This window comes from Dreissena polymorpha, chromosome 9, assembly GCF_020536995.1.
Source record: "Dreissena polymorpha isolate Duluth1 chromosome 9, UMN_Dpol_1.0, whole genome shotgun sequence".
In the NCBI taxonomy this organism is placed as follows: domain Eukaryota; kingdom Metazoa; phylum Mollusca; class Bivalvia; order Myida; family Dreissenidae; genus Dreissena; species Dreissena polymorpha.
The window spans coordinates 49,371,763-49,482,315 of NC_068363.1; the positions used below are offsets into that span (position 1 = coordinate 49,371,763).

General features: G+C 35.0%; 4 protein-coding genes and 1 pseudogene across 9 annotated transcripts; 2 read left to right on the forward strand and 3 right to left on the reverse strand.

The window, feature by feature from the left end:
* Positions 1–2,267: 2,267 nt before the first annotated feature.
* Positions 2,268–9,958, reverse strand: LOC127846489 (phosphoenolpyruvate carboxykinase, cytosolic [GTP]-like). 2 transcript variants are annotated; one of them, XM_052377768.1, is made up of 7 exons: positions 9,791–9,958; positions 6,993–7,244; positions 6,363–6,757; positions 5,374–5,564; positions 4,667–5,085; positions 4,148–4,347; positions 2,268–3,996 (listed from the first exon to the last, which is right to left on the reverse strand). In XM_052377768.1, the coding sequence occupies exons 1-7, from the start codon at positions 9,838–9,840 to the stop codon at positions 3,539–3,541; spliced, it is 1,965 nt and encodes a 654-aa protein (XP_052233728.1). In that variant the 5' UTR covers positions 9,841–9,958; the 3' UTR covers positions 2,268–3,538. The 2 variants fall into 2 exon arrangements, with proteins under 2 accessions (XP_052233728.1, XP_052233729.1); XM_052377769.1 differs by lacking the exon at positions 9,791–9,958 and adding an exon at positions 8,832–9,026.
* A 28,386-nt stretch (positions 9,959–38,344) lies between these two features.
* On the forward strand, positions 38,345–46,521 carry LOC127846025 (tektin-1-like; annotated as a pseudogene).
* A 2,208-nt stretch (positions 46,522–48,729) lies between these two features.
* On the forward strand, positions 48,730–53,125 carry LOC127846027 (uncharacterized). Its single transcript, XM_052377205.1, has 3 exons — positions 48,730–48,739; positions 48,935–49,991; positions 52,981–53,125. The coding sequence occupies exons 1-2, from the start codon at positions 48,730–48,732 to the stop codon at positions 49,867–49,869; spliced, it is 945 nt and encodes a 314-aa protein (XP_052233165.1). The 3' UTR covers positions 49,870–49,991; positions 52,981–53,125.
* LOC127846491 (F-box only protein 21-like) lies at positions 52,834–86,092 on the reverse strand. Of its 5 annotated transcripts, none has more exons than XM_052377775.1 (12): positions 85,894–86,092; positions 80,863–81,108; positions 79,422–79,549; positions 77,641–77,796; positions 74,692–74,828; positions 72,998–73,131; positions 72,169–72,310; positions 59,035–59,211; positions 57,785–57,916; positions 57,560–57,630; positions 54,513–54,658; positions 52,834–53,161 (listed from the first exon to the last, which is right to left on the reverse strand). In XM_052377775.1, exons 1-12 carry the CDS (start codon positions 86,067–86,069, stop codon positions 52,938–52,940), a joined length of 1,869 nt encoding a protein of 622 aa, XP_052233735.1. In that variant the 5' UTR covers positions 86,070–86,092; the 3' UTR covers positions 52,834–52,937. The 5 variants fall into 5 exon arrangements, with proteins under 5 accessions (XP_052233735.1, XP_052233737.1, XP_052233733.1 ...); XM_052377777.1 differs by lacking the exons at positions 54,513–54,658; positions 57,560–57,630; positions 57,785–57,916; positions 59,035–59,211 and adding exons at positions 63,470–63,615; positions 66,516–66,586; positions 66,741–66,872; positions 67,991–68,167; XM_052377773.1 differs by lacking the exon at positions 59,035–59,211 and adding an exon at positions 67,991–68,167 and having other exon boundaries at positions 85,894–86,091.
* A 12,852-nt stretch (positions 86,093–98,944) lies between these two features.
* Positions 98,945–101,395, reverse strand: LOC127846493 (uncharacterized). Its single transcript, XM_052377779.1, has 2 exons — positions 101,237–101,395; positions 98,945–100,934 (listed from the first exon to the last, which is right to left on the reverse strand). The coding sequence occupies exons 1-2, from the start codon at positions 101,249–101,251 to the stop codon at positions 99,369–99,371; spliced, it is 1,581 nt and encodes a 526-aa protein (XP_052233739.1). The 5' UTR covers positions 101,252–101,395; the 3' UTR covers positions 98,945–99,368.
* Positions 101,396–110,553: the final 9,158 nt, after the last annotated feature.

Genomic DNA, 110,553 nt, shown 5'->3' on the forward strand with positions numbered 1-110,553 from the left:
GGGTTAATTTCTCGTCAATTCCTTGACAATGTTTGATTGTCTTGTGCGCGATATTAATTTCTCGTCAACTCCGTGAATATGTGTGGCCAATAATATTTAAAGTGTCAAATAAAAGATAATTGTTAAGTCCTACAACATCTATACATAGAATTTAATTGACTTTTGACATCTGAGCCTAACAATGACGTTTAAGCTAAGGACACAAGTGTGCGCCCGACACGACGTCTTCATGTGGTGCTCCTAAGTGTAAAGGGCTCCGTTGTATTCAAGAATTCTACAAATTCAACTCGAGCCAGATCATGACGGTGTTATCCAAATACATAAATAATCATGCTGTCACATAAAAGAAGACAATACACAACAAACGAAGACGCTGAACTTCGTCTCAAATCCAGTGAATTCTAACATCAGACCGATACTCTTGACGTCTTGTATATGAAAAATATTTCATACGGGTTGAAGTTTACAAATTATGATCTTTCTCACATAAGACGATATGAAAGTATGTCATAATCGATCTTGTCCATGCATTCAATCGGTGGTCATTTAAGAGACCTCATCGATCCGCAAAGTGAGCCATACTAGATCGAGTCCGACTATCTGCGCCTAGATATAGGACACTGTATCGACGTCTCCGTTGTTCATACGAACAAATAGACATTTATATAAAAAAAAACAAATACCTATTGGGCGCACAATAATGTGTTTAGTGTATTTTACATGATATGTTTGCCTTAACAAACAGAAAATCGGGTCGTGGTTCCTACGCATGTAATGAAGTAGTCTAGTTCATGTACTAGTAGATTTATGTGTTTATAAAACTGAACAAAGAGTTGTGCAATCGATAAAGGGAACCGGTTAAAAATAAAAACTAATATTAATTCACTGTTAAACCCTTTACCACTTAGATGCGTATGTTGACGTGTTTGAAGTCCCCTTAGAAAGTTAAAATTACTAGTAATGTTAGGCCTTTCTGACTAGACCCAGGGTATAAAGGCTTCCAGTTCCAACCCTTTGATACTGATGAGCAGCAAACAGCATAAACCCTGAACATACTGCGAGTTACTCGCAGGCTGTTCTGGTTTTATGTTGTTTGGACATTTTCACGTAGCTTCTAAGTGGGAAAGGGTTTACAACACATGTATTTATACAAACTACAACTTGTGCCCTGCAACGGAAGTCTTGATCCACGAATCAATTGGTTATTGACCTTTGTATAAGCAATAGTGAGCAACTGGTTTATACCGGTTAAAATCAGTAGATCTATAACATTCGGCTTTTTGTGTTGAACAACCCCTTATCAATAAAAATGTGTTGATTTTTTGCCGTATCTATTGTTTAAACTTATAATCGCAGATGTTTAATGCCATTAACCCTGTGTGTTATATTAATCAAGATCTGCGTGATAGCTTGTGTACCAACTGTATGAAACGGTATGGAGTACATGATACCAGGTCGTTCGATATCAACAGGAACGGAATATATACATGTTACAATATTTCATCACTCAACGTGTTTCAAAGCATGATGATGAATCATGAATGAATCAATATTATCTTGTCTCTCAGCTGACTGAGTTTGATAAACGCTCATATACACTATGACAGCAATGTATGATAAATTAAGAGTACATCTACATTAACTGAGGCATGTATACGTAGATATATACATCTTTAGACTTAAGTCTGAAGTCATTTGATTCCCGCATTTAGTTGTATGTTTTGTATCATAGTATGGGACATTATTCAAAAGGCACGCTATCGCCCGCAAAATAAGCTTTGTAAAGCCGACTCGAGCTCCAGTTGTAGTGACAATTAAAGACGTTATTCAGCATGATGCACGAGTTTGCATTGTGGAAAAGGTAGCTCCGAGTAATAAACTATAAATAGATCTACTTGTTTACATGGGTAAGTGTGAAGCGCACGTAATCACCAAGTACAATTCGCGCATTTGTTTGGCATCCATGAAATAAATCGATACACGTTATTACGTAAACAGAGCCAGCAATTGTTTTAATTACACGTACTTATATCTGTCTTCCATTGTGGTAACACATGGTGTGATGCCAACCGCACGTTATTGTGATTTTCCATTCAGTGTACAGTTTTACTGAATGACAGTTATAACATACGATCTATACGCGCTTATATAGATGCAAACGACTTGTGCATGCTCAGTTTGTTTCAATATAATTTACCAAATTCAAAATCATGATGGGAATATCCAAATTAACACAAGGACATCAAAATAACCACCAAAAGATCATGTTGTGTTTTTCAAATATTATTGACCAGACATATTTTTAAACAACAATATTGAGATAAATACAAAAATATATTACATATAAATGAATGTCACATGTAAAATCTATAAGGAATTGATAATGTCAATACACTTATCAGCTTCAAACATTTACATTATATAGAATTAAAACCCTAACACACTTAACATCCAGTCAGTATTATAACTAACACAACATCATTTAAATGTTTAGAGCCAGCGTATTGCTGATTCATACATGAAACATTGAGATTATGTATAGTGATACTAACATATAATATATAAACGTCTATATTTCATTACAGTGCACATTATTTACATATTTAACAACTAATACATCCATATAAAAAAATATGAGATCATCAAAATCGAACAATTAAATTTATACAAAAAATTATATATTTTTACCATTGTAAAAACAAAGTATTCTTAAACCATTATGCAAATAATGTCAAATTTCAAAAAATCAAATAGATCAAAACTGATTTTAATTATGATAACATTTTGAATGAATTCTTGCAGGCAAAAGGCTTGCTTTAAGTCCGCTTCACAAATGGTAAAATCCATCACAGGTGTGCTTAAACAAATTCACTCATCACGGCGTATAATAGACAACAGACACACAAGAAAAAAATAACTCTTAAATGCAGAGAGAGGACAGCAAGAGATTTTCAAAAATGGTTTCATAGTTATCACAAAACATAATATTATGAACTATGAAGACAAGTGCATAAGTACACAAGTCTTTTTGAGATTCTATTGATCGACGTACAATATCTTAGACACACATGCCATTTAAAGCCATTATGGCTACATCCTCTCATTGTTCATGAAAATGTCCAGATAAAACTCAACCATACATGATATATCACCAAAATAAATATGGTCTGAAATTTTAGACAAAGAACAATGTTGAGCAATGTGATATGTTGGTCACATATAATTGATACTCCGTCTTATCCCATCATTCATATAACAAATCTATGAAAATCAATCTGGTGAATGTGGGTCAATCAACAAAATTATATCAGCACCTGTAAGTTCACTTTGAACATCCCACCTTTCAAGTGCCAAACATAGGCTGAATATGAATATAAAAGCTCTAGAAAAAGCATATTGCAACATATGTATATTAATGTGAATCCCATGTCAGAGTGAGAAAAAACCCTCGGAAAAAAGTCACCTACCCTTAGTACCCCCAATTATTTCACTTGACTATGCCAATTAAGACCAGATAGTACTACTGTTCTAGAAGAAGTTACAACTCAGACTGCACTCTCTGTTCCAACTTTTGAAGCTCCCGCTGGATATTGACAGGCAGGTCTTCACCGACCTGTTCCTCAAAGTAGTTTTTCAGTTCTCTGACTTCTGACTGCCAGAAATCCTTCGGCAGTCGAAACAACTCGTCCATATCCACCTCTTCCTTAAGGCCGGACAGATCTATGGACCCTGGCACGGGGATGAGTCCAACTGCAGACTTGATGGCACAGTCTTCGCCATTCACACGACGGAACATCCAGTCCAAGACACGGGAGTTCTCGCCAAAGCCGGGCCACAGGAACCCTTTGGGACCCTTGCGGAACCAGTTGACGTGGAACACCTTTGGCAGCTTTAGCTTATTGTTGTCCTGGAAGCTAAGCCAGTGGTCCAAGTAGTGGCCAAAGTTGTAGCCAAAGAAAGGCCGCATTGCGAATGGATCATGCATGACAACCTTGGCTGAAATTAAGATATAAACGCCTTAATAATACAGTAACTAAACTAATATTCTACAGCCTTGTCATAAAAACTGTACAATTTCAGCCTAAAAGAGACAATAGCATTAAAAACAACAACTTCAGTTTCTTCTTACTAAACACATTCTATTTACCTTTGTGTTCTGCAGCAGCAGTGGCTTCAGATTTCAGAGCAGCACCAACAAATACACCATGGTTCCAGTCAAAGGCCTCATACACAAGGGGCACGCCTTCTGGGCGACGCCCACCAAATATAATGCCCTCTATTGGGACTCCCTCAGGACTCTCCCACTGCTCATCAATGATGGGACACTGACCTGCTGGGGTGCAGAATCTGTCAAAAAGTAAATAGACACCTTGAAATTCATGTTGTTGATTTTAAAGACAAACACATTATAATGAGTCTTTAAATTATAAAATTAATAGCTACAAGCAAAGTTTGCACAGTAGTAACACAAAAGTCAAGCTTTATTCAATACATTTCTAGCCACTTCTCTCTGCAATCAAGACAAAAAAATCAAATAGGAGTCTCTCCCAAAGGAAGAATAGGGGTTTCGAACCATTTTAAATCAAGTCTGTTGTATGGACCATACAATTCATGACTGTGAAATTGAAATAAAGAAGTCTCATTAAACATTTTGCTTATGATATACCTAGAGTTCGGATGAGCAGCTGGTTTCTCTGTGGACTTGCTCCATTCTTCCTCTCCAAGCCATGATGTGATCGTTGCGTTGTCCGGAAGTTCATCCTCCATCCCCTCCCAGTACACCCCTCCATCGCTTGTCTCAGCAACATTTGTAAAGATCGTGTTTTTCATTACTGTCCTCATGGCATTAGGATTGGTCTTCATGGAAGTTCCAGGGGCCACCCCAAAGAATCCCGCCTCCGGGTTGATTGCTCGCAGTTGTCCATTCTTGTCAAACCTCATCCAGGCAATGTCGTCCCCCACACAAGTGACTTTGTATCCAGGCAATGTTGGTTCCATCATGGCCAGGTTAGTCTTGCCACAAGCACTCGGGAAAGCAGCTGCAAAGTATTTCTTCTCACCCTTGGGGTTTTCAACTCCCATAATCTGGAAAACAGAAATATGATTGAGATCACTGATTAAGTTCTCAAAAAATCATGAATGAATGGAACAACCAAGATTGACCTATTTTACTCAACAAATATAAATCAAAACATTGAATTATATAAATAATTACATAATTTAATAAAAATCATTATTCATCCCTTTCGAACCAAAGGTCACAACTCTATTACCAGCATTCTCGTAAGTATACTGGAAGGCCATGAAGCATTTCAACCGCTAGACATGTTAAAATCATGCAACAAATCCCCAATGTACGCTACTGTTACTCACCAGCATGTGTTCTGCTAACCAGCCTTCTCTCCGGGCAAGGATGGAACCGAGTCTGAGAGCAAAGCATTTCTTTCCTAGCAACGAGTTTCCACCATAGCCACTGCCGAAAGAGCAAATCTCGTTTCTCTCAGGTAAGTGTGCAATCATTACATCCTTGGGATTGCACGGCCAGGACTCTTTGATACCATCAGCTGCAAGGAAACAAAATGAATTTAATTAATTAAGTTATTTTAATGTCAAACATAATGATTCAACAAAAAAATAAATTTATAGTATTACTTCTATCATAATTGTATTGCGTTATTTACTTTAAGTTTGTTCTTGAACAAAGCAAATTGTTAAGTCTGTATTGTACATACATCACAATTTACTTCTTTCAAGATGTTACCACTACAGCCCAGTGTTTAAAGTTCAACATATGTTAAATCTGATGATTTAAAGGCCTATTTCCATAACTCAGCATCTAAGAGCAACTAATGATGCAATATAGAGCCTGGGGATAAATATAACCAAACGATAACACAATAGCAGACCAAGCACTGATCAATCTTTGACAAATGTACATCAAACCACAAGCAAACTACAACCACTATAATTACATTTCATACAAATGAAAGACATGAAAAAGTTTCATGAATGTATATTATTGCATGCCTGCACACAGATAATTGCAAAGGTATGCATAAGAAACTTAAATATATATTGGGTTGAGCTCAGTGAAAAGGGGGTTTAATGCATGTGCGTAAAGCGTTGTCCCAGATCAGCCAGTGCAGTATGCACAGGCTAATCAGGGAAGACACTTTCCGACTAAACTAACTGGATTTTTTTAAGAAGAGACTTATTATAAACCAGTAAATGCATTTTGTACAACCTTATACCCAATATTATGCATCTGGAAGTAACTACCCTATATTCCAGAATTTCATATAACTCTACAGTATTACCCTGATTATTATCTTCAGCTAAAACACATAAGAAGAGAAACCTACCAACACCTGTACTTGTCACTGGCTTGCCAACAGAGTGCAGGCACTTCACAAACTCGCCTTCCTTTAGGGTGTCCAGCACTTTCTGTCCGATGCGCGTCATAATGCCCATGCTGGCAACCACGTATGCGGAGTCTGTAAGCTCAATACCGATCTTGGACAGGGGGGATCCCACTGGCCCCATGCTGAAAGGGATGACATACATCGTGCGGCCCATCATGCAGCCAGGAAACCTAGCGTGCAAAGCCTCCTCCGTGTCTTGTGGGGACATCCAGTTGGCAAGCATGCTCTTCACACCTCCTTTTGTCCGTGTGATTGTGTCGTGTCTCTCCTCTGTAGAAATGAAGGTCCTACTCTCCACTCTAGCAACATCCGCTGGGTCTGTGTTTGCCAACCAGCTGTGAAACAAAAGTCCTTTTCTGGATTTACCGTCTTTTGGCACAAATATAACAGCTCAAAGATTATACTTTAAATAAACGATGTTAAATGTTTTAGCACATCATCATAATGTTTAATAACAATAAGCACAAAAACGTCATGAACTTTAGACAAATCAAAGCAATTTATTATTAACTAATGAGAATTAATTAATGTGTGAAGAAACATAAAAAATCATTTAACATGTTAACCTACCAGTTCTCATATTTAGCTAAAGGTTTGATAGTTCCTTCCTTCTGCAAAATGTAAAGCAAGAGATCTTTCTCCTTTTCTGACCCATCGCAGATGTGGATTGCCTCCGGTTGACACACTTTGGCATTTTCCTCAACGTAGAATCGAACCTGCTTTGGCAGTCTGTTTAAGTTGCCATAGATGATTCTGTAGTTGGACTTGGGCTGAAGTTTGCTTGAGGAGCATGCTACCTCTTTAAGGTAATGGGTGGCAAACCTAAAAACATACCATGCTTTTATATCATTCTTAGTATATATAAACAGGTAAATGTTTAAAATTGTTTACATAAACGCAATTCTACTTCATTACACGGAGTTAAAATAGGTACAAGTCTCTTAAACCAATGCATACCATGTGTCAGAGAATGAGCTTTGTCACATTGAGAGTAGGACAGGTTGGCTCAGTTGAGAGACCAATCTCCCCTAAAGCAAGGTATGCCAGGTTCTAAGACCGGTCTGGTTTCACATTTTCATGCATTTTGACATTGGACACCCAGTGTGGGATCTTGACATTACCTGGTTATACTCTAAGAGGCCCATGGATAATTATATAACACTGGAATCCATTTATTCGAGGACAAAAACATATCCAACTGAGGGACAGGAGGGGGTAAGTGTCACGGTATGAACTTTGTAATGTTAGGGGAGAGAATATGTGGCAGCCCAATCAATTGGAAGCACTTCTCTTGATAGCAAGAGTATGGATTTGTCTCCCTAACTAGTCACACAATTTTTTGCTCTGTTATAATGCTATATAATCTAAAATCACATTGTGGTGGTAATTATTTTAATCTAATTTCAATTAACCACTTAGTGCAAATAAACTATAATCCATATTTAAAGGGATCTTTTCACGCTTTGGTAAATTGACAAAATTGAAAAAAATTGTTTCAGATTCGTAAGTTTTCGTTTCAGTTATGATATTTGTGAGGAAACAGTAATACTGAACATTAACCATGCTCTAATATAGCCATTATATGCATCTTTTGACGATTTTAAAACCTAAAAATTATAAAGCGTTGCAACGCGAAACGATTGAATAATTTGGAGAGTTCTGTTTTTGTCGTTAAATTTTGTGAAACTACGAAGATTGCTTATATAAGGTATAAAATACGTCATCAATGTGTACTCGGCGGAATAGCTCAGTAGGCTAAAGCGTTTTTACTTCAGGACTCTGGCAGGACTCCAGGGGTCACTGGTTCGAAACCTGCTCCGGGCAATGTTCTTTTCCTTTTTTTATTTTTATTCTTGATTTTTTACTGGAGCTTTTACGATCCAATGTTTACATTTATTAATATAAAGCATTTAATGAATAAGTTAAAAAAATGCCAAAATCTGTGAAAAGGCCCCTTTAAAGCGTAAATCATGTTCAGTTAAAATAGTTTTTTTCCAAATACAATTTATTTATGTGATAAATGAAATCATGCGATCAACGGTTCCCACGCATGAGTTCAACGAGAGCATTGTCAAAGCAAAACGAAGTTACGATTGAACACATAGCTCTGTTTACCGCCACATTAAAATCATTTATGCCGAATCCAACACACGCAAGAAATTCGTAAAATACCAATCGACGAAAAATCATAAATTAACATGACATTACAGAAAAAAAATGTTTCTGAACGTACTCTATCCTTACCAGCCTTACAATTAAAAAAATGCCGGAACTGGATGAAAGACGGAACATAATGACTGACTGGTGATCGCCACCATTCGTGCAAGTAAAATACTAATCTAATTATGATATTGTTTTTTTAAACACTAAATTGTGACGATTTAAAATACTTAAGCCACTTTAAGCTACCTTAATATCCGAGACACGCCAACCATGTTTACAGTTTCCCCGGTATGATCCGATTGTCAGACGAACTCTTTTTTTTATCGAGTATCGATAAGTTCACAAATTAGATTGCCCTCAAATATTTTGGATAATAATAATAACTTTTTTGTATACTTATAAAATTACTTTTGTTGTCTTTTAAATTGTTTACATGGTTGCATTCTGGTCAGCAATTCGTATAATAACTGGTGGTTTATATACTAAAACTTATACTAAACTAGCAAACAAGTCCATTAACGTGCTTCGGTCGCGCTCTTTTTCATTGGTCGGTAGTATTTAATGTCAAGGTCGGAACGCGAGGGTGTGACACACAACGATATTTCATTGGTTGAAAGAATGACACACCTCTTAAAAACAGCTGATTGAGTCGCGCAGTACGGTAATGATGCAATTTTGCGACTCGACTGTCTTTCTTTTTACCCTTCTTTTGACGATACTTTATAAAAGACTTCAAAGTATGTTACTGTATAAACACAGGTAAGGAGTATTTTAAGATCTTAATCTAAATTAATACACCGAAAAACATGTCACCACTTAATAATTATTCATATTACATATTCACAAGGTGTGCTATTTTGCAAAAGATCTTGAATAAGATACTCTCTCGGACACATAAATACTATTTAAACCACATATACTAGTTTAACTAAACAGTAAATAAATGTACATTGAGTAACAATAGAGTCGCAAAGTACGTCGGAGTACGGAACACACAATTTTTACTATGCGATTTTTTAATATTCCATGTTACAAACGTATTTATGAATTCCCTAAGATTATAAAGAATACTCGTGTAATATATTTATATTTATGCATAACAGAAAGTTTAGTAAAAGAATACAATTACGCTTACAATTCACAGTAAACTAATAAATAAATCAATACAGAATTTAGTAAAATATATTATATTAACTTCTACTTACATATCGATGCTGCTAGACGCTGCCTGTGTATTCACCTTATCAACTCCCATATTTAAAGATATTGTATACCTTAAGTATGTAGTTCAATAATCATTAACGTGAAGCTTTAAGATAAAAATTACCAATGATTCCTCAATTGACTTAGGCCTGATATATACTCGTGACAAGAGCAACGTCACAACTGTTGCACCAGAAAACGACCGGCTAACCGGATTCAGCCAGCGATAAACAAGCGACTGTTTTCTGTTCTAAAAATAGTCGAGGACGCGTTAAGGAAAATAGTTCGTAAAATATGCTTTACAAACAACGAGTGTGCAGAAAAGAACTTGTAGAGCAAAAACGTGGGAATCATTCTTATAAAAAAATATTATTGTACAAAGTCGGTTAATCGAATGCATTTCGTACCGTAGAGATATTATGTTTGTGGTTCATGAAGATGGTTAAAACAGCAGATTTTTCTTTATTGGCTACTGTAATATTGTTTCTGCATTTTTTGCAGATTGGTTATCGACAAGATAAATTGTTTTCTTGAATCTCTATACCGGTAAGCATGCATGATTTCACATAATATATTGATAAAACACATTGCATAATTACAGATAGACTTTAAATAAGGTCACATCGGCATGATACAGTTTCTTTATGAAGCTATATAAGGAAAGTGTTTTTTACATAGCCTAATATATTTAAAGAATGACCAATCGTTTTGGTAAATATAAGGTAAAGCTAAGAATAAAATTACGACGTGTTGTTCGTACCTAGCCTTGATAAATAATAAATCGATAGGGCTGTAACCTGTTTTAATTTTCTGTTTAGCAAAACTCCGTGTCCCTGCTAGTAAAGAAGTAAAGACTGTGTATTGCAAGCAGGAATAAATACGTTGTATGGCGTTCGACGTGCTAAACATGACGTCACAGGCACCATCGCTTCATATTTGTAAAATGCGTTGTTTCTCTGTTTTGGTCCATTTTGTGTCTAAAATAGAATACAATTTGGTATAATCTCTATTATATTGATTCTGATTTCTTTTTACCGAAAACGGTGTCTTCACATTTGAGAAACGTGGGGTACCTCCGAAAATTGACTCATATACTCACCTAAATAATAACATGGCTCGTATGCCCATTTGAATCAGTTTTATATCAGCTTAGAGGTGGGATAAAATATATGAGACAGTTTTTGTATCAAGCCGATATCAGCGTAAATACATGCAAATTTGATATGCTTATCGTATACTGATAGTTTGACTTATTATATAGACAAATATATCGCTATTAGCACACAGTGCTCAGTGTTCTTTTTTTTACGAATGAGACAATCAAAGCTGCCTTTAGTATGCACATTATGAAAATGAGGCGTTGTCGATGAATTGATTTTTATATTTATATCCGCACGTGCTACCGTGAATTAATACACTTTTAAACAATCTGCAACAAAAAATGATATTATTTGTTGGTCATTTGCCCCAATCGATCTCTGTATACTTTGGTTCGTGAATAATTAATAAATACGTATGCAAAGGGAAGCCAACCTATATATCAACAATCACATGGTGTCTGTCCCTTTGTTGTTATTATCGAGTTTACCTGCACAGTAATTGTTTCATCATCACTGAAATCAGTCGATAGAAACCCCATACAAAATAGAGATTGCAATTTGCAAACTAAGTACATGAGATTACCTATTATAAGCGGGTTAAGATAGGTACAGAGTGATGAAATATCTCGATCCTTTCAAAAAGCGAAACCATACTGAAAACATTGCATCATCCTCTGAAATATTGCGAACAAAATCGTCGCCTGTGTGTCATTCTTTTTATTGTAAAATCAATGAAGCAGTCATATAATCATTTGCTTATAATTGCGCTATTTCAAAGCGTCTGACTGCACTCTGCACAATCTTGATTATTAATGTATTCTAATTAATGCAGTTCTGCAACATTACTGGGTTTTTACATAATAACTTAAAGATGAAACTCATGTCCCGAATGTAACCCGGCAGGTGTTTTCATAAAAATACGGTTGTCCGTTATTTAGTACAAATAACTGCGGATGGCCTTCAAATATTTTATGGTTATTTCTTGCAAGAAAATAAAAGTTCAAGGCTTATTCGGATAGGATAGTTTGCTTTTTCCATGTAGATATTATTTTAAGTACTTTCTAGAAAATAATAAATTTATAAGGACTAATTACTGCAAACACAGAAAACAAACAATTTAGTTTTGGGCATAGTCGAATAGCAAAAGCATTAGTACAAAAAATCTTTTTTACAGGCAATTGCACCACCGGTTAATTTAAACAGTTTATAGTCGATCTAGTCGTGAAGTAAAAACAAAGTAAGGTATTATTCGGTTTAACCGATTTAGTCTTTTATAAATAGACACTGGTGAATAAAACAGCAGTCATCTTCACGCTTGACAGCAAACAGCTGATTTCCACAACGATCAGCTGATCGTTGTTCATGAATTGCGGGCGGTAAACTGTACGTGAGCGGTAAACATGTTTGTTTATACTTGTGTCGGATTTAAACTTAATACCAATAACCGTTCTGAAATGTATAAAATTCGGTTACAAACTAACCGATTTTGAGCGAAGCAGGCACTTAACCTCTATAAGTCTCATTATGAGTTTTATCACCCTGTTTATCTTTTGCACGTTCAAATGTAATATGTAAACATGTTGTGTACTACCAAAGCTCGCAGTTTCCTTCATTGCTTACCCGCCTGTTTCTTCACCAGTAATTGGTAATATACACAGTTAATCGATGCTGGAAGCAACATTCAGTTGCTGTTCATCTTCTCATTATTTATCAGTGTTCATGACGCGATAGTACGATGGCGACAATGCGATAGTACGATGGCGATAATGCGATAGTACGATGGCGACAATGCGATAGTACGATGGCGACAATGACCGTGTACCAATTAGAAAACGAAAATATAATATAAAAAATATATATTGCTAGATAGATTAGATTGTAACTGTACACGTGTTGGATTAATACTGAATAAAGTGCTTAAATACTTACATTTCACATAAATAAGAGCAATTAAAACGTTTTAAAATCTCCGACCGTAGCCATGTGTATAAAGTATTTAGCAAATCCAAAAGATAACCTAAGGTTATTATTTTTTTCTGATAAAGGTAACCGAAGTCAAATACCTTGGCTTAATCTTATTTTATACTTAACGTTCGCCTGTTCAGATATCTTTTTTACGGAATACCGTTAGGCCATCGTGGTAACACATTAAAATCCAGAGGGCGACAATGCGATGGTGCGATAGTACGATGGTGACAATGTGGTAGTACGATGACGACAATGCGATAGTACGATGGCGACACTGCGATAGTTAGATGGCGACAATGCGATAGTTAGATGGCGACAATGCGATAACACGATGATTACAGTGCGACAATACGATGGCGACAGTGCGATAGTACGATGGCGGCAGTGCGATAAAACTATGAGGACAGTGCAACAATACGATGGCGACAGTGTGAAAGTACGATGGCGACAATGCGATAGTACGATAGAACGATGGCGACAATGCGATAATACGATGACGACAGTGCGATAATACGATAGCGACAGTGCGATAGTACGATGGCGACAATGCGATAATACGATGACGACAGTACGATACGGCGATAGTACGATGGTGACAATGTGATGATTATACGATGGCGACAGTACGATATGACTATCACATTGTCGCCATCGTACTATCGCATTGTCGCCATCGTACCATCGCGTTGTCGTATTGTCGCCATCGTTATATCGCATTGTCGCCATCGTACTATCGCACTATCACATTGTCGCCCTCTGGATGTTTATGTGTAAACACGATGGCCTTAACGGTATTCTGTACTTTTTTATGCAATCGCTAAAAATATCCTAAAATTGAAAATAATCAAAAGTAAACCTCTGGATTAGAGTTATCCAGATTTCTATAATTGGCTACCTTCACATACATTCGTATTGCAGCTTCGATGATTGTGCACCACTGTACAATAACGTTCATATTAGACCAAGCGTAAATTATTTTAATTGACGAAATAATGCTCTTTCCAACGCCATTCCTCCCCATCTCCTTGGTTTTTACGAAGCAAGTTGATCCTGACATTTTCATACTCAGCACTATATAGGCGCGAACAATAAGGATCCGGCGATGTTGGCATTTAAAACCTCCTGCTACATTTTGTACCTAATATCAGCATCGATTTACGATCGGAAAGGAATATTTTTTTACATAACGAATTGTTATTTTATTTATAATAGAAGGTATTCCTAAATGTGAATATTTTTAGATTCCGCTCTTTTGAGCTTTCAAAGATCCGGATGGACTTATATTGATTTTGAGCCTGACACTTTTTTGCGTAATTTTCAATAATTACGTTTTTCACTTTATTTAATTTTGTAAAATTTCCCCAAAAGTAGACCAAATTTAATCAAAAATTATATTTCATAAGCTTATTTGAGAGAAATACACCAAACCATTTGCTGTATCACTCCTTTCTTGTGGTACACTGACCCCTCCCCCCCCTCCCCCATCTTGTCCACATGTTCATTCGACACACTTTGATCTAGCGACAAAGACGAGCAAACGTGCCCCATATTTGAACAGAATCATACGGCAGGAAAAGCTTCAGTTTCGAGGCCGCCCAGGTTTGGAACAGCCTCCCAAACACTTTCCGCTGCGCGGAAAACTACAAAGAGTTTGTGAGACTTGGTGTGGTACCAGTTGTAAATGCTCCCTCTGTTCTTAATGCTTTGTGAATGCTAACTTTGCTTCTTTATGTTTCAGCCCATGCATGCTATTATCATATGCTTTGATTTCATTTTCCATTGTAAACATTGCTTGTCCGCATGAATGCATTGTCAGTCAGTTACCACAGACCTGGTATAAAGTGATAGGTGTTTGTTTGTGTTTTTTTGTGCTTTTTTAATAAATAGTTTAACCGTAGGTTGTTTCGCCTTTTTTTCCGGTTTCCGTTTCTTAAAATAGTTTCTCTCTAGTTGACGTTTTTAACAGATCAACTCTGGTGTATATCACTATACATCCAGTATTGCCCTGCAAAACTGACAGTGAATTTTTTATTCTGCATGTCTGTGTAAATATATTAGTATGCTTAAGTATATATTTTAAAAGTCTTATGTATCTATTTAAATACTCTGTTCAATTACTTTTAATAAGGATTTTGTTTTTTAGCAATCATTCTTATATGTCTTTAAATTATATGTGATAATCTGCATTTCTTTTTATCTAGGTGTTTGTTTTATCTTGTTAAGACTTTGTTTTTGTCGGTAAATAGCTTTGATATCTAATGTTAACTGTTAATAAAAACCGACTTTAAATAAAGTTTCTTGTATCTTGTATCAAAATTAATAAGAATTAACGTACCGATATTATTTGCACTGAACTAAAGTGATATGTGTGCAGTTTCCTTCAAAGCAACTAATTTCATCTCGCGACATGTCAAGGTCCGTGTTCGTTAATACTGTCTTTGTATATAATGGTCGCTACGAAGCCAGAATGGGTATAGCTACACATGTGTCTGTCGATAACAGTCTTGCTTTTATTATATGAGCCGCGCTCTGTGAAAAGGGGGTTTAATGCATCTGCGTAAAGTGTTGTCCCAGATTATCCGGCGCAGCCCGCACAGGCTAATCAGGGACGACATTTTCTCGCTTTTATGATATTTTTCGTTTAAAGGAAGTATCTTCTTATCACAAATCCAGTTTAGGCGTCCCAGGGACGACATTTTACGAACATGCATTAAACCCCCTTTTCACAGAGCACGGTCCGATAATAATAATTACTCGACAAAAGTACAACTGTTAAAATAATGTTGATAATGCATTGAAAGTATGTGAATTCTTTAAAGGGATCTTTTCACGCTTTGGTAAATTGACAAAATTGAAAAAAGTTGTTTCAGATTCGCAAATTTTCGTTTTAGTTATGATATTTGTGAGGAAACAGTAATACTGAACATTTACCATGGTCTAATATAGCCATTATATGCATCTTTTGACGATTTTAAAACCTAAAAATTATAAAGCGTTGCAACGCGAAACGATTGAATAATTTGGAGAGTTCTGTTTTTGTTGTTAAATTTTGTGAAACTACGAAGATTGCTTATATAACGTATAAAATACTTGAAATGTATGTACTCGGCGGAATATCTCAGTAGGCTAAAGCGTTTTTACTTCAGGACTCTGGCAGGACTCCAGCGGTCACTGGTTCGAAACCTGGTCCGGGCAATGTTCTTTTCCTTTTTTTAATTTTATTCTTGATTTTTTACTGGAGCTTTTACGATCCAATGTTTACATTTATCGATATAAAGCATTTAATGAATAAGTTAAAAAATGCCAAAATCTGTGAAAAGGCCCCTTTAAAAGAAATCAGATATATCCTATTGGTGAATGTAATTGGTTTGTACCGTGCATAAAAACTAACTTCTCGAACAGTAAAGTACACGGATGTCATGTTATATATTTATAATCGAAAAACAAATGTATGTTGTTCATATCCACGTGAAACTGAACATTTTCTCTTATACTGTTATTTTTAGACGCACAGGGTTGGTAAAAAGCATCAGCAATTTAATCGACATCAGGTGAAGTACAATAATTCACCGTATTTAAAGGGATCTTTTCACGCTTTGGTAAATTGACAAAATTGAAAAAAGTTGTTTCAGATTCGCAAATTTTCGTTTTAGTTATGATATTTGTGAGGAAACAGTAATACTGAAAATTTACCATGGTCTAATATAGCCATTATATGCATCTTTTGACGATTTTAAAACCTAAAAATTATAAAGCGTTGCAACGCGAAACGATTGAATAATTTGGAGAGTTCTGTTTTTGTTGTTAAATTTTGTGAAACTACGAAGATTGCTTATATATCGTATAAAATACTTGCATCGTGTGTACTCGGCGGAATAGCTCAGTAGGCTAAAGCGTTTTTACTTCAGGACTCTGGCAGGACTCCAGCGGTCACTGGTTCGAAACCTGGTCCGGGCAATGTTCTTTTCCTTTTTTTAATTTTATTCTTGATTTTTTACTGGAGCTTTTACGATCCAATGTTTACATTTATCGATATAAAGCATTTAATGAATAAGTTAAAAAATGCCAAAATCTGTGAAAAGGCCCCTTTAAAAGAAATCAGATATATCCTATTGGTGAATGTAATTGGTTTGTACCGTGCATAAAAACTAACTTCTCGAACAGTAAAGTACACGGATGTCATGTTATATATTTATAATCGAAAAACAAATGTATGTTGTTCATATCCACGTGAAACTGAACATTTTTCGGCGTAAGCTGTATTACGCCAGCTTTTCACCCTGACTTGACCTTTGTAAGTATCCAATAATATTCAGATAAAATTTCCCGCGGCTAGGTACGAATGAATACACTTCATTTATTCCATTGGCTGATTTGAGTATAACACCAGAACATTGGAAACATATCCGCGTCTTTGTAACACTGTTTTACTGCATGAAACAATTTTATCTCTAATGAAAAGGCTCAATAGATAGAACAGTTTTACAATCAATTTTCGACATAAAAACAGTTTGTGCGTTCACCTTTTATTTTCAGAGAATTACCAGCGCAAAAGCGTTTATACTAAAGGCTATATTCTCATATTTAGTACTTACTTGCATTGCATTTCAACCCGCGAAAGTCAGAGTTTATATACAGTTCATCACCGGAGTTCGCAGAAGGGGTTGCGACCTTTTCATTGAAGGACAAAATTGGAATCTATGCTATTTTTGTCTGATGGAGTAAATAGTTCGTTTAGTCGCTTTATCAATATTTTAGGCACAGCTGTTGCCTTGGTCGAGTACAGTTGGCGTAAACAAGCCGTCGTTTCAGCAGCAGAATTGTTACCTAACTTTAATGCATTGCATTCCAATCCGCAAGGTATCAAGGTCAGTTTGCGGTCAGTTGCAGAAATCTTTATATAAACGCCGTCTCGTAAACTTTGTGCACTTGAAGTCTGCTTTGATCAGAAAGATACTAAATAAAGATATTCGGCAATATTATTGTGGTATGCCAATCATCGATTTTTAATATGTTTTCAACATTTGCATGATAAGGACCAATTTTTATAAAATTAATTAGAAATATTTATCCATTTTGACCAGTTTATTAAGCATGAGCACAAGTATTCACTATACTATAATTATGCAATTAAATAAGATTCGAGTATTGCCGGCTGACCTATATGCACTCGTTTATTTTCATGTTTCTTGTGTTTTTCTATTCTGTAAATATAGACATCTGAGTAAAAATATCACATAAAGCAAAATAAGCCACGAAATCTGGCGCAACACCCCGTAATTGATTTGCTTGTGATGTAGCTAAGAACTGCGCAGAAAAAAGGCATCCGCTACTTTTTATCTCATAGAGATAACTTTTGATCGTTCATAAACATCGACCACAATCAACGCCGTATATCTTTTTGAAAGATATTTCTTGTCTCTTATACTGTTATTTTTAGACGCACAGGGTTGGTAAAAAGCATCAGCAATTTAATCGACATCAGGTGAAGTACAATAATTCACCGTATTTAAAGGGATCTTTTCACGCTTTGGTAAATTGACAAAATTGAAAAAAGTTGTTTCAGATTCGCAAATTTTCGTTTTAGTTATGATATTTGTGAGGAAACAGTAATACTGAAAATTTACCATGGTCTAATATAGCCATTATATGCATCTTTTGACGATTTTAAAACCTAAAAATTATAAAGCGTTGCAACGCGAAACGATTGAATAATTTGGAGAGTTCTGTTTTTGTCGTTAAATTTTGTGAAACTACGAAGATTGCTTATATAAGGTAAAAAATACGTCAAGTATGTGTACTTGGCGGAATAGCTCAGTAGGCTAAAGCGTTTTTACTTCAGGACTCTGGCAGGACTCCAGGGGTCACTGGTTCGAAACCTGATCCGGACAATGTTCTTTTCCTTTTTTTAATTTTATTCTTGATTTTTTACTGGAGCTTTTACTATCCAATGTTTACATTTATCGATATAAAGCATTTAATGAATAAGTTAAAAAATGCCAAAATCTGTGAAAAGGCCCCTTTAATGTACAGCCATTGCGTCTATGTCTAATAATAAATTTTATAATTGCTACACGGAAGATAAAGAATGAACAAGTAACACAAGTTAAAGCATATTATAGTTTGTATTTTTAGTATTGATATATAGATCTGATGGTCCATTTTGAAATCACAATTAACGTTGAACATCTGTTTGCAGATATTTCTTGTTTCTTGTTCGTGACCGAGCTTTGCACCTTTAATCCGCTTGCAAATGCACTGTAAACGGTCATAATTAATAAATTGTAATCCGTTTTCTTTCCAAGATGTCGTAAACCCGTGCAAAAAATGGAAAACATGACTCATTTTAAAATGAATCAACTAAAAGTGTAGTTATGAGCTAAGTCTGCGGGGGGAAAATATTTGACAATAAGATATTTCCTCTAGTAATCCTGTAAGTGACAGTGCATGACTCGTGTCCGAAAAATACGGTCAAGTTTTTTCATAGGATATCTTTTTTATGAAAAAAAGGATCTTCATTTGTGGCTTTGTAAATAAATGATGCGGCGTCTCATCAGGGTCTACGCTGTTTGCCAAAGCCTTTTTTTCTAGACGCTAGGCCTAAATGGGTTAAATGGAAAACAATAAAAATGGACTCATCATTTTTTCTATCAAACTCTCCGCAACCTTTCAGATTTTGTACAAATTAAGAATATGTATGCCTCGAAAAAGTACGCTGTTCGTCTAATTAACCCATTTATGCCTAGTGGACTCTCCTATTCTTCTAAATGGATCAATTTATTTCCAAAATTAGGGATGTCTGGTATATTTATTTCTATTTTTAGAATATTTCTTATAAAAATTCTTTTATGCAAACAGCGCAAACCCAGATGAGACGCCGCATCATGCGGCGTCTCATCTGGGTCTACGCTGTTTGCCAAGGCATTTTTTCTAGACGCTAGGCCTAAATGGGTTAATTCAGTCAGCTGCCAGTCATGCTAGTATCGGTCGTCTATCCAGGCTTCAGTAGTATACATGTATTTGCTTACCTACGTGACAAACTCAGCTTATTGTATAACGGGTCCGTAAAAAATAAGCATCAGCTGTTTACTTGCCCGGCTATTTGAAGTTCACCCAATTCAGTTACATCTGTCCGAAATTTAGTTCAACGTGACCTTCGTTTTACATAATAGAAATTGGCAAAGCTTGGTATACATGTTATTTATTAAATGATAGTATTGAGTATCCTAACAAAAAAAATTGGTGCACGTTATTAAGGGATCTACTAAGTAATTTGGGATTTTATGATGCTTTGCTTTTTCAAGATGTTGGAAATGAAACTATGTTTGTATCAGTCGTAACACAAAGATTGAGCGACACGTTTGTGCAGAATTGGAATGAGCGACTTCATACTTCTACAAGGGCAAATTTTTATAAACATATCGCCGTTTTTCAATTTCAACCGTACCTGAATATATGTAATGTCAACAAGTTTCGAGTAAATTTATCAAAATTACGTATGTCATCACATAGATTAAATATTGAGACAGGCAGATGGGCTAGACCTACACCAATTCCATTAGATCAAAGAAAGTGTACTGTTTGTAATAAACTCGAAGATGAGTTTCATTTTATTCTTGAATGTACAATATATACTGAACTGAGATCAAAATATATTCCATTGTATTACAGACAACGACCAAACATGCACAAATTTATCGAGCTAATAACATCAAATAATGAACTATTAATAAAAAATTAAGCTGTTATATTTATCACTCTTTTAAGGTTCGAACGCATAATACATATGTGTCATCAATTTGTTGTATTCTGAAATGTTTTGCGCGGTATATATCTTGTTGTAACTTTAATTGCATTTATTATGTACTGCATATTAATTGTTGGGATAGCACCGCATATGTACCGTGTTTTTTCTGTCTTTGTGTTTAAACGGTCGCCTTTAATGGACTGTCAAAACTGTATTTTAATGTATTTAATCAATTGCCATTATTATCTTTTTAATGAAGGTTATATTATAGTACCGTGTCTGTTCCTAGATGTATTCTACGACAATATGGCTGCAGTTTTAGAACTGTTATGCACTGATTATGTCACATTAAATACTGTACTTGTAACATCTATATTTTCATAGAGCATATTACAGGACCTTTTGACCATCTACATTTTTGATTGCGTAGGTGGTCTGTTTAAGGTTGATGAAATGCTTGTTTTTAATATCAAACGCAACCAGTTAAAACATTTTGTTTCTCGTGTTTGTTACACTACAGACACCTTGTCATAATATCATAATATCAGTCTAATTAAATACTATGTTGTACTATGTGCAGAGCCTTTGAGCTGCCTATATTTTCGTTTCGCAAAGGTAGCAAGCAAGGGCTAATTCTTATGAACTTGATACAAGCATGAAAAAAAACATAATTGATATTTAGTTAAATACTGTGTGCTATCACGTGAAACGAAATTTGTTACGCCGGGTTAGTAAAACGTGTTATTATTATGACAATTGTCATGTGAAGACCCAATATATGTACAATAAGCTTATTTGATATTTTGTTGTCATAATTAAGCTCCATTACAAATGATATAATACGACCTATTCAATTACATATATACAGTACTATCAATAGTTATTAATATAATAATACCTATATTTAATTATACATGTATGAATTGTTGCAATGAAACGTATTTTTTTTTTTTTTTTTTTTGTAAATTCATGAATTATTTATGTTGTAAACACTGTATGCTTACCTTGTCCACTTGGGCTTTTGGCCTTCTGGATGTGTTGTTTAATAAACATGTTAATGCGTTGCGATTGCTGTTAGGTTTAACTACATTCTATAAATGTGCAAACAAATGTGCACTTTGTAGACGAAAAAAAGCAATACATTATTAATATATTTTAATACTGTAAATATTTACAATTATTTCAACTGATTATAATATAGTGTGAACTTAGATCTAAAGGCATTGAATACATTACAGGTACTTGAATTATTTTGGTCCTTAAATGTATTATAATTTTTATTATTATATATATGAGGACCAAACCATTTTTTTCAAGTACCTGTGGAATAAACAAATGTTATTTTGTTTGTAATTTGAGATTTCTAGTTGTATTTTTTTTTTCGGTCGTTTATGTATCTTTCTTTTTCTTATCAGAGATCTTACATCATGTTATGTTACGAATGAATTAAGAATTTTAATTTAAGATGTACATAGTAACGTATGTTTTTTGTTTCACAAACACATCGCTTGTTTTGGACTTGCTATTTAACCTGTTTGTTACTCAACTGACTGACTTACAAAGAGTCGAACCGATTCAGGAAGATTAAATGACGCTAGATTTTTACATCTGTGCACGCATGGAGACTTAATAACAAGCAGATATTAATAGCTTAAATTGAAATCGATCGCGGATAGTAACTCTGGGGTTTTAACTTTCGTTATTAAATATATTAATTATTTGATGTAAGAAAATTACATGTGAACCGAATAATTAAGCATATATAATTAGATGCTGTCATGGCAAATAAATGTATGTGGTAAGCAAAATGTACACTTAAGTTATAATCAACGACACATGTAAAAACATCTTGTATTTTTATGTCCCCAAGTACTTTATATAAGTAAAAAATAAATAATTGATTTCGACTAACTTTTTTGCCATGTTACTTTGTATAACTAATGGACAATTTTGAGAGTTTTAGAGGGGGGAGCAGCTGGGGGAGGGGGGTACTAACTAATTCCGAGTGCCTGTGTTTCACACTGTATGCAAACGACTGGGTGAGGTAACGACGTAACAATACTACCAACTGACCAACCATCTAAAATTGTGATCCGAAAACAACGGTCACCTGTGGACAACGGCCACTTTTGACATTTCCCTCGATTGACCGCTGTTCTCAGGTTTGACTGTATATATAACCGTTTAACTTAACTACTTATTTATATTGACTGTCATTTGTACTTGTGATATGTTTGTATCGTTTGTTTGTATCATGTTCATCTCCAGAAAATGGAACCAATAATATATATATATATATATATATATATATATATATATATATATATATATATATATATATATATATATATATATATATATATATATATATATGTATATATATATATTCAACTCAAACTCACCCGAAAACCGGGTGCATCGCTTTGAACAGCAATAAATTCATCAATTGTGCAGCGATTTGCATGAACATGAAACATTTGGCTTCCGTTTATCTATTTTAAGTGTATATCTCGTGTATCAAATTTCAGTTGAAACACACATTATTCTGTCAGAGTGGTCGAAAAGTAGTTTTGACAAATGTATTTTATGGAAATTAATTTCATACTTGCTCAGTAATGCGCTTGCGAAATCAATCATGATTTTACGGATGACCTGAATGTGCATTCAACGCCCAGTCGTTTTTGGAACTCACGCGCCGCAACCGCATTTGACCGGTTACATTTATGTAATATGTTTTGTCAAATTTAACAGTATACTGTATATCTCTACAGTGTCTTTGAACTGGAGCAATACATGCTTGATCATTCCACTATACAGAAAATAATATGCTTGTTGAACGAATCACCAAGCCACAGTAAGGCAACAGTAATTCGTTTCTATGTTAAACGTAATCGCCCTTGTCGATTTTCGAACGTATGAAATAAAAACAAACGCACCATTAGTTGGAACCACAGGTCAGCGTATGGCTATGATCATAATTAGTAAAAACATCATTTTGAATGAAAAACAATCAAACTATAACGAAAAATCAACTTCTCTGATTTTTTAAATTTCACTATATATATATATATATATATATATATATATATATATATATATATATATATATATATATATATATATATATATATATATATAACCGGTTGGAACATATTAATGAAAAATATATGAATGAAAAATATATGGACGCATTTAAGGTATTCATTTATATATTGAAAACATATTGCTAAATCTATTCACACAGAAGCAAGACTGTGTTAGCTTTCGAACATTAGGACGAAGCATGCCAATTTAGCGAATAATTCTATGCATTAAATAATTAAACACGAATAATTTTGTTTACATCAACACGTTTGCGTTTTCAATTACTAGTATCATTCCCGGTTTCTAAAAATCACTTAGACGGTTAAACTTTAAATCAGATATGCTTGTCCTCGTGATAGTTAAACTGATGAGTTGCCAAGTTCTCAAGGTTCGTAAGGTTCGTTGATATGTGTCATGAAATAAGTGTTCCCATCTCAGAAGCACAGAGCGCAATAGCTGATCTCATTTGAAGTTTGTACCTTAAAGGGACTGTCCAACAGATTAAAGCGTCGCTCGACGCGAATCGATATTTTGGGAAACTACGAGGATTGCTTATAAAACTAAAATATACCTTCGCATTAGACGTGAGCGTGGAAGGTCGAGTGGTAAAGTCGGGAGACATTTTACTCCAAGCTTCCATGACTCTAGGGGTCAGTGGTTCGAGCCCTGTGGAGGTTAAGGTTTTTCTTCTTTGTTAAAATTGTATTCTTATTTTTTTTACTGGAGATTTTTAGTTCAAATGTTTAAATTTATCAGTATAAAGCATTTTAAGCAGTTAATGACAAGCTTTAATACATGCCAACATCTGTTGGACGGCCCCTATAAACGTGGGTTTAAATATTAAATAAGGACTTATTAGTGCCCGATGGAATCTTAACACTGGTTCACGAACAATAACGTATTAATAAAGTGAAAAATTCACCTGGGTCAATACCAAATCACTCTAATCAATTAATCATAGTACTGTTTTAAACACTTGGTTACCAATAACATTGTTATATACAGTAGACTCTACCAATACCGAACTCTCCGAATACCGGAAATCTCCCGATTCCAAACGGTCGGACAGTCCCGTATTTTCCCCTTCTATTTCTTTCACTCTGGATCCAACCGGCTTTTTATTGCATAAAGGAGCCTCTGGTATAACGTGGGCGCCATTTTGTTTACGGACTACTTTTGCAATTCAAAATGAAAATGGCCGATAAAATGTCAGCACCCATGTATGAGTGCGATCTGTGTTTTAAACCGGATAGGGACATGTTTTCTTTCACATTTAGCAAGCATGTAGATTGCGACATTGTAAGGAATGTAGTGAGCATAAACTTTCCTGCGGGAAATTCTATCAAACGCTGTTGTAGATGTTGTTGGCGAAAGTTACATCAATTCGCTTCATTCAGGAGGTATGTTTACGTAACTATAAAGTTATGATATTATTATAACTGTTAGTTCTGATCAATCTCAAGACTCGTGTAATGAATTATGCTCGTTTTACTACAGTATTAACGTATGATTATGAACTTTCATAATTTGTCAGTCCAAACAAATTTATGTCAGTGTGTACACGTAAAAACAAACAAATTCCATATACTACAATAATAAACTGTCTTTAATTATTTAACCCATTTATGCCTAGCATCTTGAAAAAAGGCCTTGGCAAACAGTGTAGACCCTGATGAGACGCCCCATGATGCGGCGTCTTATCAGGGTCTGCGCTGTTTGCTTAATGGAATTTCTGTAAGAAATATTCTAAATATAGAAATTAATATACTAGTCATCCCTACTTTTGGAAATACATTGATCCAATTTAGAAGGATGGGAGAGTCAACTGGGCATAAATGGGTTAAGTATAATGTATTATGTTCTTTAATCTTGCTGATGTATCTGTACATGACTTATAAAGAAATATTTTGAACAACATATAAATTTGCATAGATTTTCTTGTTTTTAAGTCAGACTGACAGTTTTACATCTTTTGTCAGTCCTTCAAAAATAAATGTCAGTCAGAAATGAAGGACTAACAGTTTTCGCAAACTGCACAGCACATGTCAAGTTTTTCCATACCTTTCACTTCAATTAGACTTAAAGTAATATCACCGAGTTACTGAACTATACATGATTCATGATATTGTTTTTGGAAATATGTTCAAGTATAAAAATTGTAACATATTGAACAGTTTTTTTGTTCGCATAAAAATAGAAAGAAAAATCACATGTAAAATATTAGCAATGTACTTATTTAAAGCGGGTATATACGATTTAGTCAAATATTTATGAATTTATATAAACTGTGTAAAAAACTTATTATATATATATTTCAATATAAATTAAAATAAAAGTTAAGAAGAACATGTGTCGAAAAATGCGAAATAAGCCAGATATTTAATTCTGAAATTGAAAACGTCTGTACAGCCGAATTCGCCAGCATGTATACCATACATGTACGATGTGCATCTAAACTTAGTTAAACGGTTTATTTGAATTCCTGCAACGATATCTATTCATACGACACATGAACACTATCTCTGATCCTAATACAAAGACGAATGCTTCGGTTATTGTAGGAAAATATGTACGTCATTATCGGTTCGGGGCGCTAATTTGTCTTTGCTGCATTTAATGAAATTCAGCTTTAATGTATAATTTTTCTTGCCTATTTTGTGTTATTGTAACATATTTTATCAATATATTACAATTAAACACATATAAAAAATCGTATATACCCGCTTTAAACTTTATGTAAATTTCAAATTGTAGGAACAAGTTCATGCTGTATAGTTTATAATGTATATTACTAGTCTATGTATACAAAAAATAATATGGCTGTTAAACACAAGGACCCAGGGCTTTTTTTCCTTCTTTGCGAGTGGCCCTGGAAGGACATTTCACAATTTTGATAGGGACAATTCACAAACCTAACAGGGCCGTGAAGTTTTACAACATTGGCCGTTTTTCACAATTTTAACAATTTCACGGCTCGGGTTTTCACAATTTTATGAAGTTCGCGACTCAATTTTTTACAATTTCGAAAAGTTCACAAATCTTTTTTTCACAATTTTGGAAAGTTCACGACTCATTATTTCACAAAGTGAGGGTGCCAGAGCCGCTTCACAAAGTCAGGGAAAAAAGCCCTGGGACCCATATGCAAGCTTTAATAAAATTAAGTAGAATACCTTCAGAAATTATTCCGGGGTCAGTGGTCAGTGGTTCGAGCCGGCTGCTGAGGGTAACAATGGTTACCTGTTTTTCTTTTTTTAATTTTATTCTTGATTTTTTACTGGAAAATTTTATATCCAATTTTAACATTTATCAATATAAATCATTTATAATAGTGACAAACTTTAAAACAAGCGAAAATCTGTGAAAAGGCCCGTTTAAATACATTTAAATGATTAAATCAAATAAAATGGAAAAGTAAGAAATATCATGAAACATTGACATTACACCACCTGCTTTACCAAACTATAATATACCAGGTATATGCCTTCCACCATATGGTATAAAATATAAACAACATAAATTTAACGACAATTTCACATTACTTCATTTTTAGAACAGTCACAAGGAGACATGAAGTGACTGTGACTGGAAATCAAAAGCGAATTAAAACCCCAGACAAAAGTAGCACAGTAACACCAAAGTCTAAAAGGATGAAGTCATTATCTGCTATGAGATTGAGTGCATTACCACACGATCAAAAACAAATTGGAAAGACACCACAAAAAAGACCTACTGTGGTAGAGGGACTTATGAATAGCCTTGAAAAAATGAAGCCTTCTCCACAACGAAGAACAGCAGTCATTGAGAGGCTGATGAGTAGTATTGAAAAATTAAAATTAGGTAGGTAAGGTGTGTTTCCCCTATAACTCTAAATATGTTCTTCATCGTCATAAGCCGTGAGCATAGATTTTTGGTATGAAACATCTTCTGATTGACTTCTATTAATGTTTTACAAATAATGCACCTGGAGTCAAAATTGGCACCACCCTTAGGGCAAATATGTGTTCCTTATATGTACATGTATATAATGAAAACCTTAACATCTACTCTTAAACCACAAGACTCAGAGCATAGAGCATGATACATCATCTAGTACATATCTACCAAGATTGCTTCAATTATATCCCTGATGTTTGAATTAAAATTTCCCACACCCACATCCCAGGTGCAAATGTGTCCTAATACATGTATGTTGTCAGTGAAAAAATCTATGAAATGGCAAGGAATAGAGTTCCAGTCTGTAGAAAGAAATATATGTCAGGTGAGTGATAAAGGGCCATCATGGCACTCTTGGTTTAAGTAAATGTATTTGTTTATTTTTATATTTACAAGACATTTTTGGGACATTTAAAATTTGAGAAAACTTTCCTTTTTTTAAAAGACACATGAACCATATGGAATATCCTACACCCATTGTCTAGGGAATGAGAATATGACCTGGCATGAAGTTTAATTTTGTCTAAAAATGTAATATACTGTTTTAATAGATCTCATACAAAAATTTCTGTTTTTTGAACAAACCCTTTTCATATAGATTCATTGTTGCAAAAAATTCCTGGTTCCAAACCAGAGGAAGAAGGGAGACCTAAGGAAAGTTATGTTATAATACATTTATTTAACATATACAGTTATAAGTAACTTCTCTGTTAGGTTTGTGAATAATTTTATTTGGATATAATGGCTTTTTATTTCATTCACAAGTAAAACTTTAATTATTATTATTATACCAATTTTATTTTATAGTCCCTAACAAATCTGAAAGTGAAATTGAGGTTGGAAAAAAACACGGTCCAAAAAAACAATTACTTTTTGGACTTGCTGATCATAGTTACTCAGGTATACAATTGTTGCAAATTGTTTCCCACTTGCAAAATTGTTTCCCATTTGCATGGTCCTTGTTCATAATCCTTTATTGAAATATGTATAATTATGTTCATTGTTTTTTTTATTGTTTGATGTTTAATCCCTGTTATCTGATACTGATGCCAGAAAAATTATCAGTAAAGGTTCCCTCTATATCATTATTTGTGTAAATTATAAAGTTAGCGCCAAACATGTACATTGATTTAATACAATTTTGATAAATATGCAAGGGCTTGGTATTTTTTTGGTCAATTTTAGGGGACAAAGAATTCACATCAACATCAGGCAATATCATTTTTTCTTTTAACGAATTTTATTGTACACAAGTTCAATGTTAAAGTGGATATTTTTGTTGATTGAAGATACACAATTTCTTTCAATCAATAATATTATGGGCAGAAAATGATTTGAATATTGTGTACTGATTTTCTGGAATCAGGCATCACTGCTTCAGTAGTATAGAAATGATAAAGTTCTTGAAGATATACACACCCAGTGTGGTACATGTACAGCAAGTATGTAAAATGTTCATTTTATTAGAATTTTCTAATGAGTTTCAAATACTATTTATTTCCAGAACTTTGCAACTGGAAACCAAAGAAATGTCTTGCATTGGAATTCATAGGATACTTTATTGATGAACAGAGGTTAGAATTGTTGATTTCTTTTGAGTGTCATTTTTGTGAAACATAGTGATTGCAACTTAAGTTTCATAAACATGATACTTTTGAGATTCTTCACTCAACACGTTCCTTTGAAGTTCTTAAGAGGTAAGTGCATGCTTGTTAATTTTCAACAGAATTGCTATTATTCATTTTATGTATGTAATTAAAAGTTCCAACTGTTTCTAGTGTTGATTAGTAATTAGTAATTGTTACATGTATCAGCACCTTTTACTGTTAAAGTTTACATCATTTCCCAAATCAACAACTTGTGCAGTTCCAGGGTTTTAACACCTTTTTGAGAAATATGACCCATTCTCATGTACTTGGAAAATTCCTATCCATACATTTGTTGGCCCACCCCCTCCCCCACCAAGGTCCATACTTGTATCTCTAGCTTCTTTTTTATGCCCTCGTTAGAGTTGCATAAAGCAGCTGAACTGTCCGTCAGTCTGTGCTTCTATATGAAAACTTTAACATTGCCCATAACTTTTGCAATATTGATGATAGCAAGTTGATATTTGTCATGCATGTGTATCTCATGGAGATACACATTTTGAGTGATGAAAGGTCAAGGTCATTCTTCAAGGTCGAAGGTCAAATATATGGCTTCAAAGCAGCACAGTTGGGGACATTGTGTTCCTGACAAACACATTTCTTTTTTTTCTTTGTGTTTTTTTAGCTCATTTATTTTTTGAAAAAAAAGAGCTTTGTCATCATCTGAGCGTTGGCGTTTGAGTCTGGTTATGTTTTGTGTTTAGGTCCTGTTTTCTCATAAAGTATCAAAGCTATTGCATTCAAACATGGCGCACTTGCTTACTATCACTTTACTTCTAAAGTATCAAGGCTATTGCTTTCAAACTTGAAATACTTTCTTATTATCATGAGGGTACTGTACATGGCAAGTTGAATTTGACATTGACCATTGAATGAAATTGACTCTCAAGATCAAATAATTAAATTGTGCTAAAATTGCAAGTATACTTCTTTATTTATGATCAGATTTGATTCATACTTTAACAAAACAACACTTACCTGACATACCACAATGGACTCCACCCAAACAATCCCCCAAGCTCCACCTCAGAATCCCCGCTCTCCCCCCCCTCCCCCCCCAATTTTTTTTATATTTATTTTCCATTTATTTCTTATTTTTTAAAGATCATCTAATAAATGACCACACCCCACACTAAGCCCCCCTCTCAATCATTCCCTCCAACCCCCCTCCAAAAAATAAAAAATAAACATTTTTATTTTGAAATTATGTTAAACAAGAAAAATCTTTAAAAAAGATATACGGCGTTGATTGTGGTTGGAGTTTATGGAAGGTAAAGATTTAAATGAATGAGATTAAGGATAGCTAATATCTTTTTCTATGCAGTTTTTAGCTGCATCAAACGCAGTACGGGATGTTACGCGGAGTTTTCGCGGCTTATTTTACATTATTACATATTGCTGGTCATAAACCTATAGATACAAAACAGAAAACCAAAGTCAACCGGCCACACGCGAAGTCTCCGTACATATTTTAAATATGTATACGCGCGTTCTTCGAACAAACCTGTTTGAGTGGTTTATCGGGCATTGCTACGTGTATTTGATTCGATTATTAACAGTATCGAGAATCATCGCGCTCATACTTAATACATTAGTCAATATGCTGCAATAATACATTAGTAAATATGATGGAATAATTCTTGTTAATTAATTAAAAATAATATTTATCATGGTATTGTTAAAACACATTAAGAATCTATTATTGACATGCCATAAAATAATATCGCTGGATATCTTCATTTCACATCTTTCTGGTGGTAAAGAAAATTCCAGTTCACCTAGTTCACGCTATAGCGTCTTTATTATATAACTATTATGTTACTGACCGCGAACTCCGAACAGCACATAAGGTCTGACCTGTATATAAACTCTGACATTCAAACACACTAACCGCGAACTGACCCCTTATACCTCGCGGGTTGAAATGCAATACATTAAAGTGAGGCATCGCTTCCACTGCTCTTTATACTTTTACATATAACATGTTGACAGGAATATGGAAGTCAGTACTAAATATGAGAACATGGTCTTTAAGTACACAACGTTCTCGCGCTGAAAATCCTCTGAAAATAAAAGGTGCACGCACAAACTGTATTGATGTCGAGATTGAGTGTAAAACTGTTCTATCTATTAAGCCTTTTCATAAGAGGTAAAACTGTTTCATGCTGAACACGCAGTAAAACAGTGTTACAAAGACGCGGACATGTTTCCAATGTTCTAGTGGTATTATCAAATCAGCCAATGCAGTCAATGAAGTGTATTCATCTGTACTTGGCCGCGGGAAGTTTTATTTGAATTCTATTGGACGCTAACAAAGGTCAGGCTAAGGTAAAAAGCTGGCGTATACAGCTAACGCCGAAAAAAATTATTTGTATTATTTTATTTTTGAAAGACTGTCCAACCATCCATCCCAAGAATCCCCCCCCCCCCCCCCTCCCCCCAAAAGAAAGGTAAAAGGTAAAAAAAATTTTCTCTTTTTTTTCTTTTTTGAAACATAAAATAAAAGACCCTACCCCTCACTACACCCCTCTCTATCCCCACCCCTCACCCCTTTTTGATTGAAGTATTGAGATTGATCCCTTCACCTTAAAAAAGAAAATTCTAAAGATGAGCAGTCTGCACCCATAGGCGGTGCTCTTGTTTTTCTTTTGTCAGTTCTTCTGATGCGACCATTTTCTCTTCTCTTCATTGGCGAATAGTTGATGAAGAGCAGTTTACAAAGATCCATAACTCTACTAGCTCATTTTTATTTCCCTTTAACTTTCTTAATTTGTTCATGTTTTTTTTGCCCTTGAGAGATTTCTGCTTTATACAATATAATATATCATACAATTTTTCCCCTACCAAGACAAGATGCAAATTTTGTCATATTGTGCCCTTTTGTTGAGTTCACAAAAGTGTGTTTTTTTTCACCTCTGGTGGGGAATTTCAATACAAATGGGGATTTTTTATAGGCACGTTTACAAGTTTAATTTCTACTTTGTTATACAACATACAATTTAATTTGCTAGCAATGATAAAATACATAATGCTCAAACTTAGTTTGATGAATACAGACAGGCAAAAATGCCTCTTAACTTTTTATGCCCCCGGTAGGATGGAATATAGCACTTGAACTGTCTGTCAGTCAGTCTGTCCGTCTGTCGGAAAACTTTAATATTGGCCTTAACTTTTGCAATATTGAAGATAGCAACTTGATATTTGGCATGCATGTGTATCTCATGAAGATGCACATTTTGAGTGGTGAAAGGTCAAGGTCAAAAAACTAAATCCAAGGGAAGTAACAAGCTTTTAAGGGAGATCATTTCTATTTTATATAATTTGGCAGGTACAGATCATTTTCACAAAGTAAGTAATATTTTTTTAAAGGATATAATCAGAAACAAATTTTAAGGTCAAGGTCATACTTCAAGGTCAAAAGTCAAACAATGCAATCCAACGGAAGTAATAAGCTATAAAAGGGAGAAAATTTCTAAACCTGCCAAATGATGTATTGAAATTTTATTTCAAAGCGGCGCAATAGGGGGCATTGTGTTTCTGACAAACACATCTCTTGTTTTTTCCTAATAAAGCTTAAATTGAGATGGGAATTTTTAAGTCATTATAGGAGAAAAACATAAACCTTTGAGCAGGGGTATAGTGCTGAATTTCTAGGGACCAAACAAGCCCAACAAAATCACTGTAAGCTATAGATTTTTGCGTGTCCAAGTACAATGTACTCGGCAACCACTTTCATGGATGTTTAACCCTTTGCATGCTGGGAAATTTGTCGTCTGCAAAAATGTCGCCTGCTGAATTTCTAAAATTAGCATTTTCTTCGATTTTTTTCAAAGAATACTATCAAAATAGCAAACAGTTTGGATCCAGATGAGACGCCACGTTCTGTGGCGTCTCATCTGGATCCAAACTGTTTGCAAAGGCCTTCAAAATTCGGTTCCCGCACTGTAAGGGTTAATAGAAGAGTCACATACATTACTGTCATGTAGTTTTATTGCAATCATTTCTTGCTGAGTTATTTCCTTTTAAAGATTTCTACATTACCAGTATTCACACAGGCTTTCATATTGAAATAAAAATATGGTAATATCATATTTGCACATTGAATAAATCTAATACCTATAATGTTCAATTTTAAAGCTTAGGTTGAATTATTTTGAAATTTGTGTTTTGTTTTATTTCTATGATAGCTAAAACTTGTGGAAGTCAGGGAGAAAAGGTGACTACATCAAGATCAGATGTCCCTGATGATGCTAAAGAGAAGATTATTCTGGAACTTGATGCAGCAATTTCCCAGATGGTAGGAAAAAACATAAGTGTGCTCAGTCAAAAGGATCCGAACATTTTCTACTCTTTACGGAGAATCCGGAGATGGACGAAGTGTTACAATTGCTATTTCTTTGTTAAAAATATTGAATAGACCGAACTCTCTCAAAACCGGAAATCGAATGGATATCTCATTGAATTTCATCATTTTCAACGTAAAAAACATTGAGTACACCGGGCGGTCCAAATTCTCAAGATGTCCGAGGCGTGTAAATATATATATATATATATTTTTATTTGTAAAGAATATTTCTTACAGAAATTCCTTTAAGCAAACAGCGCAGTGGGTCTACGCTGTTTGCCAAGGCCTTTTTTCTAGACGCTAGGCATAAATGGGTGAAGAACTAAGCGTTTGTAATAACCAACATTTTTTGGTTTTAGCAATTCAATCGCGTGGGCGGTAGTACATTTATCATCATAATTGTTTCAGTATCTAAGATAAAATCATTTACACACGTTTAGTATCAAAGGGCAACTTGTTCATACACTATATATCATAATGACTGAAAACATGTTCTTGACCGAAAATATTTACTTATGATAAAACCATTTGTTTGAACTTCAACTTATGCTCGGCTCTAAACAGTGTTCTCCTTTGGCGGAGCAAACTGTTTTCATGTTGTGTTTCAGAAAACTCAAATGCATTTTGGAAAAATAATCAGGAATAATTATATCAAGTGTTGATGAACAATTATCATAAATGTATGACTTAATGCGCATGTGCGAAAAGTCTCGTCCAAAATTATAGCAGTCCGCACAGGCTAATCAGGGACGACACTTTCCGACTAAACTGGACTTTTGCTAAGAAGATACTTTCTTGAAACAGAAAATATCATTAAGGCGGAGAGTGTCGTCTCTGATAATCCTATGCAGACTGCACAGGCTAATCTGGGACAACACTTTACGCACATGCATTTAACCCGTTTTAACAGAGCCCATTAACCATATTTTGATCACGTTCGAATGTAGGTCACGCATGTCAAACATCGATCTTCATAAAACTTGGTCAGAATGTTTATTTTGACAATATCTAGACGAAATTAGAATCTGAGTCACAAGCATCCTACAGCTACGTCACCAAGTAAAATAAAAGAAAATCATAGTAACCACTCTAGAGGCTACAATTATGACTCAACCTTGAATACAAATCGTTAGCATGTTTATCCTTACAATATCTATGCAAATTTTGAATCTGGGTCACTTGCCATACAAAGTGTGTTGGTTAGTCACTAGGTCAGTACTAAAAAATTGTTGGGGTTTAATTTTGGACCTGTGTTTTTCTTCCACCCGGATTAAGATTTGCCCTACCAGATGACACGCACTTGATGGAGATTTTGCTCTATACCCGAGGAACCAAATATATGCCTTTAATTGAGCCGTGCTCTGTGAAAAAGAGGTGTAATGCATGTGCGTAAAGTGTCATCCCAGATTAGCTTGTGCAGTCCGCACAGGCTAATCAGGGGCGACACTTTCCGCTTTTATGATATTTACTGTTTAAAGAAAGTCTCTTCTTACCAAAAGAAGGCTAATCTGGGATGACACTTTACGCACATGCATTAAACCCCCTTTTCACAATGCATGGCCCAAGTGTATACCGACACTTTACCCACATGCATTAAACCCCATTTTCACAATGCACGGCCCAATTGTATACTATATAAAACACTGTGCAGCTGTGTTGTTGTGCTGTTTATTATTCATTGGAGAAAAAAATGAAGTAAGTTTTATTGAATTTACATATTTGTAAAGATAACAATGTTTCCTCAGACCTCTGTTTATGAATTACAAGCATCTCTGTTAAAATGCCAAGACTATTTTTCAGATAATGGCTAAAATACACGTGCATTATGTTTGTTTATCAGCCATAAAACAGCTGATTCAATGGATCTGATGTTTGAGCAGTTCTACCCACATTGCTATATTACTACTCCAAATATAAATAAATGGTTGATTAACCATGTTTGTTTCTTTTTTTAAAATAAAATTTGTGTATTTATTTGTTGTATGAATATATATTTATATTTTATTATTCGATCCTCTTATACAATAAATCCACATCTATTCACTATTGTAAGCAGTTTTTTAATGTACAGTAACATGATTATCTGTATGCCTATTTAACATTTTAAAGTTAAGTTAAAAGACAAGCTTCACATTCCCATTTTTAGCTCACCTGAGGACAACGTGCTCATGGTGAGCTTTTGTGATCGCCTTTTGTCCGTCGTGCATTGTCCGTTGTGCGGCGTGAACATTTGCCTTGTTAACTCTCTAGAGGCCACATTTATTGTCCAATCTTCATGAAATTTTGTCAGAAGATTGGTATCTATGATATCTTGGATGAATTCGAAAATGGTTACGTTTGCTTGAAAAACATGGCTGCCAAGGGGCGGGGCATTTTTCCTTATATGGCTATATACGGCTATTGTAAAATCTTGTTAACACTCTAGAGGTCACATTTATTGTCTGATCTTCATGAAACTTGGTCAGAAGATTCATCCTAATAATATATTGGACGAGTTCGAATATGATGCCGGTTGGTTGAAAAAATGGCCGCCAGGGGGCGGGGCATTTTTTCTTATATGGCTAAAGTAAAACCTTGTTAACACACTAGAGGCCACATTTATTTTCCGATCTCCATGAAATTTGCTCAGAAGATTTGGCTCAATGATATCTTGGAGGAGTTAAAAAATGGTAACCTTTGCTTGAAAAACATGGCTGCCAAGGGGCGGGGCATTTTTCCTTATATGGCTATATGGCTATAGTAAAATATTATCTTCATGAAACTTGGTCAGAAGATTCATCCCAATAATATCTTGGAAGAGTTCGAAAATGATGCCGGTTGGTTGAAAACATGGCCCCCAGGGGACGGGGCATTTTTCCTTATATGGCTATAGTAAAACCTTGTTAACACTTTAGAGGCCATATTTATTGTCCAATCTTCATGAAATTTGGTCAGAAGATTTGTCTTATTGATATCTTGGATGAATTAGAAAATGGTTACGTTTGCTTGAAAAACATGGCGGCCAAGGAGCGGGGCATTTTCCTTATATGGCTATATATGGCTATAGTAAAATCTTGTTAACACTCTAGAAGCCACATTTATAGTCCGATCTTAATGAAACTCGGTCAGAAGATTCATCCCAATAATATCTTGGACGAGTTTAAAAATGATGCCGGTTGGTTGAAAAACATGGCCACCACGGGGGCGGGGCATTTTTCCTTATATGGCTATGGTAAAACCTTGCTAACTATCTAGAGGTCACATTTATTTTCCGATCATCATGAAACTTGGTCAGAAGATTTGTACCAATGGTATCTTGGATGAGTTCGAAAATGGTTTTGGTTGCTTTAAAAACATGGCCACCAGGGGGCGGGGCATTTTTCCTTATATGGCTATATATGACTATAGTAAACCTTTGTTAACACTCTAGAGGCCACATTTATTGTCCAACCTTCATGAAATTTGGTCAGAAGATTGGTCTCAATGATATATTGGATGAGTTTGAAAATAATTTATGTTTGCTTGAAAAACATGGCTTCCAAGGGGCGGGGCATTTTTCCTTATATGGCTATAGTAAAATCTTGTTAACACTCTAGAGGCCACATTTATTGTCCGATCTTCATGAAACTTGGTCAGAAGATTCATCCCGATAATATCTTGAACGAGTTTAAGAATGAAGCCGGTTGGTTGAAAAACATGGCTGCCAGGGGGCGGGGCATTTTTCCTTATATGGCTATAGAAAAACCTTGTTAACACTCTAGAGGCCACATTTATTTTCCGATCTTCATGAAACTTGGTTAGAAGATTTATCCCAATAATATCTTGTTATCTCAGGTGAGCGACTTTGGGCTTTTCAGGCCCTCTTGTTGCCAATATAAATATGCAATATTTTTTTTCATACAATATATTATTTACATTTTTTTGTAAGTGGTGCATTAAATTTCATGCCTTTCCAATTGCTGGGTAACAAAGATTGTTGATTTATTAAAGTGATATTATGAGCATCTAACAGTTTATAGGTGTCTATCGCAACCGTTGTTTATTTTTTGGTGTTTTCACTTCATATACACTTATATGTGTTAATGAAGCATCAACATACTAAAACAATATCCCGGAAATACAAAAATAATGCATTTGAATATCAACCCTTCTTTCGTTTGACAACTGATCACGCATGTACAATGTGAACCTAAATGCAGTTTTTGTGCAGATTCGTTTATACGACACAAAGACACAATTTTGTTTTACGGATCATTTCGCTTACAGGACTGGGTGAGTCACGTAAAATATCGAATGTAAAATGTATTTTTTTATAAACAACCGGTAGCAAGACGAGTTGCAGATAATTGGTCAGTAACCACATTTTAACTTATTCTTTTGACCTGTTAACTCTTTTCAGCTCAATTCAACAGTGAAAAATGCCCATAATATCACTTTAATGTCTTTTTTTCTTTCAATACAGAGCTTGGCCTTTAAAATACAAGATTTTGTGCTGACACCTATAGGTTTAGGGATGAAAACTGTACAAAAGTGCTCAGTTGAGTGTTAGTAAAATGATTTACATCAAAATGTGTTTGATGCTTTTTCAATGATTGCAGTTTGGCTAACTAAAGAGTTAACTTAGTAAGCGTAACCAAATTTGATCAATTTAAAAGCAAACTATTAATATCCTTTAGTTATTTCTTCAAATACACACATATTTTTGAACTTTAGTATGTGTATATGAAATAATTGCTATTGTTTCATGTTACATAATGAAATTGCAGCAAGGTACACCTTGTTCAATGTTCTTAAATCAAATAATCTAAAACTTATTTGAATATTAGTAAAATTATTTTTTATAAAATCATTAATTGATACAATTGTACTGCAAATACAGACTTGCTGTTGAATATGTGACTGTCAAGGATTCTTTTTGTATCACATATATGATGTGGAACATTTTCACAAGATATTTAATATCTTCAATTTCAAAACTGTAATAAAAAATTATAAAATACCTCAGTATAATTTGTAGCACAAAGAGTAGCATCAATATTATTATGGTCATGCTACTTTTCAAAACCCATGTGAACCCTAAGTTCCTTTCTAATGAGCATCACCATGAATACTTCATAAATATCTGTCTCATTTTATGTACTTAAATTCTAAAATAATGTAGTATTACCATAAAAATGATTTTGATCCTAATTAATATCTGTCTCATTTTATGTACTTAAATTCTAAAATAATGTAGTATTAGCATAAAAATGATTTTGATCCTAATTATTAATTAAAATTGGTTATGTTATGATTGCTAATTGTATACATGTATTTTGCATGATAAACAATAAAAATATGTCAAATTATAAAATAAAGTCACTACAAAAATGTCATGTGTTACAATAAAGAAACTAACATTTAATATTTATTCAAAATTTTATGCACAGAACATTACAATTCCTCTTTAGGCTATCCCAGCTTTCATATAGTCAGACCTGTTTTGGATTTATTTCTCGAGGGAGGCAACGTATTCAGTATTCAATATCAGAAATGTGTAAATGGTGTATTTAATAATCTACCTAGCACATATACAAAGGATATACCAAAATCTTCTCTTACCAGATCAGTATTATTATATTGAAAATTAAAATAAATAATCCGAACCTCTTCTTTAGGAGAAATATATTTCTCTACTGTGTTGATGCCACGGTTTGCCTTTCTAACAGTGTCTACCAATTGGTAGGAATTTTTTTTTTATTTATTTATATTTAAATTTTGCAATGGCAAACCTTATCGTAAGTCAAGTTTTCTCGTCTTTTTTCCAGTCATGGCAAAACTAGTCCAGCCACCAACTCGGTTTACCCACGAAGACGGACTACATCCAACCTGACAAAGTATGCAAATGCAGAATCAGAAAGGGCAGCGGCCGAAAGGCTGGTTGAAGAATCAAAGCGTCTTTCATTGGAAACTGAAAAAAAGAACTGAAAAAACCCAAAGGGATGTTAACAAAAACAATTGTAAGTAGATTTGTTATAAGGAATACAAAATTTACAATCTTCTTTTGCATCATTAAATATAAAATATCTCCATGGAGAAACGGAATTCATGGAAACATACATGTTCATACAAGTAGTATGATTTTTGGATTTTTCCAACTTCCAACAAAGATCATAAATAGCAGTCACCATTTTAAGACTTGTAAAACAAATGTCAATGTTTAATGTGAATATTATGTCTTTTTTTTTATAAAGGAATTATTTTTAAATAACAGTTTCAACATATTTTCAGAACAACGACTTGCTGAAATCCGCTACTGGAAAGATGAGTTGGATGACAAACTAGCAGGTATCACACCAGAGATTGACAACCTCCTTGCATTTAACACACGTGTAGAGAAAGCTCTGGAGGCTACTGGTTGTGACACCCTATGTACCAGTCCTTTTATGTACCAGTCCTTTTATGTACCACTTTGAAACTTTACGTACCACCTATATATAAGTAGGTGTTTATGTCTATTCATTCATAGCAGTATGATTGGGCAATTTTATTACCTGTGCAAACAACTTTGATTGGTTTGACTCAAGTGTTGATTAAGTCAAATTTGAGTTAATCAAATATTGCTTTCACTATAACATTGCAATTCACTGTACGGATGAATCTTTTTTTCCTGCTATCAGAAGTTTTAGCAATTTGGAAAAATGTTTAAAAAAATGAGTAACTTAGTATCTCAGTTCTTACTAAATAAAATATTGCTGAATTATATTTTTTAGCTATTTTATTATTGCAATTTATAATGTAATGTTATTACCTAAGGACCAAAAATTTGAATCTAAAAATGTAGAATATAAAAAAGTGAATTAGAATTGAAAATTGTTTACATAAGTAAAAAAAGTGAATTAGAATTGAAAATTGTTTACATAAGTAGTAATAAACTACATGCATCTCTCCACATTGTTGATGCCACCTATAGTATGTACTATATATTAGCTTGAACTTTAACAGCTTAATGACTTTAGTTTGTGGATGATTTAAAAAAAAAAGGAATATTTACCATGACCAGTTTTGGTTGAATTATATCCCTTTATAGTGGATTGTCTTTGTGATATGATTCCAATTTCTTTTGCAGTATGCACATGTTTTTTGGATGAACCTCAACTCATATTTTTAAGAGCCACGCATCTTCATATTGGTGTGAAGGTTTTTTCCACTTCTTTCCCATTTATGTCCATAATTTAACAAAAATAAGTATATATTCAGTTTATTCTGTTTATAATATTAAAGTGGTAAATACATGTATCAATTTTTTCCATGCGTCTTTTACAGTTTACTTTCTTATACCAGTATATTTGTGGATACATTTACATGAACATACTTAATACAACTGTATCAACATTTACATTGTTAACTTTGTGGACTCAACCGTAAAGCAAAATTCCAACTAGAAAAGGACCTTACGGACAAGTTTTCTGTTCTTTCCATTGATGAATACTGTGAACAACTCAAAACAACTCTCCAAACATAGACTTCAATGAGGGCAGTGCCAAAATAGAAGCCAAGTAAGTATTTAAATTTATCATTATACTGTATGGGAAGCTATGCTTACCGGTATACCTCACCTTGAAAAGCACATTGAAGAGCCAAAAGATGCAATCTCTTGATTCATGTGTGTTTCAGTTGCAATTTTGTAGTACCAATCATTGAGGGCCTTTGATTTTCATGGACTTATTTCTAGTTTTGTATTGTGTAATACCATAAGATAAAACCAATTGATATTTCAGATAAGGATTTTCATAAGTTAACATAATTTAGCACTGAACAAGTGAAACCATTCTAAACCATTTTCTCTATAAACCAATATTTGTAAAAAAAATGCATACAAAATCTTCTTAAACGGAATCCTATCAATTGATGATAGTGGTCAATTTTCGTTGAAAATTGGTTCTTGTGAGTTGTAATTGAGATCCTCTGCACTGTTCTGGCCTTTTTTTATTGCATATCAGATGTGAAAAACTTATAAAGGAAGGAATTTACATGTGCACAATTTACTAAAATGCTCAATGCATCTGGCAAAGATACTTTTTGATTAAGTCTACATGAATGTCTCCAGTGCTTCATTTGGATGCTGTATAACCATTGGAAATTATTTATTATTTTTGTAAAAATTACACAAGGTTTTCTATGCGGTCATATAATTTTTTCGTACAATACCTATTTGTTTATCCAGGTCTACCATTCTTTTATTTTTGAATTCTCCTTTAGCTCTGTATCACCTGAGGACTGGCAGGATTTCTCACAAGCAAACATCCTGAAGGCTGAGCGAAAGAGACAGAGCTCGGTGGATCTGCGCTCCCTTGTTGATGGCATTCTCCAGCAGGCATGCAACGACATGCGCAAGCAGTGCAGGGAGGTCAATGTCGCCTTCGACAAGAGGATTGCTGAGACCAAGGACACCCAAATGGAGGACCATCTTAACAAGGTGAACTATTTTTGTCAATTTTCTGGTATGTCTTAGTTATTAGGAAAAATGTTACAGTAGCAGTGCGGAAATTGGAAATAAGAAGGAAAAGCCTGTTGAAAAATATTGTCACGAATAATACTGCTTAACATGTTACCAATAACCCACAATTATTGGTATAATTTTATAGAACATTATAAACATCAATTAATTAACAAATTGAGCGTACCATCAGGGACAATGAAGCCAATAGGATATTGGAATTTTTTTAAGTTTAATGTCTTAAGTGTCCATTAGGATATAGGAAATAAGCAGGTTTTTTTTTTTAGAAAACCCTCATACGATTTATTCTCAGGTGCTGGCCCAGATGGAAGAGAACATAGCTCAACTTCAGAAGGACATCAGCGATAAAGAGCAGCCGATGAAGTTGGCCCAGACACGGCTGGATACGCACACCCAGCGACCAAATGTTGAGCTCTACCGCGACCCTGTCCAGTACCACCTGATCCCGTCTGGAAAAATCATCCGTGGGAGAATTGCAATTCTTAACGGGGGAGCCAAAACCCCGTTGAAATTCCATGGGGGATGGCAACTTTATCATCAAATAACTCTTTTTTCCAAAAACATTTTAACTCTTTTTTTTTCAAATATATGTATGTACTAATTGTCCCCTACAAATATGCAAAATTTCATAACAATTGTTCAATAAATAAAAAAAATAAGTTTGCAAATAATCTGGATTTGCAAACTTAATCTGGATACTGTTGTAGGAAATTTTTTGGTATATTGTAACCTAAACTAGCTTCAGGTAAAAATGAAATATCATCTGCAAGTGCAAAATATGACGGGGAAAGCTGATGTTTGGTCATTTCTTAACAAAAGAGAAGAAAATAAGTGCCTTAAATGCATGAATTCAGATAATTTGACCTGAAATAGTTGTTTTTCAAGTTGACCCCCAACCCTGATATAGCCAAATAAGGGCTAAATTGCTTTCCGACTTGAATTCAAAGGCATATTGGTTGACCGTGTAGCGTTAGTGTGCTACATGAAGTCAGAATTCAAAGCCAGGGACTCCGCGATCCAGTAACGCAACAATAGCTTGTGCATAAAGCATGAACATTCAAACAGAGCCCCATTTCACCGATATGGAATGGCGGATATTTTTACAGTTTGGACAGTGCAGCAGACACTTAATTGAGGCAGCCTCCATATTTAGTACAATTATGAACATAACAAGGTTTATTTCTTCATATTATTCATAGAAATACACTAAAAATGGTTAAATGCATGCTTTTTGCCATTTAAATCTATTTTTTATTGGGAATTTTGACTTTTTCAGGTAGAGGAATGTCTGCGACTAAGCCGAGGGCCACTGGATAAGGGTTGTTGATGGTAAAACAGGTAATAATACTAAATTGTTATCATGTACACAAGTAAATAAGCATATTTATGATGCTTAAGGTGTAAAATACTGTCATAATCAGGTTTGTGGTCACTCAAACCCTTGCCGCCATGCAATTCCAAGTGCAGTTTGTATGGAAAAGTTCCGCGTCCTGACACGTAAAGCTCGTGCTTTGTTGGCAGCAGAAGTTGGCACTTAACAGGTTTATCCTTGTTCCTAAGCATGTATGCAGTGCATCTGAGTTGATATATGCTACTTGTAACCCTACAATTAGCTTGTGTTTGGTATTGTTTTCTCACAATATGCTTACAGTCATGGTCCCGGCTTAAAAGGATGTGGCGTCCCCCTTAAACATAGGATTGTTGTAGCAAATGTCCCCTTCATCATTTACCTTAGAGGGATCTTTTTGCCAAAATGTGGCACTTTCAGCAACCAGTTTAGTTTTTTTATTTGGTACATGCTTCTCTCATTCAGTGATTTATGGGAAGTATTGACCTTATTTGCTTGTCTTTGCATACAAAGGTGACATGGATCAATGATATTTGTTGTGTTGAGAATTCTGCGGGAAGCTGTGTCCACAGAAGATATACTAGAAACCTCTTTCAGGAAGCCTGCATTGATCTGAGCTGCCTTTTTGGCCCTGTTACTTCATAGAACTTCATTTCTAAGCTTATAATGCTCTCTAACATATATGTATCTTGTTCATTTTAACCTTTCCTTCCAGTTTAAACCCCCAAAATGAGCATTTTTGTCTTTCGCTCAGTTATAAACGCCCATTTTGACCAGATTGCCACCATAAAAATAGTCAAAAGTACTTATTTTGCTCCCAAAATATGAAATTTTGTATTCTCTTGAACCTCTGAATGACAGCTGGCAGTGCATATTGACCATTTGCTGCAGTTTAAAGGCACCCATGGCATTATATGCTAGAATATATCATTGGCGACTGGTAAATAAATGGGCTCCGAGCAACAAGGCGCTTTCAAGATTTCACACTTTTATTAGTGTGAAACAACAAGTTATAGGAAGCTTATTGATTTTTACACTTCAAAGTATCTTTGATCTCTCATTTTGCTTATTTGTTGTTTGTCTTGGATGAAATTGGATTTTTTTGCTTTGAAATTGACAAATTCATTCTTTCCCCACCCCGCATAAGCCCCACGTGCCTGTCCATATGGTTTGTTTTGGTGTTTTGTTGCAGATATTGAACACAACAGCTTTAAATCTTAAAGGGACATTTAAGCTTTAACAGGCCTTAAATCGCCTTCTTCGTACCGAAAACACTCGCATGTGAAAATGTGATCTAAAATGGCCAAATGGACAGATAATCCAGCCAAACTTAATATATTGGTGCAATATGAATAGGAAGATAATAATATGCAAGAAAAACACATTTCATTCAGAACATATTTTTCCTCTAGGTTACAATATACTTAATCTTTTTGGAGTGCAATGCTATACTCTTTAAAAACCTGAACATCATTTATAAGAAGACACAATTCTCTGTGTGGGCACTTGCCATGACTTTATTTTAGAATGTTTCTATGTGCATGTGGTAGGGAAAACATTGATGTTTAACAGAAATTCACTCATTTGCTTGAAGGTTAAGGACTACATGAGACTTTGACAGATGGCGGGAAACCCTCATCCACTGGTACGAACCCGGTAAATTGATGGCTGTAAAACAGTGACCGCTGATTCGCATCGAGTTCTTTCTTGCAAAACGCATGACTCCCCTTTTTTATTGTCTAAATCATTGCGGCTTGGAATGTTCTTTTAGAAAAGGTATGGTTATGGGGGTCTCTATGCGCATCAGTTTGACTTTATTTTTTGTTGAAGTTATTGCTTTTACATTGAATTTGTGTAGGAAATCTTTTGGTATATTGTAACATCTAAATCTCTCGTTATCTCGGCAGTCTCGTTACACGTGATTTAACAATGTCGAAATCGTGAATGGTTAGCTGATAGTTGCAATGCGCCGGCTCTTGCCCATGGTTGCAAAATTTAATCAACAATGCAATGATTAAGGACCACTGAAACTGCAAGAGCTTATCAACGTTTACCTGTCTAAACCACAAACACATACGAATGGTACCATTAAAACATTAAATAATTGCTTTTTATTGACTTAGTTTTGCTTTGTATCTTCAGGTAAATTTTACTTGTTTATGAAGTTTATTCATTATTTTCCTCAATATGTCTCGAACGACGTCTGTTTAGTGAAGCGCACGGGTTCTCTGCGCTGAACTGCGCCCATGTTTATGAAGGGGTGCATATGGACTGCCAGAGCAGCCATAGCAAAAATTATCAAAGGCTCTGGCAGTCCGTTTATATGGACCAGAGTGATACTATAATAAAAAAAACACTTTTATTTAGTAAGTAAGTGTGCTGTAAATGTAATGTATCATTGTGTTATCCTACGCGTATGAATACACTACTCTATTAATTAACCGAGCTTCTTTACGTTTACCCAGTATCCAGTCAACCCTTTTTAGGTCAATGCTGAACGTAGAAAAGGAAAAAAATTGAATTACTATATTTAGCGTTTGTAATGCTCTTTAGATTTTTATCAAAACTAACTCATAAGAAAGGTTTTATAATGATTTATTTTAATTAAAACGTCACATTGCCAATCACATGTTGTATTAGAATTTTCTTCGTCCCTTCAACGCAATTAGCTGGGATGTTTTCCAGTCGGTTACCTGAATTACAAGTCAAATAATCTTTAAATATACATGTATTTCTAAACCATGCAATCAAATTTTAGAAAAAAAAATACTTTCGACAATTCGTACGAAACTTCTTTAAAATATTCGAATAACTATTTTGGTAGCAGTTGACATTCCTATTCTTTGTATTTAGATATGCAGTAAAATCTTATTCATGTCAAAAGTTCGATTAGTTTTTTTTTTAAGCAATACGGCAAATATGTATTTTACCTCGAATATGTCAACCAACTATTGTCTCACTTCTGCAGTTGCAAACATTGTGATCATCACACCAGCCGCCTTGGCGATTGAGAAGATAACAGTGGGCTTCGCACCCTGCATCGCCTAAAAACGTGCATGTAGCGCGTTTTTCAGCTGAAACAATTTCGAAAAAGAACTTTTGTGTGTTTCAATAATTCTGCATACAATCTATTCAAATGTGTGTATTGTTGAAGACTTAATTGAATAACCACATTAAACAATATCGAAGAGACGAAAGCAAACTTTTTTATGTTTCAACGACAGAAGGCACACGTTGTACTTACGTGCAGCAGACGCGGTCAGGGCAACCACCGCCACTAGCAGTGAGACTACGAAAAGTTTTCCGAGCATCTTGAGGTTTCAACTATTGTTGATGTCTTGTGTGCTTGTGTCAGCTCTTATATACTTTTAGCCTTATCAGGGGTGTCAAGGACGTAATACTGTAAAACAAGCTAATGCTAAATCGGAAACTTGAGAACGTGATTAGAATCTGCAGAAAAACGTTATCATTAAGCAAACGATCGTGTTTTTCTGTCTAGGCATTGCAAAAGTCATGCTCGGGCTTTTTAGCCCTATTTTAGTAGCGAGTGACCTTGACGTTGGCCTTATTATTGTCCAACACTAGCGACGTCCCGATATAGGTGCTTATTTTATAACTATAGATAGTCTACATCAAATATTTGTGTATTTTTGTATACAATACAGAAGACGATGTCGGAATTCCATGTATCATAGTGTGAAATCCGTTTCTGTATAGAATCGGCGGTAAACAAATTTCCAATTATGTCACAGACCTTCCCAGCTTTTTTTTGGCAACTTAAGGAGTTGAGTGTTGAATGACCGGAAAGCACGACAATGGAATGTTCGCGATATCCCGATTCGAATAAAAAAAAGACATGTGCAACATCAGTTTTAATCAAGTCCAAGTTCAGATTTGGTTTTATAATCTTTGGTAAAGGAACGCTGCTTGTAAAGAGATCGTTTTTCTTGACTAAGTGGTGGATGGATAAAGGGCCTTATAGCGTTACTCAGCGTTTTCGTAAACATTATCTTGGGTTGCAAATTACACGTGCTGGTACCAACATCGTTTGTCTGCGGCGTCTATAAACAATCCCCAAAAGTTGGGATCTCATAAATATATGAGTCCAAGCCTTTTAAGGACGCCAAAAAACGAGCTGTGTTTTACCTCCATTGTTGTATTAATATTTTTTCACCATTGGTATGGTATTCAATAGCATGAAACACTGGTTTCCTCACCACACTAAGTGTTTTTTTCAAGCTACGCGTGTGGACTGATATGTGGTTTAATGTTGTTTGAGGATAATTCATGCGAACAAAAATTGGTATTGTAGTTTATTTTAACCAATTAACGGAGATATATACATGTTTACGCATTTCCTTGAAAATAAAACAAAAAAAACAACTTATATCAGAAACGGTAATGAGATAAGTTACACATTTTAAAGTATACTTCGCTGTGTATTTATATTGAAGAAAATGAAATAAATAGATCGTAACGTTTTAAAATGTATTCATATTATAAATCTCAATTAGCAATCACCTTGTGTATGTGCATTTTATTTGAAAGTCCCATCTATTTCCAATCACTGGAATGTTTAGGAGACGGATTCATTAAATACATAAAATTGACATGTGTTCTGTATAAACATTGAAAAAAGATGCACGCAAAAAGTCGTAATATATTTTTTCATATAACATATTACGCGTTTTGCAGGTGAAACGATTTCGAACAATAACCATAACTGAACGGTCGAATACTTCTGCTTATACTCAGTAGGATGTGTGTAGTAAATACCATTATATTTAATGTTCACGTAAAAAAATATTGAAGAGGCTTACGCATTTTTTCAACAGTTGATGGTTCATATGTCTTGTGTGCTTACGCGAGCTCGTATGGTACTATCTACAATTCAATGACCTTGGGTTGGTTTAACAACCTCGTTGAGACATCTTTGTTATTATCTATCGTGTTTCCAAAATGTGGTGAGAGACGCACAGCTGTATCTTAATGTGAAGGACATGTCCTTTTGACATTATGGTGCGAGCAATGATCCTTTAATGTAAACAGATATTTTCCCCCTGTTTTTCATGTTCTAAAAACTAAATAGAACATTACAGACAAATGATAGGAGAAACATTGAAAAACTTTCAAAATAATGCAAGGTAAAAATTACGAGACGTGTTACTGTTTTCCTCTGGACATGTACACACAGTGCAACACAACAATATGAAATTGTTTTTCTGTGCTATACATGCTATCATGATAAAATAAAGTATTATTTCTCTTCTAAAATGATACAGGATCAAGCAATGGCAAGTGGTACCTAGCTGACGACATTAGTGGAAAGCAGTTTATCTGTATTTTACAACATGACTTCTGAGGAATCAGTGACTTCCAGGAAAGACTGGATGACAACCAGGAATAGATTGATGACAACTGGAGAGACAGTGGACATCCAGGAGAGACTGGAATTGGGCATCAAGGGCCTGCACCCCCAGATGATGACTCCGTAAGGAGTTACTCACAGAACAGCTACAACAAGACATACAGAAAGATACCCCCAGGGTCTGGAAGAGAGATCCAATAGGACGGACACAACGGAATCGACACGGCTAGTACAACGGACATTGACAGGTGAAGCCTATACAGAGACGGCTCAGTGTGTTTGCGGAAAAATCTGTAAGAATGCCAGGGGTCTCAAGATACATCGGTCTAGGAAGGGTTGTCAGCCTGATCCGGATCAGAGACAGTACACAGACTTGTCTGGTGAGACACAGGAGGACCACAGCCAGGAAGAACACCACAGTGCTGAGGATCTCCACGAATCTGAAGTGGAACAGGTGGATGAGCCTACAAGAACAGAACATAATCTTGGTAGCCAGGGCAGCCGTACAGACGACAGACTAGAGCGCATCAAATGGCCAGCTATAAACGACAAACAGTGGAAGGAGTTTGATGAGGATGTAGATGGCATCGTGGAACAGGTGTCACTTGGAACAGTAGAGAGGAAACTGAGGAGTATGTGTAGATTGATATATGCAGTCGGGAAGGAAAGATTTGGGGTGACACCATCGGAAAGGAAGCAGACTACAGTCGCCAAGAACAGACGGCAGATAGAAATAGAGAAGTTGAGGAAGGACCTTCGCAACTTGGGGAACCAGTACAGACAGGCATCAGAGTTAGAGAAAATTGGTCTACAGGAACTACGAGACCACACCAGACGCAGACTTCAAGACCTGAGGAAAGCCGAAAGGATACGGAAAGCCAGAAGGGAGAAGGCCAGACAAAGATCACGATTTCTTTCCAATCCCTATGGTTTTAGCAAGGAAATCCTTGAAGAGAAGAAAGCGGGACAGCTGAATTGTTCTAAAGAGGAGGTTGAAGAGCATCTGAAGAACACGCACTCTGATCAGGCGAGACATATGCAGATGGAGGACATGAACGCATAGCCCCAGTACCCATGCCCATTGTTGCATTTACTGAGGGAGAACCAACCCTCAAGGAGGTCCAAGATATAATCAAGAAGGCTAGATCCAAGTCAGCACCAGGCCCAAATGGAATACCTTACAAGGTGTACAAACCTTAATATCTCAAAATATCCAGAACTTGTCAATTCGCTCACATGTTATCAAACATTATTTTCACATTCAATTCACAGCGACTTTGATCATTGACCTAATTTTTAATAGGGATTATCTAAGGTTCAAGGTCAGTGCATCTGCAAAGTATGACGCCCATCACTCAATCTTTGATAACATATTGAACGGAAACCAATTTAACACTGAATGTTAAAGTTACCTTGACATTTGAACTAGTGACCCCAATTTCAATAGGCGATATACTGTCCAAGGCCTATGCACATGTGAAGTATCAAGCCTATCGGTCATTTCTTTGATGAGTTATAGATCAGAAAATATTTTCACACTTATTGTGACAGTGACCTTGACATAGTGATCCCAATTGACATGACGCCTTATCTATGATCGCTCCGCCCAATAGAACTGATCCACCAATCAGCGATCGATTAATCGGGCGCACTCGTTAGCAACGTCCTGTCCGCCATTTTCTAGACAAGCTACATGTTTAGGTTCACTTTTATTCCAACGAGTTTCTTTTGTTTTCCTCTTTAAAAAAACGATTAAAAATGGTTAAACGGTGTCAATGGGGATTATGTAACTCGGACAATCGATATCCTGAAAGATTAGTTGGTGACATTTAATTTTATATCGTTTCCAAAGCCAAAAAGAGATCTTGAGAAGTGTAAGAGATGTATAAATACATGCGGTAGTCACCACGAACAACTGAACGTCAACACTGTCAAAGACAATTATAATGTATTTTTATCGGATATACTAGCAGATTTAAATAGTTTATGTTATTGATCTGATTATCACATAATATTTCACTTTTTTTTAAATAGTTTTATTAGTTACTAGGTCAGAAGCGAGGTTCATCTGCATTACTTAAAGAGAAATAAAACCCAGCATGCAGCCTTATTCATGCTGTGTTTTATTACTCTGATAGTAATGCACTTAATTGACATCATACATGTTATTTGAAGGTGACATGATATATATTATCTTATAAACGGTATCTACACATTTGCACTCATGTGGTGTCACAAATAAGCGCCTTTAATCCACACGAGGAGCTCGAATGCCTAGATCTCATTTTTTAAACGAGTTTCGTTTATTTTGTTCGGATTAAAAAACGGAAATGAAATATGGCAAAAACGGTGTAAAAAGGGTTTATGCAACTCTGACATTTGGTATCCAGAAAGAAAAGTTAGATGAATTAAATTTATACCATTTCCAACGCGGCAATGCGGTCTTGACAAGAGCGAGTGGAAGCTTCAAGAATTACCGAGATCCCCTTTATAGAAAATTAATTTATTTCACAAACTTGAAATGTCATATAAGCAATAACTAAGCATTATTAAGAATGTATTATGTCACGTGTGCATGTAAAATAATTGAGAATTTTGGTAACCAATTCGTGTAACTTTACGAAATCCCCGTTAAAAATCGCGTTTCTGTGTGTGTCAGAAACAAGTGAAACCCATTTTTTTATTATTTTAATAAAGACGTATCGATAAATGCTATTGTAAAAGAGTTATTATTACTGATATTAGTTAACCAATAAATGCGGTAACTTCTGGAAGTCGGTACCTGCGCGAGCGTCTGATATTGGTAGCCTTATTAATTTATAATAGCCTGACCGTATTCCATTTCGTACAACGCTAATTTTATATCAGACAATGTCCAAACTTACTGTGTTGTTTTTGCGCTTTAAATTATAGTGATTGATAAATGTCCCATAAGCAATGTTTAATATGATTAATATTACTTTTATACGCAATAACATGTGGGAGTGAGGTACCCACCCGGCGTCAGAAAGCGCGTAAAACTTCACCGAATTCCCAGTTATAAAGCGCTATTTCGTGTCAAATACACGGGTAGGGGGGAATGTTTCGGTAATAATTTTGTTAATAACACGTGTAAATACCGGTGAAGTGTTAATTTATTGCAAATACCACCATTACACGTAATAACGGGTTCGATTTCGGTAAGCGCGCACGCGTTTGAGAGCGTATTTAATGTACCGATTTACCTGTTATAAATAGCTGATGTTCTCTTTAATCGTATATTTTTTGCATTTGCATAATAACTAAATGGCATCAACCCCTTTACAAGTGTAATATGGTGTTAAACAAGTCCATAAAATCATCCGGAATATCGCGTAAATCTATATGCAGTCTATAGGCAAAAAAGCCATTTTGGTGTTAGCTTGTCTAGGTTTTCTTCCCTCTGAGCCACGTGATTAAGTGGGCGGAGCGATCACTGATAAGGCGTCATGTCAATTTCATCTACTGTTCTAGTCTAATGCAAATGAGAAGTATCAAGCCAATCGGTGAATAAGTTGACGAGTTATTGATCAAAAACGATTTCACACTTAGTGTGACAGTGACCTTGACCTTCGATCTAGTAACCCCAATTTCAATAGGAGCCATCAACTGTCCAACGCTAATGCACATGGGAAGTATCAGGCCAATTATTTTAGTCAGTCCGTTTACAAGTTATTGATCAGAAACAATCTGGTCTACAGACAGACCGACCAACATCCAGCAAAACAATATACCACCTCTTCTTTGAAGGGGGGGGGGGGCATAATAAAATAGAGGCACAGTTAAAAAGAATAGTATTACAGAAAACAATTTTTAGTTAAATTAAATCCTATTGGACATAAAATGTGCCTTCTATAGTGTAAACAAGTTTGTTCTTTAATGTAACCTAGTTTTTTTTTTACCTCAAGTGACCAAGAGTCAGTGAATGAGATGCTTCTGAGTTTATTTCTTGGGTTAAACCAGTACTTGTTGTATTTCTAGGAGATCTATAATAAAAATAAATATATCGTACAAACACGTCACTTTTTATTAAAATGTCTTAGGTACTAAACATGTTTCCGCCATAGCCTTGCAATGTTTTGTTGTTTGTTTAACATTTTTTTGTAAAAAGATCTATAGGTTTAAAAAAAAAAACAAGTCATCAAATCCATTGCAGGTCATGCTCAGTGTGATGCCGAAGTGGCGGTGGACCAGTATTTTGCTGAAGTCCTCATCATCAGGGTATTCTGCAACCTTCTCAGAGTTCATGATGTAGCGATAGCCATCAAATGTGCTGAAATACTTGCCTACTTCTCTGTGGCTGATGATATGTGGGTCCGGATGTACCTCTAGGTCTTCTGAAAGGACAATATTAAACACACTGCATAATACTTGTTTTAAATAGGGCATTATTCTGCCTTTGAAAACCTGACAATTGTGTAACCTCCTATTTTGAAAGGGCAAAAAAGACATCAGTAGTTTTCTGAAATAAATGACATGTAAAAGATCAATTCAAACACGCTGAATTAGTAAATGTATATATATATATATATATATATATATATATATATATATATATATATATATATATATATATATATATATATATATATATATATATATATATATACAGGTGTAAGTGGTAGTTATTTATGCTTTTACAGAATATTTATTAGCACAGTATATTTTGCCCTACAATGTTTAATGATACAAATCACAAACTCTATTTTATCGTTTTAAATATAAAATACTTCAATGAAATGATAATGGAAAAAAGCATTTATTTATTCTGGGTTCCATAGCACTAGAACTTCTGTACTTTTAATTTTTTAATTGCCTTCATGCAATTGACTAGGTATTGTTATTCTAGCAGTAACTGTTCTCAAGAATAGACTGTTAAAACATACTTGTCATAGATACATAAGAATGACATCACGCCTTTAAAACTGCAAAAACATGTTGATATATGATCTATTTTACATAGCTCTGATATACCATCAGTACAGTGCATTGACTTTTTACATTTCAAAGACTGCAAATGATTTTACAAAATTACACTGGGCAATAACATATAAACCAGTAGCAAGTTTGTAAAAGGTCAAGTTCTTTGTTTTGAGCTTACCATACCCTTTTCAACAAGGTGAATTTAATTGCCAAGCTAGCTGTAATAACACTGCAACGTCATTAACCCTTTGCATGCTGGGAAATTTGTCGTCTGCTTAAATGTCGTCTGCTGAATTTCTAAAATTAGCATTTTCTTTGATTTTTTTTTCAAAGAATACTATCAGAATAGCAAACAGTTTGGATCCTGATGAGACGCCATGTTCTGTGGTGTCTCATCAGGATCCAAATTGTTTGCAAAGGCCTTCAAAATTCGGTTCCAGCACTGAAAGAGTTAACATTTATAGCAGTAACAGTTCAAGGGCTCTCTTTCTAAAGACACACAAAGGTACTAAAATAAACCCTTTACCACTTATACATATTTTGACACATTAAATGTTCATCAGAAAGTTAAATTTAATTAAAGACCTTTCTCACTAGATTCAAGTTTTTAAGGCTTCATTTCCAACCCTTAGATACTGATGAGCAGCAAACAGCTTAAAACCTGAACAGAACGCGAGTTACTCGCAGGCTGTTCTGTTTTTTTCTGGTTGCAAAAGCCAATTTCACTTCGCTTCTTATGGAGGAAAGGGTTAAATCATTCAATACCCTCAGCTACATAGCGTCTTGAGCCGTCTTCAACCAGGACAATATAGAAAGGCTGGGAAAGGCCGGTCATCGGATTCTGCAGCTTCCACTCGTGACTTGCCTCACACTTGTAATCCCAGCCGGATATCACACAGTCATAGTTCAATCTTAGAGTGTGCAAACAATTCAAAAATTGCTATAACAAATAAAACCAATACATCTACCACATAATTGCTGCAAATAATTACATATTCAATTCGGTGCATCTAAAACAATTTCAAGAATGAATCCATAGATAACATTGGCCTCTTTACAATGAATTTTTTGTTGTCCGTTATTGTTCCTTACTTAGGCAAATATGGTTAATGAAATAGACAAAAAACAAGAGATGTGTTCTCAGAAACACAATGCCCCCTACTGCGACACTTTGATTTTTTAAATTTCTTTTATCATTTGGCAGGTACAGATAATTTTTACAAGGGAAGTAATACTTTTTAAAGGGATATAATAAAAAATACTACTTCCCTTGTAAAAATGATCTGTACCTGTCAAATGATAAATATAAATTATCTCCCTTTAAAGCTTGTTACTTCCTTTGGATTTATTATTTTGACCTTTGACCATGAAGGATGACCTTTACCTTGACCTTTCACCACTCCAAATGTGCAGCTCTTTGAGATACACATGCATGCCAAATATCAAGTTGCTATCTTCAATATTGCACAAGTAATGGCCAATGTTAAAGTTTTCGGACAGACAGTTCAAATGCTATATGCCACCCTACCAGGTGCATAAACAAATTTATACAATAAAACTGCAAATAAACAATATCAGACAGTTTTATGTGGTAATTTCCTTTGGCTATTGGTCCTTGGTCAATAAAGTTGTCACAAAAAAGGATGTCATTTTATTTGTATGCATAATATTACTAAATGTGCACTTTTTTTAAATGAAAACTTCTTTTTTTTTCGCTTGTGTTAAACCCCCCCCCCCCCCCAACAAAAAAACAACATGTAACATTATGGTTTGAAATTGTACGTGGAATATGTGGGTTTACCTCATGTAAGAAATATTGAAAATTTTATCAAAAGGGCCAGTAAACATGACAGTCACAAAGTGCACATATAAGCTTATCGATGAGGGAGAGATTCAAGAATAGTATAGTTGACACAAGTCCGGGTATGTTTGTATTGGTCAAGCAACGCATAGACTGACCAATGGGATTCTTAGTAATCTAGCCAATCAGCTTATTTAGAAGACTGACCAATGGGATTCATAACTGAGTTTCACGGGGCAAATGTTAGAGGGAAATAGTTCAGTTAGCGTTTAGACCTAGAGGTGGACAGATGGAAAAGACACAATCATGTAGCAATTACAACGTATTTGTATAACTGAACAAGGGCTGTTTGTAAAACATGCATGCCCCCCATATGGGCTGTCCGTTGTACTGGCAGCCATTGTGTGAATACGTTTTTTGTCACTGTGACCTTGACCTTTGACCTAGTTACCTGAAAATCAATAGGGGTCATCTGCGAGTCACGATCAATGTACCTATGAAGTGTCATGATCCTAGGCAAATGCGTTCTTGAGTTATCATCCGAAAATCATTTTACTTTTTTGGGTCACCGCGACCTTGACCTTTGACCTTGTGACCTCAAAATCAATAGGGGTCATCTGCGAGTCATGATCAATCTACCTATGAAGTTTCATGATCCTAGGCATATGCGTTCTTGAGTTATCATCCGAAAATCATTATACTATTTCGGGTCACTGTGACCTTAACCTTTGACCTAGCGACCTCAAAATCCATAGGGGTCATCTGCGAGTCATGATCAATCTACCTATGAAGTTTCATGATCCTAGGCATATGCGTTCTTGAATTATCATCCGAAAATCATTTTACTATTTCTGGTCACCGTGACCTTGACCTTTGACCTAGTGACCTCAAAATCAATTGGGGTCATCTGTAAGTCATGATCAATCTACCCATGAAGTTTCATGATCCTAGGCCCAAGCGTTCTTGAGTTATCGTCTGACAACCACCTGGTGGACGGACGGACGGACCGACCGACATGAGCAAAGCAAGGGGGGCATAAATATTAGTTAATTCAGACATTAAATTGGACTAGAAACTGATATGTGGTGTTGTTGAATATTTTATCCTACATTATGCAGAGAAACTGACATAAATATGGAGGGACGGACTTGTCCCATGCGCGACACGAGAAAATGGTAGTTTATGCAAAACTCGTCATCTTGGCAATACGCGCATGACGAGACATCGAATGATAGGCTACACACCGGTAATTTAAGAGTAATGAACATTGTTAGTAACTATGTGTCGTCCATGAACTATGAACGATTACGTGACACACATATAAAGCAATTGTCAACTAAAGATATGTTTTTTGCACAGCATGAAAACTTAAACCAATAGCGGGGCACATGCCTCAAGTATCCTCTGCCTCAATAAACAAACATATCTGTATTCAATACTTAACTTCTTTTATATACGTAATTTTGAATCACTGTGTTAAGCAATTCTTTTATACAATAAAATAAGCAAATTATTATGTGCATGTCCACCATAAACAGATAAAGAGACTATAACTCAATGAAAAATCATAAGACCTTAATAACATAAAAAAGATGTAAAATGTCCAACCTATACTGGAGCTGAATATCAAGTTTTATCTAATTCAGATCATTAGTGTCTGAGTTCTCTGCAGATAGGGAAAGCCTGACAGAAGAATGGACAGACAGATTGAAATTATTAATTAAATAAATCATTAATTTCAAGAATTTTCGTTGCAGACCTACAAAACCTCAATTCCATCAAAATTATCATTCAGACAGACGAACAGAGCAACAACTATATGCCCCCCTAAGGAAGCATACAAATTTTAGATGATTGCTTTATAGTTATGCAACCAAATACTCTGTACTTAATAAACAGCTGTCCTTTTTGTCATAAAAAAATATTAAATTTTTCTTTATGTAAACATAGTTATATAAATATAAAATCTGTTGAAGAGATTTAAACAACATAATAGCCTAGATATGTGTACCTTTTATGTATCATTACCAGTCCAACAGCAAACTCAACAGTCTTAGATTTCTTCCTCTTTATGACTTTTATCTGCAACATAAAAAATTTGATTCTGTAAAATTGTACCTAACATACCTAAGGGGTAGATATACAATTATCACAGAGTATCATTATTAACAGAAAAATGAGTAATTAATTACACCTTATTCTGAGTTATATTGTCTGAATAGACATTCAAACTTACCTTGTGGTTTTTGTTTCGTTCATTTAGAACAGAGGCCTTCTCTGTTACAGCATTAAGCAAATGCGCCACAGGGTCAAACAGTGCTGTAGACAGAGATCTTGTACCCGCCACATATTGCAACATTTGTTGAGCCTTAAAGCAGAAATGTAAAATAAGTGTGCATATAAATTGTCATTAGAAGTTAACAAAAATATATAAGCCTTGCTCTGTGAAAACGGGGCTTAATGCATGTACCTAAAGTGTCATCCCAGATTAACCTCTGCACTCTGCACAGGCTAATCAGGGACCAAACTTTCCGCCTATTCTGGATATTTGCTTAGAAGAGACTTCCTTCAAACAAAAGGACTGAATAGGTTAATCCCTGAAAAAAACTAAATGAGCCTTGCACTGTGAAAACAAGATATAATGCATGTGCATAAAGTATTGTCCCAGGTTAGCCTGTGCAGTCCGCACAGTCTAATCAGGGACGACACTTTCCGCCTAAACTGGATTTATGCAAAGAAGAGACTTTCTGTAAACGAAAAATACCATAAAAGCGGAAAGTGTAGTTCCTAAATAGCCTGTGCAGGCTGCACAGACTTATCTGAGACGACACTTTACGCACATTCATTTAACCCCCTTTTCACAGAACACGGCCAAAATGCAATGCATTAGGCCTCATTTCCCCCCTGAGCCAAACTCTATTTCTAACACTGGCAAATATTGCACTTTACAAACTTTCAAATTGTCTATATTATGCATTAGTTTATACACATTACAACTGGCAGTGCAATATTGTGTAATAAACAACTAACTGTATGATAATTATTCATGAGTGAAATTTTCACTTGAGGAATTTTAAGAAACCACTTGTAATTATTATTTTAAAATACACTGCATTTAAATACATTTGCAAGAAAAACATTCATACTTCCACTTAATAACACATGTTTCAGTAAAGTACACAGAACACCCTGGTACATGATCCAGATGTAATAATCATAAATACATGCAGAATTAAAACTCTGAAAAAGATGAATCAAATAAGTTGAAATAATAATCATTACAACATTGGAAAAAAATCCATAGGTAAAGACAAGGCTGATTCCTTGTATGTACCAATAATGGTTTACTATAAGTTATACTTGTTGAAACAGTATGTGATCTGGATGGTCTGTTAAGGGTGTCAGCTGGAAATGAGATTAATGACTTCTTTGCAATTCAAGAAAAATGGGACTGGGTCAACAAGTATCAGTCGAAGAAACTCCTACCTCCTCTAAGTTGACTCCTAGATGGAGGTTGATTCTTGCCAGATTCATACGGGCCTCAATATTATCTCCCTTCATTAAGACAGACCACTCTAGTGCAGTTCTCAGTAGAGTATAGTCCCCTGACTTTCCTAGCTCGTGGCCGATGTGCACTACATTACGAACCTCTAGTTCAATCACCTGTATACACAGATGGAAAGACTTAAATAGACACCAATAGTGCATGCAATATTCATCAATTTGTTTTCAATTGTGAATTAACCCTTACAGTGCGGGAACCGGATTTTGAAGGCCTTTGCAAACAGTTTGGATCCAGATGAGACGCCACAGAACGTGGCGTCTCATCAGGATCCAAACTGTTTGCTATTCTGATAGTGTTCTTTGAAAAAAAAATGAAGAAAATGCTAATTTTAGAAATTCAGCAGAAGACATTTTAGCAGACGACAAATTTCCCAGCATGCAAAGGGTTAACAATATAGAAACAAGAGCTGTCCCATGACAGCACGATTGACTTTTTTTCTGCTTTGAAAAAGTAATGTACATTTCAGTCACCTGATATATCACTTATGACTGTGGAGACATATTTTATGTTGAATATATGTGATAGTTACATACTGGTAGCTTTATGCAAAATGAAACTTCCAAAATTATCATAAATACAAGCCAAAACTAGATAGTTACATACTGGTAGTTAGCTATATGTAAAATTCAACTTTGAAAATTATTATCAATACAAGCCAAAACTAGAGTTTCATAGTGTTACCAATTATTTCATTATAATTCAAACTAGACCTTTGTCACAGACGTGACGAATACCCCCACATGCCGCATTGACTAAGAATATTGTGCATGTTGTCTTCACAAACAACAGCTGACACCATGCTCAATGTTTAAAACGCACTTAGTGACCCCTGTGACCTAGTTTTTGACCCAGCATGGCCCATGTTCGAACTTGACCTACACATCACCTAGATACAACTTCTGACTAAGTGTGGTGAAGATCGGATGAAAACTTCTTGAATTAGAGAGCGGACACCATGCTGAATGTGTAAAACGTAATAAGTGACCACATGACCTTGTTTTTGATCTGGCATGGCCCATGTTCGAACTTGGCCTTAAGATCATCTAGATACAACTTCTGACCATGTTTGGTGAAGATCGGATGAAAATTATTGAATTTTTTAGAGAGCAGACATCATGCTCAATGTTTAAAACGCACTTAGTGATCCCGTGACCTAATTTCTGACCCGGCATGACCCATATTCGAACTTGACTTAGACATCATCTAGATACAACATCTGACCAAGTTTGGTGAAGATCGGATGAAAACAACTTGAATAAGAAAGAGCGGACACTTAATACGGACCGACAGACAGACCGACCGACAGACAGACAGACAGACAAGCTCACTCCTATATACCCCCCTAAACTTCGTTTGTGGGGGTATAATAACTATTAAATCCCTAGAAAGGTCAGCATAAATTTTACCTACACACATATCTCAACACAACACCTTCATCAAAACACTACTTAGTGCGTCAATCATATATAAGCTGTGCTCTGTGAAAAGGGGGTTTAATGCATGTGCACAAAGTATTGTCCCAAATTAGCCTGCACAGACTAATCACTTTCCGCTTTATTAAGATTTTTTGTTTAAAGAATGTATCTTCTAAGCAAAAATACAGTTAAGCGGAAAGTGTTGTCCCTGATTAGCCTTAGCAGACTTCACAGGCTAATCTGGGACGACACTTTACGCATATGAATTAAACCCCTCTTTTCACAGAGCATGGTTCATATAAAGTCAAAATGATCTTCATCTTGACCTAACTGGCACATTATGCAACCACAAGCTTAAACCGTATATATGCTCGATACACACACAATATAATAATACCTACAAAAAAAAAATATTTTGAGGAAACATTTTTTCTTTATTGTGTACCAGTGACCTAAACCAATTAAGCATCAAATATGATCCCCGACCAGGTCTGCATGTACACTATCTTTACAAAAATTAAAGCAAAGTATCTACATCCAAGCATAAGATACTGACAGGCGATATTTGTTTTATTGTTAGTAAAATTGATCTTGACCTTTCTGGCCTGAAATGTAATGCCACGCTAGATCAGCAACTTAGCTACCCTCACATAAAATCTAATTAAAATATCTCCATCCTTAATGAAGTTATTTAAAAGAAACTCTTCATCTATTCTTTCAAAATAGACCCTTAGCCCAACTGGCATTAAAGACCTAAGTTTCATCAAAGTTGGTAAATGCAAAGTAAAGTTTTTGATAAGCAATTTCACAAACCTAAACCTACATTTATCTTGTATTTAGCTAAGTCAAACTAAGAAGAATGTATATGCAAGAAATTGATTTTAAAAATTACATTACCAGTATTTTACAGTCCAACCTGACTAAGCAGGCACCTGAGTAAAGCGGTCCCCTGAGTAAAGAGATCAGTCTATATCCCCCTTCCCAACAAAAACTTGTGTTCATTACACCAGAGTAAGACAGTCACCTGACATAAGCCGCCAGTGGTCAGTATTTCACAATTCAGATGAAAAAGCAATTTTTCAAACTTGTTAATCAGTTACAAGCTTATTGTGAGGTCTTGTTGTTGTCTCTTTCTTCTGACATCATAATGTATATTGCAGGGTTGAAGAATCTTATTGCAGTTGGTGGCAGTGATAAATTAAACAAGAAATGTGTTTGTGAAACACTATGTCCCCATATGTTTGACCTTGACCTTTCACCACTCAAAATGTGCAGCTCAATGAGATACACATGCATGCCAAATATCAAGTAGCTATCTACATTATTGCAAAAGTGTACATTAAATGAGCGATTTTGACCCATATATTTGACCTTTGACCTTGAACCTTTCACCACTCAAAATGTGCAGCTCCATGAGATACACATACATGCCAAATATGAAGTTGCTACCTTCAATATTGCAAAAGTTATTGCAAAATGTTTAAGTTGGAGCAACAAACAAACAAAGCAACAGACAGAGCATGAACAATATGTCCTCCACTATAGTGGTGGGACCGTGGGGCCATAATAAACAAGAAATGTGTTTGTGAAACACTATGTCCCCATATATTTGACCTTTGACTTTGAAGGATGACCTCGACCTTGACCTTTCACCACTCAAAATATGCAACTCCATGAGATACACATGCATGCCAAATATCAAGTTGCTATCTTCAATATTGCAAGTCATTAAATAAGCGATTTTGACCCATATATTTGACCTTTAACATGTAAAAGATCAATTCAAACACGCTGAATTAGTAAATGTATATATATATATATATATATATATATATATATATATATATATATATATATATATACAGGTGTAAGTGGTAGTTATTTATGCTTTTACAGAATATTTATTAGCACAGTATATTTTGCCCTACAATGTTTAATGATACAAATCACAAACTCTATTTTATCGTTTTAAATATAAAATACTTCAATGAAATGATAATGGAAAAAAGCATTTATTTATTCTGGGTTCCATAGCACTAGAACTTCTGTACTTTTAATTTTTTAATTGCCTTCATGCAATTGACTAGGTATTGTTATTCTAGCAGTAACTGTTCTCAAGAATAGACTGTTAAAACATACTTGTCATAGATACATAAGAATGACATAACGCCTTTAAAACTGCAAAAACATGTTGATATATGATCTATTTTACATAGCTCTGATATACCATCAGTACAGTGCATTGACTTTTTACATTTCAAAGACTGCAAATGATTTTACAAAATTACACTGGGCAATAACATATAAACCAGTAGCAAGTTTGTAAAAGGTCAAGTTCTTTGTTTTGAGCTTACCATACCCTTTTCAACAAGGTGAATTTAATTGCCAAGCTAGCTGTAATAACACTGCAACGTCATTAACCCTTTGCATGCTGGGAAATTTGTCGTCTGCTTAAATGTCGTCTGCTGAATTTCTAAAATTAGCATTTTCTTTGATTTTTTTTTCAAAGAATACTATCAGAATAGCAAACAGTTTGGATCCTGATGAGACGCCATGTTCTGTGGTGTCTCATCAGGATCCAAATTGTTTGCAAAGGCCTTCAAAATTCGGTTCCAGCACTGAAAGAGTTAACATTTATAGCAGTAACAATTCAAGGGCTCTCTTTCTAAAGACACACAAAGGTACTAAAATAAACCCTTTACCACTTATACATATTTTGACACATTAAATGTTCATCAGAAAGTTAAATTTAATTAAAGACCTTTCTCACTAGATTCAAGTTTTTAAGGCTTCATTTCCAACCCTTAGATACTGATGAGCAGCAAACAGCTTAAAACCTGAACAGAACGCGAGTTACTCGCAGGCTGTTCTGTTTTTTTCTGGTTGCAAAAGCCAATTTCACTTCGCTTCTTATGGAGGAAAGGGTTAAATCATTCAATACCCTCAGCTACATAGCGTCTTGAGCCGTCTTCAACCAGGACAATATAGAAAGGCTGGGAAAGGCCGGTCATCGGATTCTGCAGCTTCCACTCGTGACTTGCCTCACACTTGTAATCCCAGCCGGATATCACACAGTCATAGTTCAATCTTAGAGTGTGCAAACAATTCAAAAATTGCTATAACAAATAAAACCAATACATCTACCACATAATTGCTGCAAATAATTACATATTCAATTCGGTGCATCTAAAACAATTTCAAGAATGAATCCATAGATAACATTGGCCTCTTTACAATGAATTTTTTGTTGTCCGTTATTGTTCCTTACTTAGGCAAATATGGTTAATGAAATAGACAAAAAACAAGAGATGTGTTCTCAGAAACACAATGCCCCCTACTGCGCCACTTTGATTTTTTAAATTTCTTTTATCATTTGGCAGGTACAGATAATTTTTACAAGGGAAGTAATACTTTTTAAAGGGATATAATAAAAAATACTACTTCCCTTGTAAAAATGATCTGTACCTGTCAAATGATAAATATAAATTATCTCCCTTTAAAGCTTGTTACTTCCTTTGGATTTATTATTTTGACCTTTGACCATGAAGGATGACCTTTACCTTGACCTTTCACCACTCCAAATGTGCAGCTCTTTGAGATACACATGCATGCCAAATATCAAGTTGCTATCTTCAATATTGCACAAGTAATGGCCAATGTTAAAGTTTTCGGACAGACAGTTCAAATGCTATATGCCACCCTACCAGGTGCATAAACAAATTTATACAATAAAACTGCAAATAAACAATATCAGACAGTTTTATGTGGTAATTTCCTTTGGCTATTGGTCCTTGGTCAATAAAGTTGTCACAAAAAAGGATGTCATTTTATTTGTATGCATAATATTACTAAATGTGCCCTTTTTTTAAATGAAAACTTCTTTTTTTTTCGCTTGTGTTAAACCCCCCCCCCCCCCAACAAAAAAACAACATGTAACATTATGGTTTGAAATTGTACGTGGAATATGTGGGTTTACCTCATGTAAGAAATATTGAAAATTTTATCAAAAGGGCCAGTAAACATGACAGTCACAAAGTGCACATATAAGCTTATCGATGAGGGAGAGATTCAAGAATAGTATAGTTGACACAAGTCCGGGTATGTTTGTATTGGTCAAGCAACGCATAGACTGACCAATGGGATTCTTAGTAATCTAGCCAATCAGCTTATTTAGAAGACTGACCAATGGGATTCATAACTGAGTTTCACGGGGCAAATGTTAGAGGGAAATAGTTCAGTTAGCGTTTAGACCTAGAGGTGGACAGATGGAAAAGACACAATCATGTAGCAATTACAACGTATTTGTATAACTGAACAAGGGCTGTTTGTAAAACATGCATGCCCCCCATATGGGCTGTCCGTTGTACTGGCAGCCATTGTGTGAATACGTTTTTTGTCACTGTGACCTTGACCTTTGACCTAGTTACCTGAAAATCAATAGGGGTCATCTGCGAGTCACGATCAATGTACCTATGAAGTGTCATGATCCTAGGCAAATGCGTTCTTGAGTTATCATCCGAAAATCATTTTACTTTTTTGGGTCACCGCGACCTTGACCTTTGACCTTGTGACCTCAAAATCAATAGGGGTCATCTGCGAGTCATGATCAATCTACCTATGAAGTTTCATGATCCTAGGCATATGCGTTCTTGAGTTATCATCCGAAAATCATTATACTATTTCGGGTCACTGTGACCTTGACCTTTGACCTAGCGACCTCAAAATCCATAGGGGTCATCTGCGAGTCATGATCAATCTACCTATGAAGTTTCATGATCCTAGGCATATGCGTTCTTGAATTATCATCCGAAAATCATTTTACTATTTCTGGTCACCGTGACCTTGACCTTTGACCTAGTGACCTCAAAATCAATTGGGGTCATCTGTGAGTCATGATCAATCTACCCATGAAGTTTCATGATCCTAGGCCCAAGCGTTCTTGAGTTATCGTCTGACAACCACCTGGTGGACGGACGGACGGACCGACCGACATGAGCAAAGCAAGGGGGGCATAAATATTAGTTAATTCAGACATTAAATTGGACTAGAAACTGATATGTGGTGTTGTTGAATATTTTATCCTACATTATGCAGAGAAACTGACATAAATATGGAGGGACGGACTTGTCCCATGCGCGACACGAGAAAATGGTAGTTTATGCAAAACTCGTCATCTTGGCAATACGCGCATGACGAGACATCGAATGATAGGCTACACACCGGTAATTTAAGAGTAATGAACATTGTTAGTAACTATGTGTCGTCCATGAACTATGAACGATTACGTGACACACATATAAAGCAATTGTCAACTAAAGATATGTTTTTTGCACAGCATGAAAACTTAAACCAATAGCGGGGCACATGCCTCAAGTATCCTCTGCCTCAATAAACAAACATATCTGTATTCAATACTTAACTTCTTTTATATACGTAATTTTGAATCACTGTGTTAAGCAATTCTTTTATACAATAAAATAAGCAAATTATTATGTGCATGTCCACCATAAACAGATAAAGAGACTATAACTCAATGAAAAATCATAAGACCTTAATAACATAAAAAAGATGTAAAATGTCCAACCTATACTGGAGCTGAATATCAAGTTTTATCTAATTCAGATCATTAGTGTCTGAGTTCTCTGCAGATAGGGAAAGCCTGACAGAAGAATGGACAGACAGATTGAAATTATTAATTAAATAAATCATTAATTTCAAGAATTTTCGTTGCAGACCTACAAAACCTCAATTCCATCAAAATTATCATTCAGACAGACGAACAGAGCAACAACTATATGCCCCCCTAAGGAAGCATACAAATTTTAGATGATTGCTTTATAGTTATGCAACCAAATACTCTGTACTTAATAAACAGCTGTCCTTTTTGTCATAAAAAAATATTAAATTTTTCTTTATGTAAACATAGTTATATAAATATAAAATCTGTTGAAGAGATTTAAACAACATAATAGCCTAGATATGTGTACCTTTTATGTATCATTACCAGTCCAACAGCAAACTCAACAGTCTTAGATTTCTTCCTCTTTATGACTTTTATCTGCAACATAAAAAATTTGATTCTGTAAAATTGTACCTAACATACCTAAGGGGTAGATATACAATTATCACAGAGTATCATTATTAACAGAAAAATGAGTAATTAATTACACCTTATTCTGAGTTATATTGTCTGAATAGACATTCAAACTTACCTTGTGGTTTTTGTTTCGTTCATTTAGAACAGAGGCCTTCTCTGTTACAGCATTAAGCAAATGCGCCACAGGGTCAAACAGTGCTGTAGACAGAGATCTTGTACCCGCCACATATTGCAACATTTGTTGAGCCTTAAAGCAGAAATGTAAAATAAGTGTGCATATAAATTGTCATTAGAAGTTAACAAAAATATATAAGCCTTGCTCTGTGAAAACGGGGCTTAATGCATGTACCTAAAGTGTCATCCCAGATTAACCTCTGCACTCTGCACAGGCTAATCAGGGACCAAACTTTCCGCCTATTCTGGATATTTGCTTAGAAGAGACTTCCTTCAAACAAAAGGACTGAATAGGTTAATCCCTGAAAAAAACTAAATGAGCCTTGCACTGTGAAAACAAGATATAATGCATGTGCATAAAGTATTGTCCCAGGTTAGCCTGTGCAGTCCGCACAGTCTAATCAGGGACAACACTTTCCGCCTAAACTGGATTTATGCAAAGAAGAGACTTTCTGTAAACGAAAAATACCATAAAAGCGGAAAGTGTAGTTCCTAAATAGCCTGTGCAGGCTGCACAGACTTATCTGAGACGACACTTTACGCACATTCATTTAACCCCCTTTTCACAGAACACGGCCAAAATGCAATGCATTAGGCCTCATTTCCCCCCTGAGCCAAACTCTATTTCTAACACTGGCAAATATTGCACTTTACAAACTTTCAAATTGTCTATATTATGCATTAGTTTATACACATTACAACTGGCAGTGCAATATTGTGTAATAAACAACTAACTGTATGATAATTATTCATGAGTGAAATTTTCACTTGAGGAATTTTAAGAAACCACTTGTAATTATTATTTTAAAATACACTGCATTTAAATACATTTGCAAGAAAAACATTCAAACTTCCACTTAATAACACATGTTTCAGTAAAGTACACAGAACACCCTGGTACATGATCCAGATGTAATAATCATAAATACATGCAGAATTAAAACTCTGAAAAAGATGAATCAAATTAGTTGAAATAATAATCATTACAACATTGGAAAAAAATCCATAGGTAAAGACAAGGCTGATTCCTTGTATGTACCAATAATGGTTTACTATAAGTTATACTTGTTGAAACAGTATGTGATCTGGATGGTCTGTTAAGGGTGTCAGCTGGAAATGAGATTAATGACTTCTTTGCAATTCAAGAAAAATGGGACTGGGTCAACAAGTATCAGTCGAAGAAACTCCTACCTCCTCTAAGTTGACTCCTAGATGGAGGTTGATTCTTGCCAGATTCATACGGGCCTCAATATTATCTCCCTTCATTAAGACAGACCACTCTAGTGCAGTTCTCAGTAGAGTATAGTCCCCTGACTTTCCTAGCTCGTGGCCGATGTGCACTACATTACGAACCTCTAGTTCAATCACCTGTATACACAGATGGAAAGACTTAAATAGACACCAATAGTGCATGCAATATTCATCAATTTGTTTTCAATTGTGAATTAACCCTTACAGTGCGGGAACCGGATTTTGAAGGCCTTTGCAAACAGTTTGGATCCAGATGAGACGCCACAGAACGTGGCGTCTCATCAGGATCCAAACTGTTTGCTATTCTGATAGTGTTCTTTGAAAAAAAAATGAAGAAAATGCTAATTTTAGAAATTCAGCAGAAGACATTTTAGCAGACGACAAATTTCCCAGCATGCAAAGGGTTAACAATATAGAAACAAGAGCTGTCCCATGACAGCACGATTGACTTTTTTTCTGCTTTGAAAAAGTAATGTACATTTCAGTCACCTGATATATCACTTATGACTGTGGAGACATATTTTATGTTGAATATATGTGATAGTTACATACTGGTAGCTTTATGCAAAATGAAACTTCCAAAATTATCATAAATACAAGCCAAAACTAGATAGTTACATACTGGTAGTTAGCTATATGTAAAATTCAACTTTGAAAATTATTATCAATACAAGCCAAAACTAGAGTTTCATAGTGTTACCAATTATTTCATTATAATTCAAACTAGACCTTTGTCACAGACGTGACGAATACCCCCACATGCCGCATTGACTAAGAATATTGTGCATGTTGTCTTCACAAACAACAGCTGACACCATGCTCAATGTTTAAAACGCACTTAGTGACCCCTGTGACCTAGTTTTTGACCCAGCATGGCCCATGTTCGAACTTGACCTACACATCACCTAGATACAACTTCTGACTAAGTGTGGTGAAGATCGGATGAAAACTTCTTGAATTAGAGAGCGGACACCATGCTGAATGTGTAAAACGTAATAAGTGACCACATGACCTTGTTTTTGATCTGGCATGGCCCATGTTCGAACTTGGCCTTAAGATCATCTAGATACAACTTCTGACCATGTTTGGTGAAGATCGGATGAAAATTATTGAATTTTTTAGAGAGCAGACATCATGCTCAATGTTTAAAACGCACTTAGTGATCCCGTGACCTAATTTCTGACCCGGCATGACCCATATTCGAACTTGACTTAGACATCATCTAGATACAACATCTGACCAAGTTTGGTGAAGATCGGATGAAAACAACTTGAATAAGAAAGAGCGGACACTTAATACGGACCGACAGACAGACCGACCGACAGACAGACAGACAGACAAGCTCACTCCTATATACCCCCCTAAACTTCGTTTGTGGGGGTATAATAACTATTAAATCCCTAGAAAGGTCAGCATAAATTTTACCTACACACATATCTCAACACAACACCTTCATCAAAACACTACTTAGTGCGTCAATCATATATAAGCTGTGCTCTGTGAAAAGGGGGTTTAATGCATGTGCACAAAGTATTGTCCCAAATTAGCCTGCACAGACTAATCACTTTCCGCTTTATTAAGATTTTTTGTTTAAAGAATGTATCTTCTAAGCAAAAATACAGTTAAGCGGAAAGTGTTGTCCCTGATTAGCCTTAGCAGACTTCACAGGCTAATCTGGGACGACACTTTACGCATATGAATTAAACCCCTCTTTTCACAGAGCATGGTTCATATAAAGTCAAAATGATCTTCATCTTGACCTAACTGGCACATTATGCAACCACAAGCTTAAACCGTATATATGCTCGATACACACACAATATAATAATACCTACAAAAAAAAAATATTTTGAGGAAACATTTTTTCTTTATTGTGTACCAGTGACCTAAACCAATTAAGCATCAAATATGATCCCCGACCAGGTCTGCATGTACACTATCTTTACAAAAATTAAAGCAAAGTATCTACATCCAAGCATAAGATACTGACAGGCGATATTTGTTTTATTGTTAGTAAAATTGACCTTGACCTTTCTGGCCTGAAATGTAATGCCACGCTAGATCAGCAACTTAGCTACCCTCACATAAAATCTAATTAAAATATCTCCATCCTTAATGAAGTTATTTAAAAGAAACTCTTCATCTATTCTTTCAAAATAGACCCTTAGCCCAACTGGCATTAAAGACCTAAGTTTCATCAAAGTTGGTAAATGCAAAGTAAAGTTTTTGATAAGCAATTTCACAAACCTAAACCTACATTTATCTTGTATTTAGCTAAGTCAAACTAAGAAGAATGTATATGCAAGAAATTGATTTTAAAAATTACATTACCAGTATTTTACAGTCCAACCTGACTAAGCAGGCACCTGAGTAAAGCGGTCCCCTGAGTAAAGAGATCAGTCTATATCCCCCTTCCCAACAAAAACTTGTGTTCATTACACCAGAGTAAGACAGTCACCTGACATAAGCCGCCAGTGGTCAGTATTTCACAATTCAGATGAAAAAGCAATTTTTCAAACTTGTTAATCAGTTACAAGCTTATTGTGAGGTCTTGTTGTTGTCTCTTTCTTCTGACATCATAATGTATATTGCAGGGTTGAAGAATCTTATTGCAGTTGGTGGCAGTGATAAATTAAACAAGAAATGTGTTTGTGAAACACTATGTCCCCATATGTTTGACCTTGACCTTTCACCACTCAAAATGTGCAGCTCAATGAGATACACATGCATGCCAAATATCAAGTAGCTATCTACATTATTGCAAAAGTGTACATTAAATGAGCGATTTTGACCCATATATTTGACCTTTGACCTTGAACCTTTCACCACTCAAAATGTGCAGCTCCATGAGATACACATACATGCCAAATATGAAGTTGCTACCTTCAATATTGCAAAAGTTATTGCAAAATGTTTAAGTTGGAGCAACAAACAAACAAAGCAACAGACAGAGCATGAACAATATGTCCTCCACTATAGTGGTGGGACCGTGGGGCCATAATAAACAAGAAATGTGTTTGTGAAACACTATGTCCCCATATATTTGACCTTTGACTTTGAAGGATGACCTCGACCTTGACCTTTCACCACTCAAAATATGCAACTCCATGAGATACACATGCATGCCAAATATCAAGTTGCTATCTTCAATATTGCAAGTCATTAAATAAGCGATTTTGACCCATATATTTGACCTTTAACCTTGAAGGATGACCTTGACCTTTCACCACTCAAAATATGCAGCTCCATGAGATACACATGCATGCCAAATATGTAGTTGCTATCTTCAATATTGCGAAAGTTATTGCAAAATGTTAAGGTTTGAGCAAACAAACAACAAACAAAGCAACAGACAGGGCAAAAACAATATGTCCCCCACTATAGTGGTGGGGAACATAAAAATGCTGCCCACTGTGAGAATACTAATAATAGGGTATGGAGAAGTTTTTCACTGCAATAATAACAGGGAAATCTTCAAAATAAACTATACCAGAGTGTGTAACACATTTAAATAATAATCACTTTTTCAATTATCACTTATTAGTGCTTTTAACAATTAGAAAATGGTGGACCACATTATCAGGACGGACTCATTCAGCACAGAATGCAATCTTCTATCATCCAGAAGATATGTGAGTGTTTTAGCATAAGGCACTATCTAGAGATTGTTTTGATTGAGGATGATTCTATGTGGTTTGAAACATTTATGTCATAACACAAATCAGTTATTAAAATTAAGTTGTGGTGGTTATAATGAAAATGATGTTTATGTCATGTTTGTGCACTAAGAATATTTTCTCATTAAGGTCTCCTAAATATAGCAGCAACCTGCCTACAGCAGCCACTTTGATCACTTCCCATTACTGGCTACTGTACACAGGTGGATTGTATATGCAAGGAATCATTTCATTTCTCTGCATCAGTATAATTGAAAACAAAAGTCTATTCTTCTAGTACCCAGTTTTTAAACAGCGTTATAAACATTGAAGACATTCAAATGATTATTAATAATCCACTGACCTCAAACTTTGTTGAAACAAGTTTAGGGTCATTTTTAATACATGTATTAATGGTTCTAGTAAAATATGAGTTAACTGCACACAGCATCGCCTACTTACGTAACAAGGCGTTACACAGACCATGGTGTCTTCTGTGATCAAGTCAGGATCCACCTCTATCTCCTGAGCAACATCGCTGAATTCCAGTCTTTTGCCACCATCAAAAGCATTGATGTAGACGTACATCTGATCAGGAGGCTTGCTGCAAGTAGCAGGCCAAGTTTCATCAATCAATCAATAAACTTTGAGTCAACTGTTCCACTGTATAAATATAGTGGAATCTCATTCTGGGAACACAGGATTAGTTCATGTGCGTAAAGCCTTAGTGAAAATCCAGTTAATTCAAAGTGGCATCCCTGATTAGCCAATGTGGACTGTCCAGTTAATGCAAAGTGTCATCCCTGATTAGCCAATGTGGACTGGCCTATTTTCCAAAGTGTCATCCCTGATTAGCCAATGTAGACTGGCCTATTTTCCAAAGTGTCATCCCTGATTAGCCAATGTGGACTGGCCTGTTTTCCAAAGTGTCATCCCTGATTAGCCAATGTGGACTGCCCTTTTTTCCAAGAGAGAGGCTTACTTATAGCTATTTTTCGTTGTTTGCCTATGTTCAACTTCATAAGCCAATTACTTAAAGAGAAATACTTCGATGATATTTCTCAATGATAGATTTTGCCAGTGGGATTTTATAGACGAACATCAAATTGACAAAAATGGTTATACAAATATGTAGCAAATATTTTACTTAAACATGATCCAAATGAAAATTCCTTGCATTTGCAATGACTCATACATGACTACACATTTTTGATATTTATTTGATAGTTTGAGAATGATTTCTTTATGTGTTGCTCAACAAACACTCAGCAAGTTTGAAGACAATACTCACAAGGGATGTTGTTTGAATCTCAACATGAAGTGGTATGGAGGATTTACTGGCTCTAACACCACCCCCAGTCGTCTGGCAAGAGCAGCATATATTATGCACATGATGATGGGTGTTCCCTTTTTGGTCTTCAATGCCTGCAATTGAGTGATACAATCAAGCACAGTGATTTGATAACAAACGTTTCTATTTACTTTGTTTGAAATGAATTAGCAGAAAATAATAATAATTACAGTGTCCAATTAAGATATCACAAAAACTCTTTCTACTTTTTACTTTATTTTCTTTATAAGTGAGCATTAATAACTATAATTTGATATTAGGTTTACACAAATCTGTATGAGGTATGATTAGGATGGAGGACCAAAAGGGGAACTTCTTAACCCTTTCCCACACAGAAGCAAAGTGAAAATAGCTATGGGCAACAGCATAAAACAAGAACAGCCTGCGAGTAATTCGCAGTCTGTTCAGGTTTTATGCTGTTTGCTGCTCACCAGTATGTAAGGGTTGGAAATGAAGCCTTTAAAAATTGAATCTATTATATAGGTATTTAATCAAATGTAATTTTCTAAAGGGACTACGAATGCATCAAAATACGTATCCAAGTGGTAAAAGGGTAAAGAAAGTTGTCTGTAAAATTGCTCATATTTGACTGTGATAATGGTATATGGTTAGAGAATGTTGAATCATGATTGGCAAAGTAAGAATTGTGTGAATATATAGTACTGGCTAAACCCATGACAATTATTAATTGCCATGACCCATACACAAAACCTCTAAGGGAACAAAGTTGTTGTTTTTTGCATAATAATAGATAGATTTCCTGAATGCCAGACAAAATCCCTCCCGGACAAAAACCCTCCCGTCAGTTTTATAGGGCCGGACAAAAACCCTCCCATGAAAAAATGGGGCCGGACAAAAACCCTCCCATGAAAAAACGGGGGCGGACAAAAGCCCACCCATGAAATCTGAGCCACGAATTCAAGTACCAATGATTGTTTATACATTTTTAATTCGAAATCAGTCATTTCCAAATGTCATTTCCAACATTTTCTTTTGTTGAAGGTTATCCGAGATATTTATTTTTTGTAGTTGTTACTTCACTTACAAAAACAAAATGATTTTTAAATGTTGCAGATTCACAGTTTTAAATTTTGAGCAAATGTTGTCGGCCTTGAGTTTTTCTTTCGGATTAATGAATGCAACATTGTGTCGGTGTTTAATTGCTTTGAATTGATTATGTGATTAATCTAATTAAAAACTAAAATTAGTTGCAGATTCACAGTTGGATTAATGAATGCAACACTGTGTGAAACAATTACATTTGTCTGTGTTGAATTGATTTCACGGGAGGGCTTTTGTCCGCCCCCGTTTTTCATGGGAGGGTTTTTGTCCGCCCCCTTTTTTCATGGGAGGGTTTTTGTTCGCCCCCTATGAAAATGACGGGAGGGTTTTTGTCCGGGAGGGGTTTTGTCCGTATTCCAAATTTCCTGTGGCTGTATTATTTACAGGTCTTGGTGAATGTAATGTATTTCAAAAAGTAAACAGATATCTTGTTCTTAAACATATTGTAAACCAAAACCATCAGAGGGCACACAAACATCATAAATTTAGTTGTTCACATAGGATCAACTTATGATCTATTTATGGTGAATACTGGTCAAGAGGGGTTTAACAGCAAAAATGCCTGCACATACTTTGTCTATAAAGTTATCTTGAGGACAATAGTTGTGAAAATTGCCGCCTTTGAAACTGTGTTTTAAGTACAGGACAGTGTTAATGGCATCCAAAATATGCCAACTCCACTCCATAGTCTGACTATCTTCCTTTAATCCTAGAATGGAAAATCAGAACAAATAAATATTCAGAAATAATCATACTCTATAGATACTGTTGGCATAAATAAATGCGAAATAAGAATTTCACACAAACAAGAGCTGTCAATATCAGATGACATATGCACCCTAAAAAGGATCAAGTTGAACAAGCTGACTTATGACCTCTTACTTTTACCTGGTTTAAAATGGTTAATGAGTCTATATTTTTAATATAAAATGTCGTGTTCTGAGAAAACTGGGCATAATGAATGTGCGTAAAGTGTCGTCCCAGAATAGTCCGCACAGGCTAATCAGGGGCGACACTTTCCGCTTTTATGACATTTTTCGTTTAAATGAAGTCTCTTCTTAGAAAAAATCCAATTTAGGCGGAAAGTGTCATCCCTGATAAGCCTGTGCGGACTGCACAGGCTAATCTGGGACGACACTTTACGCACATGCATTATGCCCAGTTTTCTTAGAACGACTCTTTTTAATATAAAATATAAAAGTGCATACAAGCTGTATTATGGCCAAGTTGACCTTTCACCTTGACATGTAAGCATGACATTGAAACTAGGCAGACAGGTGTTCCAGGCATGATGTTGTTTTATAATGGTTTACATTTGTGCCAAGTTATTTTAAAATCACCAATATATGGTAAAGTTATGGCTGAGGAAGGAATTTTCAGAGCAACATCAGACGCCTAGGAAGATGCAGAGTGTGACTGCTTTTTGCCTCCCTTTTGAAGGAGGGAATAAAAACCTAATACTATTATTATAGTGTACATTTGTTGAAAAATAAATTAAATAAACTGGAATTATTGTTAAATATTGAATGCAAGTTGCATGATTTTTACATGTAATAAAAGTGTTTAAATAAAAACAAGAGGGCCATGATGGCCCTGAATTGCTCACCTGACTAACCAAATACAATCCCAACCCAGATTTCATCAAGATAAACATTCTGACCAAATTTCATAAAGATTGGATGAAAACTGTGACCTCTATTGTCTACACAAGGTTTTTCTAATATTTGACCTATTGTCCTAGTTTTTGACCCCAGGTGACCCTATTACAATCCCAACCCAGATTTCACCAAGATAAACATTCTGATCAAATTTTATAAAGATTGGATGAAAACTGTGACCTCTATTGCCTACACAAGGTTTTTCTATTATTTGACCTAGTGACCTAGTTTTTGACCCCAGATGAGCCAAATACAATCCCAACCCAGATTTGTTCAAGACAAACATTCTGACCATATTTCATGAAGATTGGATGACAACTGTGACCTCTATTGTCTACACAAGGTTTTTCTATTATTTGACCTAGTGACCTAGTTTTTGACCCAAGATGACCCAAATACAATCCCAACCCAGATTTCATCAAGATAAACATTCTGACCAAATTTCATAAAGATTGGATGAAAACTGCGACCTCTATTGTCTATACAAGGTTTTTCTATTATTTGACCTAGTGACCTAGTTTTTGACCTAGTGACCTAGTTTTTTACCCCAGATGACCCAAATACAATCCAAACCCAGTTTTTATCAAGATAAACATTCTGACCAAATTTCATAAAGATTGGATGAAAACTGTGACCTCTACTGTCTACACAAACAAATTGTTGACGGTTTTTCTATTATTTGACCTAGTGACCTAGTTTTTGACCTCAAATGACCCAAATACAATCCCAACCCAGATTTCATCAAGATAAACAATCTGACCAAATTTCATAAAGATTGGATAAAAACTGGACGTCTATTGTCTACACAAGGTTTTTCTATTATTTGACCTAGTGACCTAGTTTTTGACCCCAGATGACCCAAATACAATCCTAACCCCGATTTCATCAAGATAAAGATTCTGACCAAATTTCATAAAGATTGGATGAAAACTGCGACCTTTATTGTCTATACAAGGTTTTTCTATTATTTGACCTTGTTTTTGACCTAGTGACCTAGTTTTTGACCCCAGATGACCCAAATACAATCCCAACCCAGATTCCATCAAGATAAACATTTTGACCAAATTTCATAAAGATTGGATGAAAACTGCGACCTCTATTGTCTACACAAAGTGTTTCTATTATTTGACCTAGTTTTTGACCTAGTGACCTACCATAGTTTTTGACCTCAGATGACCTAAATACAATCCCAACCCAGATTTCATCAAGATAAACATTCTGACAAAATTTGATAAAGATTGGAAGAAAACTGCGACCTCTATAGTCTACACAAGGTTTTTCAATTATTTGACCTAGTTTTAGACCTAGTGACCTAGTTTTTGACCCCAGATGAAACAAATACAATCCAATCCCAACCCAGATTTCATCAAGATAAACATTCTGACCAAAATTCATAAAGATTAGATGAAAACTGTGACCTCTACCTCTACAAAGCAAATTGTTGACGGACGCACACACGCACATACGGACGCCGGACATCACACGGTCACATAAGCTCACCATGTCACTTCGTGACAGGTGAGCTAAAAAAACTATGCAGCAACAATAAACTCTATAAAGCATGTAATAAACACAATGTAAACGCAGATTTTTTTTACCTTCAACATTTAATATTAGTAGACCATCCTTTCCTACAGTAGTTGTCAGTACCGGTATATCTTGTTTTCAGTTTAAAAAATAGTGTAACAAATAAAATAATGCCATCTTTGTTTAACAAAGACATATGCTTATTTAAGAAAAAAAATTACATACCTAACACATTCAGTCAAACTAAAATTGCAACATAACTCATTTGATATCATTAAGTACGTAATTTGTCTTACCATTCCATTTCTACAGAAGTAATAAGAATGCTGATGTTACCATCCTGAATGATGTTCTGATGTAAGACCGCATGTTCAGGATGAGCCCTCTGCAGAATGTCTCTAACCTCATCGGACAATTCGTCCAGCTGTTTGACCACGTCACTCTCAGCTATCCTTTCAGTAGGTTGACACCACAAAGCAACAAGAGCTGCACCTGCATAATGAGCCTAGATCTAGGAAAACCTGCCTAAAAGCATGTGCCTAAAGAATTGTCCCAAATATCAAGGATTACACTTTCAGTTTTAACTGTATTGTTTATTAAAAGGAAGTCGCCTCTAAACACAAATCCAGTTAAGGTGAAAAGGGTTAAGCATGAATCTAGGATGACACTTTATGCAAATGAATTAACCCTTTCAGTACGGGGACCGAATTTTGAAGGCCTTTGCAAACAGTTTGGATCCAGATGAGACGCCACAGAACGTGGCTTCTCATCAGGATCCAAACTGTTTGCTATTCTGATAGTATTCTTTGAAAAAAATCGAAGAAAATGCTAATTTTAGAAATTCTGCAGACGACATTTTAGCAGATGACAAATTTCCCAGCATGCAAAGGGTTAAACCCTATTTTTTTCAGAGCAACATACAAATGAGTCTTGAGGAAAATACATCAACACCTGTTTTGATGACTATTGTTCCTTCACTGAGTTATTTTGATAGTACAAGCACAGTGTTCTCTGGAAGCACCAGCACCCCTAACTAACATTCTTGGCGCCGGCTACTTTTCACCAAAATATCAATTCAAAACAGCATAAAAAAGCCCCTTTTAGTTCTTAGTAGCTGGCTACTTTGAAAATATAACTTGCTACTCAAATTTTTGTAGAGACCACTGCAAGCATTCAATCCTATAATAGTATTCAGTTTTAAATACATGTTATCTTACAATTCTAACATAGTATGTATAAATACTAAAATAATCAAGTATCTGATATCTGTCATTCATAACGCTGAAGGAGTGGGTTTTGGTCTTTAGTTACCTCAGCACAAACATATTAAACAATTATTTCATAATGTACCTGAGTTTTCCTCCATTCATTTTTCAGGTTATGATATTTAACTTTTAATGAGGTAAATCATCTACTGCAGGGCCCTCTATCCATTTTAGGGGAAGCAGGTCGCTACCCATAGCAGGGGGAATTTTCGCGGAGTTCCCCTTTTATGGGGGATTTTTTACTTGCTCTCAAATTATTACATTTGTACATGTTTGCACTATATTCATTGCTTTTTTTTCATAATTTAGCATGTTTGACCAGATTAAATTAAAATAGAATTGAGATATAATAATCATGAGACACATCTATCTATTAAAATGGGGAAAAAAGTATACCGGTACTTTTCAGGTGGGGGAATGCGGCCGAATTTCGGCAGTGAATTTGACAGATTGAGGGCCCTGTACTGTATACTGTAAACTTAAAAAAAAAATCCAAACACTTTGTGAGTCTCATATTTGTCCTAATTTGATATTGAGAAAACAATCTACCAGCACTTACAATATTTAGAATACAATTGGGATGTGCTCTGTGAAAAGGGGGTTTAATGCTTGTGCGTAAAGTGTCATCCCAGATGAGCCTTTGCAGTCCGCAAATGGCTAATCAGGGACAATACTTTCTCCCTAAACTGGATTTTTGCTAAGAAGAGACTATCTTTAAACGAAAAATACCATAAAAGCAGACTGCACAGGCTAATCTCGGTCAACACTTTAAGCGCATGCATTAAACCCCCTTTTTATAGAGCACGACTCAATTAAAAGTGTCATTTAAGCAGCCATCCCATGCATACTTACCAATTTCTATGTTTTGTTCCTCCTGAGGTACATCATTCAGGTATGCAAGTATTTTTGGTTTGAGTAGGAGATGTTGAATGTGGCGAACAACTTGTGCAGCATAAAACTTCAGGGTCAGTTTCTCATCTCTGAAAGTCATGAGTATGAGATTATTTGGTAAAAGTGATGGAAGCTCTGAAATTCACAGTATTATTTGTACGCTTAGGCAAAATGTTCTTTTTTTATGCGTTTCAATTATAAAAATTCTAACAATAATTCAAATTAAATACAGGATAAATAATTTGTTGGATTTTGTTGAATATTGATTTCAAATCACTCGTGATCACAGAAACAATATTTTTTCTTTGATCACGAGTGATTAAAAATCGACATTTCAACGAATCCTACAGATTTTATTTTTATTTTATACTTACAAAGGAGTACTTTCTTATTTAAACTGGAGAATTACACTAAAGTAATGATGTCACGACATACAAAAACAATTATTGAAATAATTGATAATTTTCTCTGTTTATTTTCAGTTTAAAACGGAGATTTATCAGTTATATCTCACTAATATTTCTCTATAATCCAACGGAAAGCATAAAACTCATTTAACATATTTGCGAAAGATCAAGATCAGATGTCATATTAACCTATCTGTGAATAAAATAACTTTTCCTACAATTTTGGAAATATATACAAACAAATCCGCTATATATTCTACTGTGGACAAAGAGACAATGTAATAATTCAGCAAAAACTAGTCACAACTTATGTTCCTTTCTTTACAAACATTTACACATTGAAAAAGTTGGCGTGAGATTTTTAAAAATAGTCTAAGGGGGTTAAAAATACAAAAGTTTGGAACAATATACATGTATTCCACAGTGGAAAAACAAAGATTTTACACAAACTCATCTCCGCTAAAATTCTTTTCTTTCAAATCATCTTAACATTAAGATATTAAACTGAGAGAGTTAAAGAGGACTTGAACACATTGGTTTCAGGGAGTTATCTAGAGTGGACAAACATACAAAAGGCCATTATCTTGCCAAAAATCACTGCAGCCAAAATTTCTTTCTTTGTGATCATCTACACATCGAGGTCCTTTAAATGTGATAGTTTGAGTAAGATCCACTCCGCATTCAAAGAGAAGAGCTTTGGGACATTCTGATGTTCTGGCTTAATTAGGTACATATAAAAACGGGCAACAAGTGCACTCTGTAAAGGCATTTAAATGTTAAAGGGATATTGTTATTATACTCTGACACCCATTCTGCTTTTAAAACATGGTTTCATATTTAAACAGCTAACACATTTTGATTTCAAGGTTAAACTATTAATAAGGGGATGCTCACAACAAATTTATGGATCTTTACAGATACAATTTCATTACATGCACAACTTGTTAATTATTGTGTTGTTTTCTATTAATGATAAAACACACATTTATACACACGGTTGGTTATCATGAAGAAGCGACAGGAGTTCAGTCACCAGAAATTCACCTGCCCTAACATGGCTCTCTGCAAGTGTTGTAAACTCATGAAAGTCCTCTTTAGAAAGTTCATCCTTGTGGAAGTGCTTAAGTGACATGTTGCACAACAACATGAAAGCTTTTGCAACAAGCTTGTGTTTGGTAATAAATTCTTCCTTCCAGCTGATGTAATTTATTTCAGAAATCAAATGTTGGGATGACCTCCACCTAAAACAAACAGTTACAATATTGTAACAACATCTGTATTTTTTGGTTCACAGTCAGGGCTGGTATTCGGCCCCATTCAAAATTGGAAAAGGTTGATGTTTTTTCAGAATGAGATCTAAAAATTCCTAATTGAAGGTTTCAACAACAAAATAATTTGTGTTAAATCTCACATTTTACATATAGTTCTCATCCAGCTCTATAAATTGAACCTTACTAAACTAGAGCTTTGTCACTAGACGTGACGAATACCCCCACATGCCTCATTGACACAGAATATTTTGCATGTTGTCTTCACAAAAAACAGCGGACACTATGCTCAATTTTTAAAATGCACTAAGTGACCCCGTGACCTAGTTTTTGACCCGGCATGGCCCATGTTCGAACTTGACCTACACATCATCTAGATACAACTTCTGACCAAGTGTGGTGAAGATCGGATGTACACTACTTGAATTAGAGAACGGACACCATGCGCAATGTTTAAAACGCACTAAATGACCCCGTGACCTAGTTTTTGACCTGCCATGACCAATGTTCGAACTTGACCTAGACATCATCTAGATACAACTTCTGACAAAGTTTGGTGAAGATCAGATAAAAACTACTTGAATTAGAGAGCGGACAACATGCTCAATGTTTAAAACGCTCTAAGTGACCCCGTGACCTAGTTTTTAACCCGGCGTGACCCATATCGAACTTGGCCTAGACATCATCTAGATACAACTTCTGACCAAGTTGGGTGAAGATCGGATAAAAACTACTTGAGTTAGAGAGCGGACAACATGCTCAATGTTTAAAACGCACTAAGTGACCCTGTGACCTAGTTTTTAACCCGGCATGACCCATATCGAACTTGGCCTAGACATCATCTAGATACAACTTCTGACCAAGTTTGGTGAAGATCGGATAAAAACTACTTGAGTTAGAGAGCGGACACTTAATACGGACCGACCGACAGACCGACCGACAAGCTCACTCATATATACCCCCCTAAACTTCGTTTGTGGGGGTATAATAAACCGTTATTACCGTAATAACTCAAAGTTTTCGGACACTTAAAAATAAAATAAAAATTTGTGTTCAAAAATTTAGATACACAAAATATTCAAAAAGTACGAGTGTCCGAAAATTTACAGACATATATGTTATGTTTGTTTGTCAACAATTATATTAATATAAAACCAAATAATAAATGTGCACTAATTGTATGGTGTTGCACTCTCCTTTCTCTGCTTTAAATAAAATACAACTTCACTTATGTGAAATCTCTTACCTGAAATGGTATATAAAACGTTATAAAACAAACAACCATACTGCTTCCTGAATATGATGTTTTATTTTATGCTTTCCGGTGGTTTATAGAGAAATATCAGTGAATTGAAACTGATAATTTCACTGTTGCAAACAATGAAAATTATCAGTGAAAATTATTGATAATTTTCACTGTTTACTGTGAAATTACATCATTTTTTCACGAAATGACGTCATTATCCCAGCGAAATTCTTAACTTAAACTGTTTAACAATGTATATAAACTGTGAAAAAAAGCATAAAATAAAAAGAAAATTTGTTGGATTCGGTGGAATATCGATTTTAATTCTCTCATGGTCATAGAAAATATATATTTTCTATGATCACTCGTGAATTAAAATCGATAATCCACCGAGTCCAACAAATATCCTCTATTTATTTTATGCTTTCCAGTGGTTTATAGAGAAATATCAGTGAATGAAAAATGATAAATTCACTGTTTCAAACAGTGAAAATTATCAGTGAAAATTATCGATAATTTTCACTGTTTACTGTGAAATGATGTCATTTTTTTACGAAATGACGTCATTATTTCAGCGAAATTCTTTAGTTAAACTCTTTAACAATGTATATAAACTGTGAAAAAAAGCATAAAATAAAAAGAAAATTTGTTGGATTCGGTGGAATATTGATTTTAATTCACTGGTGATCATAGAAAAAAATATTTTCACTCGTGGCTGCGCCACTCGTGACAATATTATTTTCTATGATCACTTGTGAATTAAAATCGATAATCCACCGAATCCAACAAATATCCTCTATATTTCAAATGCTGTTGGGTGAAACGATTGTTCATTACCGGTATACATGGTAATCTATCCAATAACGCAATTGTTATGGTCCATTGCCCTCGATCAGGGCATTCTGTGCTAAGTTTTATGACTTAAATCCGGTGGTAAAACTCCATGATCGAATTAAGGGTCCCACATAAGCGAAAACAGGGCAGAAATCTAGTAAAATAGCGCTGTAAAATATACTGTCTGAAAAATTGGAGTCATTAATTATGGACGAAAACATGTATATCTGAAAATATAGTCATGAAAAATAAATATTTTGGCTAAAAAAGGGGGTGTCCGAAAACTTAGTGTCCAAAAACTTATAGTCATTGCAGTACTCTAAGTTTTCAGACACCCTCTTTTTTGGGCCAAAATAATTATTTTTCGTGACACTTTATTTTCGGACATGAACATTTTCGTTTATCATTAATGACTCTTAATTTTCTGACAATATACTTAACAGTGCTAATTTATCAGATTTTGGCACTGAATACGCTTATCTTGTAACACTTTGATCATGGATTTTTACAAACAGATTAAGGTCGTAGAACCTGGGAGATGCATGCCTGAGGGCAATGAACCATAATATCTGCGTAATTGGGTAAATTACCATGTATACCGGTAGAAAACAATCGCTTCTTCCAACATTAAGGAAGCATTATTTTTAATGTTTTTAAGTTTTTGTTCTGTATCATTTCAGACAAGAGTTAGCGAAGCTGTGAAGTTGTAATTATTTCAAAGTAGAAACACAAACAAAATTATAAGTTATAAGTGTCTGAAAACTAAAGAGTAATAATATTGAAACAATTTTCTAATAAATGTTTTAGCATTCTTTGGCAAAAGAACAACAATACTAATTTTCCAATTAAATTAAAAATGTCCAGATTTTTCCCAATCCAAAGTGACTTGGCCCTATTTGCAAAATGGTGAAAAAACACACTAAACACACAAACGTTTTATTTACTTGACATCTTAAGACATAAATGGTTGAATGTATCAGTTGTTTAAGAGAATAAACTAACCTTTCCATGACATTGGTGGGATATTAAGTATGGGTGCTGGAGGTTTCGGTAAATGACAAGTTCGGTAAATTGATTTATAGAGTAAAAGCCGTGGAGGTTTCGGTAAATTGATTTTATAGAAGAAGTATACCTACAACGAGGTGTTAATGACACCTATTATCGGCTTACAATAACATTGGGGGCATTTATTTGCAAACTGTGGATTACTTTTGAGTTGAGTAATTAATGCTATGCCTAAGGTAAAGAATTAAGAGAAATGAATGAGCTACCTCTGAAAAACGAATTCTGTTAGGAAATTTCTAGTTAATTTTACGATTTAAATAACGCAATACTGTTGTTTGTTTTTTAAATTGGTGCTTTTATTTAAATAACATAATAGTAACATAATAGTAATAAGAAATAATGATTTATGGCGGAATCAATGTAAGCTCTTCAATTAAGTTTAATGCTATTTTAAAAAGTTTCTTATGATTTAATAAAAATGATTTCATGTTGAATTTTATATTTATTTATATGTTTTATTATTTCTTTCTGGTTGAGAAAAACACAAGAAAAAACAATATATAAAATTTAATACGTGTACATTTTTGACGCACTACAATATTAATAAGACACATTATTATCATTCAGATTTTCTAATACAAATGAGATACATGTACGACACTGTTCAATTTAATGTTACATTTCAACCATATTAGTCGTTCATCGTTCAAGACTCGTCGTCGTCGAGCATGTGGTGGACTGCTGTGGATGGTCCAAGGGCATTGATGAGGCTGATGATCCTCAGAAGTTCAGTGGTTGTCAGCTTCTCCTCTTCGTAGTCATCCCATGCTTGATGTAGTCTGCCGTGTATCGTAACATACTTCTTCCGTCTGATCTTCGTGAGAAGGTGCTGGCTAACCAGCCGTATATGTAGATCAACTGTCTCAGATTCCTCTCTGAGAAGGTTGGCCAACTTGTAAAGACCAAGGTTGGCTGAACACGCTCGTGCGTTGATGCGTCTATGCCATCCTGTGGAGGCCACCTCTTGTAAGAGCCACATTATTATAATTTTTTTTAACTAATACTCTTTAATTAAGGTTTTTATCAACTAATTGTTTAAAAACATATATAAATTACAAAACGATCATGACCTTAATATATAATTTACCTCCATCGATTAGAATATTAATAGGTTGCAAGCCTGGATAATTAATAATAACACTTTGCAAACATCGTACATTTAAACAGATAATTTAATTAGTGCCAAACAACTCAATTAATGTACATCAAAATTAATCCACAGTTTGCAAATAAATGCCCCTAATGTTATTGTAAGCCGATAATAGGTGTCATTAACACCTCGTTGTAGGTATACCTCCTCTATAAAATCAATTTACCGAAACCTCCACGGCTTTTACTCTATAAATCAATTTACCGAACTTGTCATTTACCGAAACCTCCATAACCCTTAAGTATCATACTGTATCATTGTTGTGTATGGTATATCTTTGTGCTGAATTTTTATACATTTGTAACATAATATTCATAATGTTGTGCGTGAAAATGTCATTAAAATGTGCCACAGTGATTCCCATTTGTTTCCAATAAGAGGTCAAATACAATGTTACTATAACTGGCTTCTGTATCAAAGTATCAGGGCTAAAACTTAAAAGACAACCACAAAATGTGTTTACCTTTGCTTATATTTCCTTTTCCAAAGGTCATTATTGTTACTAATTTGGTGCAATTTCGAGCATGTTTCTGAAATTCTCGTCAAGTCATAACAATTTAACGATTTATCTCCTAATATTAACTCAATTATTTCATCTGGCATATCTTTAAAAGACGGCAATTCTTCCATTCCATTCATGACTATATTGGATCCTAAATAAATTGCTACAATGGATACCAAATCTATATATTTGCAGCATCGTTTACGACAATGTTTGATTTTTGTTTAATAAATTATTTGAAAAGAAAATCGCTGTTGATAAAGACCAAATTTGGATTAAAGGGTGTCAAAGTATCAATAAAACTGTTGATATGCACAATGGCTACAAGTAAAATCTGTCTTTTCAACCGAAGTACCGCTCGTCAAAACAAAATTGTATCTATTCTAGACGATTTCAAGAATCTAGCCAGCTGTATTGATACTTACCAAATTTGGATCCATTCTAGACAAAAAAATTCAAGAGTCTAGCCAGCTCTTTTGATAGAGTCTAGCCATCTCTATTGATACCGAAATTGGATCCGTTCTAGACGATTTCAAGAGTCTAGTCAGCTCTCTTGATGCTTACCAAATTTGGATCAATTCTAGATGATTTTAATAGTTAACCAGCTATATTGATACTTACCGAAATTGTATCCATTCTAGACGATTTCAAGAGTTAGCCAGCTCTATTGATACTTGCCAAAATGGAATCCATACGACAATTTCAAGAGTCTAGTTCTATTGATACTTTCCGAAATTGGATCCATTCTAGACGATTTCAAGAGTCTAGCCAGCTCTATTGATACTTACTAAAATTGGGATCCATTCTAGACGTTTTCAAGAGTTAGCCAGCTCCATTGATACTTACCAAAATGGGATCCATTCTAGACGATTTCAAGAGTATAGCCAGCTCTATTGATACTTACCGAATTTGGGATCCATTCTAGATGATTTCAAGAGTCGAGCCAGCTCTATTTATACTTACCGAAATTGGATCCATTCTAGACGATTTCAAGAGTATAGCCAGCTCTATTGATACTTACTAAAATTGGGATCCATTCTAGACGCTTTCAAGAGTTAGCCAGCTCCATTGATACTTACCAAAATGGGATCCATTCTAGACGATTTCAAGAGTATAGCCAGCTCTATTTATACTTACCGAATTTGGGATCCATTCTAGATGATTTCAAGAGTCTAGCCAGCTCTATTTATACTTACCGAAATTGGATCCATTCTAGACGATTTCAAGAGTCTAGCCAGCTCTATTTATACTTACCAAAATTGGATCCATTCTAGACGATTTCAAGAGTATAGCCAGCTCTATTGATACTTACTAAAATTGAATCCATTCAAGACGCTTTCAAGAGTTAGCCAGCTCCATTGATACTTACCAAAATGGGATCAATTCTAGACGATTTCAAGAGTATAGCCAGCTCTATTACGGAATTTGGATCCATTCTAGACGATTTCAAGAGTCTAGCCAGCTCTCTTGATGCTTACCAAAATTTGATCCCGTCTAGACGATTTCAATAGTTAACCAGCTCTATTGATACTTACCGAATTTGGATCCATTCTATACGATTTCAAGAGTCTAGCCAGCTCTGTTGATGCTTACCAAAATTTGATCCAGTCTAGACGATTTCAATAGTTAACCTGCTCTATTGATAATAACCGAAATTGTACATTCAAGACGATTTCAAGAGTTAGCCAGCTCTATTTATACTAACCAAAATTAGATCCATTCTAGACGATTTCGAGAGTCTAGCCAGCTCTATTTATACTTACCAAAATTGGATCCATTCTAGACGATTTCAAGAGTATAGCCAGCTCTATTGATACTTACCAAAATGGGATCCATTCTAGACAATTTCAAGAGTCTAGCCAGCTCTATTGATACTTACCAAAAATTGGATCCATTCTAGACGATTTCAAGAGTCTAGCCAGCTGTTTTGATACTTACCGAATTTGGATCCATTCTTTACGATTTCAAGAGTCTAGCCAGCTCCATTGATACTTACCAAAATGGGATCCATTCTAGACGATTTCAATAGTATAGCCAGCTCTATTGATACTTACCGAATTTGGGATCCATTCTAGACGATTTCAAGAGTTGAGCCAGCTCTATTTATACTTACCGAAATTTGATCCATTCTAGACGATTTCAAGAGAATAGCCAGCTGTATTGATACTTACCAAAATGGGATCCATTCTAGACAATTTCAAGAGTCTAGCCAGCTCTATTGAGACTTACCAAAATTGGATCCATTCTAGAGAATTTCAAGAGTCTAGCCAGCTCTATTGATACTTACCAAAATTTGATCCATTCTAGACGATTTCAAGAGTCTAGCTAGCTCTATTGATACTTACTAAAATTGAATCCATTCTAGACGTTTTCAAGAGTTAGCCAGCTCCATTGATACTTACCAAAATGGGATCCATTCTAGACGATTTCAAGAGTATAGCCAGCTCTATCGATACTTACCGAATTTGGATCCATTCTAGACGATTTCAGCAATACACTGCGCTGATAAGCCCTTCACAGTTTTCTCTAATTAACGAGTACATGTATATATAAAAACCATTACAGGAACATTGTAGTATCAATGTGTTTATTATCACATGTATGAGTTATATAATATATATATATATATATATATATATATATATATATATATATATATATATATATATATATATATATATATATATGTATTTACTATGCAGCTTTATAGTATTTATAGGATGTAACATCTTTCAGCAAAAATATGTGTTTTTGAATAGTTAGTTGAGTGGAAATTAAATGGCTATTTTCCTTTTTTGTTTAATTTGGCTGAAATGTGATGATAATGTTTAAAGTAAATAAACTACCTAATTGCTTAACATCATCATAATTAATTTGAATACAATTAAGCATGAACTGGGTTTAGCTTTTGAGCCGTTTTGGCGGAAAAGCCCTACTGATTGCTAGGATGACATTCAAATCCTGATTTTACGCAATGATGTTCGATCCATTATTTCCATTTTTGATTAATACGGTCAACAGTAATAGCGTTTCAACCACTATTTGTTCCATGGTCGTGACTGCGATTAATTAAACTAATACTGTTGATAATGGGCGATTTCCGAGCCACTTTATCCAAACTGAAACTTATTACCAGCCGGTATGAAATTTCAAAATAAATATTATCCAATATCAATGGGCAAGCAATCATACTGGAGCAACATGAGTTTTATCTCTATGTATTGTCGACTGTGCTATCTGAAGCATGTGTCTATTGTTAGATTTTGTTGGGTATCCGTTTTATATTAATTAAAATGTATTCAAATGCCATTTCTTTTACTGGTTGTGGGCATTTATTCAAGTTGCGTTTGATGAATCCCAGAGTTTGTGAAGCTTTCTTGGTTGCGTTATCGATACGAGTGTTTAATTTCAGATTATCACAAAGATCGACTCCTAAGTAAAGGTGATGTTAAAGATTTTCGAGGGTTTCGTTATTTATAGTATAGTTGTAGTCTTTTCTTAGTGGAGTTGGAGATATTCATGATGGCGCATTTTTTAACATTAAACTCCATCTGCCAAGATTTGCTCCAATATAGGTTTATATTTTCCATATTGACAATGAGTTTCATGTAAACCTGATGAATATTATTTTGTGTATGTTCCTCTTGTGTATAATTTTTTACCCTGTTAATCACTAGTATTAAATATTAATACTATCGGATACAGAGAGGTTTGTAAATAACTTTCAAATAATCAGAACCGTATATAGTGATATTTATTTTAATTATTAAATAAAGGCTGTTTTTTTCCGTTATTTTATTATTTAAATCTATAAATTTGTATTGCAATTATGGTGTGTAGTTAATTTTAAACTTCTAAGTTGAATAACTGTGCTAAATTTCTCTGTACATGATTCTAAGATCTGTTTACATCTTACTTATAGGTCAACCCTCAGCAGATTGACCAGCTGTTTTCAGGCATATATACAGCTGAAGGTCAAGATCTTACTAATTTTTCCACTCACTTTAACACTCCAGTCTTTGTAAACATTATCTACTATGGTGGAAAGAGTACGCAGTCATTATAAATTGCTGGTATAGGTAAAAGTGAAGTATTCTAGTAAGAATATATTAATTTATTTAAATTGTTGTGTTAAGGGTATACAAAAGAAATTAAATCCCAGGAGCAATTTTTCTCTACAGAGGGAGTATGTAACAGGGTATTCACAAACACTCATCCTTAATCAAATCACATCAAAACGAATTTATTGTCAGTATGAAATAACATGTATATAACATATGCTATGTATAGCTGTTTGCCAAACTAACAAGCAGTAACAAATTGCAACACATCAATAATACATGGCATACATGATAAGAAATAGTTATTCTAATAAAGCACAATAAAAACACAATTAAAGCAGTATTCCTATAGGACGTTATTCAAATGTAAGCAGAAATATAATATCAGTACTATACATTCAAAATTAAGAGCTGTTTAAAAGATTGTTGATGTTGACACAAGGAAGGGGCCTAAGATAAAAAGAAATGGTGTAAAAATGCTTACAGAGAAAATAGAACACAATAGTGCCAAGGGCTTAAAGGAAATTATCACCTCAAACCAGATTTGAAGGAAAATGATCAGCAAATTTCACACAATATAAGCAACACAATACAACACTGATGTATAAAAAATAAAATATAATTATAAAAGCAAAAAATACAATACTAATGCTGAAATGATTATCCCGCTTGTGTAACTAGCACTATTTCAGAGCTTCAAAGGCAAATGATGAGCAAAGAAGCATTGATTAATGCTACATACATACAGTACTACAAGTTCTTCAACAAGATATCAAATGAAATGAACGAAATAAGACAACAATAGCAAACTGTTGTAGTGTCACTAGTATTATATATACATACTGTTAAGCTCAAAGAAAGCAAAAGAAAAAAAAGCATCAGAATGCAAACCTAATAAAGCAAATGAAAAAATCAAGATGCAAATTTCTCAGAGAAAGCAAAAAGCAAAAAGGCAACACAATGAAAACAAAACAAAACACCAGTTTTATAAATAATTATAACTACTTATCCAATCAAGAGAGATTCAGTGTGATGAATGAGTGAGCTACCATATATTAATAATGGAGAATGCTTTTTAGGTGAGCTGATTTCAGATACATATTTATGGTTTTATATATCTGAAACATTTGATTCATTTCGTTACTAAACCTTGCAAGAGGTAACAAGCATTTTTCATTTGCTTAAACCTACTATCTTTAGTTTCTTTCTTCATATGGTAACTGGTGAGTCATTTTATTATTTTAAGTGTATTTACTTGTATACTTGTTAAAATTGTAATCATTATATTATTTGAATGATATGGTATTTATCAATTATCTGATTTATAATTTATGATAATACTTATAATACTTTATGTTATCATATTTCATACCAGTATCAATTATATAATTAAAACTAGGCGTAAGCATTCTTGAGTTATCATCCGGAAACCATTTTAATGTTTCGAGTCAGTGTGACCTTGACCTTTGACCTAGTGACCTGAAAATCGAAAGGGTCATTTGCCAGTCATGATCAATGTATATTATGAAGTTTCATGATCCTAGGCGTAAGCATTCTTGAGTTATCATCCGGAAACCATTTTACTATTTCGAGTCACTGTGCCCATGACCTTTGACCTGGTGACCTGAAAATCAATATGGGTCATCTGCCAGTCATGATCAATGCTCCTATGAAGTTTCATGATCCTAGGCCTAAGCGTTCTCATCCAGAAACCATCTGGTGGACGAACCGACGGACCGACATGTGCAAAACAATATACCCCCTCTTCTTCAAAGGGGGGCTTAATAAAAGTTGGCAACTATAACCCCTTGTGTCAATACACAAACCCGGCTACATAACAAAACTGAAATACCTGTGTATTTAACTTAACAGTTATAAAACACCATTTTTCAAAAGTGTATATTTTACATGAAAAATAAATAAAAATGCTAAGAATATCAAAACACATACTTTCTAAAATTTAAAACAGTAACATTACATCATTGTTTCATAATTTAGTAGTAAGTCTGCACATTGGCCTTTAACCAAAAAACAACAACACATTGCCATGGTAATTATGGCAGTACTTATTATTTTCACTAGTTTGTATGTTTCAAGTCAAACCGGAGTATGTACTGAGAAAAATTATAAAAGTTGTTAAAGATAAAAAATGGATCAATAATGTTTTTTTAAATAGGTCCCAGAGGGCCTGTGTCGTTCAAACAAATACCATACAATATTCAGATGCAACCTCAATTGCAGGCTCCTTATCTTTGTTGTTTAGGTCTAGGATAATAATAATTTTTATAACATGCATGTAAGGAAAACGCCATGGTCCCCAGTGTATAACTAGACACAAATTGAAAATCAAATCTTGGTTGAACCCTCAACAGGGATAGAACCACTGACAACTGGAGTACTGGAGTAAAAGTCTACTGCTTTGACCACTCGGTCATTTGTGGTCATACAATGTGGAAGGTATTTTAAACTTTATATAAGCAATTCTCGTAGTTTCACAAAATATAACAACGACAACAGAACTTTCCATATTATTCAATCGTTTTGCATTGCAACGATTTATAATTCTATAAACCACTATAGTGGTGGGGGACATAAAAATCTGAAACAATTTTGACAATTTACCAAAACTTGAAAAGGCCCCTTTAATAAAAAGCAAAAAGGTGTGGCTTATTTTCATCCCAGGGACATTATATGATCAATCAAAAATATTTTGACAATGTACAGAATGAATCCGAATTCGGTCAGTATCAACAAGGCTGGCTAAACGCTTGAAAATGTCCAGATTGGATCCAATTTTGTTAAGTATCAATACGGCTAGACTCTTGAAATTGTTAGAATGGATCCAATTTTGGCAAGTAACAATAGTGCTGGGTACACTCTTGAAAATGTCCAGAATGGATCCAATTTTTGTAAGTATCAATAGATCTGGCTTCACTCTTGAAAATGTCCAGAATGGATCAAAATTCGGTCAATTTCAACAGGACTGGATACACTCTTGCAAATGTCCAGAATGGATCGAGTTTTGGTCAATATCAATAGAGCTGGCTACACACTTGAAATTCTCCAGAATGGATCCAATTTTGGTTAGTATCAATAGAGCTGGCTAGACTCTTACAATTCCCAGAATGGATCCAACTTTTAAGTATCAATAGAGCTGGCTAGACTCTTGAAGTTGTCCAGATTGGATCCAATTTTGATAAGTATCAATGGAGAATTTTATGGTCATTAGTTATTGTTTCTCTCCTTCACTTGCTAATGCTCATGTGCTATTGGCTACAAGCATGTGAATTAATATTGCATGTTTGACTTCTTGTTCCTGATGTTGTTGAGGCATGGTCAAGGTCCTACTTCTTGTATGTTTAAATTTCTATTTGAAGTTTATTTGCTGTTTATTTTCAACTTTCAATCACAATAGTAGATTTTTCTCTTTATCCGTCCATGGTCTGTTGGCGATATTTTATACGCATGTCCACTCTTTGATTTCTACATTCAAGCCTCTGTGTCCACACAAACTTAAAGAAATTGTTCTAATTACTGTCCCCCTGGGCAATATTGGATGTAAACCTTCTGGCATGACCTCCTTGCTCAACAATCTACAAATTAAAACCAGAAAATCCATTACTAAGTTGCATCACTTTAAAAAACAAACAAAGAGGCTCTTCAACATACATGGTGTCACATGAATAAAATACAATGGAAAGGTCAAATCTGTTCAAACCTGTTCAACATACATGAAAGTGTGGAGCAATTTTGAAGGATATTTTAATTAAACATGATACTGCTTATTAATCAACATCTCTTGGCCTTGTGGTTTCATTGAAAATGTTTTCAATTGTCACTGTCTGTTTATTTTGGTTAAAATAAAAACAATTGGCTGCTAATTAAGATTTCAGTTCAACACCTGAGCACGGAACATTCCATGAAAGTTTTATCATGGATCTCTTAGTGTTTCAGAAGAAAATGATATCAGTTATTTCAGTTAAAGATGTTAACACACCACCACAGAAAATTACCATTCACAATATCTCATAATGGATCATTAACAGTATTTCTTAAACTACTCCAGATGATTAATCTATTTATCAAGAATAATGTACAAGTCATTAATTGCAATTAACTTATCTATGCAGTCTCTTGTCTTTTTTTACTTATTTTCAAATTCATAAATTAATGTTAGATTACCAAAAGTTATAATAAATGATATGCACATGCTGCCTATCACAACAATTCATATATTTGATTATTTTATTAAATTTCAGTACATCTGAGTTCCACCCTGATTTCACAGGTGGTTTTAATTAAGTGTTTGTTTTTATCAGAGTTCATGAATCTGCAGTAACAGTATTATTAACCGAATAGATCAATTCAATACAGGGAAAATACTTGTAGATTTAAGGCTAGTAGACCTGTTTTTTTCTTATCACCCTACTGAAGTATGATTTCATTTAAAGCCACACACCTTCAAATTAAGCACATGTTAATCAATACATATAGATGCAATTTGAAAGTGTGCAAAATTGTCCTTCAATCTATAGCCTAGTTAGCAAGTAAATTTTTATTCTGTTTAATTTTAAAACCGAAAGTAGATTTTTTTTACGTGTACGTCCATTTCGTCAAACACGATTATTTTTAAGTTTTAAAGCCGGATTTCTACTTTGTAACCAATAGATATATTCTTATTGAGATATATAAAATTAAATCTATAGCCTAGTGAACAAGTAATTTATTATTTTTCAACCGGTACCGCTTTTAAAACCGAAAGTAGGATTTCTAAACGTATACGTCCATTTTCGACAAACGTGATTATTGTTAAGTTTCAAAGCGCAAAAGAGACGGATTTCTACCTTGTTACCACCAGATATATTCTAATTGGCATAGATAAAATATGTTTCTTATTTATACTTAAATTTACTATGCCATGTATTTCATTTCAAGATGTGTGGCTTTAAAGCCACACACCTTGAAATGAAATACATGTTAATCAATACATATAGATGCAATTTTAAAGTGTGCAAAATTGTCATTAAATCTATAGCCTAGTTAGCAAGTAAGTTATTAAATTTCAAACGATACAGCTTTTAAAACAGAAAGTAGGATTTCTATAGACCAGTTCACGTGTGACGTCACCCACACCTGCGTGTTTACATCCGGACTACATTGGTAGGCAAAAGAAAGACACAATCAATGGGAAGAAATAAAGAGTGATCGTTCATATTTAAACGATTTTATTTAGATTTTATTTTTGAACATGCCAACAAGTTGTTCTACTTTAATGAAACACAGATTGAAAACAAGTAATAAATAGATCAATTCATAATAAACAACATATAAAAATTAACTAAAATGGTATTTGTCTGGGAAAACTAACACGCTGACACATTAAATAAACATTTAATTAAATTAAATGCAATATTTTTTATTTAATTGTTTGCATCAATCTTAAAATCGTGTTAGCCTTTGTATTACTGTGTTTAAGTTCTGCATAAACCGATTATCGCGTTTTGATCAAATATTGTCCAGACTTCACTAACAACATGGTGTAAACCACACTGGGTGGCAGATGACAGTCTGGGCATTCAACACAATTGAGGATACCACCATGTCTTCTCTTTCTGGTAGTATTAAGCAGTCATTTGGTTAAATAATTTACCGCTGAAATACTAACAGTTGCTTAAATTAGATATGTTACATATTGTACAAATTAAAAGTCATATCCAATATGGATTATCAGAAATTGTAAACCGTAAAGATATTAGCCCGTTAAAGTATTCAATAAGTATATAATTTACGAAGAAAACATTTAACGTATTTAGTGGGTATCGGTTAATTAAAACCACGTCATTCTGAATGATTCTGTATGATGATTTACATGTAAGGCCTAACAAAAAAATATGTTTGTTTCCACTGACATGGCCTAAAAAATTAGGGTAGGAAGGTAGGCAAATAATTTTATTTTTAAAAATATTTTTTTTTAGAAAATGTCGTACATGGTGCATCTTCTTCTCATTTTTTTGTGTATAACTGTATGTACAATAAATTTGATGACGTATGTAATGCAATATGGCTTTATTTAAATGCTTTAATGAAATAAAAACTTGTTGTTCATTAATTTTGCATTTGTTGCTTTCCTTATTTCCGAGTTTAATGTTGACTTCTGGCAGCGGCTTTATAGTCCATTTTATTACCAATAAAAGGCATTACTAAAGTCGCAGTAAGCTTGACCCTCAGTGTCTATAGGAATTCAGTGTTGTTATACTTTCCGTTCCTTTGGAATCATGGAGTATATACTATATTATTTATTATTTATAATATGTTAAATAGCCCAATAGCCATGCTTGGGGGACGCGAGTGGTGTTGCATGTAACATTATCACCATGAACAGACCCAATCAAACTGGGTGTGCTATTATATTTCTTGGATGCAGTTTATGCTTCCAAAGGACCACATTTTCAGATTATATTATGTTCTGGTGTCGTGAGGTCTATCTACCAGGGCTAGCGATGTCCCAAAATTTCTTTGAGCCGACCAACTGGTTTTGAAATAATTATATACACATCTACTATCAACTTGTTTATATTCTTTTAATGACAACAAGGGCATATCACATATCATAATGTAACATACATTTTTCAATAAACAAATAATTAGTATGGTACTTGTCAAAGTACAAACATAAGTTATTTTATAGATGAATATTTAATAGGGGTGTCGATTGTTCCAAATTTGAAATCCTGAAAATTAGGCCGGGGGTCTTGGAACCGCAGCCGCAGGAATCCAACAGGAATAAAGGGCAGATCCACCAACCCATCCAGAGCCTTTACTAATTGTTCTTTTTTATAGTCTTTCCAATTGTATTTTCAGGTGAATACAATTTAAAATAGTATAAACCACACCGTCCGTATCACCGCATGTGCATTCGTCATTCTATTTCTTCTATAAAGAACTTCGAAAATAAATTATAATCGACAAAAAATAATTACTGTATCCGAAAACGACAGTCCGAAAAATTGTACGCGTTTGCCACATTAATTAAAATGTGCATATCGTTTGACTGCAGACATTGCAAAACCTAGCAAATATACAATTTGGTTGCCATATTGCTTTACAATAGCATTTTTGTGGGTAAAAAACAACTTAATTATCACCTTTTAATTTCAAACGATAATCGGCAAAAAGGAATAACATCGTCGAAATAGAACTAATTATTTAATTATCATCCTTTAATTCAGATCGATAGTCGGGAGAAAGGTGTTAAGTAATCAGCTTAGAAATAATTTATTTATTGGTACGCTTCTTTTGATTTGCTAATCTTTAAATACGACGTTTGCCATCGGCCGCTATATTGCTGGCAGACGACAAGATCAACTGACTGTGTATTCCAAGTGTACAGTGTCTGCGCATGAATGACCCAATATCATGTGTGAGCAAACTCATTGCTGATTGGCCAGCTACCACGTGCGCTTCAATAACAATAAAAATGATATGCGGATAACGTAGACAAGTTTGACAAGTTTATTGACCGTCGCCGAAAAATACGCGGTCAGATTTTTTTCGAATTTTGGGCTCAAAAAAGATTAGGACCGGCGGCAAAAAATTAGGTAGGGTCGGGCCACCGGAAACAAACAATTATTTTTGTTACGCCTAATGTTACAGCAATGCACGAACGACATCATAAAAACAAGAAATTATGCTTAACACCAACGGGGGTAAATAATGTTTTCAAAAAATAATAATAAAACAATATGTATATAGATATATGTGTGTTAAAATGTTAAATATGTGTCACGCATACTACTAGTAACAAGTTTTCAATATACATGAATACACAGTTCAATTCGCATCATGTAAAGTTGTGTTTTTCAGCTGTATGTTAATTTTCCTCAATAGTGTCATTCTCTGTACAAAACCCATCAAAATTAAAATTACATGTAAATACCGTCAAAACTTCGCTTATAATAGGGCCTTGAAGTACATAATTTTCAATGCACCCCTTACACTTTCTATCACTCATTTTTATCACACTAGCGTACTCATGCCATTGATAATTATTATTTTATAATTAGATGTAATATTATTGTAATTTATTGAAGCTTTTATGCAAAAAATAATACCGCTAATACATTATAGAGCTCTTTGTTGTGTCAAATTGCCGGTCTTTCAGTCTTCAGACAATCTTTACTTTGATACTTATGACGCATTGTTTTAAGATGCAAATAAATGTATTAATAAATTCTTTTTGCACTAAATATTATATTTTTGAAATATTATTTAGGTGTTGTTTTTTCGGACCTTCTTTTCGATTCATTTACTAAACAAGTGTCGTTATCAATATGTTTTGCGCTACTATAACCCATGCTTTTGCCTACCAGTGCATTGCGCATGTGCAAAAATCAAAACAATAACAATGAACTGCTCTATATGTTAATTGTATACGTCCATTTTGACAAATGCGATTATTTTGAAGTTTTTAACCACAAACAAAATGGATTTCTACCTTGTAACCACCATATATATTCTAATTTGCATAGATAAAATATGTTTCTTATTTATAATTAAATTTACTATGTCAAATAAGTTGTGTGGCTATAAGTAATTAACTGCAGACTCAGTCACTCTGTTTTAATATATTCACAAATGCCAAAATGGGGGTACGCGTGTGACCGTGCAAAACATAGCTTTACCTTTTAACATACAGGCCTTCAGCAAAGAACTTTGACCACAAGGCATCCCTGTGCCTTAATCTTTAATTTATTACATTTTATAACCAATTTGTGTTTCTTTGATTCATCAATATTATGGTGGACGAACCAGTTATCGAACACCTAAGAAATTAAGTTAAATTTGCAAACACTTAAAATAACAAAAACAATTTGTTTTAACAAATAACTAACAGTTCAATCATTAAATAACTTATCTGTAAAGTTTTCAAGCAAATATCCGTCAAGAATTCATAACAATGATTCCTTGTTTATTGTCACCTCTAGCAGACAAAACAAAATGGCGGCCGATGTAAACATGACCTATTACCGAACAGTTCATAAATACTACTCCAGTGAATATAAACAAACATGAAACTGAACAATTTTTTTTGAAACATGAAAATTAACAAAATTAGAAAAGCATGTAGCTTTGAACACAAAAAAACAAGTCTATTCCTCTGCAATATTGTGGCAAGGACAATAGAACGGGTCATTTCTCCTAACAACATTTGTGGCTGTGCAAAACTGCAAGTGCACCCAGTGGCTACAGTTATCAAAGTCACACTTGGCCCACTTTACAAATATCAATGATACGCAGTTAGCAAGTTCTTTTGGCTGAAAGAGGCTGCATACACAACAAGTTTCATCATCATCTTCATCTTCAGAGGATTCAACATCAGTGTTTAGATGGGAGGGTCCAGGCTCTGGGTAAGTGTGTTGTTTTGTTGATTGTTTTTTTTTTCAGTTGTTTGTTCCTTGTTTGTGAAACTGTTTCTTTTGTGGGCATAAGCTTCGAATGTTTGTTGGATTGTTCAGTTTGTTGCTTGTTTTTCTGTTCATTTGTTGTTTCAGCTCTTTCCCTGAGTTTCTGTTTAATTATCGGATCTGTTATTTCTTTGCCAGATGTAAATTCAAGAATGTTATTCTTTTTCTTTGCATTGTTGAATTCTTTATTTTTGTTAATGACAACTTCTGCTTCATAGAAGAAAACATCAGGATTTCTTTCATGCATGTTTTTGTTGATTTCAGGAACAGATGGTGCAGCAACATATGGTAGCGAAGTGGTAAAATGCTCCTTGCTAACAGCTGACTCGTCAACAGGAAAAACACCTGATTTCTTGAAGGCAGATCGAAGATTTTCCACAGACAATGCTGCTACGTATGCAGCAGATCCAAGAGGAGCAACATTGTACCTTGTTATTTTTGTAGAGGGATTTTCTCTGATAAATCTGTGACACATGGAGTTGTAGATTTTTTGAAGGGGTCCAAAACAACCCACATCAAGGGGTTGAAGGACATGGCTTGTGTGGGCCGGTAAGATGAATAGAATAATGTTATTCTTCTTTGCCCAATCCAGCACTGGAACATTTATGTGGCTTTTATGACCATCAAGCAGAACAAGGATAGGCTGTGACTTGTCCACTCTTTGCACATATCTGAGGAAATGGGTGTCCATGTAGTGTAAAAACACAGCTGAATTTGACCAGCCACTGTCAGACATACACCCTGATGACCCTTGTGTAGACCCTTGTAACAGATCTGCATTCAGGCGTTTCCCTTTGAAAACAAAGAATGGTGGAAGCTGTGTGCCTAATGCGTTTCCACATCCAATTATTGTTGTAACGCAGGACCTTGACGAAGTAACTGCTGGTGCCTTCAATGTGCCACTTATTATGAATGGTGGGGTATGCTCTGTTTGGATACCTTTTTCGTCAATGTTATAGACACACTCAGGTTTGTTGTGGAGGTCATGTTTTTCAACAATGCTCATCAAATTGTTGAAATATTCATGAACATTGGCCTCTGATGTGGCTTCAGCTCTGTAGTTGGACAGTGCCCTCGGACGAACAACTCGCAACTCAGGCCATCGCTGCTGGAAACCCTTAAACCATTTCACAGACAAAGGTTTATCATTTGGCCTTTTACCAAGGAACACTGCATAGTTTGTAGCACTTGCTACAACTTCACTGATGGTATAACCATACCCAAGGGCAGCCATTGTCTTGACATGGTCAACTAGTTTGACCTCTTCTTCCTGAGAGAAGAGTGGAGCTGGTCCGGGTTTGAGGCATTCAGGGTCAATAACCCCTTTCACACGGTCCCATAGTGTAGTATGAGGAACACCATACTGTTTTGCAACAGTTCTTACTGGCAAGCCACTGTCTTTTACTTTAAGGTATGCATTGTGAAGAGCTGTTGGTGAGTAAAGACCTCTGTGTTTAATTATCTTCTTAGGATTAGACTGAAAAAAAAAGAAAAACAAACTTAACTTTATGATGATCAATTGTCAAGAAAGAAAAGCTGGAATATTTTTTCGGAACTGTGCTGTAGCTCTAAGAGCGATAATAAAACAAAGTCACATGACTATCACATGACTGTCACGTGACCCGGACTCGACGAAAAAATCTACGTCTGCTGCAACCAAAATTGCAAATGGAAATACGCTTTTTGGTGTGTAAATGCACGTTTTGATAAATGCATTCAAAAAGTAATAGCAAAAAATACATAAAACCGTGTAAATAACAATAAATGCATTTCTTTTACCTGTTTTCGGCGCATTTGTTGCAAGCTTAGTGGACAAGTAGGTCACGGACTTCATAAATGACCCTTTGTTTATGGATGTGACGTCATGCGCACTTTTGCGCATGCGCATATAGAACCAAAACAAACCGTCCGATATCAGGTTCTGTTCGATAATAGGTACTTACACGAGTATGTATTTAAAGTGACATGAAAACACTTATAATAGAAAGATTAATCAGCTTTTAAACGACTTTTTATTTTTAGCCTACCTGAATTTTCGCAACAGTTTTTAGTTCCTATTCAATTGACGACAATTGGCTTCACTCTTATAATTTTATTTAATCTTTAGCCCATTCTGGACCGTCGAGAAAAATTCGTTCCCTTCAGCATTCTTTGACAGACTTGACAGACATCTTGGAAATACGACTACTTTGCGGTGAGGCCGCCTTTTTACGGCCAACTTTAGTGGTATCCTATATAGCAAAATAAAAGGATCCATTCTAGACTCCACGAACTTGCATAAGTCTTAACGAGCGACGCCGATCGCAAACCATGGTTTCCAGGTCATAATACACCAAATAGTTTCCCTATATAATTCAATGTAAAAGCGACAACTTTGAGCGAAAATAAATGCAACATTTTGCACATAGAGACCCCCATAACCATACCTTCTCTTAAAGGCCATTCTAAGCGGAATCGATTTATGCAATAAAAAAGATATGTCATGTACATTGCAAGAAAGAACTTGACACAAATCAAAATCGACTGTTTTTGCAACTTTTTTTTTCGGCCGTTTCTTAGTGGAATGTAACCTTTTCTAGTGCAATGGTTTACTATAGTCTTCAAGTGTATCATATTTCAGGGATTCAGTAGTGAACACCTATTCATGCCCTACCATTATCTCCGCAAGATAACACCTGAATAATGGTAAAAAGTGTAAAACATGCCTTCCTGTCAACTATGATATTTTTTTAGAGAGTACAGCCCTACATGAAGCGATCATTTAGTGTATTGTAACCTATAAGACAACGTTTACTGTTAACATCGCGAAAAATAAGCACTTCTCGATACTTATAAACCTATTTTCTATGTGCATGCCAATTTTCAGACCGATCTTTCACGTAGAAATGCTTGAAAATGCATTTTATTATAACGCCTGATAAGCCATGTGGCTTTCGCGTTCGGAGCTTTGATTTATAACGGGCGTTCAGGCGTAAAACGATTACCCTAAATAATTACAATCGGTCAAAATACTGGAATATTGTTACAAGCTATGTAGAAAAAGAAGTAAACAACTATTAAAACGTGTTCATGAGCTCTTTCAGCACAAATTGTTGCGATTTGAGATGCTCAAGACGAGTTTTTGTACATTTTTTTTCTTATTTTCCTCTGAAAACGTATTTTTTTCTTAAAAACTCACGATGCTCCTTTAATTCGTGAAACAAACGCATTTATTCCGTGAAATTTGCCAAAACGCATCATATCTCACTAAAAAAATGATGATTTTCTATAAATACAGCACCTTTGTGACTAGGCCTGGTTTTGCGTTTAGGTCATAATACACCAAATAGTTTCCCTATATAATTCAATGTAAAAGCGACAACTTTGAGCGAAAATAAATGCAACATTTTGCACATAGAGACCCCCATAACCATACCTTCTCTTAAAGGCCATTCTAAGCGGAATCGATTTATGCAATAAAAAAGATATGTCATGTACAATGCAAGAAAGAACTTGACACAAATCAAAATCGACTGTTTTTGCAACTTTTTTTTTCGGCCGTTTCTTAGTGGAATGTAACCTTTTCTAGTGCAATGGTTTACTATAGTCTTCAAGTGTATCATATTTCAGGGATTCAGTAGTGAACACCTATTCATGCCCTACCATTATCTCCGCAAGATAACACCTGAATAATGGTAAAAAGTGTAAAACATGCCTTCCTGTCAACTATGATATTTTTTTAGAGAGTACAGCCCTACATGAAGCGATCATTTAGTGTATTGTAACCTCCATGGGCGGCATTCTTTTCCAGATAGATACGACACAAGTAACAGATACAAATAGATATTACACATCAATCAAATGAGGATTGATAACAGTAAATATTGTTTACAAAGATATTCTATACGGATGAAAGATTCTTATTAGAAATAAGATATTTTCATAAAATCAGTACCATATGTATGCGTTTAAAAATTTAAATCTCAAGTTTTAAATCTATTCATTATGGGAACTATTTTGCGATTGCTTTAAACACGAGTCGAGAAGGCCACAGGTGCAACCGGTATTTGAAAAAAAAGTCATCCAAGTGGCATGTATGCACGATTGTTCCACCACCCTCGTCATTATTGCAACTTCGATAGAGTTTGTGATAAGTGTTTGGACCTGCGGAATACAGTGAACCAGGTGTAGCTGGATATACGCTTAAACTCATGGACCACCTCTTTTTATGAACAAATGTGTTTACGGGTTTTAAGTTTAGATTTTCTTACCTGTTTTGTGAATTACGATCATCCATTTTTCTTGTTTATGACAGAAAGGCATCAAATAATGAACAGTGAGGTAGCATTTTGACAGAAAGGCCACCGATATGCATCTACACCGTGATATTTGTCAAAAATGTTTTGTACCAAGCAGAGTGAGTATAGCAGGAAATGGAAAAACATTTCAGAGCTAAGCGTTGTTAATTACCAACATTTTTTGGTTTTAGCAATTCAATCGCGAGGGCGATAATACATTTATCATCATAATTGTTTCAGTATCTAAGATTAAATCATTTACACACGTTTAGTATCAAAGGGCAACTTGTTCATACACTATATATCATAATGACTGATAACATGTTCTTGACCGAAAATATTTACTTATGATAAAACCACTTGTTTGAACTTCAATCGGCTCTAAACATTGCTCTCCTTTGGCGGAGCAAACTTTTTTCATGTCGTGTTTCAGAAATCTCAAATGCATGTTGGAAGAATAATCAGGACTAATTATATCATGTCTTGATGAACAATTATCAAAAATGTATGACTTAATGCATGTGCGTAAAGTCTCGTCCAGAATTATAGCAGTCCGCACAGGCTAATCAGGGACGACACTTTCCGACTAAACTGGTCTTTTGCTTAGAAGATACTTTCTTGAAACAAAAAATATCATTGAGGCGGAAAGAGTCGTCTCCGATAATCCTGTGCAGACTGCACAGGCTAATCTGAGACGACACTTTACTCACATGCATTAAACCCTTTTCACAGAGCACGGCCCATTAAAGCTATTTTAACCAAGTTCGAATCTAGTTCACGAATGCCAGACATTCGATCTTGACGAAACTTGGTCAGGATGTTTATTTTGACAATATCTAGACGGAATACGAATCTCAGTCGCATGCATCCTAAAGCTAAGTCACCAAGTAAAATAAAAGAAAAACATAGTAACGACTCTGGAGGCTACATTTATGACTCAATCTTGATTACAAATCGTTACCATGTGTATGCTTACAATATCTAGGCAAATTTCGAATCTGGGTCTCTTGCAATACAAGGTGTTGGTTAGTCACCAGAAATAAAACATTGTTGGGGTTTAATTTTGGACCTGTGTTTTTTCTTCCACCCGGCTTGAGATTGGCCTCACCAGATGGCACGCACTTGATGGAGATTTGCTCTATATCCGAGGACCCAAATATATGGCTTTAATTGAGCCGTGCTCTGTGAAAAAGAGGTTTAATGCATGTGCGTAAAGTGTCTTCCCAGATTAGCCTGTGCAGTCAGCACAGGCTTATCAGGGACGACACTTTCCGCTTTTATGATATTTTATGTTTAAAGAAAGTCTCTTCTTACCAAGATATAGTTTAGGCGGAAAGTGTCGTCCCTGATTAGGTTGTGCGGACTGCGCAGGCTAATCTGGAATAACACTTTACGCACATGCATTAAACCCCCTTTTCACAATGCACGGCCCATTTGTATAGTATAAAAAAATGGGAAACAACATTGAATAAACCGAGTCATGCAAGTGAGAAGTTGCTCCCCTTTGAATGCTGTGGTTATGTTTTAGACATTAGGTTTCACATAAGGTTTGGACACCTTACAGTGTCACATAGGCAAATTACCAAAATTTAGGTCGTAGAAATAGTAGTAAAAGTAGAAGCTGAAGTAGTAGTAGTAGTTTTTGTTGTAGTAGTAGTTGTTGTATTGGTATTTGTGGTAGTGGTGGTGGCAGTAGTTGTATTAGTATTAGTGGTAGTGGTGGTAGTAGTGGTGATGGTGGTGGCGGCGGTGGTGATGGTTGTTGTTGTTATAATAATAATAATAATAATAATTATTATTATTATTATTAAGTGATGTTATTGAATGTAAAATGGGATTACGACAAGGCAATATTTTAAACCCTATCCTGTTTTGTTTGTTTATCAATTATTTATATTAATATTTAAAAAGCAAAAACATAAGAGGTTTACCACAGATAATATTAATATATTTATGTTATTAATTGCTGACGATGTAGCACTGGCTTCGTACATAGTTTCAGGTCTACAACAGCAGCTAAAGTTTCTTCACGAATTTTGTGTTGTCTCAAAATTAAATGTAGATGTTGATAAGAGAAAAATTGTTGTATTCAAAATTGGTGGTCGAGCTTCTTTGAATGAAAAATAATATGACAATAATGCAATAATGGAATGTGTGCAAGGATTTAATTATGTAGTTGCTAATTTTTCGTCTGACCTGTCTATGCTTAAAATGGAAGAAAACATGTATTGTTAAGCAAAACGTGTCATTATATTTATGCTTTCGTCCAAATATGACTATATGTCAATCATTGTTACTTTCAGATTGTTGACGCTTAAGTGATGCCTTTTTTCGGCGTAGCTTTTTAACGTCACTTTTGACCTTACCTGACCTGTGTAAGTGTCCAATAAAATTCAAATACAATTTCCCGCGGCTAGACACGAATGAATACACTTCATTTATTCATTTGGCTGATTTGAGTATACATGTACCACCAGAACATTGGAAACATGTCCACGTCTTTGTAACACTGTTTAACTGCATGATACAATTGTATCTCTAATGAAAAGGCTTAATATATAGAACAGTGTTACACTCAACTCTCGACATCAATACAGTTTGTGCGTGCACCTTTTATTTTCAAAGGATTGCCAGCGCAAGAGCGTTTGTTCTTAAAGGCTATATTCTCATATTTAGTACTGACTTCCATATTCCTGTCAACATGTTAACATGTAAAAGTATAAAGAGCAGTGGAAGCGTGGTCTCACTTTAATGCATTGCATTTCAACCCGCGACGTATCAGGGTCAGTTCGCGGCCAGTGTGTGTGAATGTCAGAGTTTATTTACAGGTCATCGCTGCGTCTTCACGATTACCTTATGTGCTGACCTGAGTTCGCGGCCAGTAAAATAATCGCTATATAATATAGACGCTATCGCGTGAACTAGGTGAACTGGACTTTTCTTTAGACCAGAAATATGTTAAATGAAGATATTCAGCGATAGAATTATGGTATTTCAATAATAGATTCTTAATGTGTTTTCAACAGTACCATGATAAATATTATTTTTGATTAATTGAACAAGAATTATTCCACCATATTGACTAATGTATTAAGCATGAGCGCGATGATTCTCGATACTGTTAATAATCGAATCAAATAGCAATGCCCGACAAACCACTACAACAGGTTTGTTAGAAGAACGCGCGTATACATATTTAAAATATGTAAGGATACTTCGCGTGTGGCCGGTTGACTCATATGTTTTAATTTCACTTCCATTTTTCTTTTGGTTTTCTGTTTTGCATCTATAGGTTTATGCCCAGCCGCGAAAAAACCGCGTAACATCCCGAACTGCGTGTGATGCAGCTAAGAACTGCACAGAAAAAGACATTCGCTATCCTTGATCTCATTCATTGAACTCTTTACCTTTCACAAACTCAAACAAAAATCAACGCCATATATCTTTTTTAAAAAGATATTTCTTGTTATTATATGGATCGAATATATGGGGGCTAAATATTTTGAAGTTGTAGAAAGAGTTTACACATATGCATATACAAGATTTATGTCAGCACCACATATTTATTCATCTTCGAGAGTTATAAAATATAGATTACAAATACAGGAAACACCACACTCCTGTCATATTAGAAAGTGCTATTTAATGTTGAAATGCTTTGATGACATAGGAAACGTAAACTGGATCACCTCATTACGCAATCACTTACAATCCATAGGGTTTGGATATGCTTGGCAACATCAAGCGTTTGTAAATAAGTGTTTTTGCAAAATTATGCTCAACGATTGAAATATGTTTGTGTGCAACAGTTTTTAGAAAAGTGTAATAGTTCTTCAAAACTTAAAACATACAATGAATTTAAAAGTAAATTTCATTTTGAGTTATATTTAAATATTTTAAAAATTCGTAAATTCCGAAATGCATGTGTATGTTTTCGAATGTCTTCCCATAAGCTCATGGTTGAAAAGGGCCGCTCTTTGAATATAGACAGGGACTAAAGGTTTTGTTCTTTTTGCAAAACTTATAGTGTACATGAATTTCATTTTCTTTAAATATGCACAACATACATAGACCTTTGAGAAAGGTATACACCCAGCCACACACCTTGAAATCAAGTATATGTCAATCAAAGCATATTGATGCAATTTGAAAGTGTGCAAAATTGTCATTTAATCTATAGCTTAGTTAGCAAGCAATTAATTTTTTTTTTAATTTTAAAATCGAAAGTAGGATTTCTGTACGTATATGTACATTTCGACAAACGCGATTATTTTTAAGTTTAAGCGCAAAAAAGACGGATTTCTACCTTGTAACCACCATATATATTCTAATTGAGATAGATAAAATTAAATGTATAGCCTAGTTAGCTAGTAATTTATTATTTTTCAAACGGTACCGCTTTTAAAACCGAAAGTAGGATTTCTAGACGTATACGTCCATTTCGACAAACGCGATTATTTTTAAGTTTAAAAGCGCAAAAGAGACGGATTTCTACCTTGTAACCACCAGATATATTCTAATTGGCATAGACAAAATATGTTTCTTATTCATACTTAAATTTACTATGCCATGTATTGCATTTCAAGGTGTGTGGCTTTACCGTATACACCCATTAAGAACTACCGTATACACCCATTAAGAACTACCGTATACACCCATTAAGAACTACCGTATACACCCATTAAGAACTGCCGTATACACCCATTAAGAACTACCGTATACACCAATTAAGAACTACCGTATACACCCGCTACTACAAATAAATTCAATATAATCATGAGTTCCCGGGAAGAAAAGGTGATCAGGAGTACTGCTATGGTATTGTATTATGCTTTGGAAAGAAGAAATGCGTTACTGAATAGCAGTAAATAATAAATAGCTGTATCATTACATATGTATTTTTGCTAATACATTGTCTGTTTATTGAAATTTTGTTGCTATACGATGTTATTTGTACTTGCAAGGCCACATTACAATGAACAATTAATATTGAATCTCTTCTTCTTCTTCTTCTTCTTCTTCTTCTTCTTCTTCTTCTTCTTCTTCTTCTTCTTCTTCTTCTTCTTCTTCTTCTTCTTCTTCTTCTAATCATTATTATTATAATTATTATTATTATTATTATTATAATTATCCATTGAACATAAATGTATGTCGCTGTAATGGTCTGATTTAAAAAGCATTTACTCAGAAACTTAACAATGGATGGCATGAAAATCTATGAATTTAATGTAATGTTCTCGGATATATTTGACTTTGACGATTATTTTAATAAAAATTATGAAAATCATAATAAAATAATAGTAGAAACATCAACTTTGGCAGCAGCAGCAACCGTACGTAGTAGCAGCACTGCTAACTTCAACAGAAACAAACCAAGCACCCAAGGGCTTCAGGAACAATTTCTGCTGTCAATATTGACAATTTCATGAATGAAATGAAAATATGAACACTAGAAAGAAAACCGTAAGTGAAACGAAACTCTTCAATAAATTTCTTTTTCAAAAACAAGACTCGAGAAATGTTGAGAATATTCATGCATATGGGTTGAACAATCTGTTTTGTACGGAATCCGGATAGGGCCAAGTTGAGAGTCGCGTGTTGACCTTCGAGGTCGCCGCACGACATTCAAGCGATATTCTCTCGACGCACGATACGACGCGCGACAATCAAGATTTGAGTGTCGCATATCGCGCTGGGGTTTAGAAAAAAAATATTGCAGAAAATCTTGACTTTCGACTTAATTGTCGCGCGTCGTATCTTGCGTCGAGAGAACGTCGCTTTGAATGTCGTGTGTCGACCTTCGAGCGCGACACTCGACATTCTCTCGACGCACGATACGACGCGCGACATTCGATATGATATATCGCGAAAATGTCGCCTGTCGACCTAAAAATCCCTAGGTCGACACGCGACATTCTCTCGACGCACGATACGACGCGCGACATTCTCTCGACGCACGATATGACACTCGACATTATCGAGCAAATATCGCGCAAGTGTCGCTTGTCGACCTAAAAAAAACCTAGGTCGACACACGAAATTCTCTCGACGCACGATATGACGCGCGACATTCTCTCGACGCACGATATGACACATGCACGGAATCCGGATAGGGCCAAGTTGATTGTCGCGTGTCGACCTTCGAGGTCGACTCACGACATTCAAGCGACATTCTCTCGACGCGTGATACGACGCGCGACAATCATGCGACAATCATAATTTGAGTGTCGCGTTTCGCGCTGGGTTTTAGAAAAAAAAATCGAGCAAATATCGCTCAAGTGTCGCTTGTCGACCGGTGTGGGAGTATTTTTTTTATCTGCAAGCATGGTGTTATAGTATATTTTTCAGCTACAGTAAAAATAGCGGCATCTAGTAGCAGTTATAACATAAGCATCAGTAGCAGAAGAAGCATCAGTAGCAGCAGCAGCAGTAGCAGGAGTAGCAGCAGCTGCACCAGCAGTAGCAGTTGTAGCAGCAGTAGCAGTAGTAGCAGTAGTAGCAGAAGTAGCAGTAGCAGTAGCAGTAGTAGTAGTAGTAGTAGTAGTAGTAGTAGTAGTAGTAGTAGTAGTAGTAATAGTAGTTGCGGTAGTGAGACTGGTAGAAGTGGTAGTGGTAGTAGGACTGGTTAAAGTGGTAGTAGTAGTTGTAGTAGTAGCAGAATCAGGAGTAGTAATAGTAGCAGTAGCAGTGTAGAAGCAGTACCAGCACCACCAGCAGTAGCAGTAGTAGTAGTTGTTGTAGTAGTAGTAGTAGCTGCAGTAGAAGTAGTAGCAGCAACAGCATCAGCAGCAGGAGCAGCATAAGCGGTAGTAGCAGAAG

Excerpts from the sequence above, each read along its gene's own strand:
- LOC127846489 (XM_052377768.1), bottom strand. The coding sequence starts at position 9,840 with ATGGGAGTTGATAAGGTGAATACACAGGCAGCGTCTAGCAGCATCGAT. Across the intron at positions 5,086-5,373 it reads GGTTAGCAGAACACATGCTG|ATTATGGGAGTTGAAAACCC; the intron begins GTGAGTAACAGT and ends TCTGTTTTCCAG. Across the intron at positions 3,997-4,147 it reads TGCTGCTGCAGAACACAAAG|CCAAGGTTGTCATGCATGAT; the intron begins GTAAATAGAATG and ends TCTTAATTTCAG.
- LOC127846491 (XM_052377775.1), bottom strand. The coding sequence starts at position 86,069 with ATGAATGGAATGGAAGAATTGCCGTCTTTTAAAGATATGCCAGATGAA. Across the intron at positions 74,829-77,640 it reads TCAGAACATCATTCAGGATG|GATTAAAGGAAGATAGTCAG; the intron begins GTAACATCAGCA and ends TTTCCATTCTAG. Across the intron at positions 54,659-57,559 it reads CTGGTAATGATACATAAAAG|ATTGAACTATGACTGTGTGA; the intron begins GTACACATATCT and ends GCACACTCTAAG.